Source organism: Salvelinus namaycush, chromosome 28, assembly GCF_016432855.1.
Source record: "Salvelinus namaycush isolate Seneca chromosome 28, SaNama_1.0, whole genome shotgun sequence".
Lineage (NCBI taxonomy): Eukaryota > Metazoa > Chordata > Actinopteri > Salmoniformes > Salmonidae > Salvelinus > Salvelinus namaycush.
In genome coordinates, this window is record NC_052334.1 from 3,352,267 (window position 1) to 3,496,445 (window position 144,179).

The following is a 144,179-nucleotide window of genomic DNA, read 5'->3' on the forward strand; positions in this document are numbered from 1 at the left end:
GTCAGGGTGCTGGAGGAGTGGAGAGTGGAGAGGAGGACATGCTGAGAGTTAGTTAGGGAGCTCTGAATGGAGAGGAGAGGAGTGGAGAGGAGGACATGCTGGGAGTTAGTTATGGAGCTCTGAAAGGAGAGGAGAGGAGTGGAGAGGAGGACCTCCTGAGAGTTAGTTAGGGATCTCTGAATGGAGAGGAGAGGAGTGGAGAGGAGTGGAGAGGAGGACATGCTGAGAGTTAGTTATGGAGCTCTGAAAGGAGAGGAGTGGAGAGGAGGACCTCCTGAGAGTTAGTTAGGGATCTCTGAATGGAGAGGAGAGGAGTGGAGAGGAGTGGAGAGGAGGACATGCTGAGAGTTAGTTAGGGAGCTCTGAATGGAGAGGAGAAGAGTGGAGAGGAGTGGAGAGGAGGACATGCTGAGAGTTAGTTAGGGAGCTCTGAATGGAGAGGAGAGGAGTGGAGAGGAGGACATGCTGGGAGTTAGTTACGGAGCTCTGAAAGGAGAGGAGTGGAGTGGAGAGGAGGACATGCTGAGAGTTAGTTAGGGAGCTCTGAATGGAGAGGAGAGAAGTGGAGAGGAGGACTTGCTGAGAGTTAGTTAGGGAGCTCTGAATGGAGAGGAGAGAAGTGGAGAGGAGGACATGCTGGGAGTTAGTTAGGGAGCTCTGAATGGAGAGGAGAGAAGTGGAGAGGAGGACATGCTGAGAGTTAGTTAGGGAGCTCTGAATGGAGAGGAGAGAAGTGGAGAGGAGGACATGCTGAGAGTTAGTTAGGGAGCTCTGAATGGAGAGGAGAGAAGTGGAGAGGAGGACATGCTGAGAGTTAGTTAGGGAGCTCTGAATGGAGAGGAGAGAAGTGGAGAGGAGGACATGCTGAGAGTTAGTTAGGGAGCTCTGAATGGAGAGGAGAGAAGTGGAGAGGAGGACATGCTGGGAGTTAGTTAGGGAGCTCTGAATGGAGAGGAGAGAAGTGGAGAGGAGGACATGCTGGGAGTTAGTTATGGAGCTCTGAAAGGAGAGGAGAGGAGTGGAGAGGAGGACATGCTGAGAGTTAGTTATGGAGCTCTGAATGGAGAGGAGAAGAGTGGAGAGGAGTGGAGAGAAGGACCTCCTGAGAGTTAGTTAGGGAGCTCTGAATGGAGAGGAGAGTAGTGGAGAGGAGGACATGCTGGGAGTTAGTTAGGGAGCTCTGAATGGAGAGGAGAAGAGTGGAGAGGAGTGGAGAGGAGGACATGCTGAGAGTTAGTTAGGGAGGTCTGAATGGAGAGGAGAGGAGTGGAGAGGAGGACATGCTGAGAGTTAGTTAGGGAGCTCTGAACGGAGAGGAGTGGAGAGGAGTAGAGAGGAGTGGAGAGGAGGACATGCTGGGAGTTAGTTAGGGAGCTCTGAATGGAGAGGGGAAGAGTGGAGAGGAGGACTTGCTGAGAGTTAGTTAGGGAGCTCTGAATGGAGGACATGCTGGGAGTTAGTTAGGGAGCTCTGAATGGAGAGGATAGGAGTGGAGAGGAGGACATGCTGAGAGTTAGTTAGGGAGCTCTGAATGGAGAGGAGAGGAGTGGAGAGGAGGACATGCTGGGAGTTAGTTAGGGAGCTCTGAATGGAGAGGAGAGGAGTGGAGAGGAGGACATGCTGAGAGTTAGTTAGGGAGCTCTGAATGGAGAGGAGAGGAGTGGAGAGGAGGACATGCTGGGAGTTAGTTAAGAAGCATTGAATGGAGTGGAGAGTAGTGGAGAGGAGTGGAGAGGAGTGGAGAGGAGGACATGCTGAGAGTTAGTTAGGGAGCTCTGAATGGAGAGGAGAGGAGTGGAGAGGAGGACATGCTGAGAGTTAGTTAGGGAGCTCTGAATGGAGAGGAGAGGAGTGGAGAGGAGTGGAGAGGAGGACATGCTGGGAGTTAGTTAGGGAGCTCTGAATGGAGAGGAGAGGAGTGGAGAGGAGGACATGCTGGGAGTTAGTTAGGGAGCTCTGAATGGAGAGGAGAGGAGTGGAGAGGAGGACATGCTGGGAGTTAGTTAAGAAGCATTGAATGGAGTGGAGAGTAGTGGAGAGGAGTGGAGAGGAGTGGAGAGGAGGACATCTTGGGAGTTAGTTAAGAAGTTAAGAAGCATTGAATGGAGAGGGGGACATCTTGGGAGTTAGTTAAGAAGCTTTGAATGGAGAGGGGGACATCTTGGGAGTTAGTTAAGAAGCATTGAATGGAGAGGGGGACATCCTGGGAGTTAGTTAAGAAGCATTGAATTTAGTGGAGGAGGACATCCTGGCAGTTAGTTAAGAAGCATTGAATTTAGTGGAGGAGGACATCCTGGCAGTTAGTTAAGAAGCATTGAATTTAGTGGAGGAGGACATCCTGGCAGTTAGTTAAGAAGCATTGAATTTAGTGGAGGAGGACATCCTGGCAGTTAGTTAAGAAGCATTGAGTTTAGTGGAGGAGGAGGACATCCTGGGAGTTAGTTAAGAAGCATTGAATTTAGTGGAGGAGGACATCCTGGGAGTTAGTTAAGAAGCATTGAATTTAATGGAGGAGGAGGACATCCTGGGAGTTAGTTAAGAAGCATTGAATTTAGTGGAGGAGGAGGACATCCTGGGGAAGTGTTCTGATGACAGGCACAGCTACACAGACAAGAGTATTGAGCAACACATTACTTATTACCACATTCCCTCATGAATAGTTATTCAAACGGAAACACACGCCATAATCTACAGATGGCACCACACTCCGTAATTAAAAGGGCAACACACTCCGTAATTTATGTTGCCTGCAGTTATGGCAAATGTCCCAATTTGCCTTGGAGGTTACATTGAGTCGTACAATTAAACTCCACAAAATGAATGAGTGTGGAATTATCTGGATTACCCTAATCAGTGGCGACCCGTCAGTTTGTTTTGCATGTTATTTTTGCATTAATACGTGTCACATATCAGTTTGCAAACAATGTAAAAAACATTTTTTTAAATAAAGCTGTATACAAACATGGTCTCTTTTTTGCTTTCTTGAGTAAAGCAGCTCCAAAATGCAGGTGTTTCAGCCCAGCTCAGTGCTTTCTGTGGTGGTGGGGCAGCCAGTGGAAAATACGGAGCGTAGGGGTTGGTAATGTTCTCTAGTTGCGCTGTGATTGGCTCAGTGTTCTTTCACTCATGGAGACAGTCACTGCCAAATCTAAGGGTAGAGCTCGACAATTGAAGCCCCTTGGGTGCTGCCATAGAGTTACATTAGAAGTGCCCATCCAAGAAGGCTCAAGGTCATTGGCCACAGATAAAATTACATCAAATCAGGTTACAGTAGCTTTGATTGGACTGCTGTCAACATACACTACAGTTCAAAAGTTTGGGGTCCCTTAGAAATGTCCTTGTTTTTGAAAGAAAAGCAACTGTTTTGTCCATTAACATAACATCAAATTGATCAGAAATACAGTGTAGACATTGTTAATGTTGTAAATGACTATTGTAGCTGGAAACGGCAGATTTTTTTATGGAATATCTACATAGGCGTACAGAGGCCCATTCTCAGCAACCATCACTTCTGTGTTCCAATGGCACATTGTGTTAGCTAATCCAAGTTTATCATTTTAAAAGGCTAATTTATCATTAGAAAAACATTTTGCAATTATGTTAGTACAGCTGAAAACTGTTGCGGTGATTAAAGAATCAATAAAACTGTCCTTCTTTAGACTTGTTGAGTATCTGGAGCATCAGCATTTGTGGGTTCGATTACAGGCTCAAAATGGCCAGAAACAAAGCACTTTCTTCTGAAACTCGTCAGTCTATTCTTGTTCTGAGATATGAAGGCTATTCCATGCGAGAAATTGAATAGAAACTGAAGATCTGGTACAACGCTGTGGACTACTCCCTTCACAGAACAAACTTTTGAACGGTAGTGTACATGTCAACATCATACTTTCAAAATCATACCTAGCAAGCTATTGGCAAATCCTTTTCAATCCATGTCATACGAAAATAAATTATGGAGAGAAATTATAGATAAAACGTATCAATCCTCATTGGCCATTGGACATAAACATTACACAACAAGTTGGAAATCGCAAATTCAACAATCAGTGATTTGGATGGAATCAGTGGCTAACTGCAAGCATTGCAAAGCAATAACTAGCCTGCTATTCAATGGAGTGGATGTGTGGTCCAGGTCTGGGTTTAAGGGTCTCTTTTCCAAGCTTAAAAGGATAAACATTCAACATTGGCCATGCTGTCAATCCAGCATAACTTCTCTTCAAAACAAATGGAAACTCAGAACTGGGAAATCTCAGACAGTGAGTTCAAGACAACTGGGAACTACAAAAATAACGAGCTCTGACTGGGAAAACAAGTTTTGAACGGTCATCCAACTCAGAATTCCAAGTCGGGAACTCTGGCATCTTTCTAGAGCTCCGACCTGAAGATTACTGAAGTCATCATGAGTCAACTCTGTTTTTTTCCGAGTTCCCAGTTGTCTTGAAAACACCATATAGTCAGAGAATGCCAGACTTTATGACAAAGTTTGATGACAAAATTTGCCCACGAAGGACCGCCGCGCCACTTTCCTGTTCAAGTGAGCACAGAACAAGAAGGTGAATCCAAAAATGTCTTGTATGCTGCTGCATAAATGATGTAATATGCCAGGGAGATATGTATACTGTAGCTAAGAAAGTAATACTAAGTGTATGTTGTGTAGTAAGCTGTTAGTAGCCCATGTGCCTCACCCTAATAATTGTGTTCCTTTTTCCATTCATAATTTAGCCTACGGTTCTGACTTGGTGCAGCCTATAGCCTGTTTTAGAGAAATGTCATCATTGAATATTGTAAGCGCTTTCATTGTCTGCTTATATACCCCAATATTTATCCTACGGTTTTGACTTGGTTTACAGGGAGAACACAACACTTCAAAAGTGCTGAACAAATAGTTATATTGACTACGTCCATCCTAGCTCGCTCATTAATGTCTTAATCGAAAATACGGATTGCCTCTTATCCGCTTGTCGTCCCCTTATGCCATAGTTTGTACATCTCAACTGTCAGTAGAAACCACATTTATAAGCAAGTCGGCCATATCATCTATGTTTTTTTAAAAGGCAGTAAATGAGGCTGAATGAACTGTTACGCTGCCAGACAAGGCTCCTCTGAAAGCCAGGTGTAACAGTGGTAAGGTGTTGGAACTGCTGTTTGGCTGTTTTGTTGTTCAGTTGTGTAGTGGCTTTGCTGGCATGCATCACTCTTTTTTTTGGGGGGGGGGGGGGGGGGGGGGGGTTGCCCCGCCAAGATTTACTTGCTAAAATCGCCACTGACCCTAATGACTAGATAATTTGTATGGTAATGAATAGTCTAACAAATGCATGAATGAATGGATTTTAGAGAATAGGTTACACTCTTAGAAAAAAAGGTTCTGGATATAACCAAAGGGTTATATTGCTTGCTTCATATATGGCAGCCCAAAGGTTCTATATAGAACCTTTTTGTCAGGTTCTTTGATCAGAACCCGAGGGGTTCGTATTCACTGAACCAAAATTGGTTCCATATAGAACCCTTGGGTTCGATTATAGAGTTCTATGTTGAACCAATTTTTGTTCTATATAGAACCTTTAGGGCTGCCATATATGAAGCAAGCTGTAACGGTTGCTCTCCTCCTCTTCGTCTGAAGAGGAGGAGTAGGGATCGGACCAAAACGCAGCGTTGTATGAAGACATAATGAATTTATTAAACAAGACGAACACTGACACGAAATACACTTGAATAACTACAAAACAACAAAACAACGTAGACCGACCTGAACATAAGAACTTAACATAAACACGAAGAACGAACAAACAGGTACAGACTAACGAAACAGTCCCGTGTGGTGCGACATACACAGACATAGAAACAATCACCCACAAACAAACAGTGAGAACAGCCTACCTTAATATGGTTCTCAATCAGAGGAAACGTCAAACACCTGCCTCTAATTGAGAACCATATCAGGCAACACATTTAACCCAACATAGAAACACATAACATAGAATGCCCACCCCAACTCACGCCCTGACCAACTAAACACATACAAAAACAAGGAAAACAGGTCAGGAACGTGACACAAGCATTTAACCCTTTTTGGTTGTAGCCAGAACCTTTTTTTCTAAGAGTGTATCAGGAACTTATTAGAGGTATATCAATGGAAATATTTGGAAGTCAATAAATAGTGTGTCATCTATAATGACTTAGGTCTAGTGTTCTATGCCACTACCTTTGTGATGCTACCTGTACACGGATTATTATTTATTTTTAGGAATTTGATTTTAACCTCTTATCATGGAACCCAATGGTCCTTCAGATGAGAACATACAGTTGAAGTCGGAAGATTACATACACCTTAGCCAAATACATTTAAACTCAGTTTTTCACAATTCTTGACATTTAATCCTAGTAAAAATTCCCTGTTTTAGGTCAGTTAGGATCACCACTTTATTTTAAGAGTGTGAAATGTCAGAATAATAGTTGAGAGAAGGATTTATTTCAGCTTTTATTTCTTTCATCACATTCCCAGTGGGTCAGAAGTTTACATACACTCAATTAGTATTTGGTAGCATTGCCTTTCAATTGTTTAACTTGGGTCAAACGTTTCAGGTAGACTTCCACAAGCTTCCCACAATAAGTTGGGTGAATTTTGGCCCATTCCTCCTAACAGAGCTGGTGTAAATGAGTCAGGTTTGTAGGTCTTCTTGCTCGCACACGCTTTTTCAGTTCTGCCCAGAAATTTTCTATAGGGTTGAGGTCAGGGCTTTGTGATGGCCACTCCAATATGTTGACTTTGTTGTCCTTAAGCCATTTTGCCACAACTTTGGAAGTATGCTTGGGGTCATTGTCCATCTGGAAGACCCATTTGTGACCAAGCTTTAACTTCCTGACTGCTGTCTTGAGGTGTTGCTTCAATAAATCTACATAATTTCCCCTCCTGATGATGCCATCCATTTTGTGAAGTGCACCAGTCCCTCCTGCAGCAAAGCTCCCCCACAACATGATGCTGCCAAACCCTGTGCTTCACGGTTTGGATGGTGTTCTTCGGCTTGCAAGCGTCCCCCTTTTTCCTCCAAACATAACAATGGTCATTATGGCCAAACAGTTAAAAAAATAAAATAATCAGACCAGAGGACATTTCTCCAAAAAGTATGATCTTTGTCCTCATGTGCAGTTGCAAACCGTAGTCTGGCTTTTTTATGGCGGTTTTGGAGCAGTGGCTTCTTCCTTGCTGAGCGGCCTGTCAGGTTATGTCGATATAGGATTAGTTTTACTGTGGATATATAGACTTTTGTACCTGTTTCCTCCAGCATCTTCACAAGGTCCTTTGTTTTTGTTCTGGGATTGATTTGCACTTTTCACACCAAAGTACGTACATCTCTAGGAGACAGAACGTGTCTCCTTCCTGAGCGGTATGATGGCTGCGTGGTCCCATGGTGTTTATCCTCTCTAGGGTATGCGGGACGCTACCGTCCCACCTGGCCAACATCCAGTGAAATTGCAGAGCGCCAAATTCAAAAACAGAAATACTCAATAAAAATCAGGGTTTGGGAACCTTTTAGAGTTTTCTATCCAAATCTACCAATTATATGCATAACCTAGTTTCTGGGCCTGAGTAACAGGCAGTTTACTTTGGGCACACTTTTAATCCGGATGTCAAAATACTGCCCCCTACCCCAGAGAGGTTAAACTTGCGTACTATTGTAGTACAGATGAATGTGGTACCTTCAGGCGTTTGGAAATTGCTCCCAAGGATGAACCAGACTTGTGGAGGTCTACAATTTTTTTCTGAGGTCTTGGCTGATTTCTTTTGATTTTCCTATGATGTCAAGCAAAGAGGCACTGAGTTTGAAGGTAGACCTTGAAATACATCCACAGGTACACCTCCAATTGACTCAAATGATGTCAGCCTATCAGAAGCTTCTAAAGCCATGACATAATTTTCAGGATTTTTCCAAGCTGTTTAAAGGCACAGTCAACTTAGTGTATGTAAACTTCTAACCCACTGGAATTGTTATATAGTGAATTATAAGTGAAATAATCTGTCTGTAAACAATTGTTGGAAAAATTACTTGTGTCATGCACAAAGTAGATGTCCTAACCGACTTGCCAAAACTATATATTGTTAACAAGAAATTTGTGGAGTGGTTGAAAAACAAGTTTTAATGACTCCAACCTAAGTGTATGTAAACTTCCGACTTCAACTGTATATTCTGTGCAGAAAGTAGGATTGCAACTGGAAAGTAAGTGTATGTAATCAACTTCCCAGTCTCTTTTCCACAGAGACTTTTTCAAAGACATCCCTAGCTAAACACACCTAACTCCTCAGTTATTTTTCAAGAACACTCATCCGTTTGTCCAAGAGCAGATACTGTATACCGGTGCTGCGGTCAGATAAGTGACAGTAAATATAGACGATGTTCTCATTCGGGAGTTGAATTAGCCCAACATGTTCCCAGGCACTGATCTAATGTCAATGTAGAATTTCCGCTGACCTCAATTTGGGGAGTTTACGCTGGTCCTAGATCTGTGCAAAATATGCGTATGTGCTGGATATGTAGCCTAGGGAGGGGTCGGGCAACGCACTAAAGGAGGGAGGGAAGAAGGAGAGAGAAGGGGAACTTGGTCAGGGGGAGCATAGTCATTCCAATTCTGCTGCGCTTGAAACTCCAGCTTCCTTCTTTGCTTCGCAATAACTAACTTACTAAAAGCTTAAACTTTTTCTCGGAAACTGTAGCTTATTTGAACGTCGGGAAAAACAACAGCAGGCTCACAGATCCGCCTCGGAGTGTCTTGGCACATTTACAAGAATTATAAAGTGAATAGCAGCTGCTTTTGGACATCATTGAAAGCAATATAAGTGCTATCAATCAGAGGACTATAGTATCAATGTTGAAGTGAAGACGGGTTGGAGATACTGTCTCACATCCCGCTGTAGCCTAACTATGGGTCGATAGTATGGACTTACCCGACTCTGGAGAGGGACAGTGCATCACGGCTGATCGGAATTTACTTCTCCGCTATTCGTGTGGAATAAAAGTTCATTAACAAACGGGAGGATTATTTAAGAGTTTCACTTAAAAGTTAGGTTTTGTTGTTTCGTGTGGAGGGATGGCGGGACCAGTTATGTTTATTTTCCTGTGGGTATTGACATGGTTCGGGGAAGTTCGGGGTGCTTCGTACCCACAGCGGTATAATCTCTACTCCGGACAGACCCAGGCGCTGCCACAGAACGGCGTCCGGGCGGCAAGCAGACACAGGTAATACACACACAAAGACACACAGACACAAACAAACACACAACGCACTGACCTCACTCACTCTGATGTCAAACGGTATACCAAACATCTGGGAGAAGCTGATGCTGATGCATTGACTATGTCAAAGCTGATTACTCAGCGAAGGATGCCAACTTGGTGAAAGGAGCAGGCTAAACATGTGTGTCTCATTTGGAGTGCAGGTGTAACACGATAAAGGAAATCAGTGTTAAATAAACAATAGTTTGTGTTTAAATGACCCAGACCCGTTATTCTCTAAGAAACTGGGCTATTATATGTTATACTACTAAGGCGCTCCTTTCTTTTCTCTCCCATGTTGTCTAAAATATAAACATCAAAGAGAGTTCGCTGGAATAGTCTCTGTCTCTCTCTGTCTCTCTCTGTGTCTCTCTCTCTCTCTCTCTCTCTCTCTCTCTCTCTCTCTCTCTCTCTCTCTCTCTCTCTCTCTCTCTCTTTCAATTCAATTCAAGGGGCTTTATTGTCATGGGAAACATGTTTACATTGCCAAAGCAAGTGAAATTGATAATAAACAAAAGTGAAAGAAACAATGAAAAAATAACAGTGAACATTACACTCACAAAAGTTCCAAAAGAATAAAGACATTTCAAATGTCATATTATGTCTATATACACAGTTGTAATGATGTGCAAATAGTTAAAGTACAAAAGGGAAATTAAATAAATGTAAAAATAGGTTATATTTACAATGGTGTTTGTTCTTCACTGGTTGCCCTTTTCTTGTGGCAACAGGTCACACATCTTGCTGCTGTGATGGCACATTGTGGTATTTCACCCAATATATATATATATATATATATATATAGGAGTTTATCAAATTTTGATTTGTTTTCGAATTCTTTGTGGGTCTGTGGAATCTGAGGGAAATATGTGTCTCTAATATGGTCATACATTTGGCAGGAGGTTAGGACGTACAGCTCTGTTTCCACAAAATTTTGTGGGCATTGTGCACATTGCCTGTCTTCTCTTGAGAGCCAGATCTGACTACGGCATCCTTTCTCAATAGCAAGGCTTTGCCCACTGAGTCTGTACATAGTCAAAGTTTCCTTAATGTTGTGTCAATCTCAGCTTGGCAAATGTGTTGTTACCTACCCTTACCACCAGGGGGTGGCCTGTCAGGTAGTCCAGGATCCAGTTGCAGAGGGAGGTGTTTAGTCCCAGGGTCCTTAGCTTAGTGATGATCTTTGAGGGCACTATGCTGTTGAACGCTGAGCTGTAGTCAATGAACAGCATTCTCACATAGGTGTTCCTCTTGTCCAGGTGGGAAAGGGCAGTGTGGAGCGCAGAAGATATTGTGTCGTCCGTGGATCTATTGGGGCTTGTAGTGGGTCCAGTGTTTCTGATGGTGTTGACGTGAGCCATGACCAGCCTTTCAAAGCACGTCATGACTACAGACGTGTGTGCTACGGGTCAGTAGTCTTTTAGGCAGCTTACCTTGGTGTTCTTGGGTACAGGGACTATAGTGGTCTGCTTTAAAGTTGTTGGTATTACAGACTCGGTCAGGGACAGGTTGAAAATGTCAGTGAAGACACTTACCAGTTGGTCAGCGCATGCTCGGAGCACACGTCCTGGTAATCCATCTGGCCCGCGGCCTTTTGAATGTTGACCTGCTTAAAGTTCTTACTCACATCGGCTACGGAGAGCGTGCATGCTTCAGTGTTTGCCTCAAAGTGCGCATAGAAGTTAATTAGCTCGTCTGGTAGGCTCGTGTCACTGGGAAGCTCGCGGCTGTGCTTCCCTTTGTAGTCCGTAATAGTTTGCAAGCCCTGCCACATCCGACGAGCGTCGGAGCCAGTGTTGTAGGATTCAATCGTAGTCCTGCATTGACACTTTGCCTGTTTAATGGTTCGTCGGAGGGCATTGCGGGATTTCTTATAAGCGTCAGAGTTGGAGTCCTGCTCCTTGAAAGCAGCAGCTCTGCCCTTTTGCTCAGTGAGGATGTTGTCTGTAATCCATGGCTTCTGGTTGGGGTGTGTACGTACGGTCACTGTGGGGACGATGTCATCGATGCACTTACTGATGAAGCCAGTGACTGATTTGGTGTACTCCTCAATGCCATTGGAAGAACCCTGGAACACAATCCAGTCTGTGCAAAACAGTCCTGTAGTTTAGCATCTGCGTCATCTGACCACATCCGTATTGAGCGAGTCACTGGTACTTCCTGCTTTAGTTTTTGCTTGTAAGCAGGAATCGGGAGGATAGAATTATGGTCAGATTTGCCAAGTGGAGGGCGAGGGATAGCTTTGTATATATCTCTCTGTGTGGAGTAAAGGTGGTCTAGAGTTTTTTTCCCTCTGGATGGACATGTAACCTGCTCGTAGAAATGAGGTAAAACGGATTAAAGTCCCCGGCCAATAGGAGCGCCGCCCCTGGATGAGCATTTTCTTGTTTTCTAAAGGCCTTATACAGCTGGTTGAAGGCTATTCTTACTGAGTCTGTACATACTCAAAACTTTCCTAAAGTTTGGGTCAGTCACAATGGTCAGGTATTCTAGCATTCTAGTTTGCACAGTTTTTTTGTATTTTTTCCCCCAATGTGTCTAGTAATCATGATTTATCTCAATCTTTTCATTCAAGACTCAATCATGGACACTATTACTTACAGTTGTGGTTGCTTTGCGTGATGTGTTGTTGTCTCGACCTTCTTGCCCTTTGTGCTGTTGTCTGTTCCCAATAATGTTTGTACCATGTTGTGTTGCTACCATGCTGTGTTGTCGTGTGTTGCTGCCTTGCTATGTTGTTGTCGTAGGTCTCTCTTCATGTAGTGGTGTGTTGTCTCTCTTGTCGTGATGTGTGTTTTGTCCTATATTTACATCTTTTTTTTTCTATTTACATTTTTTTAAATAAATAGCTTGCTTAGGGGACTCTTCTCCAGGTTAATCTCTCTGTAGGTGATGGCTTTGTTATGGAAGGTCTGTCTGTCTGTCTGTCTGTCTGTCTGTCTGTCTGTCTGTCTGTCTGTCTGTCTGTCTGTCTGTCTGTCTGTCTGTCTGTCTGTCTGTCTGTCTGTCTGTCTGTCTGTCTGTCTGTGTAGCTGAGGGTGAGACTAAATGTAACACAGATGAGCAGTCCTTCCCTCATCCAAATGTTCCATGAAAACAGCGTCTCCCCTCCCACTCACTGAGGGTGCTTACAGGAGCTCTAGGGAGGAATCATAGTGTCTAGTAACATCAGTGAATCACACGTGCACACACTCACGCACACACTCACGCACACAAAGACACGCTCACCCACTCACACACACACACACACACACACACACACACACACACACACACACACACACACACACACACACACACACACACACACACACACACACACACACACACACACACACACACACACACACACACACACACATCCTCTCTTTCGCTGTCCCTCAATGTCCCCACTCCCTCTCCCTTTCTCTCTCCATCCCTTTCTCTCTCCCTCTCCATCCCTTTCAATTCAATGCAAGGGCTTTATTGGCATGGGAACCACATGGGGTCTCGCACGCACGCACGCGCACACACACACATCCACGCACACACGCACGCACGCACACACACCACACACCAACCCACTGATATGTCTAGGTTATTGCCAGTTTAGTGTTGGGTGTGGTGAAGCGTAAGGAAGAGTTCCTCCCAGCCATGATGTACTGTAGGAGTTCCCCGTCATCAGTAGGGGTTCCCCCGTCATCAGTAGGGGTTACCCGTCATCAGTAGGGGTTCCCCCGTCATCGTCATCAGTAGGGGTACCCCCGTCATCAGTAGTGGTTCCCCCGTCATCAGTAGGAGTTCCCCCGTCATCAGTAGGAGTTCCCCCGTCATCAGTAGGAGTTCCCCCGTCATCAGTAGGAGTTCCCCCGTCATCAGTAGTGGTTCCCCCGTCATCAGTAGGAGTTCCCCCGTCATCAGTAGGAGTTCCCCCGTCATCAGTAGGGGTTCCCCGTCATCAGTAGGGGTTCCCCCGTCATCAGTAGGAGTTCCCCCGTCATCAGTAGGGGTTCCCCGTCATCAGTAGGGGTTCCCCGGTCATCAGTAGGGGTTCCCCGGTCATCAGTAGGGGTTCCCCGTCATCAGTAGGGGTTCCCCGTAATCAGTAGGGGTTCCCCCGTCATCAGTAGGAGTTGACATATGTTATAACAAAGAGTTCAAACCGGCTAGAAAGGCCTGGTTCCCAGACTCAGTGTTTCTCAACTCCAGTCCTTGAGTACACAGCACACTATGAGCCCCGGACAAAGCACAACTGATTCAACATATCAATTAATCATCAAGTCCTCAATGACTTGAATCAGTTTTTTTTTGTCCGGATCTACAACAAAAAAATGTGTACTGTTGGCGTACTGGAGGACTGAAGCTGGGGAAACACTGCCCTATCACTACAATAACACACAAGCCCATACTAAATGTGTATTAACTATATGCTACATAGCTCACTTTGATTTGCTTGGGAATTGACTGTAGGGTCGTTCCACCGAGTCGGTGCGTCTTGACAAGTGTAACTCACCTTAACATTCGGTCATAAAGATGTTCAACATTTTACCATCTCATCTCAAAAATATTTTACCATCTCAAGAGGTTAAAGAAAAACCTATTACGTGCCAAATAAAGTAACAGAGTTGACCGTAACAGGGTTGACGATTTAAATCAGCCATAAATTCCCTTGTGAAAGGAGGAATGGAGGCTTGGTATTCAACACCATAGTCCCCCTCCAAGCTCATCACCTACCTAGGGACCCTGGGACTGAATCTTTCACTCTGCAACTGGATCCTGGACGTCCTGACGGATCGGCCTAAGGTGGTGAGGGTAGGCAACAACACCTACTCCACACTGACCCTCAACATAGGGGCCCCTCCTGCGCTCCCTGTTAACCCACGATGCGCATGGCCGTGCACAACTCCAACACCATCATCGACGGTGGACTTAGCAGTGTGGTGCCAGGACAACAACCTCTCCTTCAACGTCACTAAGACCAAGGAGCTGATCGTGGACTATAGGAGAAAGAGGGGAGAGCACGCCCCCATCCACATCAACAGGGCTGTTGTGGAGTGGGTCGAGAGCTTCAAGCTCCTTGGCATCCACATCACTAAGGACTTAACATGGTCCACACACTATACACCAGCACAGTCATGAAGAGGGCACGGCAGTGCCTCTTCCCCCCTCAGGAGGCTGAAAATAATTAGCATAAATCCTCAGATCCTCATAAAGTTCTATAGCTGCACCATCGAGAGCATCTTGACTGGCTGCATCACCGCTTGGTATGGGAATTGCACCGCCCTTGAATGCAAAGTGATATAAAGGGTGATGCGGACAGCCCAGTACATCACTGGGACCGAGCTCCTTGCCATTCAGGATCTCTATATCAGGCGGTGTCAGGGAACAGCCTGGAAAAATGTCAAAGACTCCAGCCACGCAAGCCATAGACTGTTCACTCGGCTACCGTCCGGCAAAAGGTACCGGAGCATTGGCTCTCGGATCAACAGGCACCGAGACACTTCTACCCCTGAGCCAGACTTCTATATAGTCAATTAAAACCTCTTAAGGATCGGCGCTTTAAATTTTTTTTGCCTAAAATGACATACCCAAATATAACTGCCTGTAGCTCAGGCCCTGAATCCTGTATTTTATTGATACCATTTGAAAGGAAACACTTTGAAGTTTGTGGAAATGTGAAAGGAATGTAGGAGAATATAACACATTAGATCTGGTAAAAGATAATACAAAGAAAAAAACAACAGTTTTTTGTAATTTTTTTGTACCATCATCTTTGAAATACAAGAGAAAGGTCATAATGTATTATTCGAGCCCATGTGCAGTTTATATTTCGGCCACTAGATGGCAGAAGTGTTTGTGCAAAGTTTTAGACTGATCCAATGAACCATTGCATTTCTGTTCAAAATGTTGTATCAAGACTGCCCAAATGTGCCTAATTTCTTTATAACTTTGCACTCTCTTCAAACAATAGCATGGCATTCTTTCACTGTAATAGCTACTGTAAATTGGACAGTGCAGTTAGATTAACAAGAATTTAAGCTTTCTGCCAATATCAGATATGTCTATGTCCTGGGAAATGTTGTTGTTACATACAACCTCATGCTAATCTCATTAGCCTACGTTAGCTCAACCGTCCCGCAGGGGACCCACCAAGCACCAACTATCTGCACTGACCCTACGCACACTCACTAGACTTTATATACACACCATATACACACTCACTAGACTTTATATACACACCATATACACACTCACTAGACTTTATATACACACCATATATACACACTCACTAGACTTTATATACACACACCATATACACACTCACTAGACTTTATATACACACACCATATACACACTCACTAGACTTTATATACACACACCATATACACACTCACTAGACTTTATATACACACACCATATACACAGTCACTAGACTTTATGCACACACCAGATACACACTCACTAGACTTTATATACACACCATATACACACTCACTAGACTTTATATACACACACACCATATACACACTCACTAGACTTTATATACACACCATATACACACTCACTAGACTTTATATACACACCATATATACACACTCACTAGACTTTATATACACACACCATATACACACTCACTAGACTTTATATACACATACCATATACACACTCTCTAGACTTTATATACACACAATATACACACTCACTAGACTTTATATACACACCATATACACACTCACTAGACTTTATATACACACACCATATACACACTCACTAGACTTTATATACACACACCATATACACACTCACTAGACTTTATATACACACACCATATACACACTCACTAGACTTTATATACACACACCATATACACAGTCACTAGACTTTATGCACACACCAGATACACACTCACTAGACTTTATATACACACCATATACACACTCACTAGACTTTATATACACACACCATATACACACTCACTAGACTTTATATACACACCATATACACACTCACTAGACTTTATATACACACCATATACACACTCACTAGACTTTATATACACACACCATATACACACTCACTAGACTTTATATACACACCATATACACACTCACTAGACTTTATATACACACCATATACACACTCACTAGACTTTATATACACACACCATATACACACTCTCTAGACTTTATATACACACACCATATACACACTCACTAGACTTTATATACACACCATATACACACTCACTAGACTTTATATACACACCATATACACACTCACTAGACTTTATATACACACCATATACACACTCACTAGACTTTATATACACACCATATACACACTCACTAGACTTTATATACACACCATATACACACTCACTAGACTTTATATACACACACCATATACACACTCTCTAGACTTTAAATACACACCATATACACACTCACTAGACTTTATATACACACCATATATACACACTCACTAGACTTTATATACACACCATATACACACTCACTAGACTTTATATACACACCATATATACACACTCACTAGACTTTATATACACACCATATATACACACTCACTAGACTTTATATACACACCATATATACACACTCACTAGACTTTAAATACACACCAGATACACACTCACTAGACTTTATATACACACCAGATACACACTCACTAGACTTTATATACACACCATATACACACTCACTAGACTTTATATACACACCATATATACACACTCACTAGACTTTATATACACACACCATATACACACTCACTAGACTTTATATACACACACCATATACACACTCACTAGACTTTATATACACACCATATACACACTCACTAGACTTTATATACACACCATATACACACTCACTAGACTTTATATACACACCATATACACACTCACTAGACTTTATATACACACCATATACACACTCACTAGACTTTATATACACACACCATATACACACTCTCTAGACTTTAAATACACACCATATACACACTCACTAGACTTTATATACACACCATATATACACACTCACTAGACTTTATATACACACCATATACACACTCACTAGACTTTATATACACACCATATATACACACTCACTAGACTTTATATACACACCATATATACACACTCACTAGACTTTATATACACACCATATATACACACTCACTAGACTTTAAATACACACCATATACACACTCACTAGACTTTATATACACACCAGATACACACTCACTAGACTTTATATACACACCATATACACACTCACTAGACTTTATATACACACACCATATACACACTCACTAGACTTTATATACACACCATATACACACTCACTAGACTTTATATACACACCATATACACACTCACTAGACTTTATATACACACCATATACACACTCACTAGACTTTATATACACACCATATACACACTCACTAGACTTTATATACACACCATATACACACTCACTAGACTTTATATACACACCATATACATTTACATTTACATTTAAGTCATTTAGCAGACGCTCTTATCCAGAGCGACTTACAAATTGGTGCATTCACCTTATGATATCCAGTGGAACAGCCACTTTACAATAGTGCATCTAAATCTTTTAAGGGGGGGGGGGGGGGGGGGGGGGTTAGAAGGATTACTTTATCCTATCCTAGGTATTCCTTAAAGAGGTGGGGTTTCAGGTGTCTCCGGAAGGTGGTGATTGACTCCGCTGTCCTGGCGTCGTGAGGGAGTTTGTTCCACCATTGGGGTGCCAGAGCAGCGAACAGTTTTGACTGGGCTGAGCGGGAACTGTACTTCCTCAGAGGTAGGGAGGCGAGCAGGCCAGAGGTGGATGAACGCAGTGCCCTTGTTTGGGTGTAGGGCCTGATCAGAGCCTGAAGGTACGGAGGTGCCGTTCCCCTCACAGCTCCGTAGGCAAGCACCATGGTCTTGTAGCGGATGCGAGCTTCAACTGGAAGCCAGTGGAGAGAGCGGAGGAGCGGGGTGACGTGAGAGAACTTGGGAAGGTTGAACACCAGACGGGCTGCGGCGTTCTGGATGAGTTGTAGGGGTTTAATGGCACAGGCAGGGAGCCCAGCCAACAGCGAGTTGCAGTAATCCAGACGGGAGATGACAAGTGCCTGGATTAGGACCTGCGCCGCTTCCTGTGTGAGGCAGGGTCGTACTCTGCGGATGTTGTAGAGCATGAACCTACAGGAACGGGCCACCACCTTGATGTTAGTTGAGAACGACAGGGTGTTGTCCAGGATCACGCCAAGGTTCTTAGCGCTCTGGGAGGAGGACACAATGGAGTTGTCAACCGTGATGGCGAGATCATGGAACGGGCAGTCCTTCCCCGGGAGGAAGAGCAGCTCCGTCTTGCCGAGGTTCAGCTTGAGGTGGTGATCCGTCATCCACACTGATATGTCTGCCAGACATGCAGAGATGCGATTCGCCACCTGGTTATCAGAAGGGGGAAAGGAGAAGATTAATTGTGTGTCGTCTGCATAGCAATGATAGGAGAGACCATGTGAGGTTATGACAGAGCCAAGTGACTTGGTGTATAGCGAGAATAGGAGAGGGCCTAGAACAGAGCCCTGGGGGACACCAGTGGTGAGAGCACGTGGTGAGGAGACAGATTCTCGCCACGCCACCTGGTAGGAGCGACCTGTCAGGTAGGACGCAATCCAAGCGTGGGCCGCGCCGGAGATGCCCAACTCGGAGAGGGTGGAGAGGAGGATCTGATGGTTCACAGTATCAAAGGCAGCCGATAGGTCTAGAAGGATGAGAGCAGAGGAGAGAGAGTTAGCTTTAGCAGTGTGGAGCGCCTCCGTGACACAGAGAAGAGCAGTCTCAGTTGAATGACTAGTCTTGAAACCTGACTGATTTGGATCAAGAAGGTCATTCTGAGAGAGATAGCAGGAGAGCTGGCCAAGGACGGCACGTTCAAGAGTTTTGGAGAGAAAAGAAAGAAGGGATACTGGTCTGTAGTTGTTGACATCGGAGGGATCGAGTGTAGGTTTTTTCAGAAGGGGTGCAACTCTCGCTCTCTTGAAGACGGAAGGGACGTAGCCAGCGGTCAAGGATGAGTTGATGAGCGAGGTGAGGTAAGGGAGAAGGTCTCCGGAAATGGTCTGGAGAAGAGAGGAGGGGATAGGGTCAAGCGGGCAGGTTGTTGGGCGGCCGGCCGTCACAAGACGCGAGATTTCATCTGGGGAGAGAGGGGAGAAAGAGGTCAAAGCACAGGGTAGGGCAGTGTGAGCAGAACCAGCGGTGTCGTTTGACTTAGCAAACGAGGATCGGATGTCGTCAACCTTCTTTTCAAAATGGTTGACGAAGTCATCCGCAGAGAGGGAGGAGGGGGGGGGGAGGGGGAGGAGGATTCAGGAGGGAGGAGAAGGTGGCAAAGAGCTTCCTAGGGTTAGAGGCAGATGCTTGGAATTTAGAGTGGTAGAAAGTGGCTTTAGCAGCAGAGACAGAAGAGGAAAATGTAGAGAGGAGGGAGTGAAAGGATGCCAGGTCCGCAGGGAGGCGAGTTCTCCTCCATTTCCGCTCGGCTGCCCGGAGCCCTGTTCTGTGAGCTCGCAATGAGTCGTCGAGCCACGGAGCAGGAGGGGAGGACCGAGCCGGCCTGGAGGATAGGGGACATAGAGAGTCAAAGGATGCAGAAAGGGAGGAGAGGAGGGTTGAGGAGGCAGAATCAGGAGATAGGTTGGAGAAGGTTTGAGCAGAGGGAAGAGATGATAGGATGGAAGAGGAGAGAGTAGCGGGGGAGAGAGAGCGAAGGTTTGGACGGCGCGATACCATCCGAGTAGGGGCAGAGTGGGAAGTGTTGGATGAGAGCGAGAGGGAAAAGGATACAAGGTAGTGGTCGGAGACTTGGAGGGGAGTTGCAATGAGATTAGTGGAAGAACAGCATCTAGTAAAGATGAGGTCAAGCGTATTGCCTGCCTTGTGAGTAGGGGGGGAAGGTGAGAGGGTGAGGTCAAAAGAGGAGAGGAGTGGAAAGAGGGAGGCAGAGAGGAATGAGTCAAAGGTAGACGTGGGGAGGTTAAAGTCACCCAGAACTGTGAGAGGTGAGCCATCCTCAGGGAAGGAACTTATCAAGGCGTCAAGCTCATTGATGAACTCTCCAAGGGAACCTGGAGGGTGATAAATGATAAGGATGTTAAGCTTGAAAGGGCTGGTAACTGTGACAGCATGGAATTCAAAGGAGGCGATAGACAGATGGGTCAGGGGAGAAAGAGAGAATGTCCACTTGGGAGAGATGAGGATCCCAGTGCCACCACCCCGCTGACCAGAAGCTCTCGGGGTGTGCGAGAACACGTGGGCAGACGAGGAGAGAGCAGTAGGAGTAGCAGTGTTATCTGTGGTAATCCATGTTTCCGTCAGTGCCAAGAAGTCGAGGGACTGGAGGGAAGCATAGGCTGAGATGAACTCTGCCTTGTTGGCCGCAGATCGGCAGTTCCAGAGGCTGCCGGAGACCTGGAACTCCACGTGGGTCGTGCGTGCTGGGACCACCAGGTTAGGGTGGCAGCGGCCACGCGGTGTGAAGCGTTTGTATGGTCTATGCAGAGAGGAGAGAACAGGGATAGACAGACACATAGTTGACAGGCTACAGAAGAGGCTACGCTAATGCAAAGGAGATTGGAATGACAAGTGGACTACACGTCTCGAATGTTCAGAAAGTTAAGCTTACGTAGCAAAAATCTTATTGACTAAAATGATTAAAATGATGCAGTACTGCTGGCTGACTGGTGAAGTAGGCTAGCTAGCAGTGGCTGCGTTGTTGACTTTGTTTGAAAGTGTTGCTGGCTAGGTAGCCTCGATAACTGGCTAGGTAACCTCGATAACTGGCTAGATAATTACTCTAAACTACACAATTATCTTAGATACAAGGACAGCAAAGACAACTATGTAGCTAGCTAACACTACACTAATCAAATCGTTCCGTTGTACTGTTTCGGTAGAAGTTGGCTAGCTGGCTAGCTAGCAGTGTTGACAACGTTAGGACGGCGAAAATAGCTGGCTAGCTGACTTTGAAAGTGGAGCTGGCTAGGTAACCTCGATAACTGGCTAGATAATTACTCTAAACTACACAATTATCTTAGATACAAAGACAGCAAAGACAACTATGTAGCTAGCTAACACTACACTAATCAAATCGTTCCGTTGTACTGTTTCGGTAGAAGTTGGCTAGCTGGCTAGCTAGCAGTGTTGACAACGTTAGGACGGCGAAAATAGCTGGCTAGCTGACTTTGTTTGAAAGTGGAGCTGGCTAGGTAACCTCGATAACTGGCTAGATAATTACTCTAAACTACACAATTATCTTAGATACAAAGACAGCAAAGACAACTATGTAGCTAGCTAACACTACACTAATCAAATCGTTCCGTTGTAATGATTCGGTAGAAGTTGGCTAGCTGGCTAGCTAGCAGTGTTGACAACGTTAGAAGATTCGATAATTCGATAATAATCTAAACTACACAATTATCTTTGATACAAAGACGGCTATGTAGCTAGCTAAGAAAAAAGTGCTAAGATCAAACAAATCAAACCGTTGTACTGTAATGAAATGAAATTAAATGTAATACTACCTGTGGAGCAAAGCGAAATGCGACTACTCGCTCCAACCCGGAAGTTCCCCACATATACACACTCACTAGACTTTATATACACACACCATATACACACTCACTAGACTTTATATACACACCATATACACACTCACTAGACTTTATATACACACCATATACACACTCACTAGACTTTATATACACACCATATACACACTCACTAGACTTTATATACACACCATATACACACTCACTAGACTTTATATACACACACCATATACACACTCACTAGACTTTATATACACACACCATATACACACTCACTAGACTTTATATACACACCATATACACACTCACTAGACTTTATATACACACCATATACACACTCACTAGACTTTATATACACACCATATACACACTCACTAGACTTTATATACACACCATATACACACTCACTAGACTTTATATACACACCATATACACACTCACTAGACTTTATATACACACCATATATACACACTCACTAGACTTTATATACACACCAGATACACACTCACTAGACTTTATATACACACCAGATACACACTCACTAGACTTTATATACACACCATATACACACTCACTAGACTTTATATACACACCATATACACACTCACTAGACTTTATATACACACCATATACACACTCACTAGACTTTATATACACACACCATATACACACTCACTCATAGACACTACACTGTCACTCCCACACAAATCCCTCACACATTCAAACACTAAATACGCACACACACACACACACACACACACACACACACACACACACACACACACACACACACACACACACACACACACACACACACACACACACACACACACACACACACACACATAACACACATTCCTAAATACCGACACAGCACAAACAAACATAGAAACACACACACTTTTACACTCATCATTTGCTGCTGCTACTCTGTTCTTTATTTTACTCTTATTATTATCTATCCTGATGCCTAGTCACTTTACCCTGCCTTCATGTACATATCTACCTCAAATACCTTATTATTATCTATCCTGATGCCTAGTCACTTTACCCTGCCTTCATGTACATATCTACCTCAAATACCTTATTATTATCTATCCTGATGTCTAGTCACTTTACCCTGCCTTCATGTACATATCTACCTCAAATACCTTATTATTATCTATCCTGATGTCTAGTTACTTTACCCTGCCTTCATGTACGTATCTACCTCAAATACCTTATTATTATCTATCCTGATGCCTAGTCACTTTACCCTGCCTTCATGTACATATCTACCTCAAATACCTTATTATTATCTATCCTGATGCCTAGTCACTTTACCCTGCCTTCATGTACATATCTACCTCAAATACCTTATTATTATCTATCCTGATGTCTAGTCACTTTACCCTGCCTTCATGTACATATCTACCTCAAATACCTTATTATTATCTATCCTGATGTCTAGTCACTTTACCCTGCCTTCATGTACATATCTATCTCAAATACTTTATTATCTATCCTGATGCCTAGTCACTTTACCCTGCCTTCATGTACATATCTACCTCAAATACCGTATTATTATCTATCCTGATGCCTAGTCACTTTACCCTGCCTTCATGTACATATCTACCTCAAATACCGTATTATTATCTATCCTGATGTCTAGTCACTTTACCCTGCCTTCATGTACATATCTACCTCAAATACCTTATTATTATCTATCCTGATGCCCTAGTCCTGCCTTCATGTACATATCTACCTCAAATACCTTATTATTATCTATCCTGATGTCTAGTCACTTTACCCTGCCTTCATGTATATATCTCCCTCAAATACCTTATTATTATCTATCCCGATGTCTAGTCACTTTACCCTGCCTTCATGTACATATCTACCTCAAATACTTTATTATTATCTATCCTGATGCCTAGTCACTTTACCCTGCCTTCATGTACATATCTACCTCAAATACTTTATTATTATCTATCCTGATGCCCTAGTCACTTTACCCTGCCTTCATGTACATATCTACCTCAAGTACATTGCATCTCTGCAAATTGATCTGGTACTGGTACCCCCTGTACATAGCTCCACATTGATCTGGTACTGGTACTCCCTGTATATAGCTCCACATTGATCTGGTACTGGTACTCCCTGTACATAGCTCCACATTGATCTGGTACTGGTACTCCCTGTATATAGCTCCACATTGATCTGGTACTCCCTTGTACATAGCTCCACATTGATCTGGTACTGGTACTTCCTGTATTTTGCTCCACATTGATCTGGTACTGGTACTTCCTGTATTTAGCTCCACATTGATCTGGTACTGGTACTTCCTGTATTTAGCTCCACATTGATCTGGTACTGGTACTTTCTGTGTATTCAGTAGCTCCATCCTTGTGTATTTTATTTTATTCCTCTTGTGTTAGTTACATTTACATTTTTTTTATTATCATTTTCTTTTTTTTACTATGCATCATTGGGAGAGGTTCATGAGCAAATGTTTCACTGTAAAGTCTACACCAGTTGTATTTGGCGCATGTGCTCAATACAATTTGATTGGATTTGTGTGCAAGGGTGTATTAAATGCAAGCTTCACGCCAAAAAAGTTTTGCTAAATCATTTCTATCCTTTCTATGTTAACAGGGTCGACCCGTTCAGTTTTCCACCACTAAATGGCCAAAAAGAGTCAAAAGCAGCTCACCTGCTTTTACGCTGTGATTTAACTATTAGATGTTCAATGTTTCTTTAGGAAAATACATTTAAAACGAGAGTTCAGTTCACGTAACAGGTTTGACCTTAGAATGAGCGACAGCCATAAATGAATAACATTAAATGTGAGCCATTATCCATATAAAAAATTTGATTGACTGAATTCTCCATGTGGTCTATATTGAAAGGGCACTTCATTTAATATAGGTGCACAATTTCTATTTAAAATATCAAAGGGACACAAAAGGCACTCGGTACTCTTACTGTTGAAGAGCCTGCGTTATGTGTTCATGCAGCAACTCATCCTTCATCAGCTATACATCAAATTCTATTAGTCACATACAGTTGAAGTCGGAAGTTTACATACACCTTAGCCAAATACATTTAAACTCAGTTTTTCACAATTCCTAGTATTTAATCCTAGTAAAAAATCCCTTAGGTCAGTTAGGATCACCACTTAATTTTAAGAATGTAAAATGTCAGAATAATAGTAGAGATAATGATTTATTTCAGCTTTTATTTCTTTCATCACATTCCCAGTGGGTCAGAAGTTTACATACACTCAATTAGTATTTGTTAGCATTGCCTTTAAATTGTTTAACTTGGGTCAAACGCTTCAGGAAGCCTTCAACAAGCTTCCCACAATAAGTTTGGTGAATTTTGGCCCGTTCCTCCTGACAGAGCTGGTGTAACTGAGTCAGGTTTGTAGGCCTCCTTGCTCGCACACGCTTTTTCAGTTCTGCTCACAAATTTTCTATAGGAGTAGTGACCGGGTGGCCGCTTTTACAATAATATAAAATTAATAATAAGAATAATAGCCATTTAGCAGATGCTTTCATCCAAAGCGACTTACTGTCATGCGTGCATATACATTTTACGTAAGGGTTTTCCCAATAATCAAGCCAAAAACCCTGGCGTTGCAAGCACAATTAGCTACCACAGATGATGGGGGAACCCCTACAGACGATGGGGGAACTCCTACAGACGATGGAGGAACTCCTACAGACGATGGAGGAACTCCTACAGACGATGGGGGAACCCCTACAGTACGTCATGGCTGGGAGGAACCCCTACTGACGATGGAGGAACTCCTACAGACGATGGAGGAACTCCTAAAGATGATGGAGGAACCCTTACAGACTATGGAGGAACCCTTACAGACGATGGAGGAACCCCTACAGACGATGGAGGAACCCCTACAGACGATGGAGGAACTCCTACAGACGATGGATGAACTCCTACAGTCAATGGAGTCTATTGACTTTTTAAGGGGATTTTTTTATCCCGCTGTGCTACATGTTGTTTTTCTGTCTTCTGAGTGATTGATTACTCGATGGGGTTTGACACGTGATGCATGCATCAAATATGTATTTTAAAGGAAAGACAGAAACCATAATCACATTTATCAAAGAATGCAGCACTCACATGGAACGGGGATTTTTATACTCAGGACGTCTGAAAGAGAACTCTTCTCAATGCCCTCTGCTCAACTCTCATGCTCTGCTCTGCCAAAAATATTTTAGCTATCAAAACAGCTTTCTTCTCAACTGTGTGCATTCACCTTTTGATAATGATGAAGTTAAAGTCTTGTAACTTTCACAGAGGGTATTATTTTCTGTCCACTTTACAAACTGTAAATTAACACTTAACATTCCCCAAGAACTGAAGTGTTTTTCCAAAAATATCAATCATTGTACTAAGATTACTTACTTTGAAGAAATAACAAAATAATTGATTGACAATGCTGTGAACTGGGACTAGATATGAACAACACCAGTCCAGATCCTACCCTGCTGCTGACAGGGTTCTAAATGTTACTAATGATCACGCACAGTGAGCCAAGAGCATGGTTACTAATGGTCAGACACAGTGTGCTGAGGGCATGGTTACTAATGGTCAGACACAGTGAGCCGAGAGCATGCCTGGTCCAGAGCTTTATACGGGGTTGCCAGTGGTGGTGGGATACAGGTCAGAGGTCAAGAGACAAGGGTCTAAACACAGGTGTCCTGTAAAATGATGACCTCCACTTGGACCCAGTACTTGGAGGACAGGATCAGCTAACCCTCCCCTAATACTAACCTTAACCACTAGTGGGAGAAAGACTAACCTTAACCACTAGGGCTAGAAAGACTAACCTTAACCACTAGGACTAGAAAGACTAACCTTAACCACTAGTGGGAGAAAGACTAACCTTAACCACTAGTGGGAGAAAGACTAACCTTAACCACTAGTGGGAAAAAGACTAACCTTAACCACTAGTGGGAGAAAGACTAACCTTAACCACTAGTGGGAGAAAGACTAACCTTAACCACTAGTGGGAGAAAGACTAACCTTAACCACTAGTGGGAGAAAGACTAACCTTAACCACTAGTGGGAGAAAGACTAACCTTAACCACTAGTGGGAGAAAGACTAACCTTAACCACTAGTGGGAGAAAGACTAACCTGACTATAGAAGGTCCTGACTAGGTTCATTTGGTTTGGAGCAGGGGTGCCGACCGCCGTGAAGGTTGTAGTGTCTGCTGGTTTTCATCTTTTATTTCTAATCTGAAACTGATTAGCAAATACCTGGACAACGTGTTGAGTCTCAAATAGATCAATAACATTCTCTGGAGAAAGGGTTACCAAACAGGACTGTGACTCATGAGGGCTGGAGTTGGTCACCCCTGATTTACCAACATAATGCCAACCGTATTGAGACCTGGCAAAATAAATGGGTGTGAAAAGACAAGACGTCATCAATAACAACAATTTAGACAGTTATTGGACTTATTTGATCTTAGGCCAAGATACACTAGACATAACAATGTCTTTGTTTGGGTTGTGTGTTCTTACAGGAGTTGGCAACAGGTTTATCTCACCCCTGGCCGCTGTCTAATGTCAGATGGCGTCACACCTACGCCACACTCATCCTTCAATCGATCTGTTTTGTCGGACGTCGAATTCATATTAACATTTCATTAATATTCCGGAGCTTCCACCGTTCAAAAATGAAAACATAGTTCTGTACTTTTGATATCACTGCGCTGTCGCATGACTCTGCTTGAAAAAGGCAGATTAAAACTAGCTAAATTGTTACAAACATTGTGACAGGGATTTAATTGTTTGCAATTGTGAGAAAATACAAACAAAGTGGTGGCTTTCTCTGCTAAAATGATGTGCAAGGGTGTCGGTTGCCACTGCCAGCTTACTGTTGTAGCTATCTTACTGACATAGCTAGCTCTACCTTTACTAATCAGTCCGTAGATTAGCATGTTTTTCCGCGATCGCTAACCTTACTTTGTATCGTTGGGTCAGCTGATCAGTCAGCTGACTTGGGAGGCTACTGTAATGACTCTGGCAGAACAGCTGCTTCATTAAAACTCATAATAATGTAAGCAACAACTACAGTAGCTTGCTAGCTAGCTTTTGTGTTGGAAACATTCAACATTGTGTGTGCAGCACAAAGTAGGTGGCTGGTTGGTTAGCAGCATCATTTCAGTGACTAACTCAGAAGCAAGCTAATGTTGGCTGTTTTTATGCTAGCATTCGTGTCTATTGTCAAACTTCAGAAATACCGCTCATTGAAGCACACACTCCTTAGCTAAATGTGAATTGGTGCTACTAAGACTTCTCAAACCAAAACACATCTACATTATTTACAGATGTATTCTTTTAACGTTGATTAATTCAGCCTGTTTTGAGAATGAAATGGGGTTCATTAAGCGACGGCACCTAGCTAAAATTTTCAAACGTTAGAGAGCACAATGTAGCCAAATTACTTTCAAGCTATCCCATTAATCTTTTGTGAGCTATGAGACAGGTCATTGCAGGCGGAATCGACACGCTGTCTGACATAAGACAATGACCCCCAGCTAGACTCACAACATCAAAGCTGCTTCGCTAACACCTTTCAACACTGGCACTGATAAATGGTTCAATACGTCAGAGTGTCTCTCAGGCTTTTCATGCCCCTTCTGTCTCGGGTTCTCCGAGTTCTCTTCGGAATGTTTTGCTCTTTGTCATGGAAGAGGCCTGTGTAATTCTGGTCAGGCTCATTCCAGATGATGTGGTTGGTGGACAGCTCAGTGTGTGTGTGTTTGTGTGTGTATTCCCCTCAGTAGACCACAGACTAAGCCATTACCTCTCTCTCGTAGTGCATGCTGGGAGTTTGAGTGTTTGGTGTAGAGGGCTCTGTCCTAACTTATTTTCTTGATTCTGTTCTTGGTCTTTTCTTTCAATTTTATTTTCTATGGTGGAGGGTCAATGCACTATTTGTTTTAGCGGTATCCACAGGTTTTTTCAAAGCTAGGGTGGAGGAGGACAGAGTTAGTTTCCTGGGGTTTGGAAGGTGTGGTGTGTGCTATGGCTTCTCAGCCTAGCGCCGAGGAGATGCTGTTGATACGACATGGATTCAGGTGTGTTCCTGAGAATGGAGTTAAAGTGGAGGAGGTTCTGCTTGCAGTCGGTGAACAGGTAGGAGCTGAATTTATACATTCTACTTCTAGAATTAACAAAGCTATGGTTGTGTTCATGAAAAGAGCAAATATGGTTGGCAGGCTAATTGCTAGTGAAATATTTGTAAGGGGTGTGTTGGTGCCAATTTCACCTCTCTCTACCCCTTCGACCAGGGTGGTAGTCGCAAATTTGACTCTGTTTATTACGGATGATCAAATCAGGAAAGAGCTGAGTCGTTTTGGTAAGTTTGCTAGTGGTTTCCGTGTACTGTCAGCAGGTTTTCAGGCAGATGCCTTTAAGCACGTTGTTTCGTTCTGGAGGCAAGTGTTTGTTTCTGAATAACAATGAGCAACAGCTAAATGTGCATTTTAAAGTGAGGCATGGGGAGGGGCTCTGCGCAGGGTTTGCCAGCACAGATAGTCTACGGTGTTTTGAGTGTGGGGATTTGGGGCATAAGAGTTTTGCATGCCCACAAAGGCCATAGACAAGGTGAGGGCACAAGCGCCAGTGGGGGAAATCGAGGTCAACGTGCATGGGGCAATGAGATGCAGAGGCTGGGCCTAGTCATGCCAGGGATGGTGGTGTAGATGAGGCTGGGCCTAGTCAGGCTAGAGATGGTGGGGTAGCTGAGGCTGGGTCTAGTCATGCTATGGATGGTGGTGTAGCTGAGGCTGGGTCTAGTCGTGTTATGGATGGTGCTGTAGCTGAGGCTGGGTCTAGTCATGTTATGGATGGTGCTGTAGCTGAGGCTGGGTCTAGTCATGCTATGGATGGTGGTGTAGCTGAGGCTGGGTCTAGTCGTGCTATGGATGGTGGTGTAGATGAGGCTGGGTCTAGTCGTGTTATGGATGGTGCTGTAGCTGAGGCTGGGTCTAGTCATGCTATGGATGGTGGTGTAGATGAGGCTGGGTCTAGTCATGTTATGGATGGTGCTGTAGCTGAGGCTTGGCCTAGTCAGGTTACGCTAGTGGAGGAGGAGAGTATAGTGGGGAAGTGTAAGAGACTGGGGGGGAGGAGGAGGAGGGTGTCAAGCAGAAAAGGAGAAAGGGGGAGAAGAAAGGAGGTGGGAGGGGAGAGGCTGGTGTGGTCATAGGCACCATGGAACCTTTGCCTGGTGCTGGGGGGGAGGAACTGACCGGAGAGGAAGGACGGGTGGTCATGATGGGAGATGGAGATGGGGAGGAAAGTGAGTCTGAGGAAGAGGATGATGAGGTTGCAATGGGTCCGGAGCTGACAGCCAGTCAAGCAGAGGGGTCAAAGTACACGTTGAGGGAACTGACAAGGTTCCTGAATGAGACCAAGGGGAAAAAAGTTCATCTTGAGGCCTTTTTTCTGATCTGAGAAAGTTTGTAAGACCAGTACAACATGCTATGAAAAATGAGGGACATGGTGTCCTCTCACCCAGGAAATGGTTTAGTTTGAGGAAGTGGGTCACAACAGTGCGTAAGGGTCTACCTTCAGACACTGTTTAGATCACAGGTGTCAAACTCATTCCACGGGGGGCCGAGTGTCTGCGGGTTTTCGCTCCTCCCTTGTACTTGATTGATGAATTAACATCACAAATTAGTTAGGAACTCCCCACACCTGGTTGTCTAGGGCTTTATTGAAAGGAAAAACCCAAAACCTGCAGACACTAGGCCCTCCGTGGAATGAGTTTGACACCCCTGGTTTAGATGAATTGTTTTTTTCTGGCACTGGGGCTTTTTGAGCTTTGCTATTGGTCTCTTTCTTTGCTGGCCTTTCTCCCACTTCTTATGGAGACTCTTAGGGTAGGCTCGCTCAATATAAATGGCGCCAGAGATGCGGGAAAGAGGAGTGTGTTGGGTGAATATGTAAAAAAAGAAGTACAGGTGTTGTTTTTGCAGGAGACACATAGTGATGTGGTGAATTAAGTCGATTGGGGGCTCTGGTGGAAAGTGGCAAGTGTGTTGAGCCATTGGACAAATTTTAGTGCAAGGGTGGTTGTCCTTTTTGTACTGGGTCTGTCTGTAAAAATTTGCTCCTCAAAGGAGGTATTTAGGGGTAGGCTGCTTGTTGTAAAAGCAGAAATGGACAACATGGGTGTTGTCTTTATAAATGTGTATGCGCCTAACACAGTGGGGGGTACTATTTGGTGTCTTAGACAGGAACTCTCACAGGTAGCGCCTGAGGAGACGCTGGTGGTCGGAATGGACATTCCTCTGTTTTCCCATGAACTGTCAGAGGCTGTAACCCAGATGTCCCACGGTCATGCAATTTTTTTAAATTCTGGGGAATAATTGGACTGGACTTCTTTTGCGTGTTGCGTGAATGCGTTGGGGTAGGAGAGTTGCCAATGAGCTGCCGTCGGGAGGCTCTGACTCTCCTGCCCAAAAAAGGGAACTTTTGTGAACTTCTTCTTAATAGGGAGCGCCATTTCCACTTTGGGAATAAATAGTGCCCAAATTAAACCGCCTCGTACTCTGTTCTAGATCATATGATATGCATATTATTATTACTATTGGATAGAAAACACTCTGACGTTTCTAAAACTGTTTGAATTATATCTGTGAGTAAAACAGAACTCATTTGGCAGGCACAGTTCCAAACAGGGAGTGAAAATTCTGAAATGGGTCTCTGGGACAGGCCTCGCCTATTCAATTGCCTTGTATTTATGGATATGTATGCACTTCATAAGCCTTCCACTAGATGTCAACAGGCAGTAAAATGTTGAATGAGGTGTCTAGCCTGATGTGGGACCGAATGAGAGCTTTTGGAGTGACAGGTCAGCCATATTGGCAGTATTTTGCTGCGCACCTGGGAGCACCATATCATTTTCTGCAATGCGTTAGGTAGACACGAAGAAATGCTCCGCCTGGGACGTTATTGGATACATATGAGAAAAACATCATAAAGATGGATTCTCAACTGAGTTTGACCAGTTTATTCGACTTTTATTATGACTTTTGGAATTTTTCGTTCCATGCGCCAAACGTTCATGGACACGTGAGCACCACTATGCTAGCCAAAGTTGCTAATTCGACAGAAGAAATGGACATTCTAAAACAAAACAACGATTTATTGTGGAACTAGGACTCCTGGCACTGCATTCTGATGAAAGTTCATCAAAGGTAAGAGAATATTTATGATGTTATTTCGTATTTTTGTTGAATATGTGGACTCCAACATGGCGGAGAATGGCTGAGCGCTGTCTCAGATTATTGTATGCTGTGCTTTTTACTAAAGTAATTTTTTTAAATCTAACACAGCGGTTGCATTAAGAACCAGTGTATCTTTAATTATATGTCCAACATGTATTTTTCAGCAAAGTTTATGATGAGTTTTTCCTGTTAGATTACGTGACTCTCCAAAATTTCTCCGGACATTTTGGTGCTATTTGTGACGATGGCTGCGTTGTAAAACCCAGATTTGTAGCTATAAATATGCACATTTTCGAACAAAACATAAATGTATTGTATAACATGATGTCATAAGACTGTCATCTGATGAAGTTGTTCAAAGGTTAGTAATTCATTTTATCTCTATTTGTGGGTTTTGTGAAAGCTATCTTTACGGTGAAAAAATGGCGTTGTGTTTTGGGCTATTGTGGTGAGCTAACATAAATATATGTTGTGTGTTCGATGTAAAACACTTAAAAAATCGGAAATATTGGCTGGATTCACAAGATGTTTATCTTTCATTTGCTGTACAACATGTATTTTTCATAAATGTTTTATGATGAGTATGAGTATGATGAGTATGATGAGTATGATATGTATTTCACGTTGCTCTCTGTAATTATTCTGGCTGTTTTGGTGCCATTTGTGACTATGGCTGCAATGTAAAACTACGATTTATACCTATAAATATGCACATTTTCGAACAAAACATAAATGTATTGGATAACATGATGTCATAAGACTGTCATCTGATGAAGTTGTTCAAAGGTTGGTGATTAATTTTATCTTTATTTGTGGGTTTTGTGAAAGCTATCTTTGCGGTGAAAAAATGGCGTTGTGTGTTTGGCTATTGTGGTGAGCTAACATAAATATATGTTGTGTTTTCGCTGTAAAACATTTTAAAAATCGGACATGTTGGCTGGATTCACAAGATGTTTATCTTTCATTTGCTGTATTGGACTGGTGATTTCATGAAATTATATTATATGATATCCCCTGTGGCGCTAGGCTAGGCTATGCTAGTCAGCGTTTCTGATGAGGAGGAGAGGGTGAGGGTGATTAAGTAGAGGTTAAGAACTGGAGGCCTGTGGCATTGCTCTGTGCGGACTACAAGATATTTGCCAAGGTCCTCTCTAACAGACTGAAGTCCCATCTGGACTCGATACTACATAATGACCAAACATATTGTGTTCCGGGATGTTCAATCACGGACATCTTGTTATTAATCAGGGACATGTTGGACTTGTCGAGAGGTTCTAATGTGAACTTTGGACTGGTCTCTTTAGATCAAGACAAGGCTTTTGATAGAGTGGACCATGAGTATCTGTTTAATGTGATGTTTGGGAAGAGTTTTTTGACCTGTGTGAAGCTGTTGTATGCTGGGGCGTCATGTATGGTCAAGGTGGAAGGGGGGCTCAGTAGGCCAGTCTGGGTGAGACGGGGAATTAGACAAGGATGCCCTCTATCGGAGCAGTTACATACACTAGCCATTGAGCCTTTTTTGGGCCTGCTACGCAAGAGACTGCAGGGAGTGTGCTGGACAGGCATGGGTGTGGTGACAGGCATAGCAGTGTCAGCATATGCAGAATACATTTCTGTGATGGGCAGGATATGCAGGCACTAGAGACCAGTCTGAAGGTGTACGAGGGAGCTTCGTCAGCTAAGGTAAACTGGGGCAAGAGTAAAGCTCTGTTATATGGGGCATCGGGGGATAGTGCCCCTCCTCTGCTTCCAGGGGGTTTTCAGTGGGGTTGTGAAGTGCTAAAAATGTTGGGGGTGTACCTGGGCTTGGAAAGGTGGGTCAGGAAGAACTGGGAGGGGCTGTCACAGGCAGTGGTGTCAAGACTGGCCAGGTGGAGGTGGCTCCTGTCCCAAGTGTCATATAGAGGGAGGGTGCTGATAATCAACAACCTGGTGTCATCTTCTCTGTGGCATAAACTGACTGTCCTCAACCCCCCCCCCCCCGCGCCGGTCTGCTCGCAGATCTGCACTGCAAGCTGGTGGACTTTTTCTGTTCGGGCCATCACTGGCTGAGGGCGGCAGTGTTGTACATGACCGTCCACAAAGGAGGACAGGGCCTGGTGGAACTGGAGAGCAGGGTGGATGCTTTCAGACTTAAGGCGGCACAGAGACTGCTGTACCATACTGATGTTGGCTGGAGGGAACAAGAATGCGCACTAGGAGAGCTGGCGGATTAGAGTTGGACCGGCAGCTGTTCCTCATGAGGCTGGAGAGGTTGAGTACAGCAGGTCTCTCTGATTTTTACTCTGCGGTGCTGAGGGCTTGGCAGCTGCTAAGGCCCACACGAGAAGGGGGTGTGGAGCCTGCGCTGTGGGTGTGGGAGGAGCCTATCTTCCACAACCCAGCCATCCCTTTGAGATCGGTTCAGTCGGCCACCCTGCAGAGGCGACTGATGGCAGCGGGCTTACTAAGGCTGGGTGACCTGCGACTGCTGGTGGAGGAGGGGTGGAAAACCCCGGAAGTCCTGGCACAACAAACAGGAATAACGTCTCTTAGGCTGCTGTAGAAAATTCCTAGAGGAGGTCGAGGAGGCACTGTCTCAGCCGGTAAGGAGGGTGCTTGAGTGGCCAAAGGGGGAGGGGCCACCAATGTTACCGCCACTGCAGGTGATTGCAGAGACTGGGGACTGGCAAGGGGGTCTGGAGGACCAGGACAAGCCCCCAGCACCAAAGAGGTCAGGGGATCTCCAGTGGAGGGTTCTACATGGAGCCCTGGCCACTAACAGCTGGTTGGCACGGGCTGAACCGGGAGTCTGGCAGGGGTGTCCTTTCTGTGTTATGAGAGAAACTGTGATTCTGTGTGTGCCAGGTTAATGCCATTAATGTCTCTGTTGGAATGTGTGCGAGAGGTTGGGTGTGGTTTTTACTGTTGGGATGTTTGTAATGTGGTACAGGTATTCAAATAAGGAAAAGGCCAAATGTGTTTTGTTGAATTTTATGTTTGCTCAGGCAAAGTTGGCTATTTGGATAACAAGGAGGAACAGGGTCAAAGATGGGGGGATAACAGACCCTTTACTATTGTTTAATGGGATGGTCTCTGCGCGCCTTAGGGTCGAATTTGAGTTCTATAGAATGATAAGTGTGGAGATGTTTCAGGAGATCTGGTGTGTTGGGGGGCTGTCTGTATAGTTGGGGAAGATGTTTCAGGAGATCTGGTGTGTTGGGGGGGGGGCTGTCTGTATAGCTGGGGAAGATGTTTCAGGAGATCTGGTGTGTTGGGGGGGGGGGGGGGGGCTGTCTGTATAGCTGGGGAAGATGTTTCAGGAGATCTGGTGTGTTGGGGGGGCTGTCTGTATAGCTGGGGAAGATGTTTCAGGAGATCTGGTGTGTTGGGGGGGCTGTCTGTATAGCTGGGGAAGATGTTTCAGGAGATCTGGTGTGTTGGGGGGGCTGTCTGTATAGCTGGGGAAGATGTTTCAGGAGATCTGGTGTGTTGGGGGGGCTGTCTGTATAGCTGGGGAAGATGTTTCAGGAGATCTGGTGTGTTGGGGGGGCTGTCTGTATAGCTGGGGAAGATGTTTCAGGAGATCTGGTGTGTTGGGGGGGCTGCCTGTATAGCTGGGGAAGATGTTTCAGGAGATATGGTGTGTTGGGGGGGCTGTCTGAATAGCTGGGGTAGATGTTTTGGGTATATGGTTGTTGAAGTGGTGAGTTTGTTTTGGTTATTGTGATATGTGGTGTTTTGTATCGTGTGGCAGAGGGAAAGGTGAATATAAGGTGAATAAGTGAAAGGTGACTTTCACTTACTTTTAGTGCATATAAGAAGTTATTCTTAGTTAAGTATCCATATTGATAGCATTGTTTTCATGACTGTCATCCTTCTCTCTCTCTCTCTCTCTCTCCCCCTATCACCTCACTCTCTAAGTTGTTTCCTCAGAGAGGAATTATTACACACGCAAGGCACCAATGATGTATATAAAACATGCTGCTACCTCTCATCTCACATAGTGATAAGGCAGCAGGACAACGACTTCACATTCCTCTGTGGAGAACAGGCTTGGGTGGACCACCCAGGGAACTCTGACACATGCTTCGCATGGGCTATTTAGGCAGTTATCGCCACAGTATTGGGACATTTATTGAGAAACATCTACCAAAATCGCTCTCTCAAATTTACTCTCTTCAAGTATCTCTCTCAATCTCTCTGTCTTTAATATAATCTCCCTCTCTCTCGAATGTGGCAGTTATCTTGGTGCCATGCTGAAGACTTGGCTGCTACTCTAAAGTGGTTCCAGCTGTAGTGATAGTTAGTGGTTCCAGCAGTAGTGATAGTTAGTGGTTCCAGCTGTAGTGATAGTTAGTGGTTCCAGCAGTAGTGATAGTTAGTGGTTCCAGTTGTAGTGTTAGTTAGTGGTTCCAGTTGTAGTGATAGTTAGTGGTTCCAGCAGTAGTGATAGTTAGTGGTTGCAGCAGTAGTTATAGTTAGTGGTTCCAGCAGTAGTGAGAGTTAGTGGTTCCAGCAGTAGTGTTAGTTAGTGGTTCCAGCAGTAGTGTTAGTTAGTGGTTGCAGCAGTAGTGATAGTTAGTGGTTCCAGCAGTAGTGATAGTTAGTGGTTCCAGCAGTAGTGATAGTTAGTGGTTCCAGTTGTAGTGATAGTTAGTGGTTCCAGCAGTAGTGATAGTTAGTGGTTCCAGCAGTAGTGATAGTTAGTGGTTGCAGCAGTAGTTATAGTTAGTGGTTCCAGCAGTAGTGAGAGTTAGTGGTTCCAGCAGTAGTGATAGTAGTGGTTCCAGTTGTAGTGTTAGTTAGTGGTTCCAGCGGTAGTGATAGTTAGTGGTTCCAGTTGTAGTGATAGTTAGTGGTTCCAGCAGTAGTGATAGTTAATGGTTCCAGTTGTAGTGATAGTTAGTGGTTCCAGTTGTAGTGATAGTTAGTGGTTCCAGTTGTAGTGTTAGTTAGTGGTTCCAGCTGTAATGTTAGTTAGTGGTTCCAGCTGTAGTGATAGTTAGTGGTTCCAGTTGTAATGTTAGTTAGTGGTTCCAGCTGTAATGTTAGTTAGTGGTTCCAGCTGTAACGGCAGCCTTCCCTCTCCTTACTAGAAGAGGGGGTGTAACAGGGATCAGACCAACACGCAGCGTAGCCAGTGCTCAACATGTTTAATCTAACGAATAAACAGTGAACACTTACAAATACAAAATAACAAAATGTGGCAAACCGATACAGCCCTATCTGGTGCAGAGAAAACACAGAGACAGGAAACAACCACCCACAAAATCCCAACACAAAACAAGCCTCCTATATATGATTCCCAATCAGAGACAACACAAAATATCTGCCTCTGATTGAGAACCATATTAGGCCAAACATAGAAACAGACAAACTAGACACACAACATAGAATGCCCACCCAGCTCACGTCCTAACCAACACTAAAACAAGCACAACACACAAGAACTATGGTCAGAACGTGACACCAGCAGTAGTGATAGTTAGTGGTTCCAGCAGTAGTGATAGTTAGTGGTTCCAGCTGTAGTGATAGTTAGTGGTTCCAGTTGTAGTGTTAGTTAGTGGTTCCAGTTGTAGTGTTAGTTAGTGGTTCCAGTTGTAGTGATAGTTAGTGGTTCCAGCAGTAGTGATAGTTAGTGGTTCCAGCTGTAGTGATAGTTAGTGGTTCCAGCAGTAGTAATAGGTAGTGGTTCCAGTTGTAGTGTTAGTTAGTGGTTCCAGTTGTAGTGTTAGTTAGTGGTTCCAGTTGTAGTGATAGTTAGTGGTTCCAGCAGTAGTGATAGTTAGTGGTTCCAGCAGTAGTGATAGTTAGTGGTTTCAGTTGTAGTGTTAGTTAGTGGTTCCAGCAGTAGTGATAGTTAGTGGTTCCAGTTGTAGTGATAGTTAGTGGTTCCAGCAGTAGTGATAGTTAGTGGTTCCAGCTGTAGTGATAGTTAGTGGTTCCAGTTGTAGTGTTAGTTAGTGGTTCCAGTTGTAGTGTTAGTTAGTGGTTCCAGTTGTAGTTGTAGTTAGTGGTTCCAGTTGTAGTGATAGTTAGTGGTTCCAGCAGTAGTGATAGTTAGTGGTTCCAGTTGTAGTGTTAGTTAGTGGTTCCAGCAGTAGTGATAGTTAGTGGTTCCAGCAGTAGTGATAGTTAGTGGTTGTAGTGTTAGTTAGTGGTTCCAGTTGTAGTGTTAGTTAGTGGTTCCAGTTGTAGTGATAGTTAGTGGTTCCAGTTGTAGTGTTAGTTAGTGGTTCCAGCAGTAGTGATAGTTAGTGGTTCCAGCTGTAGTGATAGTTAGTGGTTCCAGTAGTAGTGATAGTTAGTGGTTCCAGCAGTAGTGATAGTTAGTGGTTCCAGCTGTATTGATAGTTAGTGGTTCCAGCAGTAGTGATAGTTAGTGGTTCCAGCAGTAGTGATAGTTAGTGGTTCCAGCTGTAGTGATAGTTAGTGGTTCCAGCAGTAGTGATAGTTAGTGGTTCCAGCATAGCCGCGGGAAGTAGTGTGATAAGATGAAGAATCTGTATCCTTCCAAGAAAAATAAAAACATTCTGTTGCATTATTGATAGAAATTTGGGTAGGACAGAAAGAAAAACATGTTCCAATATTTATATTTGGGCCCCATTCTGCATGGAGAGCTTTCTGCTCTGTTTTATAAGCATTGTGCTCATGATATGCTCTTACAGTGCCTTGCAAAAGTATTCACTCCCCTTGGCGTTTTTCCTATTTTGTTGCATTACAACCTGTAATTGAAATGGATTTTTGGATTTCATGTAATGGACATACACAAAATAGTCCAAATTGGTGAAGTGAAATGAAAAAAATTACTTTTTTCAAAAAAAGAAAAAGTGATGCATGCGTATGTATTCACCCCCTTTGCTACGAAGACCCTAAATAAGATCTGGTGCAACCAATTACCTTCAGAAGTCACATCATTAATTAACCTATTTAATCCCATCGGTCACAATAGTGACCGTAAAAAACGTTTTCAGTTATAAGGCTCTAAAAATGTTACTGAATGATCTATCAATGTATTTCCAGCAAATATTGAAATAATAAAGGGTCTCAATGAAAGATGTGCAGTGTCACATGTTTAGTGTGAATTGTCACATGACCAGAGCTGTTTACTTCCTGGTTGCACCATGAGAAGAGGATGACTGCATCAAAGCTCCCAAACAAAAGGTTAGTAAAGTATGTTAACATAAAGTTAGGACAACATTTTTTGGTACACATCATCTTTAAGGTGTCTAGTATTGATACATTCATTTGCAATTACTCAACTTTGTTCAGTGTGGTCATAGAATGTGTAAACATGTTGACGGCAACAATAGTGACCGGCGGGATAACACAGTGCGTCTAGGTATACACATAGTTATACACATAGTTCTTGTTCTACCTAACGTTCTACTCTGTTCTTTCTTTTAGTTTCACTTTGAGTCAAGTTCTGGATATGTTGGATCTAGGTGACTGCCCAGACAAGGCATGCAACATTGCAGTTATCCCTCAAAATGAGAAAGATGCTGTCCTGAGTGATTGTGATAGCGATGGGTCAGATATGGACTATGGACAGGCCATTTGCCAGTCAGGCTGTTGAATGCATATCCTGAACATATGCAAACAGATCATGACAGGAACAACGTTATCAGAGATGATGACCTACCCCTCACCCCCCCCCCCCCCCATCCACAACCTCCCCCACCCCCCTCCATTGTTGATAATGAAGAGCCAAGGGCCTCTACCCGCCAGAGGGTCCAGTCAGAAGAGCCAAGGGCCTCTACAAGCCATAGTGGTCAAAAATAAAGATTGAGTGTTCAAACGATCGAAGAGGCCTGCCACTGATGTGATTCCAAAACACATAGTATACAGCCCAAATATGCACAAGTTTGGCACGAAACCACTGAGCCACGGAAGGAGATCTTTACTGGCTGCTACTGTTGAAGATCAGGCAAGATATGACAAAGCTTCTCACTGGCCAATCAACACGATGTACCGGTTCCAGAGAAGTCGTCATTGTGACAAACGCACTACCTATGCATGTGAGAAATGCAAAGCGCCACTGCACATTGAGTGCTTCAAGAGATACCATGGACAGTAGAAAAGGAGATAAGATCGAATGAAAAAGGGCTGAAAAAGACAATAAAAGACAAAATAGAAAAGTCGATAAAGGGTGAGGAGAAGCAATACAACGGACTCTAGGAAGAAAAGAAAAGTCGACGAAAAAGACAATCAAAATGACTGAAATGTTTTTGGAAAAGGTCAATTGATTCAAGACATACTGTATGACAGTAGGACTGACTGATCACAGTTCAAAATAGTGATGCACAAACTAATTTTGCACTTGGTTCTGAAGCCTACCTCTATGATATACTGTATATATATAAGCACTCATTGTGCAGTGGTGCTTTTTAAATATATATATATATATATATAAAATTGTATTTTGTTCAGTGTAGGCCTCTACTTGAATGCGTATTCTACAGGCTACCTCTATCCTAAATGTTACCTTTATGTTCAGTGGGAATGAATCACACGACTGCTATACAGTTGTTAGTGAATGTTGCACTAAAATGTCACAATGACAATGTTACAATAAATATTGCACTAAAGTACAAGTTCAAATGTTACAATAAAGTTACAATATTAGTGTTTCAATACATGTTGCACTAAAGTAACAATGTTGAAATACATTGATGGTTGTTTTTTTGTCTTTGCTCTCAGTATTCATATCGTGTTGTATAAGGGTTTTTGATGTGTAAAATAGTCACACTAGAACGTGACGGGGCATTCTAGAGGCAAGGCTGGGGACTGCTAGTGACAGAGTTTTAAATGTGTTAATAACTGGGTTGGGATTTATAAGAACTTTGATAACTGCATAGGAGAAATATGTTAATTTAGTATACGTAACATTATCCCACCGGTCACAATTGTGACCGACCATAAAACACACTTTTTCACCTACTTTTCCATTAAAATTTCAAAAAAGAATGATTGATTACTTCAAAGGGTTACTAATGACACTTGATTTGGATATTTTCATGTCTGGGAAAAATTCGGGATTAAATGGGTTAAATAAAGTCCACCTGTGTGCAATCTAAGAGTCAAATAATCTGTCACATTTTATCAGTATATATACACCTGTTCTGAAAGGCCCCAGGGTTTGCAACACCACTAAGCAAGGGGCACCACCAAGCAAGCGGCATCATGAAGACCAAGGAGCTCTCCAAATAGGTCAGGGACAAAGTTGTGGAGAAATACAGATCAGGGTTGGGTTGTAAAAAAATATCCAAAACTTTGAACATCCCACGGAGCACCATTAAATCCATTATTAAAACACGAAAAGAAAGTGGCACCACAACAAACCTGCCAAGAGAGGGCCGCCCACCAAAACTCACAGACCAGGCAAGGAGGGCATTAATCACAGAGGCAACAAAGAGACCAAAGATAACCCTGAAGGAGCTGCAAAGCTCTACAGCGGAGATTGGAGTATCTGTTCATAGGACCACTTTAAGCCGTACACTCCACAGAGCCGAGAACACCATCCCCACAGTGAAGCATGGTGGTGGCAGCATCATGCTGTGGGCATGTTTTTCATCGGCAGGGACTGGGAAACTGGTCAGAATTGAAGGAATGATGGATGGCGCTAAATACAGGGAAATTCTTGAGGGAAACCTGTTTCAGTCTTCCAGAGATTTGGGACAGAGGTTCACCTTCCAGCAGTACAATGACCCTAAGCATTCTGCTAAAGCAACACTCGAATGGTTTAAGGGGAAACATTTTAAATGTCTTGGAATGGCCTAGTCAAAGCCCAGACCTCAATTCAATTGAGAATCTGTGGTATGACTTAAAGATTGCTGTACACCAGCAGGAACCCATCCAACTTGAAGAAGTTGGAGCAGTTTTGCCTTGAAGAATGGGCAAAAATCCCAGTGGCTAGATGTGCCAAGCTTATAGATACATACCCCAAGAGGCTTGCAGCTATATTTGCTGCAAAAGGTGGCTCTACAAAGTATTGACTTTGCTTATGAAAAGGGGAGACATAAATTATACAATATGACGTCCATCTAACCTGGAGAATGAAATGATTGTCCAAAGACAAAGTTTCAAGTGGCACTGGTTGGTTGCGGCTGTCAGTTTGCCTTTCACAAATTTCAAAAAACAATCACGAGAAAAACGTAGGCCTACAGTTTGGAAAGCAAATGCCTACTGCTGAGAAGAGAAGACTAATCTGTCTGTAGAAGCTAAAAAACTTTTCCTCCACCACTTTTGAGCGATTCTGAGCGAACAAGCACTGTTTTTCAAAGTAGCTTATTTTGAAATATTGTCACGAGTGCATCGGGACATTACCGCTGAGTAGCCTATTCTTCATCTTCATCATTGGCTGAGTCTGTGTCACAAGAAAGTTTATTTTGACGCCTACTGTAGCCTAAATTTATATTTGGTTCTTTCTATAATCTAGAGTACCAGTGAGGATTTCCTACACTGAACAATTTATTACAGCTGTTGATAAATCATTGATAATAATCTGCCATTTTTTTCATGTCATTACATTAATACATAAGGGGGATCAGAGCCTTTGGAAAGTATTCTGACCCCTTCACTTTTTCTACATTTTGTTACGTTACAACTTTATTCTGAAATGGATTAAATTAAACATTTTCCTCATCAATCTACACACGATATCCCATAATCACAAAGCGAAAACAGTTTATATTTTATTTTTGCAAAATAAAAAATATATGATGATATACAATAATAATAATGATAGTCAATAATAACAATGATAAAACAAATTATAAATATGAAGATTTTTTCTTAATCCAAAATTGCATCCTACCTGAATAGTGAGTTGCATAGTAGCCTGCATTTGGCCATTTTGTGTGGTAGAAAAACTAATATTCTGCTAATGTCTTCTATCATGTAAATGCGGTACAGTTACATGAAATGCATTTAAAAAAAAAACTTTTCTTCCCATTCCCTGCTAGAAAATGTTTCCCATCTGTGGAAATCCTAAAAAACGTGTCTGCTCAACTGTATGCCACTATGCATTATACTGTAGATGCAATGCTTTATTAGAAAGCTATACATACACACGTGTGAGCACGCGCACACTAACCTCCCAGTGCATTTGAGATGTTGCAGAAGTTTGGCCTCATCAGCCACCGGCGACTTTCCTGTTTATAGATTAACAAGCTTTCCGTTTGCAGTTAGACTCACTCCAGTACATTCCGTACCATATCCTGACCCAGTATTTCCTGACCCAGTATGCCCTGACCTAGTATGCCCAGACCCAGTATATCCTGACCCAGTATGTCCTGACCTAGTATGTCCTAACCCAGTATGTCCTGATATAGTATGACCCAGTATGTCCTGACCCAGTATGTCCTGACCCAGTATTTCCTGACCCAGTATGCCCTGACCTAGTTTGACACAGTATGTCCTGACCAAGTATGTCCTGATCTAGTATGACCCAGTATTTCCTGACCCAGTATGCCCTGACCCAGTATGCCCTGACCCAGTATGCCCTGACCCAGTATGCCCTGACCTAGTATGCCCTGACCCAGTATTTCCTGACCCAGTATGCCCTGACCCAGTATGCCCTGACCCAGTATGCCCTGACCTAGTATGCCCTGACCTAGTATTTCCTGACCTAGTATGTCCTGACCTAGTATGTCCTGACCTAGTATGACCTGACCCCGTATGCCCTGACCTAGTATGTCCTGACTCAGTTTTTCCTGACCTAGTATGGGAAGCCCTGGTTTGGGGTCTAGAGTTTGGGGTTGGTTGTGACCAGAGAACTGAGGATTTGTGTCCCTGGCACGAGTTAGATACATCTGTCCTGTTTCTCCTCAAATCTCTCTATTCCTCCCCTTCTCCCCCTCCCTCTCTCTTCCCCCCTCTCCCCCTCTCTCTTCCCCCCCCCTCCTCTCTCTTCCTCCCCCTTTCCCCTCCCCTCTTCTTAGTGTAGTGTTTGTCCTCAGCCGATCTCTTCTCCTAGCTGACGGAGGTCCTGTTTAGAGAAGAAACAGATGCCACAGAAGGAGAATGTGACAGGCCCTCTCCCTTCCCCCTTCTCTCCCTTATCTCTCACTCTCTCTCTCCCCCCTTCTCTCCTGCTATCTTTCACTCTCTCTCTGCAATATTTCGCTCTGTCTCTCTCATCAGTCTGTCTGTTTTTCCTCCTTCTTACCCTCTCTCACTTGGAGATGTTCCCCATGGATCTGCTGTTGTGGAACTCTTTCCCATGCATCTGTCCCTCCCTCCCTCCCTCCCTCCCTCCCTCCCTCCCTCCCTCCCTCCCTCCCTCCCTCCCTCCCTCCCTCCCTCCCTCCCTCCCTCCCTCCCTCCCTCCCTCCCTCCCTCCCTCCCTCTCTGTTCTCTCTATTTCTCTCTCTTTCTCTCTCTCCTTTCTCTCTATCCTATCTCTCTCTCCTATCTCTCTCTATATCTCTGTTTCTCTCTCCCTCTTTCTTTCTCCCTCTTTCTTTCTTTCTCTCTCCCTCTCCCTCTCTCTCTCTTTCTCTCTCTCTTTCTCTCTCATTTATCTCTCTCTAATTTATCTCTCTCCCTCTCTGTCTCTCTCTCTCTCTCTCCTCTCTCTGGCATGCATTTGGGGATAGCTGATAAGAGAACAACAACAGTCTTATCTACAGATCAGCATGTGAAATCAAATTGGATGAACACGTCCCAACGTATCCCAATAGTGTTGTACTGATAAGAGCGTGGGGTCCTGTGCTCAGCTGGTAATGATGTTTGTCCGTGCCGGGACGGTTCAGAGCCCTCTGTGTGTATTGGCCAGAGCTTACTTGTGCCAAATTCTGAAACTGGAAGTCTGTCCCCTTTTTTGCCTGTTTATTTATTTTGCACATTTGGTATTTATTTGTTTTCCAGATAGCCCTTGTCTGAAATGGATAAAGCCACATGGTTAAACTGTTCATTGTTTTGCAGCACTTTTAGCACTGATTAAGAAAGGACTGTCTTTTCACTGCTGACAGTACAAGTATATTATTGTCCTCCATTCTCTCTCCATTTACATTCCTTTAATAAATAGACTGAATCCACATCAGCATTGTAGTGTTGGAAGGTGTCCCAGATGTGTTGTGTGGCTGTGGATGGTGCAGAGAGAATTACAGAGCAACCAGGCAGTAAAGTTGCTCTGGCCTGGGGCTGCTTCTCTTTATTAGCCTACACTACCTCCCAGTACGTAACGTAGGCTAGCAGATGACTGCCTGGAGAACAGACTTTCCACCCCTGTCTGTCTGCCTGCCTGTCTATTTCTGTCTGTCTTTCTATCTGTCTGCCTGCCTGCCTGTCTCTTTCTGTCTGTCTGCCTGCCTGCCTGTCTCTTTCTGTCTGCCTGCCTGTCTCTTTCTTTCTGTCTGTCAGTCTTTGTCTGCCTGCCTGTCTCTTTCTGTCTGCCTGCCTGTCTCTTTCTGTCTGCCTGCCTGTCTCTTTCTGTCTGTCTGTCTGTCTGTCAGTCTGTCTGCCTGCCTGTCTGTCTCTTTCTGTCTGTCTGTCAGTCTTTCTGTCTGCCTGTCTCTTTCTGTCTGTCTGCCTGCCTGTCTCTTTCTGTCTGCCTGCCTGCCTGCCTGTCTCTTTCTGTCTCTGTCAGTCTTTCTGTCTGCCTGTCTGCCTGTCTCTTTCTGTCTGTCTGCCTGCCTGTCTCTTTCTGTCTGCCTGCCTGCCTGTCTCTTTCTGTCTGCCTGCCTGCCTGCCTGTCTCTTTCTGTCTGTCTGTCAGTCTTTCTGTCTGCCTGCCTGTTTCACTGTCTGTCTGTCTGTTGGTCTCTCTTTTCTCTTTCACTCTGTCTTATAATACACAGAACTTTCATGTCAAGAATACCCTACCCAATCACATGCAGAGCTTTCATGTCAAGAATACCCTACCCAATCACATGCAGAGCTTTCCCAATCACATGCAGAGCATAATGTCAAGAATACCCTACCCAATCACATGCAGAGCTTCCATATGAATCATGTGATGGTGACAATGGAGGACTGGTGTAAAGAGGACTTTTGTTCCTTGAGTTAGGATTCTGCTCACAGTGACATAAAACATTACACATGGATTTCACCAAACTATTTAAGGCTTAGATTCTCCACCACATGCACTAAACATATTGCCCTTGTTGAGACACTGCCAGAGACTTAGATATATGTATTCAGTCTGCTTCCTTACAAGTAGTGCACTATAGTAGGGTGTCATGTGAGATGGGCCCCTAGGTCTTCCTCCAGGGTGGATGACTCAGGATTACCAGGACAAATTGGAAGATAACCTGGCTGGCTAACTGCTGTGTAATCAGGGAGGAGTTAATGGCACATTACGGTTATTCCGTGGTGTGTGTATGTGTGTGTCTGGTAATGGCACACTATGGTTAGTCTGTGGTATACTGATTTCCCTTCCCTTCCTGACTTAATTGTACCCTTCTCCTCTAAGCACCGCTCCGATACAGAGGGAACTTAGAACACGCCTGCTGTAAAGGGTGCGTGTGCATCTGTGTTGCAGACAAGTTGGCCAGACATTTAACCACTTGAACTGGAAGTACAATTACCTGTGAAAGACGACCTCCCTATTCCATGACCTCCCTATTCCATGACCTCCCTATTCCATGACCTCCCTATTCCATGACCTCCCTATTCCATGATCTCCCTATTCCATGACCTCCCTATTCCATGACCTCCCTATTCCATGACCTCCCTATTCCATGACCTCCCTATTCCATGATCTCCCTATTCCATGACCTCCCTATTCCATGACCTCCCTATTCCATGACCTCCCTAGTCCATAACTATGTCTATAACAGAAAGATGACCTCCCTAGTCCATAACTATGTCTATAACAGCTGGTTATTTTACAACAGCATACTGTATTGTGACGAGGCTGCACATTGTACTACCTTTTACTTGAGGTGCGGTCGTACAATTACATCAAATCAAATTGTATTGGTCACATACACATGGTTAGCAGATGTAAATGTGAATGTAGCAAAATGCTTGTGCTTCTAGTTCCAACTATGCAGTAATACCTAACAAGTAATCTAACAATTCCACAACAACTACCTAATACACACACATCTAAGTAAAGGGATGGAATATGTACATATAAATATATGGATCGGCCATGAGCGACCGGCATAGACAAGATGTAATATATGGTTTAAAATACAGTATATACATCTGGGATGAGTAGTGCAAGATATGTATACATCATTATTAAAGTGGCATTAGTAAAGTGACTAGTGATCTATTTGTTAGTGGCCAATGATTTCAATTCTGTGTGGCAGCAGCCTCTCTGTGTTAGTGATGGCTGTTTAACAATCTGATGGCCTTGAGATAGAAGCTATTTTTTTAGTCTCTCGGTTCCAGGTTTGATGCACCTGTACTGACCTCGCCTTCTGGATGGTAGCGGGGTGAACAGGCAGTGCCTCGGGTGGTTGTTGTCTTTAATCTTTTTGCCTTCCTGTGACATCGGGTGCTGTACGTGTCCTGAAGGGAAGGTAGTTTGACACCGGTGATGCGTTTACCGTACCACCCTCTGGAGAGCCCTGTGGTTGTGGGCGGGTCAATTGCCGTAGCAGGCAGTGATACAGCCCGACAGGATGCTCTCAATTGTGCATCTGTAGAAGTTTCTGAGGGTTTAACCTTCCATCTTCTCCACTGCTGTTCCATTGATGTGGATAGGGGGGTGCTACCTCTGCTGTTTCCTGAAGTCCACGATCGTCTCCTTTGTTTTGTTGCCGTTGAGTGAGAGGTTGTTTTCCTGGCACCACACTCCAAGTGCCCTCACCTCCTCCCTGTAGTCTGTCTCATCGTTGTTGGTGATCAAGCCTACTACTGTTGTGTCGTCTGCAAACTTGATGATCGAGTTGGAGGCGTGCATGGCCACGCAGTCATGGGTGAACAGGGATTACAGGAGGGGGCTGAGCACGCACCCTTGTGGAGCCCCAGTGTTGAGGATCATCGAAGTGGAGATGTTGCTTCCTACCTTAACCGCCTGTGGCCGGCCCGTCAGGAAGTCCAGGACCCAATCGCAAAGGGCAGGGTTGAGACCCAGGGCCTCAAGCCTAATGATGAGCTTGGAAGGTACTATGGTGTTGGATGCTGAGCTGTAGTCAATGACCAGCATTCTTACATAGGTATTCCTCTTGTCCAGATGGGATAGGGCAGTGTGATGGCGATTGCACCGTTTGTGGACGTATTGGGGTGGTATGCAAATTGCAGTGGGTCTAGGTAAGGTGGAGGTGATATGGTCCTTGACTAGTCTCTGAAAGCACTTCATGATGACAGAAGTGAGGCCTATTGGGCGACAGTCACTCAGTTCAGTTACTTTTGCCTTCTGCGGTACAGAAACAATGGTGGCCATCTTGAAGCATGTGGGGACAGCAGACTGGGATAGGGAGAGATTGAATATGTCCGTAAACACACAAGCCAGCTGGTCTGCGCATGCTAGGGAAGCCTTGCGAGGGTTAACACGTTTAAATGTCATACTCACGTCGGCCACGAGATTGGGAGGGAGCAGTCCTTGGTAGTAGGCCGCATCGGTGGCACTGTATTATCCTCAAAGCGGGCAAAGAAGGTGTTTAGTTTGTCTGGAAGCAAGACGTCAGTTTCAGTGACGTGGCTGGTTTTCTTTTTGTAGTCCGTGATTGCCTGTAGACCCTGCCACATACGTCTCGTGTCTGAGCCATTGAATTGCGACTCAACTTTGTCCCTGTACCGGCATTTCGCTTGTTTGATTGCCTTGCGGAGGAAATATCTACACTGTTTGTATTTGTCCAAATTCTCAATCATCTTTCCGTGTTTAAATGTGGTGGTTCGCGCTTTCAGTTTTGCGTGAATGCTGCTTTCTATCCACCGTTTCTGGTTAGGGTAAGTTTTAATAGTCACTGTTGGTACAACATCTCCTGTAGACTTCCTTATAAACTCACTAACTGAATCAGCGTATAAACCTATATTATTCTCTGAGGCTACCCGGAACATGTCATCAATCATAATGGATTACAATGCCACAAAAGGAGGGGTGGACAATTTAGACAAGCTGGTGACTGGCTACAGCTGCAAAAGAAGAACCCTGCGCTGGTCACTTGTGATGTTGAAGAATATCTTGGACATCTTGGCATACAACGCTTATGTCATCTGGATGGCGTTGAACCCAGATTGGAACAGAGCGAAGCTCCAGAGGAGACGTCTCTTTCTCGAGGAGCTGGGCAAGGCATTGGTAAGACCTCAAATCCAGAGGAGGCAACATACTTCAAGGACCCCAGCTTCTGCAGCCATGGTGAGGAGGATTCAGGAGGAGGATGCTCGTTCCCCATCCGCCCGACCCACAGAACCAACAACTCAAATACCAGAAGTAAGTGTGAGTGATGTTGTGTGTGTGTGTCTGACTCTCCTACCTTGGCCTGCTGTAACTATCTATGTGAGTGAGTGAGATGTTAGTAATATTCCTGAACTAAGTGTTTTCATCATTCTAGATCACAGCCGGTAGCAACAAGATGAAGCGCTGTGATGTGTGTGGACCCAAGAAGGACAGGAAGACACAGAATACATACATCAAGTGCAAGAAATACATGTTCAACATTAACACACAGTAAAACTCTGTCCCTCATGTGGTGTGTGGACTAATAGACTTAATAGACTTAATTTGTGTTCAATGGGGCTCATTTATCATTTCCATAAAATACTGTATGTATTAAATAAAATACTGTAAAATCTGTCCTTCCAAATTGTTCAAAGCAATAAACATCAATAGTGATGATAAACCTTTTTTTCATTCATATTTGTTCAAGATAAACATGATTTATTCCACCCATTGCATTGTATTCCATTTTTGTTTACAAAAATCACATTTTATCCCCAAAAATGAATAGAGCTTTAATTGATACATGTGATCTAGCAGAGGTAAATGGCAAATATTGACCATGTATACTGTCTATATTAACCATGTATACTGTCTATATTAACCATGTATACTGTCTATATTAACCATGTATACTGTCTATATTAACCATGCTGTCTATATTAACCATGTATACTGTCTATACTAACCATGTATACTGTCTATACTAACCATGTATACTGTCTATACTAACCATGTATACTGTCTATACTAACCATGTATACTGTCTATATTAACCATGTATACTGTCTATATTAACCATGTATACTGTCTATACTAACCATGTATACTGTCTATATTAACCATGTATACTGTCTATACTAACCATGTATACTGTCTATATTAACCATGTATACTGTCTATACTAACCATGTATACTGTCTATATTAACCATGTATACTGTCTATATTAACCATGTATACTGTCTATATTAACCATGCATGCTGTCTATATTAACCATGTATACTGTCTATACTAACCATGTATACTGTCTATATTAACCATGTATACTGTCTATACTAACCATGTATACTGTCTATATTAACCATGTATACTGTCTATACTAACCATGTATACTGTCTATATTAACCATGCATGCTGTCTATATTAACCATGTATACTGTCTATACTAACCATGTATACTGTCTATATTAACCATGCATGCTGTCTATATTGCTTGTAATTGATATAAGCCAACATCTAAGCATTAAGTATTATGTTTGTTTTTTACCTAAATTGTTGTGGCTGTATCGTTTTCAAAACCCAATAATGTTGTGGGTCCATCAGACACGCAAACATTGAGTGAACAACAAAAACATGAACACCACACAAGGGTTAAGAAAGTGGGAGGATGAATGGTCAGACCGTGTGTGTGTGGCTGGTTAACCACATGAAAGACCGCAGGCTAACCACATGAAAACCCCCAGACCAATTAAAGGCCTTGTTAAGGCATTCCTCCTTATGAGAGATCCTATAGAAGGAGAGTTGTTCTCATGAAACTTTATTACTTCAGGGGAATCTGACAAATGAATGGCTTCTGTTGTTCTCGGCCTCCCTGTGACTGTGTGGGAGTGTCAAGAGTGTGAATTTACAAAGAGAATGACGGAAAAGAAGTGAGAGGGAAGGACTCACATCATTGACCAACTCTAAATCAGTTTCTTTTAACAGATGATCAGAGAGTTTTACATGTGATGTATAGGTTCAAGGCAATAGTGGCGAGAGGGAGGAGAAACGGTGTGTAGGCGTGTGTGTGGGATTCTTTCTCGCTGGCGGAGAGAGAGAGAGATGCACATTTTGTAAAAAAGTAAAACACAAGGATAATTGCTGCTACAAAAGCATTTGTAAACACACTTTAGAATTTTTTAGGATAATAAATGCATTGGCAAAAGCTATTGGCAAAAGCTATGGAAATGTATTTGAGACCTTGGATCAACATTTCTCAGTATTCCAAGTATATTCCCGTGTTTGTCAATATGATCCCATTTCCTGTAGGGGTTTCCCAAATATTTTGGCAACATGTATTTTTTAAATTGTTTATTTAACCTTTATTTATACAGGTTTTTCTCATTGAGATAAAAATCTATTTTTCAAGAGAGACCTGGTCCAATAGCAGCATGTGGAACAAAGTTTCAGACAAAAGAACATACACTAACACAACATTAAACAAAACTATAGACACACGTACAGTACAACAATTACATCTAATATATAGTTTGGGGGGGGGTTAATATGGAACACAGTGTAGTTCTCTGTATTCTAGTTCTAGAAGCTATGGTTGCACCATCTAGGCCAAAGCAGCTGCTCTGTTATTCAAAACTGCCTGAGATCTTAAGATGTCACAACTTTCTGTACCAAACAATGCATTCTGGTATTGTTCATTGTTATGTAATAGATGTTGGATCAGTTTTGGCTGAAATCCTAATCTTCTCCAGTATAGGCTGGTTCCCTGCAGCCATTTGACCGGTGAGTTGGTACAGTACACGCTGTTGGCGTTCCTCTGTGTGTAAAGAACAGGACCGTAGAACAGATTAGTTTCCTGGTGAAATTTGGGACTTGTGGCCTTTATTTTTTATTCATTTAACCTTTATTTAACTAGGTAAGTCAGTTAAGAACAAATTCATATTTACAATGACGGCCTACCAAAAGGCAAAAGGCCTCCTGAGGGGATTAAAAATAAAAAAATCTATACATTTAGATGGATGCACACATGCAAAAGCTGTCCAGCAACGACAAGAACACTGGTCTCGGCAAGAAGACTGGTCTCTGCAAGAAGACTGGTCTCGACAAGAAGACTGGTCTCGACAAGAACACTGGTCTCGGCAAGAAGACTGGTCTCGGCAAGAAGACTGGTCTCGGCAAGAAGACTGGTCTCGGCAAGAAGATTGGTCTCGGCAAGAAGACTGGTCTCGCCAAAAAGACTGGTCTCGGCAAGAACACTGGTCTCGGCAAGAACACTGGTCTCGGCAAGAAGACTGGTCTCGGCAAAAAGACTGGTCTCGGCAAAAAGACTGGTCTCGGCAAGAAGACTGGTCTCGGCAAGAAGACTGGTCTCGGCAAGAACACTGGTCTCGGCAAGAAGACTGGTCTCGGCAAAAAGACTGGTCTTGGCAAGAAGACTGGTCTCGGCAAGAAGACTGGTCTCGGCAAGAAGACTGGTCTCGGCAAGAACACTGGTCTTGGCAAGAACACTGGTCTCGGCAAGAAGACTGGTCTCGGCAAAAAGACTGGTCTCGGCAAAAAGACTGGTCTCGGCAAGAAGACTGGTCTCGACAAGAAGACTGGTCTCGGCAAGAAGACTGGTCTCGCCAAAAAGACTGGTCTCGGCAAGAACACTGGTCTCGGCAAGAAGACTGGTCTCGGCAAAAAGACTGGTCTCGGCAAAAAGACTGGTCTAGGCAAAAAGACTGGTCTCGGCAAAAAGACTGGTCTCGGCAAGAAGACTGGTCTCGACAAGAAGACTGGTCTCGGCAAGAAGACTGGTCTCGACAAGAAGACTGGTCTCGGCAGGAAGACTGGTCTCGACAAGAAGACTGGTCTCGGCAAGAAGACTGGTCTCGAAAAGAAGACTGGTCTCGGGACTAGTTTAACAGCCGGGATCGTACTTCGTAACTCTCTTGCGTTGTGTGTTTTTAAAGAAAGGACTATCCAGCCAGTGAACCCAGTTGATTGTTGTTTATTCTGACGATAGACACAAGGAAGCACATTAGATGTGCAGGACGACAGTTTGTTGATGGCTGTAGATTCCTGATTTGTCTGTTAGCATGGAAACAACTGTGAATTAGCAGAGGGAGCTAATGTCATCATTACAAATAGAGTATGCTAGCTAACTCACTCTTACAGCGAGAACATACAAAAGCACATCCCAGAATGCCCCCCCCCCCAATATCTAACAGGCAACATACAGTGTATATATACATCAGGACATGTACTTAGTGAACTCGTACACATTGTAAATGTGAAAAAAATAATACAGTATTTCAAAACCTGACCTACCGCTTGCATGTCAATATCTTATTGACATCTGACTTAAACCAACCAATTAGAATACATAATCATCAAATTCACATTTCTGCAGTGTCTAGTGGAAACATAACCAATCCTGTTACACACACACATACATCACAAGCATGTAGAAAGATGCAAAAATTGACACAAACGCACACACACACTCAACCCCCCCCCCCCCCCCCCCCCCCACACCACCACACACACATGCACATGTAACACAGTCTCCATATTGTTGAGCGTTGTCTGTCTGATAGCTTGCGTGTGAGGAGCAGACAGAGGAAGCTGTTTTCACTGAGAGCCCATTAGAGAGGACGGCCTGCAGGCAGCATGCAGCAAGTTTAAGATGGCGAGACTATGACTAGATGGAGAGATGAGATCAGATAACAGGGACTTTGTCCAGTTCATTACATTAGGATGGTGAATGTACTGTAGATGAGCTATAGCCATCATATGATGCTGTGGGGAACATGTTTTAGCTACATTAGTAAATTAGCGTTGGGGCCATGTTGACATGCTGTGTGTGTGATGACAGCTTTATTGCAGGGTTTTGATTAGGTGATCCCCCTGTAGAGTTATAAACTTGAAGGAACGCACGCACGCGCACACACACACACACACACACACACACACACACACACACACTGGGAACGTCCATAAACCTAGCCATTGAGTATCACTATGCCTGAACCACAGCAGATAGGTCAGAGCCACACAGATTAGTGGAATTACAGTTAAATCAAGACATCATATATCGTTGCCTGCAGTTTTGTCTGAAGTTTACTGGATGAGTTGGAGCTGGGTCACGTTGGTCCGCTCTCATTCAATAAACTATTATTTTCTATTCTATTCAGTTCTATTCCATTCAGTTCTATTCTATTGTATTCTATTCAGTAATATTCTATTCAGTTATTTTATATTCTATTCAGTAATATTCTATTCAGTTATATTCTATTCTATTCAGTTCTATTCTATTCAGTTATATTCTATTCAATTCAGTTCTATTCTATTCAGTTATATTCTATTCAATTCAGTAATATTCTATTCAGTTATATTCTATTCTATTCAGTTATATTCTATTCAGTTATATTCTATTCAGTTATATTATATTCTATTCAGTAATATTCTATTCAGTTCTATTCTATTCTATTCAGTTCTATTCTATTCAGTTATATTCTATTCAATTCCATTCTATTTAGTTCTATTCTATTCCGTTCTATTCTATTCCGTTCTATTCTATTCAGTTATATTGTATTTTATTATGTTATATTCTATTCTATTAAATTCTATTCGGTTCTATTCAGTTCTATTCTATTCAGTTCTATTCTATTCTATTCAGGTCTATTCTATTCAGTTATATTCTTTTCAGTTATAGTCTATTCAGTTATAGTCTATTCAGGTATATTCTATTCAGTTCTATTCAGCTCTATTCTATTCCGTTCTATTCTATTCTATTCAGTTCTATTCTATTTAGTTCTATTTTATTCAGTTATATTCTATTCTATTCAGTTCTATTCTATTCTATTCCGTTCTATTCAATTCAGTCCTATTCAGTTCTATTCTATTCTATTCAGTTCTATTCCATTATATTCAGTTATATTCTATTGTATTCTATTCAGTTCTATTATATTCTATTCTATTCGGTTCTATTCTATTGTTTTATATTCAGTTCTATTCAGTTCTATTCTATTCTATTCAGTTCTATTCTATTGTGTTATATTCAGTTATATTCAGTTCTTCTCTATTCTATTCAGTTCTATTATATTCAGTTATATTCAGGTATTTTCTATTCTATTCAGTTCTATAATATTCAGTTCTATTCAGTTCTGTTCTATTCATTTAATTTCTGTTGTATTTGGTTCCTTTTCATAAGTCCATATAGCTGATATATTATGTACTGGGTGAACCATATTGGCATGAGATTTGTGGGATGTGCATACAGCACTGCTCCAGCCTTTCCAATCTGATCCTCTCTCCTCTATCCTCTCCTCTTCCTGAGGGCTAAGGGTCTCTCCAGAGCAGAGTTAGGCTGGGGAGGATGGGACAGATGTTTGGGAAGGAGAAGGCACGAACAGGAAGGATAGAACCCGGTGGCCAGGAAGTGGATGGTGTCAGTGGTCACGGAGAAACAAAAAACAAACACAGCAAATCTGGTTGTTATTTGACATCCCTGGTGTTTGCTGCACTGCGAAGCTCATTGTTTGAATGACGGTATGTAATGTACTATAGGATCCCGGTGTGGTTAATGGGGGATATTTCCAGTGTTTTCCATGTCTAGCTATAGGATCCCAGTGTGTTTAATGAGGGGTAATTGGGAGGTAATTGGTGGCCAGGGAGGTGCAGGCCGGGGCTGTATTGCCAGATGGATTATGGAAAATGATGAGTGTTCAGTGTTGTCAATGTCTGGGGGGACAGAAGGAAGACTGTGCCTCCATATCAGCTGCTTCTCATCACTGCATTGCAACAGGGTGACTGGCAGGAGAGGGGAGAATGACCAGACTGTGTTTGAAACAGGGTGACTGGCAGGAGAGGGGAGAATGACCAGACTGTGTTTGAAACAGGGTGACTGGCAGGAGAGGGGAGAATGACCTGACTGTGTTTGAAACAGGGTGACTGGCAGGAGAGGGGAGAATGACCCGACTGTGTTTGCAACAGGGTGACTGGCAGGAGAGGGGAGAATGACCAGACTGTGTTTGAAACAGGGTGACTGGCAGGAGAAGGGAGAATGACCTGACTGTGTTTGAAACAGGGTGACTGGCAGGAGAAGGGAGAATGACCAGACTGTGTTTGCAACAGGGTGACTGGCAGGAGAGGGGAGAATGACCAGACTGTGTTTGAAACAGAGTGACTGGCAGGAGAGGGGAGAATAACCTGACTGTGTTTGAAACAGGGTGACTGGCAGGAGAGGGGAGAATGACCAGACTGTGTTTGCAACAGGGTGACTGGCAGGAGAGGGGAGAATGACCAGACTGTGTTTGAAACAGGGTGACTGGCAGGAGAGGGGAGAATGACCTGACTGTGTTTGAAACAGGGTGACTGGCAGGAGAGGGGAGAATGACCAGACTGTGTTTGCAACAGGGTGACTGGCAGGAGAGGGGAGAATGACCAGACTGTGTTTGAAACAGGGTGACTGGCAGGAGAGGGGAGAATGACCTGACTGTGTTTGAAACAGGGTGACTGGCAGGAGAGGGGAGAATGACCAGACTGTGTTTGAAACAGGGTGACTGGCAGGAGAGGGGAGAATGACCAGACTGTGTTTGAAACAGGGTGACTGGCAGGAGAAGGGAGAATGACCTGACTGTGTTTGAAACAGGGTGACTGGCAGGAGAAGGGAGAATGACCTGGCTGTGTTTGAAACAGGGTGACTGGCAGGAGAAGGGAGAATGACCTGACTGTGTTTGAAACAGGGGGGGGGGGGGGGGGGGGGGGGGTGCGTGCGTGCGGATTGATGGACAATGGCATGACTGTGTCGTGTGAGGGTGGGTAGCTGTGTGGGTGTATAGCGATGTGGGAGGGCTAATGTCTGCGGTGTGCACAGTACTATTCCACGCATTCATTCATTTTCTGCATTGCTATGCTGCAGGTGCTGATTGCATTTCACAGGCAGCCGCCATAATTGATCTTGTACGTACCACCAGCTAACTTTTAATGCTTCTGTTATTCTGGGTTTATTTTGGAATCTGTAAGTAGCTTGCCCTCTCCCTACTCTCACTCCCCCCTCTCTCTCTCCCCTCTCTCTCTCTTCCCCCCTCCCTCCCTCCCTCCCTACCTTGCTCCTCTCTCACCCCCCACCTCTCTCTCCCCGCCCCCTCCCTCTATCCCCCTCCCTCTCTCTCACTCTCTCTCTCTCTTTCCTCCACTCTCTTTCTCTCTCTCTCCCCCCTCTCTCCCCCCTCTCTTGCTCTCCCTCTCTCCCCTCCCTCTCTCCCCACTCTCTCTCTCTCCCCTCCCCTTGACTCTCTCTCTCCCCCCCTCTATCTCTCTCTCTGTACTCTCTCTCCTCTTCCCTCACTCTCTCCCCCCTCCATCTCTCTCTCTCTCGCTCTCTCTCCCAACCTCTATCTCTTTCTCCCCCTCCCTCATTCTCCCTCCCCTCTCTCTCTCTCAATTCAATTCAAGTCAAGGGGCTTTATTGTCATGGGAAACATATGTTAACGTTGCCAAAGCAGGTGAAATAGATAATAAACAAAAGTTGAAATAAACAATAAAAATATACAGTAAACATTACACTCACAGAAGATCCAAAATAATAATGACATTTCAAATGTCATTTTGTACAGTTGAAGTCAGAAGTTTACATAAACTTAGGTTGGAATCATTTCAACCACTCCACAAATTTCAACAGTTTTGGCATGTCGGTTAGGACATCTACTTTGTGCATGACACAAGTAATTTTCCAACAATTGTTTACAGACAGATTATTTTGCTTATAATCCACTGTATCACAATTCCAGTGGGTCAGAAGTTTATATACACTAAGTTGACTGTGCCTTTAAACAGCTTGGAAAATTTGAGAAAACTATGTCATGGCTTTAGAAACTTCTGATAGGCTAATTGGCATAATTTGAGTAAATTGGAGGTGTACCTGTGGATGTATTTCAAGGCCTACCTTCAAACTCAGTGCCTCTTTGCTTGACATCATGGGAAAATCAAAATAAATCAGCCAAGACATCAGAAAATTAATTGTACACCTCCACAAGTCTGGTTCATCATACCGCTCAGGAAGGAGATGCGTTCTGTCTCCTAGAGGTGAACGTACTTTGGTGCGAAAAGTGCAAATCAATCACAGATCAACAGCAAAGGACCTTGTGAAGATGCTGGAGGAAACAGGTACAAAAGTATCTATATCCACAGTAAAACAAGTCCTATAACGACATAACCTGAAAGGCCACTCAGCAAGGAAGAAGCCACTGCTCCAAAACCGCCATAAAAAGGCCAGAGTACGGTTTGCAACTGCACATGGGGACAACGATTGTACTTTTTGGAGAAATGTCCTCTGGTCTGATGAAACAAAAATAGAACTGTTTGGCCATAATGACCATCGTTATGTTTAGAGGAAAAAGGGGGAGGCTTGCAAACTTTGCTTTTGTTTTGTTTTGTTTGTTTGTCAATTAGGGTATGCACGGTGAATATGTGGTCTGTCGTATGATAATTTGGTAAAAAGCCAATTTGACATTTGCTCAGTACATTGTTTTCACTGAGGAAATGTATGAGTCTACTGTTAATGATAATGCAGAGGATTTTCCCCAGGTTGCTGTTGACACATATCCCACGGTAGTTTTTGGGGTCAAATATGTCTCCACTTTTGTGGATTGGGGTCCTTGGTTCCAAATATTGGGGAAGATGCCAGTGCTGAGGATGATGTAAAATAATTTAAGTATAGCCAATTGGAATTTGTTGTCTGTATATTTTACAATTTCATTGAAGATACCATCAACACCACAGGCCTTTTTGGGTTGGAGGGTTTTTATTTTGTCCTGTAGTTCATTCAATGTAATTGGAGAATAGTCTTTTATAGTTGATTCTAAGATTTGTATTTGATCATGTATATGTTTTTGTTTTTTGTTCTTTGTTATAGAGCCAAAAACATTGGAGAAGAGGTTTACCAAATATCTCCATTTTGGATAGATAATTATTTGTGTTGTTGTTTGTTTCATGTTTTCCAATTTCCCCAGAAGTGGTTAGAGTCTATGGATTCTTCAATTACATTGAGCTGATTTGTGACGTGCTGTTCCTTCTTTTTCCATAGGGGATTTCTGTATTGTTTTAGTGATTCACCATAGTGAAGGCGTAGACTCAGATTTTCTGGGTCTCTATGTTTTTGGTTGGACAAGTTTCTCAATTTATTTCTTAGGTTTTTGCATTCTTCATCAAACCATTTGTCATTGTTGTTCATTTTCTTCAGTTTTCTGGTAGATTTTTTTTGATTTGATAGGGAAGCTGAGAGGTCAAATATATTGTTTAGATTTTCTACTGCCAAGTTTAAACCTTTACTATTGCAGTGGAACGTTTTGTCCAGGAAGTTGTCTAAAAGGAATTTAATTTGTTGTTGCCTAATAGTTTTTTGGTAGGTGTCCACACTACTTTCCTTCCATCTATAGCATTTGTTAATATTACTCAGTTCCTTTGGCTTTGATGCCTCATGATTGAGTATTGCTCTGTTCAAGTAGACTGTGATTTTCCTGTGATCTGATAGTGGTGTCAGTGGGCTTATTGTGAACGCTCTGAGTGACTTTGGGTAGAGGTCAGTGATAAAGTAGTCTACAGTACTACTGCCAAGAGATGAGCTATAGGACTCCACTCGAAGCCTACCGTTGACTATGTACATACCCAGCATGCAACAGAGCTGCAGAAGTCGTGACTCGTTTATGTTGGTTATGTTGTCATAGTTGTGCCTAGGGGGTCATATGGGGGAGGGAATGCTGTCACCTCCAGGCAGACGTTTGTCCTCCTGTGTTCTGAGGGTGTCAGGTTCTTGTCCGGTTCTGGCATTTAGGTTGCCACAGACTAGTACATGTCCCTGGGCCTGGAAATGATTGATTTCCCCCTCCAGGATGGATAAGCTGTATTCATTAAAGCACACAGGAGGATATTCTTCTCTGTTAAGATCATTTCCTTTTGAATTTCTAGCCAATGTAAAATGTTCCTGTTTTGATGAATTTAATAGAGTGAGTTAGGTCTGCTCTATACCAAATTAGCATACCCCCTGAGTCCGTCCCCTGTTTCACACCTGGTAGTTTGGTCAATGGGACTACCAGCTCTCTGTAACCTAGAGGGAAACCAGTGGGTCCGTCACCACTATACCATGTTTCTTGTAGGATGACAATGTCTGTATTTCTGATTTCTTTGATGAAGTCCAGGTTCCTGCTCTTTAGGCCAAAGGCAGATGACCTCAGGCCTAGGATTTTCCAGGATGAGGGAAGGGTTTGTGTTCCTTAAAGTGTCCAGTTGTTGGTTGTGTGGTTTGGCCTCTGGCCAGAAAGTGTGAGCAGAGCATCTGGTACATGCCATTGACTTGGGCTTGTGTAAGAGTGGGGGTTGGGCCTTTTTGCCTGGTTCCGGGCGAAGGTGGGCACTGCTGCCTTGTATAGGTGGACCTGGTCATAAACGTGGGCACTGCTGCCTTGTATAGGTGGACCTGGTCATAAAGGCTGTTCAAGTCCAGGGTGGAGTGGTGGGCCAGGTAAACATTTGGATTTGAGGCACAGTCACAGGAAACTTGCGTTTACCCGCTGTATGGTAGCTGGGTGGAAATATTTTCGTGATAGCAGGGTGGATATAACCACTTGTGCGTTGGGGAAAGTAGAAGAAGCTTTTTCAATCACTCCCTTCAGTGCTGTGGCCACCCTTTCCTACTGTGCTCTCAGGTTGTTTGTGCCTGTGTGTATTATTATGTGGCTGGGTGAACCTATTTGGTCCTCAGACAGAAGGTCTAGGGATCGCAGGGTTTTTGGACACCAGAGTTTAGACACAGTGTGTTTGGGAAAAAGCTATTTTTCTTGTATATATTTCCCATTTGAGTCCATAAGGAGTACAATCTGTGTCTTGTGTATGTTCTCAGTGGGGGGGGGGTTGTCAGGAGGGCTATCAGGTTGGCTGACAGGGGGGGGGGGGGGGTGCTTAGAGGGGGTGAGATCCCCTGCGCTTGGGGTTCTTCATGGTTCTGTCTGTGATGTGTCTGTGATGTCGAGGCTATGGTCAGGGTCTGGGGTGGACTGTTCTGCTGTGGTGTCGATACATTTGTCAGGAGCTGAGGTGGGCTGTTCTGCTGGCTTCTCTGCGGGGGTGGCTAGTGGGTTGTTCTCTGTTCCACGCCATCCCCTTCACTCTCTCCTCCAGCAGTCTGATCCTCTCCTCTAGTGCTCTGTTCTTCTTCTCCTGCTGCTGTGTCTCTCTCCACCGCCAGCTCTCTGGGTCTGGTTAAGGGGGTGTTGTTGTGCTGGACTGTTGTCTTATCTTTCTCAAGGCAGAGCTTCTCCTGCTGAGCTAATTCTCTGATTCTGTGAAAATCCAGCTGAAACCTGTTTTTGTGTGTGTGTTTTTTCACCTTTATTTAACCAGGTAAGCAAGTTGAGAACAAGTTCTCATTTAAAACTGTGACCTGGCCAAGATAAAGCAAAGTAGTGCGACACAAGCAACAACACAGAGTTACACACGGAATAAACAAGCGTACAGTCAGTAACACAATAGAAAAAAAGAAAGTCTATATACAGTGTGTGCAAATGGCGTGAGGAGGTAAGGCAATAAATAGGTCATAGTAGCAAAGTAATTACAATTTAGCAGATTAACACTGGAGTGATAAATGAGCAGATGATGTTGAGCAGATGATGGTGTGTAAGTAGTGATACTGGTGTGAAAAAGAGCAGCAAAGTAAATATTAACGATATGGGGACGAGGTAGGTAGGTTGGGAGGGCTATTTACAGATGGACTATGTACAGCTGCAGCGATCGGTTAGCTGCTCAGATAGCTGATGTTTAAAGTTAGTGAGGGAAATGTAAGTCTCCAGCTTCAGCGATTTTTGCAATTCGTTCCAGTCACTGGCAGCAGAGAACTGGAAGGAAAGGTGACCAAAGGAGGTGCTGGCTTTGGGGATGACCAGTGAGATATACCTGCTGGAGCGCATACTACGGGTGGGTGTTGTTATCGTGAGCAGTCAGCTGAGGTAAGGCGAAGCCTACCTAGCATAGACTTATAGATGTCCTGGAGCCAGTGGGTCTGGCGACGAATATGTAGCAAGGGCCAGCCGACTACAGCATACAGGTCGCAGTGGTGGGTGGTATAAGGGACTTTGGTAACAAAACGGATGGCACTGTGATAGACTGCATCAAGTTTGCTGAGTAGAGTATTGGAATCTATTTTGTAGATGACATCGCCGAAGTCGAGGATCGGTAGGATAGTCAGTTTTACTAGGGTAAGATTGGCAGCGTGAGTGAAGGAGGCTTTGTTGCGAAATAGAAAGCCGATTCTAGATTTGATTTTCGATTGGAGATGTTTGATATGAGTCTGGAAGGAGAGTTTACAGTCTAGCCAGACACCTAGGTATTTGTGGTTGTCCACATATTCTAGGTCAGAACCGTCCAGAGTAGTGATGCTAGTCGGGCAGGAGGGTGTGGGCAGCAAACAGAAAGAAGGGCCAGATGTATACAGAATGGTGTCGTCTGCGTAGAGGTGGATCAGGGAATCACCCACAGCAAGAGCGACATCGTTGATATATACAGAGAAAAGAGTCGGCCCGAGAATTGAACCCTGTGGTACCCCCATAGAGACTGCCAGAGGTCCAGGTAACAGGCCCTCCGATTTGACACACTGAACTCTGTCTGCGAAGTAGTTGGTGAACCAGGCGAGGCAGTCATTTGAGAAACCAAGGCTATTGAGTCTGCCGATAAGAATACGGTGATTGACAGAGTCGAAAGCCTTGGCCAGGTCGATGAAGACTTCTGCAAAGCACTGTCTTTTATCGATGGCAGTTATGATGTCGTTTAGTACCTTGAGCGTGGCTGAGGTGCACCCATGACCAGCTCCGAAACCGGATTGCACAGCGGAGAAGGTACGGTGGGATTCGAAATGGTCAGTGATCTGTTTATTAACTTGGCTTTCGAAGACTTTAGACGGGCAGGGCAGGATGGATATAGGTCTATAAAAGTTTGGGTCTAGAGTGTCTCCCCCTTTGAAGAGGGGGATGACCGGGCAGCTTTCCAATCTTTAGGGATCTTGGATGATACGAGAGGTTGAACAGACTGGTAATAGGTGTTGCAACATTGGCGGCGGATAGTTTTAGAAAGAGAGGGTCCATATTGTCTAGCCCAGCTGATTTGTACGGTTCCGGGTTTTGCAGCTCTTTCAGAGCATCTGCTATCTGGATTTGGGTGAAGGAGAAGCTGGGGAGGCTCGGGAAAGTAGCTGCTGGGGGTGCGGAGCTGTTGGCCGGGGTTGGGGTAGCCAGGAGGAAAGCATGGCCAGCCGTAGAGAAATGCTTATTGAAATTTTCGATTATCATGGATTTATCGGTGGTGACCGTGTTACCTAGCCTCAGTGCAGTTGGCAGCTGGGAGGAGGTGCTCTTGTTCTCCATGGACCTTACAGTGTCCCAAAAGTTTTTGGAGTTAGAGCTACAGGATGCACATTTCTGTTTGAAAAAGCTAGCCTTTGCTTGACTTCCCTGAACAGTTGCATATCACGGGGACTATTCGATGCTATTGCAGTCCGCCACAGGATGTTTTTGTGCTGGTCAAGGACAGTCAGGTCTGGAGTGAACCAAGGGCTATATCTGTTCTTAGTTCTACATTTTTTGAAAGGGGCATGCTTATTTAAGATGGTGAGGAAATTACTTTTAAAGAACGACCAGGCATCCTCGACTGACTGGATGAGTTCAATATCCTTCCAGGATACCCGTGCCAGGTCGATTAGAAAGGCCTGCTCGCAGAAGTGTTTTAGGGAGCGTTTGACAGTGATGTTTGACCGCGGACCCATAGCGGATGTATGCAATGAGGCAGGGATCGCTGAGATCCTGATTGAAAACAGCAGAGGTGTATTTGGAGGGCAAGTTGGTCAGGATAATATCTATGAGAGTGCCCATGTTTACGGATTTAGGGTTGGTTGTACCTGGTGGTGTCCTTGATAATTTGTGTGGGATTGAGGGCATCTAGCTTAGATTGTAGGACTGCTGGGGTGTTAAGCATATCCCAGTTTAGGTCACCTAACAGAACGAACTCTGAAGATAGATGGGGGGCAATCAATTTACATATGGTGTCCAGGGCACAGCTGGGAGCTGAGGGGGGTCTATAACAGGCGGAAACAGTGAGAGACTTTTTTTTGAAGAGATTCATTATTAAAATTAGAAGCTCGAACTGTTTGGGCTATCTCTGGAGTAGATTGCAACTCCTCCCCCTTTGGCAGTTCTATCTTGACGGAAAATGTTGTAGTTTGGTATGGAAATCTCAGAATTTTTGGTGGCCTTCTTAAGCCAGGATTCAGACACGGCAAGGACATGAGGGATGCTGGAGTGTGCTAAAGCAGTGAGTAAAACAAATGTGTTGCCCTGTATCAATACTGTTGCAGACTTACAGAGATTTATATTAGCTGACTCAGAGTCCTTGTTGTCTAGTATCCTGAGTTTCCACCCCAAGGTAACACCCCAAGATAACACTCTTAACAGAGGGGTAGTGTACTAATATAGCACCGTGCCATGCCAGGGGATGGTCTGGTTAATATTGCACTGTGCCATGCCAGGAGATGGTCTGGTTAATATTGCACTGTGCCATGCCAGGGGAGGGTCTGGTTAACTTCTTCTGGCTGCAAGCCCGAGGTCGGTACACTTATGACAACAGCCAGCTCAAGTACAGGGCGCGAAATTCAAAATATATTTTTTAGAAATATTTAACTTTCACACATTAACAAGTCCAATACAGCATTTGAAAGATAAACATCTTTTGAATCCAGCCAACATGTCCGATTTTTAAAATGTTTTACAGCGAAAACACCACGTATATTTATGTTAGCTCACCACCAAATACAAAAAAGGACAGACATTTTTCACAGCACAGGTAGCATGCACAAAACCAACCTAACTAACCAAGAACCAACCAAACTAACCAAGAAACAACTTCATCAGATGACAGTCTTATAACATGTTATTCAATAAATCTATATTTTGTTCGAAAAATGTGCATATTTGAGCTATAAATCAGTTTTACATTGCAGCTACCATCACAGCTACCGTCAGAAATAGCACCGAAGCAGCCAGAGTAATTACAGACACCAACGTCAAATACCTAAATACTCATCATAAAACATTTCTGAAAATACATGGTGTACAGCAAATGAAAGACAGGCATCTTGTGATTCCAGCCAATATTTCCGATTTCTTAAGTGTTTTACAGCGAAAACACAATATAGCATTATATTAGCTTACCACAATAGCCAGAAACACAAGCCATTCCCCAGCAGCAAAAGTTAGCGATCGTAACAAACCAGCAAAAGATATATAATTTTTGACTAACCTTGATAAGCTTCATCAGATGACAGTCCTATAACATCAGGTTATACATACACTTATGTTTTGTTCGGAAATGTGCATATTTAGAGCTGGAATCAGTGGTTATACATTGTGCTAACGTAGCCACTTTTTCCCACAACGTCCGGATATTTTTCTGACACTCACATATTCTGACCAAATAACTATTCATAAACATAACTAAAAAATACATGTTGTATAGGAAATGATAGATACACTAGTTCTTAATGCAATCGCCGTGTTAGAATTCTAAAAATAACTTCATTACGATATGCAGTTTACGTTATGGCGAGAGCGTGCCCAAAACCTGGCCGCAAACTACTAGTACACATGTACGACAGATATATGAAATAACATCATAAAATGGGTCCTACTTTTGATGATCTTCCATCAGAATGTTGTACAAGGGGTCCTTTGTCCAGAACAATCGTTGTTTGGATTTAGAATGTCCTCTTCTCCAGTCAATTAGCACGGAAAGCTAGCAAAGTGGCGCGAAGCTCTCCTTCCTGAACATACGCAGACAAAGCAACACGCCTAACGTCCCGAAAAAATTTCAATAATCTAATAAAACTATATTGAAAAAACATACTTTACGATGATATTGTCACATTTATCAAATAAAATCAAAGCCGGAGATATTAGTCGTCTATAACGACAGCTTTACAAAAGGCAATACCAGGTCCCTTCTCGCGCGCTCCAGAAAACAGGAAACTGGTGACACGTCATACAAAGAGCTTTTATTCGACCCCAGATCAAGTTATACACTCCATTTCTTCTCTCACTGCCTGTCGACATCTAGTGGAAGACGTATGAAGTGCATGTATACTGATATATATCAAGGACATTTATAGGCACGCCCTAGAACAGAGCATCGATTTCAGATTTTCCACTTCCTGTCAGGAAGTTTGCTGCAAAATGAGTTCTGTTTTACTCACAGATATAATTCAAACGGTTTTAGAAACTAGAGAGTGTTTTCTATCCAATAGTAATAATAAAATGCATATTGTACGAGCAAGAATTGAGTACGAGGCCGTTTGAAATGGGCACCTTTTATCCAGGCTACTCAATACTGCCCCTGCAGCCCAAACAGGTTAATATAGCACTGTGCCATGCCAGAGGATGGTCTGGTTAATATTGCACTGTGCCATGCCAGGGGAGGGTCTGGTTAATATTGCACTGTGCCATGCCAGGGGATGGTCTGGTTAATATAGCACTGTGCCATGCCAGGGGATGGTCTGGTTAATATAGCACTGTGTCATGCCAGGAGATGGTCTGTGTGGAAGATGAGGATGCTGATGTTCCCATTTTTATAATAGTCAACAAAAAGTGTCTCTTTATTTTCCATAAGGAGCTTCATTTTGTACTTTTTTCATGCCTTATCATTCTTTACATCAACAGGGTACTGTATTTTAATTACCTCTGAACAGCGGGAGGCAGCTTCTAGGGCCTCTCCATTTGGTTGGAGTAGACTGTGTGACTCTGCTGCCGTTGTTGGGCTCAAGGGCTTTGACACCTCTCACTTGACACCTCAGTGCTAATTGAAGTTGCATCAAGCTTGGTAGCCTTAATTTAACATTCAGTCCTTATAAAGTACAATATATTATTGTAGTGTATTTTTCTTCTTGGCTTTTGGAAATAAAATATAGCTTCAGACTGAACATTATTCACTCAGTTCCAGGTTGGATGGTGTTTTCAGGTTTCTGTTGTTTTCCAGAGCGTTTGATGTATAGCTTTGGAATAATAATCTTTGTCAGTTGTAAGCCTTCCATGTGATTCCGTAATTCCTTCCAAAATCAGGTGGTAGGTTTTGAGTTTTTATTTGGAGTGAAGGTTATGTTGTAGAGGGCAGTATCCTGTATATGTCCTTGTTTTTCTAAATCTATCTTTTTTTTAAAGAAGATGCTGAAAAATACAGGAGCTCATCTGCTCATGACCTCGACTCTCTCTCTTGACTCTCTCCCCTCCCCCTCTGTCACTCTCTCCCCCCTTCTCTCTCTTTCTCCCATCCCTCATTCTCTCTTCCGCGCTCCCCCCTCTCTCTCCCATCCCTCTCGCTCCCCTCCCCCCTCTCTCCCCCTCCTCTCTCTCTCCCCTTCTTCCCCTCCCTCGCTCCCCTCCCCCCTCTCTCCCCCTCCTCTCTCTCTCCCCTTCCCCTCCCTCGCTCCCCTCCCCCCTCTCTCCCCCTCCTCTCTCTCTCCCCTTCCCCTCCCTCGCTCCCCCCCTCTCCCCCTCCTCTCTCTCTCCCCTTCTTCCGCTCCCCTCCCCCCTCTCTCCCCCACCTATCGTGTCAGATTTTGAAAATATGCTTTACAGCAAAAGCAATCCAAGCGTTTGTGAGTTTATCGATCACTAGACAAAACATTACGAACAGCTAGCAGCAATGTAGATTGGTCACGAAAGCCAGAAAAGCAATCAAATGAATCGCTTACCTTTGATGATCTTCAGATGTTTGCACTCACGAGACTCCCAGTTACACAATAAATCTTCCTTTTGTTCGATAAATATTATTTTTATATCCAAAAACCTTCATTTGGTTGGTGCGTTATGTTCAGAAATCAACAGGCTCGTGCAGTCATGAACGACAGACGAAAATTCCAAATAGTATCCGTACAGTTCGTAGAAACATGTCAAACGTTTTTAATAATGAATCCTCAGGTTGTTTTTAACATAAATAATTGATAATATTTCAACCGGACTGTAAACTATTCAATACAGGAGAGAAGGAAATGTTGAGCGACCAGTGTCGCGCGCATGAACTAATGGAAGGACATCCGTCTATCCACTGACGCGATTTGATAAATCTCGCTCATTTTTCAGAATAGAAGCTTGAAACTATGTCTAAAGACTGTTCACACCCTGAGGGAATCTGGTTGATATCCCTTTAAATGGACGAAAGGCAGGCAATGGAACAGTGATTGTTCAAAATAAGAGTCACTTCCGGGTTGGATTTCCTCAGGTTTTTGCCTGCAAAATCAGTTCTGTTATACTCACAGACACTATTTTGACAGTTTTGGAAACTTTAGAGTGTTTTCTATCCTACTCTGTCAATTATATGCATATTCTAGCATCTGGACCTGAGAAATAGGCAGCTTACATTGGGAACGTTATTTTTCCAAACATAGAAATTCTGCCCCCTAGCTTCAAGAAGTTAAAGAAAAAGGTAGGGGCGTGGATCAGAAAACCAGTCAGTATCTGGTGTGACCACCATTTGCCTCATGAAGCGCGACACATCTCCTTCGCATAGAGTTGATCAGGATGTTGAATGTTTCCTGTGGAATATTGTCCCACTCCTCTTCAAAAGATGTGCGAAGTTGCTGGATATTGGCGGGAACTAGAACATGCTGTCGTACACGTCGATCCAGAGTTTCCCAAACATGTGAAGCCGGATGTGATGGTCCTGGGCTGGCGTGATTACACGTGGTCTGCGTTTGTGAGGCCGGTTGGACGTGCTGCCAAATTCTCAAAAAAACATTGGAGGCAGCTTACAGTATGGTAGAGCAATTAACATTCAATTCTCTGGCAACAGCTCTGGTGGACATTCCTGCAGTCAGCATGCCAACTGTACTCTCCCTCAAAACGTTGTGTTCTGTGGCATTGTGTTGTGTGACAAAACTACACTTTTAAGAGTGCCCTTTTATTTTCCCCAGCACAAGGTGCACCTGTGTAATGGTCATTCTGTTTAATCAGCTTCTTGATATGCCACACCTGTCCGGTGGATGGATTATCTTGTCAAAGGAGAAATGCTCACTAACAGGAACGTAAACAAATGTGTGCACAACATTTGAGAGAAATAATCTTTTTTGTGCGTATGGAAAATGTTTGGGATCTTTTATTTCAGCTCATTAAACATGGAACCAACACTTTATATGTTGTGTTTTATATTTTTGTTCAGTGTATTAAGCTTTTTGTTCTTCTTTTTGTCCTTCATCCACTTTCATGGGATTTCCTCAGCATTCTCAAGGTCCCATTGTGACATCCTCCCTCACAACATTCTATTCTATTCACTCTAAACAATGCACCTTTTGACAAAAATCAGCTACTTTGAACGCTTTCCCAACAACTTACACAGAAAGGTACAGCATATTCAATCTCCCTCTGTTGTTGAAATAAAGAAATCAGACCATCATTATCTGGTACCGATCAAACGTTACAGCTGTTTAAGTAACCGCATCGATAACATTTTCTCTAACTTTTTATAAACAACTTTCCTAACTTTGTTAGACAAAAAGTTAAGGTATGACAACTTTGTCTACTTTTCTGTTAATCAAATCGGAAATCGGAAACAAAAATATCTCATACTGATCAAACGTTAAATCTGTTTTAGTAACGGCGTTAACAAAAATAATTACACTTTTTACAAACAACTGAAAAGTGTAGTAGTCCTAGTGTAGTTATTGGTGTTTAAATATGTGATCTAACTTCCTCACAGTCCAAAGTAATAAGGTGTATATAGTCTATCAAAGTAATCAGATCAGATATTAAAATATATTTACTGTTGACTATATTTCACCACTTAAGTAAAACGTTTTAAACTTCTTCCACTACCTCAAAAATACTTTCAAAGAGCTGTCGCAAGTCACACATGTTTTAATCATGGAAAATGTACATGTAGTTACAGTTGAAATTGGCATGCAAGCTAGCAAGCTAGCTACTGGTAGCGTGTCCCACTAGCAAGGATCTTACACAGGGGAAGTAAAAACTGTGTTGCGAATTTGGCACGGCCACAGAGCCTTGATTGTTTGTCCTACCAGATCCAGGAGAAGGTTATAGATGGTGTATCCCTCAGTCCTTCAAATGTTGATGGTTGTAGATGTCCAGTTCAGGTCACAGGCTTCCATTGACTGTCATAATTATTTATTTACAAGTTCATTGCAATTTGCTATTGCTCTTGCGTCATCGGTTCAGTACCTGATAGAGCAGTCCCAGAAGACCCGGGCGTTCATTTTATTGCCCAGGAAGGTCCAAAATCATCTGATGAAATCCTAATGCCTTAATGGATAAGCCGCCACTGTACCTGAGAGTGTGTTTGTGTGTGTGTGTGTGTGTGTGTGTGTGTGTTTTGTGTGTGTGTGTGTGTGTGCGCGTGTGTGTGTGTGCGTATGTGTGTGTCTGCATCTGCCACACTGATCTTCAACACTGGAGCCCCTCAGGTGTGTGTGCTTAGTCCCCTCCTGAACTCCTTGTTCATCTATGACTGCGTGGCCAAGCACGACTCCAACACCATCATTATGTTTGCTGACGACACAACAGTGGTAGGCATGATCACCGAAAACAGACAGCCTATAGGGAGGAGGTCAGAGACCTGGCAGTGTGTTGCCAGGACAAAAACCTCTCCCTCAATTTGAGCAAGACAAAGGAGCTGATCGTGGACTATAGGAAAAGGAGGGCCGAACAGGCCCCCATTAACATCGACGGGGCTTAAGTGGAGCGGATCGAGAGTTTCAAGTTCCTTGGTGTGTACATCACCAACGAACTATCATGGACCAAACACACCAAGACAGTTGTGAAGAGGGCACGACAACACCTTTTCCCCCTCATGAGACTGAAAAGATTAGACATGGGTCCCCAGATCCTCAAAAAGTTCTACAGCTGCACCATCGAGAGTATCCTGACCTGTTGCATCACCACCTGGTATGGCAACTGCTCGGCATCTGACCTTAAGGCGCTACAGAGGGTAGTGCGTACGGCCCAGTACATCACTGGGGCCAAGCTTCCTGCCATCCAGGACCTACAGTTGAAGTCGGAAGTTTACATACACTTAGGTTGGAGTCATTAAAACTCGTTTTTCAACCACTCCACAAATGTCCACAAACGCCGGGATGGAACGCCGGGATGGAACACCGGGACGGAACACCGGGACGGAACCGTGGGACAGAACACTGGAACGGAACGCCAGGTTGGAACCAATATAACACTGAGATACAGTTGCAGCCAGGCAGTAAAAAGTTGATTGTTGTGATCTGTTGTGCAACATAGCTCCCCATCATCTCCCAGTGATAGGTTGTGGTGCATCTTTACCGCTGTACGTTTTAGTTCACGCAACTGACTGGGACAGAACACTGAACCAGAACACTGACAGAGAACACAACACCAGGAACACAGTAGGAACTGTTCTGAACCAAACAAAAATGCTCAGATATTCAATGGTGAGACTGGGCCCATTGAAACCACCCCGTTCCATAACTTTATGCAAACAACGGGACACTAAAACACACTGGGACACTAGAAACACACTGGGACACTAGAAGACACTGGGACACTAGAAGACACTGGGACACTAGAAGACACTGGGACACTAAAACACACTGGGACACTAGAAACACACTGGGACACTAGAAGACACTGGGACACTAGATGATACTGGGACACTAGAAGACACTGGGACACTAGAAGACACTGGGACACTAGACGATACTGGGATACTAGACGATACTGGGACACTAGAAGACAATGGGACACTAGAAGACACTGGGACACTAGAGGACACTGGGACACTAGAAGACACTGGGATACTAGACGATACTGGGACAATAGAAGACACTGGGACACTAGAAGACAATGGGACACTAGAAGACACTGGGACACTAGAGGACAATGGGACACTAGAAGACACTGGGATACTAGACGATACTGGGACACTAGAAGACACTGGGACACTAGAAGACACTGGGACACTAGAAGACACTGGGACACTAGACGATACTGGGATACTAGACGATACTGGGACACTAGAAGACAATGGGACACTAGAAGACACTGGGACACTAGAGGACACTGGGACACTAGACGATACTGGGACACTAGAAGACACTGGGACACTAGACCACACTGGGACACTAGAAACACACTGGGACACTAGAAGACACTGGGACACTAGACGACACTGGGACACTAGACCACACTGGGACACTAGAAGACACTGGGACACTAGACGATACTGGGACACTAGACCACACTGGGACACTAGACGACACTGGGACACTAGACGACACTGGGACACTAGACGAAACTGGGACACTAGAAGACACTGGGACACTAGAAACACACTGGGACACTAGACAATACTGGGATACTAGAAGACACTGGGACACTAGACGATACTGGGATACTAGAAGACACTGGGACACTAGACGATACTGGGACACTAGACGATACTGGGACACTAGACGACACTGGGACACTAGACGACACTGGGACACTAGAAGACACTGGGACACTAGACGATACTGGAACACTAGACAACACTGGGACACTAGACGACACTGGGACACTAGACGATATTGGGACACTAGATGATACTGGGACACTAGACGACACTGGGACACTAGACGACACTGGGACACTAGACGACACTGGGACACTAGACGACACTGGGACACTAGACGACACTGAGACACTAGACGATACTGAGACACTAGAAGACACTGGGACACTAGAAACACACTGGGACACTAGAAGACACTGGGACACTAGACGACAATGGGACACTAGACGACACTGGGACACTAGAAGACACTGGGACACTAGACGACACTGGGACACTAGACGACACTGGGACACTAGACGACACTGGGACACTAGAAGACACTGGGACACTAGACGACACTGGGACACTAGAAGACACTGGGACACTAGAAGACACTGGGACACTAGAAGACACTGGGACACTAGAAGACACTGGGACACTAGAAGACACTGGGACACTAGACGACACTGAGACACTAGACGATACTGAGACATTAGAAGACACTGGGACACTAGAAGACACTGGGACACTAGATGATACTGGGACACTAGACGACACTGGGACACTAGACGACACTGGGACACTAGACGACACTGGGACACTAGACGACACTGGGACACTAGAAGACACTGGGACACTAGAAGACACTGGGACACTAGATGATACTGGGACACTAGACGACACTGGGACACTAGACGACACTGGGACACTAGACGACACTGGGACACTAGACGACACTGGGACACTAGACGACACTGGGACACTAGACGACACTGGGACACTAGACGACACTGGGACACTAGACGACACTGGGACACTAGAAGACACTGGGACACTAGAAGATACTGGGACACTAGATGACACTGGGACACTAGACGACACTGAGACACTAGACGATACTGAGACACTAGAAGACACTGGGACACTAGAAACACACTGGGACACTAGACAATACTGGGATACTAGAAGACACTGGGACACTAGAAGACACTGGGACACTAGACGACACTGGGACACTAGACGACACTGGGACACTAGACGACACTGGGACACTAGACGACACTGGGACACTAGACGACACTGGGACACTAGAAGACACTGGGACACTAGAAGACACTGGGACACTAGAAGATACTGGGACACTAGACGACACTGGGACACTAGAAGATACTGGGACACTAGACGATACTGGGACAATAGAAGACACTGGGACACTAGACGACACTGGGACACTAGACGACACTGGGACACTAGAAGACACTGGGACACTAGACGATACTGGGACAATAGAAGACACTGGGACACTAGACGACACTGGGACACTAGAAGACACTGGGACACTAGAAGACACTGGGACACTAGAAGACACTGGGACACTAGAAGACACTGGGACAGTGGAGTGTAACAAGCCTCATTTTAAAATTATAAACATTTGGCAATGATGTAATATCCTCCCAAAACCATCCCTCTATCTCTATCTTTCTCTTTTTTTCCCGCTTGTCTTTCTCTGCACCACAGCATGCTCTCACTCAGACCACTAAATGCGTACTGTGTGGCAGAGTGACTCAGTGTCACAACAATCAGTGTTAATCATCTTGTGAAACTCATCTTGTGAAACTGCCCCAGTGGAGGCAGCCATCTTGGCTCTAACAACGACAACCCTTTCTAATGTCAAAACAATAGCGTGATAAACTGTGTCTTACTTTACTGACCGACTTTGGCATCGTGCAGATTCATTAACAGATTCCCAAACACATTCCCAGATTGTGCTTTGTGTCTTTGTGTGAGCAACGACGGGCCATGTCTATTGCTCAGTCCAAAACAACCCCATGTCTATTGCTCAGTCCAAAACAACCCCATGTCTATTGCTCAGTCCAAAACAACCCCATGTCTATTGCTCAGTCCAAAACAACCCCATGTCTGTTGCTCAGTCCTAAACAACCCCATGTCTATTGCTCAGTCCTAAACAACCCCATGTCTGTTGCTCAGTCCTAAACAACCCCGTGTCTCTACTCCTCCTGTGTCTGTAGATCTGATAGAATGGGAAAGATGTAAGCAACATGATGTAGGTTCCACATGGTTTTTCGAAGGACTTAGTCAAGCTTCCACCATATTTCTTACAACTATGACCTTTGTTCAGTTATACTAAGTACTAATCTACTCATCTAAAAAGCATAGGGATTGGTTTTCAGACTGGGGTTAGACCTGTGTGTGGTCTGCTCCGTGTGGTCTGCTCCGTGTGGTCTGCAGTGGCCAGCTATTGTATATCGTCAAGCTCTGATTTCAAACGCCCCTCATTTCCTATCTGTATGACCCAGAACCGCAGAGGCACTATGATCGCTTTGACCCCACCTCGCTTGCAGCCTCAAGGCCAGGGCTGCAGCCTTACATCAGCAATGACCTTTGACCTATTTCCCAGAATTGTGGACTCAAGTCACATGACTTGGACCCCAATCTGATTCCAGTCACACATTTTATGGCTTGAGACTCAACTTGATAGAAAATAGATAACTTGAGACGTGACTTGAACTTGGAGCCTCAAGTCTCGGGACTCGACTTTGACTTGAGACTGATGACTTGAAATTATTTGGACAGGTTTTGTAATGTTTCGTCACTCATTTTGTGTCACAGAGTCCACGCGGATTTCTCTACAGGAAGCCAGAGACTGTAGCCGCAGCATCGCCCTTGTAAAAAAAAAAAATACATAAGATTGTCTAGTGAAACACACACTCGGCACTCTGATTGGACAAGCAAACTGTCAATCAACACAGGTCGGGTGAGCTAGAGAGCAGATTGCTGATTTGCTGTACAGCTATAGGATCGGGTACAACACATATGTCAAATTGTAGGAAGAGAGGATTGCCATAATAAATAAATGTTTGGTAATCAAGAATATTAATTGTTTACTTTGCAAGCTCACCAGAAATGTGGCAAGAATTACTATCATAGCCTACTGGTATTTAACAATTGGAGTGTTTGTTTCTCTTGTTCAAACGTTTGCTGTTGGTTTCACACGTTTAAATGCATGCGGCCCCATGCTGTAAATCTACCTTCTATCTAATACGACAATGATTGACAGCGATTTTCCTCATTCCATCTCCCGTACCGTTTACTGCAACACCTAGACACTTCTGTTTCATGTTTGATAGGCCTACAATACATTTTCATTTAGCCAACTATTTATTACCTCTGAGTGAGCACACTGTTTATAGAACATTCAGTAGACTCATGAGGTAGAAGTTGTGTTTTTTTTTTCATTGAATGTTTTTTTTTTCCCTCCGGGTTATGGTCGGAGTTCCATGTGTCTGTGTCCTATGTCTCGCTCATTTTATGTTGTGCATAATAGGAGCAGTGCAAAGCCTCAGTGGATCATTGAAATAGGCCATGTGGCCTGCGCGCGTCACGCTTTGGAGTCAGAACATTGAATAAGAGAAAATGATTGCATGCTGTTGAAATAGTCTGATTAAGACAAATGTATCAATGTAACAATGGATTTAGAACCAATTTATTGGTTGTAATTGCCAATTGGGTAACTGTATGGTCCCGAGGGCCTACCAGTACGTAGGCCTACCAGTTTGAGCTCCTGTTAGACAGATTCCATTTGGTTTCTCTACGTTTGTCCATTCAGATAGGACCGGTTGAGCCTGATACACAGGCAATTTCTATTGGGCTATTGCCTGTGTATAGTTGGTCAATCTACATGTAGAGATTTTTACTTCACTTGAGAGTCGGCTTGACATGCTCTTAGAATGCACGACTTGGACTCGAGTCTTGGACCCGTTCTACGTGAGACTCAGACCTTGTGACTTGAATAATAGTGACTTGGTCCCACCTCTGCTATTTCCCCACAGCTGCAGACCATACATCTGGCACAGACCGTGGAGTACTGTGCCAGAGCTATGTCACGTTCCTATGACACACACACACACGTGCACACATATGCCTTTTGAGCAAGAATGGAAGCACACATGCAACTAAATAAAAAAATATATCAAAATGTATTTGTCAAGTGCGCCGAATACAACAGGTGTAGACCTTACCGTGAAATGCTTACTTACCCAAGCCCTTAACCCAACAACGCAGTTCAAGAAAGAGTGTTAAGAAAATATTTACTAAATAAACTAGTGACAAATAAAGAAAAACATATCTAAAAGTAACACAAGAAAATGACATAACAATAACGAGGTTATACCGAGTCAATGTGCGGGGGTACAGGTTAGTAGAGGTCATTTGTAAAGTGACTATGCATAGATAATCAAATGTAAATAGTCTGGGTGGCCATTTGATTAATTGTTCAGCAGTCTTATGGCTTGGGGGTAGAAGCTGTTCAGGGGATTTTTGGTCCTAGACTTGGTGGTCCCGTACCGCTTGCCGTGTGGTAGCAGAGAGAACAGTCTATGACTTGGGTGACTGGAATCGTTGACTATTTTTTGGGCCTTCATCTGACACCGGCTAACATATACAGTCGAAGTCAGAAGTTTACATACGCCTTAGCCAAATACATTTAAACTCAGTTTTTCACAATTCCTGACATTTAATCCTAGTAAAAATTCCCTATTTTAGGTCAGTTAGGATCACCACTTTATTTTAAGAATGTGAAATGTCAGAATAATAGTAGAGAGAATGATTTATTTCAGCTTTTATTTCTTTCATCACATTCCCAGTGGGTCAGAAGTTTACATACACTCAATTAGTATTTGGTAGCATTGCCTTTAAGTTTGTTTAACTTGGGTCAAACGTTTCGGGTAGCCTTCCACAAGCTGCCAACAATCATTCGGGTGAATTTTGGCCCATTCCTCCTGACAGAGCTGGTGTAACTGAATCACACACTTTTTCAGTTCTGCCCACACATTTTCTATGGGATTGAGGTCAGGGCTTTGTAATGGCCACTCCAATACCTTGACTTTGTTTTCCTTAAGCCATTTTGCCACAACTTTGGAAGTATGCTTGGGGTCATTGTCCATTTGGAAGACCCATTTGCGACCAAGCTTTAACTTCTTGACTGATGTCTTGAGATGTTGCTTCAATATATCCACATAATATTCCTTCCTCATGATGCAATCTATTTTTTGAAGTGCACCAGTCCCTCCTGCAGCAAAGCACCCCCACAACATGATGCTGCCACCCCCGTGCTTCACGGTTGGGATGGTGTTCTTCGGTTTGCAAGCCTCCCCCTTTTCCCTCCAAACATAATGATGGTCATTATGGCCAAACAGTTTTATTTTTGTTTCATCAGACCAGAGGACATTTCTCCAAAAAGTACGATCTTTGTCCCCATGTGCAGTTGCAAACCGTAGTCTGGCTTTTTTTATGGAGGTTTTGGAGCAGTGGCTTATTCTTGCTGAGCAGTCTTTCAGGTTATGTCGATATAGGACTCGTTTTACTGTGGATATAGATACTTTTGTACCTGTTTCCTCCAGAATCTTCACAAGGTCCTTTGCTGTTGTTCTGGGATTGATTTTCACTTTTCGCACCAAAGTACGTTCATCTCTAGGAGACAGAACGCGTCTCCTTCCTGAGCAGTATGACGGCTGCGTGGTCCCATGGTGTTTATACTTGCGTACTATTGTTTGTACAGATGAACGTGGTACCTTCAGGCGTTTGGAAATTGCTCCCAAGGATGAATCAGACTTGTGGAGGGCTACAATTTTTTTTCTGAGGTCTTGGCTGATTTCTTTTGATTTTCCCATGATGTCAAGCAAAGATGCACTGAGTTTGTAGGTAGGCCTTGAAATACATCCACAGGTACACCTCTAATTGACTCAAATTATGTCAATTAGCCTATCAGAAGCTTCTAAAGCCATGACATTTTCTGGATTTTCCAAGCTGTTTAAAGGCACAGTCAACTTAGTGTATGTAAACTTCTGATCCACTGGAATTGCGATACAGTGAATTATAAGTGAAATAATCTGTCTGTAAACAATTGTTGGAAAAATGACTTGTGTCATGCACAAAGTAGATGTCCTAACCGACTTGCCAAAACTATAGTTTGTTAACAAGACATTTGTGGAGTGGTTGAAAAACGAGTTTTAATGACTCCAACCTAAGTGTATGTTAACTTCCGACTTCAACTGTATATGACTGACCCTCAAACCTCCCTCTCCCTCTCCCTCCCTGTGGAAACTGGTGTGTGTCACGCCCTGACCTTAGAGAGCCTTTTTATGTCTCTATTTGGTTTGGTCAGAGTGTGATTTGGGGTGGGCATTCTATGTTCTTTATTTCTATGATTTGTGATTCTACGTTTTGGCCGGGTATGGTTCTCAATCAGGGACAGCTGTCTATCGTTGTCTCTGATTGGGAATCATACTTAGGCAGCCTATTTTGCCACTTTAGGTTGTGGGATGTTGTTTTTTCTGGTGAGCCTTCAAGACGTTACGTTCGTTGTTCTTTTGTTGTTTTGTTTGGTGTTTGGTTTTAATAAAGAAGCTTGAACACGTACCACGCTGCACCTTGGTCTAATTCCACCTACGACGATCGTTACAGTGTGCGTATGTACAGTATGAATGTATATGACTGACTCTCTCTCTCCCTCGCTGTAGAAACTGGTGTGCGTATGTAGTGAAGAAGACAGTGAGCTGTGTGGTGGAGGATGGAGTGGAGACCTACGTCAAGCCTGACTACCACCCCTGCTCCTGGGGCACGCAGTGTTCCCGAATGGTGACGTGAGTATGCTTCCATCATACACACACACACACACACACACACACACACACACACACACACACACACACACACACACACACACACATATACTCGCACACACACATTTTCACACACACAAACACACATTCATATACCCACGCAAACATCACATACACACGCACACACACATACACATGCACACACACACACATACACACACGCATACACACACACATATACACGCACACACACACACACACACACACACACACACACACACACACACACACACACACACACACACACACACACACACACACACACACACACACACACACACACACACACACACACACACACACACACACACACACACGTATACTCACACACACACACACACACACTCATTTAACTCCAGCTGGTAAAGCTTAAGCCGACACCTTCAAACAACACACACACACACACACACACACACACACACACACACACACACACACACACACACAGAGGGCGCTCAATTCCAGTCATCACAACCAGAACAACACACTGCTGACATACCCCTCCTACTATTTTTCCATTCTCACTCCTCATTGGGAGAGAAAGTAACCTAGTTTGTCATGCTGCTTATGGAACGAACTGAACGGGGAGACAGACGTGTGAGAGAGCGAGACAGACAGAGGGAGAGAAATAGAAAGACAGACAGAGAGAGAGAGGGGGAGATATAGAGAGAGGACCTAGAATTTAGAACACTATCCAACCAAAAGCACAGAGACCCCAAAAATGGTGAATTATGCCTTCATTACTGTGTGACTTTAAAACTCAGAACCAAAAAAGCACAGTACAACAGCAAGCAGCTGACACTAATTGATGAGTCCATAAACACAAACAACTTCTGGCAAAATTGGACATAACTCTAAAAAATCGAAACAAGAGGAATTCGCGATATAAAATGGTGACATATGGACAACCCATTTTAAAACACTCTACAACCCCGTTCAAATTGACACAAATGCAGAGCAATGACAAATTCATGAGAAGTTGAATGGATTCGAAAAAGCTATAAAGGACAATCAAAATCCATTGGACTCCCCATTTACTGACCAGGAGCTCTATAAGAAACTTCAGGCCCTCAAATTTAAAAAGGCATGCGGACCTGATGGCATCCTAAATGAGATGCTGAAATTTACTAACTCCAAATTTAAATTGGCTATATGAACTGTTTAATTTGAACCTGAGTGTAGGTTATTTCCCTGACATCTGGAATCAAGGACTCCAATCTTTAAGAACGGAGACAAATTTGACCCTAACAATTACAGAGGCATTTGTGTGAACAGTAACCTGGGGAAGATTTTCTGTAGTATTATAAATGTAAGATTTCAAAACTTCCTTAATAAGCTCAATGTCTTGAGTAAAAGCCAAATTAGATTTATACCAAAACATCGCACAACTGATCATATTTACACCCTGCAGACCCTGATAGATAAACATGTCCACCAAAATAACACCAAAATATACGCTTGCTTTATCGACTTCCAAAAAGCATTTGATTCTATTTGGCATACAAGACTGTTCTACAAAGTTATTGAAAGTGGTGTAGGGGGTAAAACATATGACATAATTAAATGAATGTTCAGTTGAAGTCGGAAGTTTACATACACTTAGGTTGGAGTTGTTAAAACTCGTTTTTCAACCACTCCACAAATGTCTTGTTTACAAACTGTAGTTTTGGCAAGTCGGTTAGGGCATCTACTTTGTGGATGACACAAGTCATTTTTCCAACAATTGTCTACAGACAGATTATTTCATTTATAATTCACTGTATCACAATTCCAGTGGGTCAGAAGTTTACATACACTAAGTTGACTGTGCCTTTAAACAGCTGGGAAAAATCCAGAAAATTATGTCATGGCTTTAGAAGCTTCTGTCTCTCTCTCTGTCGCTCTCTGTCTCTTGCTCATCTCTCTCCCGCACTTTCTCTCTCTCTCTCTCTCTCTCTCTCTCTCTCTCTCTCTCTCTCTCTCTCTCTCTCTCTCTCTCTGTCTCTCTCTCTCTGTCTCTCTCTCTTTCTTTCTCTCTCTTTCTCTCTCTCTCTCCCTCTATCTCTCTCCCTCTAACTCCCGCTCTCTCTCTCCCTCTCTTTCTCTCTCTCTCTCTCTCTCTCTCTCTCTCTCTCTCTCTCTCTCTCTCTCTCTCTCTCTCTCTCTCTCTCTCTCTCTCTTTCTATGTCTCTCTCTCTCTCTGTGTCTCTCTCTCTCTCTCTCTTTCTCTCTCTCTCTGTGTATCTCTCTCTGTGCATCTCTCTCTCTCTCTGTCTCTCTCTCTATCTTTCTCTCTTCGTGTCTCTCTCTCTCTCTCTCTCTCTTTCTTTCTGTCTTTCTGCCTCTCTCTCTCTTGCGCTGTCTCTCTCTCTGTCTGAGTGTGTGTGGAGCGTGTGTTTGTTTGTCTGTTCTAATTGTTTGACAATCAGGATCTCATTTTGAGGTTTGGCTTCCACGCTCCATTGCAGCACACAGTACATGTGCTACAGCCTGAGGACTTCAGGCTGTAGAGAGAGAGACAGACGTGACAAATATTCCTGTGAAATCAGGACCTTTCTGACTAATCTGAAACCCATACTCTCTCTCTCTCTCTCTCTCTCTCTCTCTCTCTCTCTCTCTCTCTCTCTCTCTCTCTCTCTCTCTCTCTCTCTCTCTCTCTCTCTCTCTCTCTCTCTCTCTCTCTCTCTCTCTCTCTCTCTCTACTTCAAGCTGGGACGCAGATGGCTGTGTATGAGCCTGAAGAATACAGTACATACACAGGAAATAAAACAATACATGCCTGTTCATGTGCAGGGGGATTCATTGTGAAACATTTCTTCTAATTTAAAAGGGTTTCTTCTGAATGCAGTCCAAGCTAAGTTTGGCGTCTGTCTGTTTGTTTGTTTGTCTGTTCTAATTGTTTGACAATCCGGATCTCATTTTGAGGTTTGGCTTCCACACTCCATTGCAGCACACAGTACATTTGCTACAGCCTGAGGTCGATGAGGTTAATGTAAATACTGGGCAACTTGACTTGTGTATTGCCTATGTTGGAACAGTAATTCAATATGTTTAGACAGTTATCACAGATTTGCGCAATGAAGTGCAGTGCTCCTTTAGATGACATGATTGGGTAAAAGGAGATTGCGATGCATGCCTACCATGCCTAAGTCTTTCACAGTAGAAAGGGACAGTAAGGACACAAGGCGAGACCCAGATGCAGACATGGGAGGCAGATGGTTTGAGTCTTGGTATTTATTAAACAATCCCAAAAGGGGTAGGCAAGAGAATGTTCATGGACAGGCAAAAGGTCAAAACCAGTTCAGAGTCCAGGAGGTACAGAGTGGCAGACAGACTCGTGGTCAAAGCAGGCAGAATGGTCAGGCAGGCGGGTACGGAGTCCAGAAAACAGGCAAGGGTCAAAACCGGGAGGACTAGAAAAAGAGAAAAGAAGCAGGAGAACGGGAAAAACGCTGGCTGACATGAAAAACATGCAAGACGAACTGGCACAGAGAGACAGGAAACACAGGGATAAATACACTGGGGAAAATAAGCGACACCTGGAGGGGGTGGAGACAATCACAAGGACAGGTGAAACAGATCAGGGTGTGACAGTGACAGATGTTTCTGATACTCTGTTATACACTAGAGCGGAGAAGGAGCTGGTGGATTAATTGCAAACATGTTGAGGTCTGAATATTTTCCCCAGTAAATGATTTAAATAACGTTGGTATTCAGTGAGGATTAGAGTTACATCAAACTGCCCGTCAGGGCAGAAACCAGCCTCCGATGTTCACGCTTTGTGTTCATGCCTCCGAGCCTGGGAACGATGTGAAAATCTCAAAGGAAATGCAAATGTAATTAGGGAGAAAATGCTTGTTTTCTTGGCTTTGTGGCCTGTAGTGCGTTTTGGATTGAGACACATAAACATTCTCCATAAAGGTCTTTGGCTGAGAGTGCCGTTTCAAGAGTTCAGGCCAACAGAATAGCCAACAGGCCCGTTGAAACTCAGTGGTAGGAACTGAGAGTGCAGTTTCAAGAGTTCAGGCCAACAGAATAGCCAACAGGCCCGTTGAAACTCAGTGGTAGGAACTCCAGTTCAACTTGGAAATATCAGATTTTAAATAAACAAAATGTGTGAAGTGGTATAAAAAAAAGCATGTTAAAATTAGGATGAAGGTTGAATTCTGCCAACGGCTAGTGGTGTTATAGATTACATTTACGTAATTTAGCAGACACTCTTATCCAGAGCTACTTACCGTAGTGAGTATATACATTTTGGTACTGGTCCCTCGTGGGAGTCAAACCCACATCCCTGGCGTTGCTCTATCGACTGAGCCACACGGGACTATTACAAACATTTTTACAAAAATGTGGTCAACGTGTCAGGGGCCAAAGGCAGACGTACAATAAGTTGACAATTACCACCCGTGACCAATTATAATTGCGTCGTGTCAATAACATTTACATTTAGTTAACGCTCTTAATCCACTGCGACCAACAATAAGTGTCTTCAACTAAGATAGGTGAGACAACCTCATTGTAAATCACTTCACCATTGTTGTCGTTGTCTCTGACTCTCAACAGGTATCGAACGTATATGAAGCCGCGGTACAAGGTGGCCTACAAGATGGTGACGGACATGGAGTGGAAGTGTTGCCATGGTTACACCGGAGATGACTGTAGCGAAGGGCCGAGCGGAAGGTCGGGGACCCAGATCGCTACAGCCAGACCCAAACCGTCCCGACCGGGACAGACCGGAACCGACACAGGTCACAGAGGACAGAGTGGAGGAGACGGTGGGTGGATGTTTATGCTCCTGCTCTCCCTCTTCCTCTTCCTCCTCTTCAGTCCTTGTCTTCTCCATGTTTCATGGGAGCTATCATCCTCTTATAATATAAGTATAATAATATTCTGTTTGTGTTCCAGGGCGAGGCGACAGCGACAAGACGCGGCAGCTGGAGGACAAGATCCAGAGCCTAACCAAGGACCTCCAGGACCTGCAGTCCACCCTGAGGGGCATGAACGAACGCTTCCAGGAGGAGATGCGCAAACCGGGCTTCAGTGGGGGTGGCACCAAGGCCCCAGCGGATGCGGCCCAGCCGGAGATTAAGGACACCATCCACAGCATCCAGACCAAACTAGACCAGCTGGACAACCGGACACAGGCTCACGACAAGACCTTGGTCAGCATCAACAACCACCTGGTCAACGGGAATGGCGGCGGTGGGAATGATCTTGGCGGTGGCACTGGCGACTCCTCTGGAGGCACCGGTGGGATTAGCGGCGGGAAGCTCAACACGCTGAAAGAGGAGATCCTGAGGGAGCTGGAGAGAAGGGTGTCTCTGTCCTGCTCCTCCTGCCAGTCGGGGGTGGAGGACCTGCGGAGACAGCAGCAGGAGGACAGGGAGCGGATCCGTGCGCTGGAGAAGCAGCTGAATGCCGTGGATGGACGATATCGCCAGAGCTTGGACGGCCTGCGCCGTGAGGTGACACGCTCCCAGGGCTGCTGCGACTCTGTCACCGACCTCAAGTACAGGGTCACAGATGCTGAAAGAAAGATAAGCTCCATATCAGAAAACTACGATGTCATCCAGAACCGCCTGGATAAGGAGCTGGGCAGTGGCGGTGGTAGTAATGGAGGTGGAGGTTTCCCAGAAGGTGGAGGTGGCTTTGGCCCTGGAGGTGGTGGCTTTGGCCCTGGAGGTGGCGGCGGGTTACCCAGGGTGATAGAGGACAGGCTGGACGGTCGTCTAAGGGACATTGAGAGGTGGGTGAACAGCACAATGCAGCACACAGAGGAGACAGAGAAAGACCTGAAGGACTACTTCAACCGTGAGCTGGGCGACCTCCGGACCGTGTTCCTGGACCGTTTCGACGACCAGGGATACCGCATCGGCGACATAGAGCTAGACGTGGGCATTGTAAAGGACCTCGTGTCGGACCACGACAAGAAGCTGATCCGCCTGGAGAACTCCACGGCGCTACTAGACAAGAGTCTGACTGACTGTGGCTGTGGAGGAACAGGAGGAGGAGCTGGAGGAGGAGGAGTTGGAGGAGGTGGAAGAGAAGATGGAGGAGGAAGTAGAGGAACCGGAGGAACAGGGGGAATGGGAGGGAGAGGAGCTGAAGGTGGAGCAGGGGAAGGAGGAAGGGGAGATACAGGAGGAACAGGAACTGAAGGAAGGAGAGATGGAGGAACAGGGGGAACCGGAGAAGGATGGGGAGGAGCTGGAGGGGACGGAGGAAACGATTATGATGGAGACTCTGTGAAGTCTATCACCTGGAGGGTGGTGGCCAATGAGGACGAGATCCGACGCTTTGACACGCGGATCAAGGACCTGTCCGTCTCGGGCGACTCCCTCATGGACAAGGTGCTGGACCTCAGCCACGACATCCGCAAGATCAAAGCCTTGACCGGAGACAACGGCGAGCACTTCAACCGCATCGTCACAGAAGTTGAGACGCTTGGGCGCGGCATGGATGACTGCGACGTCTGTGGAAGAGTGGAAGACGAGTTCAAAAAGCTGAAGAACCACACCCTGAACCGCTGGGAGAAGGACATCAACGCCATCCGGAACCGGGTAGATTCAGACCAAAGCTTTTGCTCCCAGGTGTGCTCCACCCTACAGGAAGAGGTGGGGAAACTCCGGGAGGAGGTGGGGAAGTGTAGCGACCAGTGTAAGATCCACATGGAGACCCCAACAACAGGAGGTGGCACTGGAGGACGAGGCCTGGATGAACCTGAGAAGCCCCTGGACGGCCACAGTGTGATCGGAGGCACGTCCAACAACGGCCACCTCAAGTCCCTGCAGGGCGAGCTGTCCGAGGTCATCCTGACCTTTAGCTCCATCAACGACACGCTGAGGGGCCTAGAGCACACAGTGCAGAAACACGGCAGTGTCATCACGGATCTGGGCAACACCAAGGACAAGATCATCTCTGAGCTGGACAAGATACAGCAGGAGGTGACTGAGCACATCGAGCAGAGCCGCGACCGCCTTGACGGGGTGGATCGCGACGTGCGACGCTTCGAGAGCACCCTAGTGGTGGAGGTGGGCGACTGCAAGCGATCTGGCGACGGCCTGGAGAAGAGGCTGTCCAAGATGGAGGGCGTGTGCGGACGGCTGGACGGCGTCTCCGACTCGCTCCAGAGGATCAAGGAGGGGCTGAACAAGCACATGTCGGGCCTGTGGAACTGTGTGAACGGTCTGAACGCCACGGTCATCTCCCATGGAGGGATCATTGAGAGCATCCAGACCACTCAGCTGGACGGGATCCACGGGAAGATCAAGAACCTCAACTCGTCCGTCAGTCACATCCTCACGGAGTTCGAGAATCTTTCGGAACAGGACCTGACCGGTGAGTGTGTTGACTTGACACTGTATTCTTTCAGAGAGATTATGGTCTAGACCGGGGCTCTCCAACCCTGTTCCTGGAGAGATACCCTCCTGTAGGTTTAAACCAGGGCTCTCCAACCCTGTTCCTGGAGAGATACCCTCCTGTAGGTTTAAACCAGGGCTCTCCAACCCTGTTCCTGGAGAGATACCCTCCTGTAGGTTTAAACCAGGGCTCTCCAACCCTGTTCCTGGAGAGATACCCTCCTCTAGGTTTAAACCAGGGCTCTCCAACCCTGTTCCTGGAGAGCTACCCTCCTGTAGGTTTAAAACAGGGCTCTCCAACCCTGTTCTTGGAGAGCTACCCTCCTGTAGGTTTACACTCCAACCCCAGGTGGAACTAACCTGGTTCAGCTTATCAACCAGCTAGTTATTAGAATCAACCCAGTGGGCACAGACGTCAGTTCAACATCTGGTTTTGATTTACATTTGGTTGAGTTGTCATTTAACAGGAATTCAGTGTTAAATCAAATAAAACAATTCACGATGTCATTGGATTTAGATAAAAATGTTGGTGAAAAACATTAAATGCCCTTGGGTTGATAACTTTTTTTATCCAATCAGTTTTCCACATTGATTTTCTTGTTTGAAATTACATGACAACAACATTGATTCAACCAGTTGATTCAACCAGGGCACTTGATTAGGGTTGGAGTGAAAACCTAGCTCTCCAGGAACAGGGTTGGAGAGCCCTGATCTAGATCAGTAACTACAGAAATTAACTAATGCACAGTTTGAAAATATAGAGCATGTTCATTTAGAGAGGATTTACATTGACACAGAGTATTTTCTGAGTTCATGTTGACAATTATATATTTGTATTTTTGATTAAACTTATCCTCTCTCTCTCTCACATGTTCTGCTTTGTAGGTGTGCAGTTGGTTAGAGGTTTGAATGGTACAAAACTTTTGGTAAAACTGAACTAAAACCATAATGTGTCTTAAACGCTAGACTAACCTTGTCCTGACTATACTTGACCAGTCTACGAGACAGCACATCCAGTGGGTATAAGGACACAATGAACACTGGTTTAAAGTCTCAAGTAACACATGTGCACCCAAGTGTCAACATACAGAACGGTGTTAGCTACAATAAACACAAAGGCCCATCGAACAACACCTAGAAACAGACTGATGATTACTAAAACATTCATAATCCACTAATTAAAACTAACAGTGTGTCTATTTGTGTAATATGTGAGTCTCACGTTAAATGGTGGCCTGCTATTAGTGTGTCTGTCTGTCATGCAGTCTTTCATAACACTCCTCGAGGCTTCTCGGGTTACACACGTCTCAGTGTTCAAATAATCTGATGCTTCTGTGTCTGGAGGGAACAATGTATTATAATTTCGTAATACCTCATTCAGTGACATATCTGAATGAGAACTCCTCCACTGTATCGTTACAGTGGTTTTGTCTGGAATGGTTTCTATGTTCCTTAACAGGCCGTCTTTGGGTCAACTTTGATTATTTCAGTTAAATATAATATCAATTATTAAAGTTACTTCAATTATTAAATGCCTTAAATAACTTAAATAAATACGTAATATTTAAATTGTAACGTGTATTGATTATTCAACTATTGAAATGTTAATTTAAAAAAAAGGAATATGATGTTATTAAAATTGTTGTCATTGCCTCCCACCACCCTAGGCCTGCCAGGTCCTCCAGGTCCCTCTGGGGAGAGAGGGTTCCAAGGGCTGCCTGGCGCTGAGGGGCCCCAAGGCAGGGACGGACCCCCGGGCAGGCAGGGAGAGAATGGGCCCAGAGGATCACCAGGTTAACAGGAACCATACAAGCCCTTTATAAATCAGTCTTTATGCCTCAGGATGTGTTTTTTATATGTTGATGTTTGACTGAATGGTTTGAGTCAGTCTAACTCGTCTCGTCCTCTCTTTTTTTTCACTGCAGGCCTCAAAGGTGAACAAGGTATGTTCATGTTTCATTATTTGCATTTGAGTCCGACATGTTAGCAATATGCTAATGCACTCAACAGTGCTGTGTGCCACATGTCATTACATAACATGAGTATTGCTGAGGGTCATTAAAAGTCAGGGTGAATGGAGTTCTGTGTGAGTGTGTATGGAGATCACTGTATAGGTAAGAGGTAAGCATTGGGCCAATGAGAACATTAATCCTCAGAGGCAGCCAGGAAATGTGCACATAGTGCTTCCTGGGTCAGCTTGAGGGTTACATATGGGGATTGTGAGATACATAGTGTGACTATAAGTGTGTGTGTGCATGTGTCTGTGTGTCTATCTGTGTGTGGTGTGCATGGATGTGTGTGTCCCTTTTTGTGTCTGTGTGTGTGTTTTCATGTGAAGCTAGAGTTGATCCCTTTTTGTTTTACATAACTGCTCTGTAACATTCCCATCATGAAGGCAACTGCATCTGAAATATACTCAACAACAATGCTGTATAAACACAACATGTGAAGTGTTGGTCCCATGTTTCATGAGATGAAATAAAAGATCCCCGACATTTTCCATACGCACAAAACGTATTTCTCTCAAATTTTGTCAACAAATTTGATTACATCCATGTTAGTGAGCATTTCTCCTGTGCCAAGATAATCCAACCACCTGACATATGTGGCATATCAAGAAGCTGATTAAACAGCATGATCATTACACAGGTGCACCTTGTGCTGGGGATAACGATGGCCACTGGCATTCACAGATGAATCCCGGTTTCAACTGTACCGGGCAGATGGCAGACAGCGTGTATGGAGTTGTGTAGGCGAGAGGCTTGCTAATGTCAACTTTGTGAGCAGAGTGGCGGTGGGGTTATGGTATGGGCAGGCATAAGCTACAGATAACGAACACTACTGCATTTTATTGATGGCAATTTGAATGCACAGAGATACCGTGACGATATCCTGATGCCCATTGTCATGTCATTCATCTGCCGCCATCACCTCATGTTTCAGCTTAGTATATGTCCGCATGTCGCAAGGATCTGTACACAATTCCTGGAAGCAGAATATGTCCCAGTTCTTCCATGACCTGCATACTCACCAGACATGTCACCCATTGAGCATGTTTGGGATGCTCTGGATCGATGTGTACGACATCGTGTTCCAGTTCTCTCAAATATCCAGCATCTTCGCAAAGCTATTAAAGAGGAGTTTGAAAACATTCCACGGGCCACAATCAACAGCTTGATCAACTCGATGCGAAAGAGATGTGTCACGCTGCATGAGGCAAATGGTGGTCACACCAGATACTGACTAGTTTTCTGATCCACTGCTTTTTAAGGTATCTTGTCACCAACAGATGCATATCTGTATTCCCAGTCATGTGAAATCCATAGATTAGGGCCTAATGAATTTATATTAATTGACTGATTTCCTTAGAGGAACTGTAACTCCATGAAATCTTCGAAATTGTTGCATATTACGTTCATATTTTTATTCGGTGTAGATTAGAGGGCTGTAACCGTCTTGAACAAAAGACTCTCTCTTGCTATGTTCCTTACACGTTGTTTACTTTGCCATGTTGTCTGTATTGAACCAGGAAAATGGATCTCCTCATGTCAGAACAATGAAATATCATATATAGTTGATAATAACCATGCTCTCTCTGAGATGTTGTTGTAATTTTGCCCTCAGGTATGCCAGGTGCCGATGCCAACGTGCCCAAGCTGTCCTTTTCTGCCGCTCTCACCTACCCCATGCTTAGTGCTGGCACCATCGTCTTCGATAAGATCTTTGTCAATGAGGGAGAGTTCTATGACCCGCGGACTGGTACTGAATAGATAGGACTTGTTTTGTTTTCGGGTTGAATAAGTATGCACGAACATGATCAGTGCATACTACTGATACCAACGTGTACTGGGAAGAGACACACACACAGGCACAGACACACGCATACACACACACACATGATAACATATGCACTATCCACACACATACACATGGATTTTGTGTTGTAGATATGTGGTAGTAGAGTAGTGGCCTGAGGGCACACACTTAATGTGTTGTGAAATCTGTTGTGTAATGTAATGTTTTTAGTTGTACATAACTGCCTTAATTTTGCTGGACCCCAGGAAGAGTAGCTGCTGCCTTGGCAGGAACTAATGGGAATGCATAATAAACCCCAGGAAGAGTAGCTGCTGCCTTGGCAGGAACTAATAGGAATGCATAATAAACACCAGGAAGAGTAGCTGCTGCCTTGGCAGGAACTAATGGGAATGCATAATAAACCCCAGGAAGAGTAGCTGCTGCCTTGGCAGGAACTAATGGGAATGCATAATAAACCCCAGGAAGAGTAGCTGCTGCCTTGGCAGGAACTAATAGGAATGCATAATAAACCCCAGGAAGAGTAGCTGCTGCCTTGGCAGGAACTAATAGGAATGCATAATAAACCCCAGGAAGAGTAGCTGCTGCCTTGGCAGGAACTAATGGGAATGCATAATAAACCCCAGGAAGAGTAGCTGCTGCCTTGGCAGGAACTAATAGGAATGCATAATAAACCCCAGGAAGAGTAGCTGCTGCCTTGGCAGGAACTAATAGGAATGCATAATAAACCCCAGGAAGAGTAGTTGCTGCCTTGGCAGGAACTAATAGGAATGCATAATAAACCCCAGGAAGAGTAGCTGCTGCCTTGGCAGGAACTAATGGGGATCCATAATAAACCCCAGGAAGAGTAGCTGCTGCCTTGGCAGGAACTAATGGGAATGCATAATAAACCCCAGGAAGAGTAGCTGCTGCCTTGGCAGGAACTAATAGGAATGCATAATAAACCCCAGGAAGAGTAGCTGCTGCCTTGGCAGGAACTAATAGGAATGCATAATAAACCCCAGGAAGAGTAGTTGCTGCCTTGGCAGGAACTAATAGGAATGCATAATAAACCCCAGGAAGAGTAGCTGCTGCCTTGGCAGGAACTAATGGGAATGCATAATAAACACCAGGAAGAGTAGCTGCTGTCTTGGCAGGAACTAATAGGAATGCATTATAAACCCCAGGAAGAGTAGCTGCTGCCTTGGCAGGAACTAATAGGAATGCATAATAAACACAAGGAAGAGTAGCTGCTGCCTTGGCAGGAACTAATGGGACTGCATAATAAACCCCAGGAAGAGTAGCTGCTGCCTTGGCAGGAACTAATAGGAATGCATAATAAACACCAGGAAGAGTAGCTGCTGCCTTGGCAGGAACTAATGGGAATGCATAATAAACACCAGGAAGAGTAGCTGCTGCCTTGGCAGGAACTAATAGGAATGCATAATAAACCCCAGGAAGAGTAGCTGCTGCCTTGGCAGGAACTAATGGGAATGCATAATAAACACCAGGAAGAGTAGCTGCTGCCTTGGCAGGAACTAATAGGAATGCATTATAAACCCCAGGAAGAGTAGCTGCTGCCTTGGCAGGAACTAATAGGAATGCATAATAAACCCCAGGAAGAGTAGCTGCTGCCTTGGCAGGAACTAATAGGAATGCATAATAAACACCAGGAAGAGTAGCTGCTGCTTTGGCAAGAACTAATGGCGATCCATAATAAACCCCAGGAAAAGTAGCTGCTGCCTTGGCAGGAACTAATAGGAATGCATAATAAACCCCAGGAAGAGTAGCTGTTGCCTTGGCAGGAACTAATAGGAATGCATTATAAACCCGAAGATGAGTAGCTGCTGCTTTGGCAGGAACTAATAGGAATGCGTTATAAACCCCAGGAAAAGTAGCTGCTGCATTGGCAGGAACTAATGGCGATCCATAATAAACCCCAGGAAAAGTAGCTGCTGCATTGGCAGGAACTAATGGGGAGCCATAATAAACCCCAGGAAAAGTAGCTGCTGCATTGGCAGGAACTAATGGGGAGCCATAATAAATACAAATACAAATACTGTGAGTTCAATCTACATGTGAAGGGTATTTATACTCACAGAGTACATCAGTTAGTTACATCATTGTTTTAGTTCATGTACAGTGAGCCAACTGTCAAACCAAGCCATAAACCTAAACAGACAACTGTTTGCTATATTGCTGTGTACAACATCAGTGAGTATGCTAAGCTAATGCTAACCTCACTATCTGTGTCTCTGTGTTGCCCAGGCATCTTCACGGCGCCCGTTGATGGCCGCTACTTCTTCAGCGCAATCCTGACTGGCCACAAGAACGAGAAGATTGAGGCGGTGCTGTCCAAGTCCAACTACGGCATGGCCCGTGTGGACTCCGGGGGATACCAGCCAGAGGGACTGGAGAACAAGCCGGTAGCCGAGGCCAAGGTCACCCCCGGCTCCCTGGCTGTGTTCAACATCATCTTGCCCCTCCAGGCAGGAGACACAGTCTGCATTGACCTGGTCATGGGCAAGCTGGCCCACTCTGTAGAACCTCTCACCATCTTCAGTGGAATGCTGCTGTATGAACAGATGTAAGCCAAAACCCCCCTAGGTTGTCCATCTGGAACATAAGAGAGGGAGAGGAAGGAAGAAACGGAAGAAGGACGAGGAAAGAAGAAAGTTAGAGAAGAGAGGGGTTGGGGTTGGTCCCCATTCTGGACGGTTTAGACTCACAGTTTGAATTGACCACCGCTTTTCAAAGCAAAACGACAGGGTCCAGAGATGGAATTACTTTGTATCAACTCGGGAAACACGGGAACGAACGACAACTAGGAGACGACTACAACGACAGAAAAGTGTTGTGTTTCTCCCTCTGTGTGTCATTCCTGGCCCTCTGATGTTGTGAGACCTGATGAACTGCTTGAACAAACACAGGATGTACTATAAACTAAGTAGCAGACTGAGAGACTTCACCCTTCATTTTTTTTTTACCTAGCTCGTCCAGTATTTGGAGAAGTGTTTTTCACACCAAATTTGTTGCTACTACTGCAGGATGATTTTTCTATGGTTATTCTTATTACTATGTCCCTGTTTCTATATTACTCACTCCAGGCATGGGGCTCAGCGTACTGTAGTCCTCACTGCGCCACTGCCGACCATAATGACATCCCACCTTTGCTGCAAAGTGTTTCCCTGCCAAAGAACCAGACCCACTGTCAAGGTTTGAGGTTAAGCGGAAGTTGGGAATAGGGGAGAGAACCAGAAATGAGAAATTCCTTGCTTGATTTTCTATAGCTGATTTCTATGGTGATGAATTCATGTTTTGTGATTTTAATGTTATCGTGCACCTTTTTGCCTCCTTGTCTCTCTCTTCTGTAATGCCTTTGGCCTGGTGATCCAAAGCTTGGCCTTGTTGACGATATTGCTACAGCTTAAGTCTGTTATACTGGTGGTTCCCAAAGCCTTTTATGTGCCGTCTGTGACCTAGCTAAATGTGTTGTCCGTGACCTAGCTAAATGTGCCGTCTGTGTCCTAGCTAAATGTGCCGTCCGTGACCTAGCTAAATGTGCCGTCCATGACCTAAAGCCTTCAGATATGTCTTGCCATGCTCCAGATGAATGAAAACATTTTTGTACCCCAGACCCAGCCTTAACCACAACCAAGTAGGAATTTGCCTCAACCAAACAGAAGGAAAATATGCCTTATACCCCAGTACAGAAGGAAACTCTGGCCTATACCCCAGTACAGAAGGAAGCCCTGCCTTATACCCCAGTACAGAAGGAAGCCTTGCCATATACCCCAGTACAGAAGGAAACCCTGCCTTATACCCCAGTACAGAAAGAAACTCTGCCCTATACCCCAGTACAGAAGGAAACTCTGGCCTATACCCCAGTACAGAAGGAAGCCCTGCCTTATACCCCAGTACAGAAGGAAGCCCTGCCTTATACCCCAGTACAGAAGGAAGCCCTGCCTTATACCCCAGTACAGAAGGAAACTCTGCCTTATACCCCAGTACAGAAGGAAATCCTGCCTTATACCCCAGTACAGAAGGAAACTCTGCCCTATACCCCAGTACAGAAGGAAGCCCTGCCTTATACCCCAGTACAGAAGGAAGCCCTGCCTTATACCCCAGTACAGAAGGAAGCCCTGCCTTATACCCCAGTACAGAAGGAAGCCCTGCCTTATACCCCAGTACAGAAGGAAGCCCTGCCTTATACCCCAGTACAGAAGGAAGCCCTGCCTTATACCCCAGTACAGAAGGAAACTCTGCCTTATACCCCAGTACAGAAGGAAACTCTGCCTTATACCCCAGTACAGAAGGAAATCCTGCCTTATACCCCAGTACAGAAGGAAACTCTGCCCTATACCCCAGTACAGAAGGAAGCCCTGCCTTATACCCCAGTTCAGAAGGAAGCCCTGCCTTATACCCCAGTACAGAAGGAAGCCCTACCTTATACCCCAGTACAGAAGGAAGCCCTGCCTTATACCCCAGTACAGAAGGAAACTCTGCCTTATACCCCAGTACAGAAGGAAATCCTGCCTTATACCCCAGTACAGAAGGAAACTCTGCCCTATACCCCAGTACAGAAGGAAGCCCTGCCTTATACCCCAGTACAGAAGGAAGCCCTGCCTTATACCCCAGTACAGAAGGAAGCCCTGCCTTATACCCCAGTACAGAAGGAAGCCCTGCCTTATACCCCAGTACAGAAGGAAGCCCTGCCTTATACCCCAGTACAGAAGGAAACTCTGCCTTATACCCCAGTACAGAAGGAAACTCTGCCTTATACCCCAGTACAGAAGGAAATCCTGCCTTATACCCCAGTACAGAAGGAAACTCTGCCCTATACCCCAGTACAGAAGGAAGCCCTGCCTTATACCCCAGTACAGAAGGAAGCCCTGCCTTATACCCCAGTACAGAAGGAAGCCCTGCCTTATACCCCAGTACAGAAGGAAGCCCTGCCTTATACCCCAGTACAGAAGGAAACTCTGCCTTATACCCCAGTACAGAAGGAAACTCTGCCTTATACCCCAGTACAGAAGGAAATCCTGCCTTATACCCCAGTACAGAAGGAAACTCTGCCCTATACCCCAGTACAGAAGGAAGCCCTGCCTTATACCCCAGTACAGAAGGAAGCCCTGCCTTATACCCCAGTACAGAAGGAAGCCCTGCCTTATACCCCAGTACAGAAGGAAGCCCTGCCTTATACCCCAGTACAGAAGGAAACTCTGCCTTATACCCCAGTACAGAAGGAAATCCTGCCTTATACCCCAGTACAGAAGGAAACTCTGCCCTATACCCCAGTACAGAAGGAAACTCTGCCCTATACCCCAGTACAGAAGGAAATCCTGCCTTATACCCCAGTACAGAAGGAAGCCCTGCCTTATACCCCAGTACAGAAGGAAACTCTGCCTTATACCCCAGTACAGAAGGAAACTCTGCCTTATACCCCAGTACAGAAGGAAGCCCTGCCTTATACCCCAGTACAGAAGGAAACTCTGCCTTATACCCCAGTACAGAAGGAAGCCCTGCCTTATACCCCAGTACAGAAGGAAGCCCTGCCTTATACCCCAGTACAGAAGGACCACATGGCCTATAGATCCTTTATTACATCATTAGAGGGAATCAGATGATGTGACTCAACAATCTTCAACCTAACACAGAGTCACACCCCAAAGTGTGAGAAAGTCAGTCTGAAAGCCTCGGTGACCAGTCAGGAGGGAGTATCACCCCCCGTTTCCCCCTTAGGCACACGATGTGTTGAACGGCTGCCAAGGGCCACACGGAGTGAGCGGATCATAAACAGAGCGATGTGCTCTCTCTCTGAGGCCCCGATGGACGTCGTTAATCGAGGCACAGTGAAGTGTTTACACAGGATGATAAATAAGGAGCTCTCTCTGACAGCAGGGGATGATTACTTGGTCATGTCGGTCGGCTCCCCAATGGCCCAGTGATACAGAGGACTAGGTTCTCTAATGGCCCAGTGATACAGAGGACTAGGTCCTCTAATGGCCCAGTGATACAGACCGGGGCAGATGCAAGAATGAGGATTTTTCAGACCAGGGCGGATGCAACAATGAGGCACTTTCAGAGCGGGGCAGATGCAGCAATGAGGATCTTTCAGAGCGGGGCAGATGCAACAATGAGGCACTTTCAGAGCGGGGCAGATGCAGCAATGAGGATCTTTCAGAGCAGGGCAGATGCAGCAATGAGGATCTTTCAGAGCAGGGCAGATGCAGCAATGAGGATCTTTCAGAGCAGGGCAGATGCAGCAATGAGAATCTTTCAGAGCGGGGCAGATGCAGCAATGAGAATCTTTCCGAGCGGGGCAGATGCAGCAATGAGAATCTTTCCGAGCGGGGCAGATGCAACAATGAGGATCTTTCAGAACAGGGCAGAGAAAATAAAAATAAGAAAAGCAGGTTTAATTGTAACAGAAACATGATGTCAGTCAACCAATTTCTTTAGTAAAAAGACAGGTGCTGCTGCTAACGCTGCCATCGTCATCAAGGATGTTGGAATTATTTTGGGATGAACGTGCAAAAGTAACCTACTTTTTAAAGTGATTTGTTTGACAATCAGATGAAAACATCATGACTGGTTGTGGTCATGGTACATTAAAAGAAAATTGTTACAGTTAAATGACATGTCTTTACTATAAAACCCATAGGAGGGGGGATGGTGGGGAAGCTCAGACTGACCTCTGCCTGGGTCCTCCAAATCACTAAGTCCGCCCCTGTACAGAGGAATAGTTACAGGCCCTCTAATGGCCTATGTGATACTCCGCACCTAGTGTTTTCCCAACACAGTCCTAGGTTCCCCCTTAAACACTTCACATATTTGATCTATTCCAGCACTAGCGCACCAGAACAGGATCAGGATGGTATTATCCAGTGCTGCATTAGACTATGTGTTATTTACTAGGAAATTGATTCAGCTTACAGATCAGCAAATGGATACCAACATATTTGGCAGAGAGGTACACCATTGCAATCAAATACATGGAGTTATATTCAAATTATATCACTATTTGAAGACGCTGCATTTAGTTGAGAAGCTGCTATCTTGCTACTCTGTGCCTTTGAGTATTTCTCCACTTGGTCCTATCTCTGTGTTTGTTATTCCAAAGGTTTACTCAATCTATGAAGTCACCAACAACGGGTCATTCCACATGCCAACCAAAGCAATGCTATGTACTAAAGGTCCAGTTCCTCTTTGTTTTTGCAGCTCCTCCTCCCTACAGTCTAACCTTTTCCCTTGAATGTGTGATTTGGCGACACGTGTAGCTCAATTAAAGTTATTTAATTTTACAGCCATGTTCTCTAAGTAGGAGTTTGTTTTGGATTAATTCTCTGCTCGGAGGGTTAGGACTCTAATCTAGCTGTTCAGAGGGTTAGGACTCTAATCCATCTGCTCAGAGGGTTAGGACTCTAATCCAGCTGTTCAGAGGGTTAGGACTCTAATCCAGCTGTTCAGAGGGTTAGGACTCTAATCCAGCTGCTCAGAGGGTTAGGACTCTAATCCAGCTGCTCAGAGGGTTAGGACTCTAATCTACCTGCTCAGAGGGTTTGGACTCTAATCTAGCTGCTCAGAGGGTTAGGACTCTAATCTACCTGCTCAGAGGGTTAGGACTCTAATCTACCTGCTCAGAGGGTTAGGACTCTAATCTACCTGCTCAGAGGGTTAGGACTCTAATCCAGCTGCTCAGAGGGTTAGGACTCTAATCTAGCTGCTCAGAGGGTTTGGACTCGAATCTACCTGCTCAGAGGGTTAGGACTCTAATCCAGCTGCTCAGAGGGTTAGGACTCTAATCTAGCTGCTCAGAGGGTTAGGACTCTAATCTAGCTGCTCAGAGGGTTAGGACTCTAATCTACCTGCTCAGAGGGTTTGGACTCTAATCCAGCTGCTCAGATGGTTTGGACTCTAATCTAGCTGCTCAGAGGGTTAGGACTCTAATCTACCTGCTCAGAGGGTTAGGACTCTAATCTAGCTGCTCAGAGGGTTTGGACTCGAATCTACCTGCTCAGAGGGTTAGGACTCTAATCCAGCTGCTCAGAGGGTTAGGACTCTAATCTAGCTGCTCAGAGGGTTAGGACTCTAATCTAGCTGCTCAGAGGGTTAGGACTCTAATCTAGCTGCTCAGAGGGTTAGGACTCTAATCTACCTGCTCAGAGGGTTAGGACTCTAATCTATCTGCTCAGAGGGTTAGGACTCTAATCCAGCTGCTCAGAGGGTTAGGACTCTAATCTACCTGCTCAGAGGGTTTGGACTCTAATCCAGCTGCTCAGAGGGTTAGGACTCTAATCTAGCGGGAAAGGAGATTGTGATGATGTCATGTTTTGAGATATCATCTGTCAGAGCAGTATGTAGTTTGAGCAGACTTCCCGGGTTCAGTGCTCTTGTGTGATTGCTTAAATGTATATAGGCAGTGATCCAAATGCTGTGATTTATTAATAAATACAGTATATTGTATGGAATCAAGTATTTCCATAAGTGGACCACTATTCCTGTTGATTTACTGAAAACATTTGGAACTTTAGTCAAAGAATATATAAATGGTTTGATTCATTTTTTATTCCTGCACATTAATAAACATGACATTTTGCTTCCCCCCTCGACCCGTGCTGTAAAGGCTGGGAAAGCGTTGAGCCACGTCATTTTGTTTTCCAGTCTGCAAGCCAAAAAGAGAAAGTCATGCTGGGAGATCTGCCTGTGAGTTCATGGAAAGAATAACATGTCACATCTGTCCATCAACGGAGACGTAGAGATCTCATTTTTTGAGATCTCATTTTTTCTCCCATTTTCCCATTTAGTTACTCCTGAACTGAGCTGGGATGGGACTTTAACAGCCCTGGTCGTCTAAACCAGGCTTTCCCAACACTCTCCTCACCCCCCTGGTCATCTAAACCAGGCTTTCCCAACACTCTCCTCGCCCCCCCCCCCCCCCCCCCCCCCACCCCCCACAGTCAAATAATCATCAAGCCTTTGACTAATCAAATCAGGTGTTCCAGTAAAAAAAAAAAAACTTCTGAGGGGGCTGGAGGAGAGGGTTATGGGTAGGGTAACCCTGGTCTAGACGTCCAGGGGGGCTGGAGGAGAGGGTTGTGGGTAGGGTAACCCTGGTCTAGACGTCCAGGGGGGCTGGAGGAGAGGGTTATGGGTAGGGTCTAGAGAGATCTCCACAAAACACACTCATTCCCCCTATAAGTTTTTTCCACTGATTTCCACTGTCCTTCGTCTGTGGAATGAACCCAGATCCTGCCCTCTGAAGCCTGGTGCTCAGATGCCGGATTATCTCCTCTGGTTGGAATGGGAGAACCTGAAAGGGCCTTAGAGTGGACACTATGTTATGATGTACATGAAGTGTGACTGTGTTCTGCCCTGGGTGTGGGAGTGGGGAGGGGAGTTTGGGGCTGGAATCTGTACACACCAGCTGTGTGTGGCCGGGACAGGGTGGGATACTGACATATTTCCTGTTTATGTTTCATTTTTACACACACACCCACAAACACACAGTTTTGTATTGCTGTACTTGTGGGGACAAAATAATTGATTCCCATCCAAAATCCTATTTTCCCCTAAATCTAACCTTAACCTAACCATTACCCTAACCCTAACCTTAACCCCTAACCCTAAATCTAAAACTATACCTAACCCTAAACTTAAACCCTAACCCTTCATTTAAACCCTAAACTTAAACCTTAACCCTAATTGTAGCCTTAACCCTAAACCTAACCCTTAAAACAGCATTTTTCCTCGTGAGGACAGGCAAAATGTCCCCACTTGTCCAAATGTTCCAAACATTGTGACTTTGAATTCTGTAGTGAGTGAAATAATTGTTGTTGTCTATCAACAATGGCAAGCCTCCTGGATCTGACAGCTTGGATGGAAAATTACTGAGGATGATAGAGGACAATATTGCCACTCCTATTTGCTATCTCATCAATCTAAGCCCACAGGAAAGCGTGTGCCCTCAGGCCTGGAGGGAATCAAAGTCATTCCGCTACCCAAGGATAGCAAATCACCCTTTACTGGCACAAATACCTGACCAATCAGCCTGTTACCAATCCTTAGTAAACTTTTGGATAAAATGGTGTTTGACCAGATACAATGCTATTTCACAGTACACAAATTAACAACAGGTTTTCAGCACGCCTATAGGGAAGGGCATTGGACATGTATGACACAATCAAAAGACTAATGATTGGCTGAGAGAAATTGATGATAAATGATTGTGGGACCTTTTTTTGTTTGACTTCAGTGCAGCTTTTGACATTTATCGATTATAACCTGCTGCTGGAAAAACGTATGTGTTATGGCTTTGCACCCTCTGCTTTATTGTGGATTGAGAGTTTCCTGTCTAACAGAACACAGAGGGTGTTCTTTATTAGGAGCCTCTTCAACATAATCCAAGTAGAGTCAGACATTTCCCCAGGGCAGCTGTCTAACTTTACTAATGGCCTTCCACTGGCACGGAGTAAAGTCTGTGTGTCTATGGACGCTGATGACTCAACACTATACACATTAGCTACCACAGCAAGTGAAATCACTGCAACACTTAACAAAGAGCTGCAGTCAGTTTCAGAATGGGTGGTAAGAAATAAGTTAGTCCTGAATATTTCAAAAACTAAAAGCATAGTATTTGGGAAACATCATTCACTAAACCCTGAACCTCAACTAAATCTTGTAATGAATAATGTGGAAATTGAGCAAGTTGAGGAGACTAAACTACTTTGTGTAACCCTGGATTGTAAACTGTCATGGTCAAAACATATTGATGCAACAGTAGCTAAAATGGGGGAGAGGTCTGTCTGTAATAAAGCGCTGCTCTGCCTTCTTAACATCAACAAGGCAGGTCTTAGATTTGTTGCACATGGACTACTGTCCAGTTATGTGGTCAGATGCCACAAAGAGGGACTTGGGAAAATTACAACTGGCCCAGAACAGGGCAGCATGGCTGGCCCTTAAATGTACATGAAGAGATAACATGAGTAATATCCATGTCAACACTATATGTGGTCCCGTGTGGCTCAGTTGGTAGAGCATGGCGCTTGCAACGCCAGGGTTGTGGGTTCATTCCCCACGGGGGGACCAGGATGAATATGTATGAACTTTCCAATTTGTAAGTCGCTCTGGATAAGAGCGTCTGCTAAATGACTTAAATGTAAATGTATATGCACTTCCTCACTACTTGTATTTATGAGAGGTATTAACATGTTGAATGCACTGAGCTGTCTGTTTAAACTACTGGCACACAGCTTGGACACCCATACATACATACCCCACAAGACATGCCACGAGATCTCTTCACAGTCCCCAAGTCCAGAACAGACTATGGGAGGTGCACAGGACTACATAGAGCCATGACTACATGGAACTATCATCCACGTTAAGTAACAGATGCAAGCAGGAAAATCAGATTTAAAAACAGATACAAATACACCTTATGGAACAGCGGGGACTCTGAAGAGACACAGGCACACCCACATGATAAAATCTGCACCATACACACACGTACACATGGATTTTGTGCTGTATATATGTGGTTGTAGAGTAGCGACCTGAAAACACACATTTAATGTGTTGTGAAATGTTATGTTTTTAGTTGTATTTAACTGCCTTAATTTTCCTGGACCCCAGGAGGAGTAGCTGCTGCCTTGGCAGGAACTAATCAGGATCCATAATAAACACCAGGAAGAGTAGCTGCTGCCTTGGCAGGAACTAATCAGGATCCATAATAAACCCCAGGAAGAGTAGCTGCTGCCTTGGCAGGAACTAACGGGGATTATAATAAACCCCAGGAAGAGTAGCTGCTGCCTTGGCAGGAACTAATGGGTATCCTTAATAAACCCCAGGAAGAGTAGCTGCTGCCTTGGCGGGAACTAATGAGGATCCATAATAAACCTCAGGAAGAGTAGCTGCTGCCTTGGCAGGAACTAATGGGGATTATAATAAACCCCAGGAAGAGTAGATGCTGCCTTGGCAGGAACTAATGGGTATCCTTAATAAACCCCAGGAAGAGTAGCTGCTGCCTTGGCAGGAACTAATGGGGATCCATAATAAACCCCAGGAAGAGTACCTGCTGCCTTGGCAGGAACTAATGGGGATCCATAACAAACCCCAGGAAGAGTAGCTGCTGCCTTGGCAGGAACTAATGGGGACCCATAATAAACCCCAGGAAGAGTAGCTGCTGCCTTGGCAGGAACTAATGGGGATCCATAATAAACCCCAGGAAGAGTAGCTGCTGCCTTGGCAGGAACTAATGGGGATCCATAATAAACCCCAGGAAGAGTAGCTGCTGCCTTGGCAGGAACTAATGGGGATCCATAACAAACCCCAGGAAGAGTAGCTGCTGCCTTGGCAGGAACTAATGGGGATCCATAATAAACCCCAGGAAGAGTAGCTGCTGCCTTGGCAGGAACTAATGGGGATCCATAACAAACCCCAGGAAGAGTAGCTGCTGCCTTGGCTGGAACTAATGAGGGATCCATGATAAATACAATTGAATACAGTTGAAATTGTATATGACGCACATCATTGTCCATTTTTGTCACCCTGAGAGGAGAGGTTGCTTCAGGAGAGGTACAGGAGGTAGCAGTGTTTTATAACATTATCAGGTTTGGTAAATCCCTCTCCAATGCCAGCAATGACAGAAGTAGGATTAAAAATGATTCATGTTTAATCTATACATGTTATACAAATCATAGAATGCATAGTTGGTTATTGCTTATACTCTGAACGCTCCACCCCTAACTGCAAACTATGAATCTTGAACACGTTGTCGTATGAAAGCCCATGTGGGCGAGGCATTCTGAAGATGTTCGACACTTATAATAACAAGAATCAAAATCCATCTCCAATCCTGTATAGAATGCTGAACAACATGTTTTGGGAATTAAATGACGTCATAGAACATTCCTACAGAACGTTGTCTGTCTAGATGTTGTTTGGGAACATTATCCACGGGTGTTATGGGGTAATATTCATGTTATAATTGAGGGTGTGGTACCACAAGAGCTGGTACAGAGGCTCCCTGGTCTTTTCCGTCTCCACGGATACGGTGACCCTGTGTTGCTGTGGCAACATGCTGTTAGACAGCTCCACCTGTTGGATCATCTTCACCTTCTCAGCATTACGACACGTTTTTTTTATTTTTTATTTAACAAGATGAGTCAGTTAAGAACAAATTCTTATTTACAATGACGGCCTACCAAAATGTAAAAAGGCCTCCTGTGAAGACAGGGGCTGGGATTAAAAATAAATGACAAAACACACATCACGACAAGAGAGACCCCACAACACTACATAAAGAGAGACCTAAGACGACAGCATAGCATTGTAGCACCACATGACAACAACATTGAGAGCAACATGGCAGCAGCACAACATGGTAGCAGCACAACATGGTAGCAACACAACATGGTAGCAGCACAAAACATGGTACAAATATTATTGGGCACAGACAACAGCACAAAGGGCAAGAAGTTAGAGACAACAATACATCACTTGAAGCAGCCACAACTGTCAGTAAGAGTGTCCATGATTGAGTCTTTGAATTAAGAGATAAAACTGTCCAGATTTAGTGGGTTTTGCAGCTCTTTCCAGTTGCTAGCTGCAGCGAACTGAAAAGAGGAGGGACCTAGAGATGTGTGTGCTTTGTGGACCTTTAACAGAATGTAACTGGCAGAACAGGTGTTGTATGTGGAGGATGAGGGCTGCAGTAGGTATCTCAGATAAGGGGGAGTGAGGCCTAAGAGAGTTTTATAAATAAGCATCAACCAGTGGGTCTTGCGACGGGTATACAGACATGACCAGTTTACATAGGAGTATAGAGTGCAGTGATGTGTCCTATAAGGAGCATTGGTGGAAAATCTGATGGCCCAATGGTAAAGAACATCTAGCCGCTCGAGAGTACCCTTATCTGCCGATCTATAAATTACGTCTCTGTAATCTAGCATGGGTAGGATGGTCATCTGAATCAGGGTTAGTTTGGCAGCTGGGGTGAAAGAGGAGCGATTACGATAGAGGAAACCAAGTCTAGATGTTACTTTAGCCTGCAGCTTTGATATGTGCTGAGAGAAGGAGAGTGTACTGTCTAGCCATACTCCCAAGTACTTGTATGAGGTGACTACCTCAAGTTCTAAACCTTCAGAGGTAGTAATCACACCTGTGGGGAGAGGGGCATTCTTCATACCAAACCACATGACTTTTGTTTTGGAGGTGTTCAGAACAAGATTTACAAGGTTAACAAACGTGTTATAAACATGACCAGAAATCTATTTGTTTAAGTGTTATAAACTGTACATGATACAAAATGGTTGATCATGATTAAATCTAGAGGAGTGTTCTATAATGTGAATGTTAATCTCTGCGTGAGCTCATTTCTCAGTGATCCATTTGTAAAGACTGAGAACTACCTGGGAGTAGTCTGCTTCTGACACCTCGGGCAGGTTTCTGAGAGAGAGAGAGGGAGAGGGAGGAGAGGGAGGAGAGGAGGGAGAGGGAGGAGAGGAGGGAGAGGGAGGAGAGAGAGAGAGAGGGAGAGGGAGGAGAGGACAGAAAGAGGGGGAGAGGAGGGAGAGGGAGGAGAGGAGGGAGAGGGAGGAGAGGAGGGAGAGAGAGGGAGAGGGAGGAGAGGAGGAAGGGAGGAGGGAGAGGGAGGAGAGGAGGGAGAGAGGGAGGAGAGGAGGGAGAGAGGAGGAGGGTGAGACTTAGTTCCTTTTTTAAACTGCAGTGGAGCAGCCACCCCTTATTTGACCCAAACACAGCGACATCACAGGATCCGGCGCCAGATCCTCCGTCACGTGTGTCTTACGTGTCAGAGAGAAGGACCTTGAGGGACACACCACCCTCCCTCTGCCAGACAACGGCCAAAATGTCCATCCCGCAGCGTGAGAAGCTGACCGAGCAGGGGGACAGACAGACAGACACAGCCCTCAATGAACACAATGATAATGATAATACATGCATATTAATATCATAAATAATGAAAATAATAACAATGATACACAGTGTGGGTACATTTGTTGCAGTCTGAGAGGGATGGGTTTCCACCTAGTGGTAGAGACGAGGATAGCAGCACTAAAGAGCCCAAGTGGAGAAGCGAGTGAGTGAGTGAGTGAGTGAGTGAGTGAGTGAGTGAGTGAGTGAGTGAGTGAGTGAGTGAGTGAGTGAGTGAGTGAGTGAGCGAGCGAGCGAGCGAGTGAGTGAGTGAGTGAGTGAGGATTTCAGGAGAGGAACTGAATTAAACTCAAAGAGCAAACACCTAGACACAGACACACACCTACACACACACACACACACACACACACACACACACACATCTAGACACAGACACACACCTACACACACACACTTAGACACACACGCACACACACACACATCTAGACACAGACACACACCTACACACACACACACACACACACACACACACATCTAGACACAGACACACACACTTAGACACAGACACACACCTAGAAACAAACACACAGACACACATCTAGACAGACACACATCTAGACAGACACACATCTAGACAGACACACATCTAGACAGACACACACACACACACACCTAGACACACACACACACACCTAGACACACACACACAGCTAGACACACAAACACACACACACCTAGACACATACACCTAGACACACACCTAAACACAGACACACACCTAGACACAGACACACACCTAGACACACACACACACACCTAGACACACACACACACACACCTAGACACACACACACACACACCTAGACACACACACACACACCTAGACACACACACACAGCTAGACACACACAGACACACCTAGACACAAAAACACACACACACACACACACATACACCTAGACACACACCTAGACACACACACACAGCTAGACACACACACACACACCTAGACACACACCTAAACACAGACACACACCTAGACACAGACACACGGCTAGACACACACACATACACACACCTAGACACACACCTAAACACAGACACACACCTAGACACACACACACCTAGACACAGACACACACACAAACTGCTGGTGCGGGTGCCCATGGTCGCATTGGTTATACTCATAGAGGTAGGGAAGGAACATTGGTTATACTCATAGAGGCAGGGAAGGAACATTGGTTATACTCATAGAGGTAGGGAAGGAACATTGGTTATACTCATAGAGGTAGGGAAGGAACATTGGTTATACTCATAGAGGCAGGGAAGGAACATTGGTTATACTCATAGAGGCAGGGAAGGAACATTGGTTATACTCATAGAGGTAGGGAAGGAACATTGGTTATACTCATAGAGGCAGGGAAGGAACATTGGTTATACTCATAGAGGCAGGGAAGGAACATTGGTTCTACTCATAGAAGCAGGGAAGGAACATTGGTTATACTCATAGAGGTAGGGAAGGAACATTGGTTATACTCATAGAGGTATGGAAGGAACATTGGTTATACTCATAGAGGTAGGGAAGGAACATTGGTTATACTCATAGAGGTAGGGAAGGAACATTGGTTCTACTCATAGAAGCAGGGAAGGAACATTGGTTATACTCATAGAGGTAGGGAAGGAACATTGGTTCTACTCATAGAAGCAGGGAAGGAACATTGGTTATACTCATAGAGGCAGGGAAGGAACATTGGTTATACTCATAGAGGCAGGGAAGGAACGTTGGTTATACTCATAGAGGCAGGGAAGGAACATTGGTTATACTCATAGAGGCAGGGAAGGAACATTGGTTATACTCATAGAGGTAGGGAAGGAACGTTGGTTATACTCATAGAGGTAGGGAAGGAACATTGGTTATACTCATAGAGGTAGGGAAGGAACATTCCAGTGACTCACTCCTGCAGGTTCATGCTCTACAACATCCATAGAGAACGACTCTACCTCACACAGGAAGAGGTTCAGGTCCTTATCCAGGCACGAATCATCTCCTGTCTAGACTACTGCAACTCGCTGTTGGCTGAGCTCCCACTTTGTACCATCAAAACCCCTGAAACCTATCCAGAATGCTGCAGTCCGCCTGGTGTTCAACCTTCCCAAGTTCTCCCATGTCACCCCGCTCCTCCACACACTCCACTGGCTTCCAGTCGAAGCTTACATCAGCTACAAAGACCATGGTACTTGCTTAAGGAGCAGCAAGAGGAACTTCCCCCTCCCTGCCTTTAAGCTATGCTCAAACAATACACCCCAACCCGAGAACTCCGTTATGCCTCCTCTGGTCTCTTGGCCCTCTCTCAGCCCAGTCTAAGCTCTTCTCTGTCGTGGTGCCCCAATGGTGGATCCAGCTTCCACCTAAAGCTAGGAGAGCAGAATCCCTGTCCCATCTTCCGAAAAACATCTGAAACCCTAAAACGTAAATACACATTTTTTAGTTGATTCAAATAATTGTTATTAAGTAAACTGGCTTCATAGCCTTTTTAAGTTTACTAAACTTTTCAATCAAAGTGTTACCTTAACTTGAACATTTTAGTTTAAAATGATATGTTTGTCTCAACTTGTCTCATATGTTCATTCAACTAGAAATTATTATTTCTTCAATAAAAAAAGTATTTAGAACTAGTTAAAAACACACTGTGCTTTTGACATACAACATGTATTATTCATTCTGGTCATCATCAGGGATTTGAACTCAATCTCTTGGCTCACGGCATCGCAATCTTCAAGATACACCACCATGTACGTGTCAATGACTGATTTCACCTGTATTGCTACTCTTTTCACTTCAAAGTAAATCTCAGTTCTGTTAAAAGTAAATTCAAGAAAAACTATTTTATTTATCATAGTAATAAAAGAGTAACATTAAAAAATAGTAATATGCCCGACCAACATTAGAAAACAATACAGAAAACCCCTCAAATTGATTAAATAAGTACATTAAAACCATGATAACAGAATAAGCAGATTAAATCAAATCAAATCAAATTTATTTATAAAGCCCTTCTTACATCAGCTGATATCTCAAAGTGCTGTACAGAAACCCAGCCTAAAACCGCAAACAGCAAGCAGTGCAGGTGTAGAAGCAGGGTGGCTAGGAAAAACTCCTTAGAAAGGCCAAAACCTAGGAAGAAACCTAGAGAGGAACCAGGCTACGAGGGGTGGCCAGTCCTCTTCTGGCTGTGCCGGGTGGAGATTATAACAGAACATGGCCAAGATGTTCAAATGTTCATAAATTACCAGCATGGTCAAATAATAATAATCACAGTAGTTGTCGAGGGTGCAACAAGTCAGCACCTCAGGAGTAAATGTCAGTTGGCTTTCCATAGCTGATCATTAAGAGTATCTCTACCGCTCCTGCTGTCTCTAGAGAGTTGAAAACAGCAGGTCTGGGACAGGTAGCACGTCCGGTGAACAGGTCAGGGTTCCATAGCCGCAGGCAGAACAGTTGAAACTGGAGCAGCAGCACGGCCAGGTGGACAGGGGACAGGAAGGAGTCATCATGCCAGGTAGTCCTGAGGCATGGTCCTAGGGCTTAGGTCCTCCGAGAGAGAGAAGGAAAAAAAGAGAGAATTAGAGAGAGCATACTTAAATTCACACAGGACACCGGATAAGACAGGAGAAATACTCCAGATATAACAGACTGACCCTAGCCCCCCGACACATAAACTACTGCAGCATAAATACTGGAGGCTGAGACAGGAGGGGTCAGGAGACACTGTGGCGCCCATCTGATGATACCCCCGGACAGGGCCAAACAGGCAGGATATAACCCCACCCACTTTACCAAGCACAGCCCCCACACCACTAGAGGGATATCTTCAACCACCAACTTACCATCCTGAGACAAGTCCGATTATAACCCACAAAGATCTCCGCCAAGGCACAACCCAAGGGGGGCGCCAACCCAGACAGGAAGACCACGTCAGCGACTCAACCCACTCAAGTGACGCCCCCCTCTTAGGGACGGCATGGAAGAGCACCAGTAAGCCAGTGACTCAGCCCCTGTAATAGGGTTAGAGGCAGAGAATCCCAGTGGAGAGAGGGGAACCGGCCAGGCAGAGGCAGCAAGGGCGGTTCGTTGCTCCAGAGCCTTTCCGTTCACCTTCACACTCCTGGGCCAGACTACACTCAATCATAGGACCTACTGAAGAGGTGAGTCTTCAATAAAGACTTAAAGGTTGAGACCGAGTCTGCTTCTCTCATTTACTACACATGGTGGTGTAGCAGGAACATCAGAATGCTGTGAACCAAAAGGTTGTGAGTTCAAATCCCAGGTGAGGAGGATATGTTGAATAATAATTAATGCACAATACGTTGATAACTGAAGCACCGTGTGTAACTAGTTCCGAAATCATTTTTTAAAAACACAAATCATTTCTAGTTGAATGAACATACAAATTGAGCAAGCACATCATTTAAATTGACAGATTTGTTTGAGTAAAGTTTGAATAAACTAAAAACGGCTGGGGAACCAGTTAATTAATACCTGGTTCGTGGTGTGATGGAAAATATTATTGTGTGAAGAGACAGCCTTGAAAATGTTCATCTTGTCTTTCGTGTCATAAATTATCCTTGGTTTCTGCATTTGCTTGGTAAAGACATGAGGGTGGGTGACATGACCCCCTCCTTAGGACCATCTGGCAGAACGCCCAGAATATGTTCTATAAATTAAGATAGGAGCCTATTTAACCTAGGACCCATGCCTATTTAACTTGTCTATGTAAGCAGTAAATACAGTGCATTCGGAAAGTATTCAGACCCTTTGACTTTTTCCACATTTTGTTACGTTACAGCCTTATTCTAAAATGGATTACATAGTTTTTTCCCCTCATCAATCTACACACAATACCCCATAATGACATCACAATACCCCATAATGACATCACAATACCCCATAATCACATCACAATACCCCATACTGACAAAGTAAAAACAAGTTTTTAGAATTTCTTGCAAACTTATTAAAGAAAAGCAAGTCCTGTGTTGTCTTGGCTGTGTGCTTAGGGTCGTTGTTCTGTTGGAAGGTGAACCTTCGCCCCAGTCTGAGGTCCTGAGCGTTCTAGAGCAGGTTTTCTTCAGGGATCTCTCTGTACTTTGCTCCGTTAATCTTTCCCTCGATCCTGACTAGTCTCCCAGTCCCTGCCGCTGAAAAACATCCCCACAGCATGATCCTGCACCACCATGCTTCACCGTAGGGACGGTGCCAGGTTTCCTCCAGACGTGACACTTGGCATTCAGGCCAAAGAGTTCAATATTGGTGTCATCAGACTAGATAATCTTGTTTCTCATGGTCTGAGTCTTTAGGTGCCTTTTGGCAAACTCCAAGGGGGCTGTCATGTGCCTGTTACTGAGGAGTGGCTTCTGTCTGGCCACTCTACCATAAATGCCTGATTGGTGGAGTGTTGCAGAGATGGTTGTCCTTCTGGAAGGTTCTCCCATCTCCACATAGGAACTCTGGAGCTCTGTTAGAGTGACCATCGGGTTCTTGGTCACCTCCCTGACCAAGGCCCTTCTTCCCCGATTACTCAGTTTGGCCGGGCGGCTAGCTCTAGGAAGAGTCTTGGTGGTTCCAAACGTCTTCCATTTAAGAATGATGATGGCCACTGTGTTCTTGAGGACCTTCAATGCTGCTGACATGTTTTGGTACCCTTCCCCAGATCTGTGCCTCGACACAATCCTGTCTCAGAGCTCTACGGGCAACTCCTTCGACCTCATGGCTTGGTTTTTACTCTGACATGCACTTTCAACTCAAGTCTGTGATCTTATTTAGACAGGTGTATGCCTTTCCAAATCATGTCAAATCAATATAATCTTAGGGATCCCTTACAAAAAAAATATACAAAATAAAATAGTAAATAACACAAGAGGAATCACATAAAATACACAAGAATGGAGCTATACAGTGCCTTGCAAAAGTATTCATCTCACTTGACGTTTTTCCTATTTTGTTGCATTACAACCTGTATTTTAAATTGAGTTTTATTTGGATTTAATTTAATGGACATACACAAATAGTCCAAATTGGTGAAGTGAAATGAAAAAATTAAAAGTGGTGCGTGCATGTGTATTAACCGCCTTTGCTATGAAGCCCCTAAATAAAATCTGGTGCAACCAATTAGCTTCAGAAGTCACATAATTAGTTAAACAAAGTCCACCTGTGTGCAATCTAAGTGTCACATGATCTGTCACATGATCTCAGTATATATACACCTGTTCTGAAAGGCCCCTGAGTCTGCAACACCACTAACCAAGGGGCACCACCAAGCAAGCGGCACCATGAAGACCAAGGAGCACTCCAAACAGGTCAGGGACGAAGTTGTGGAGAAGTTCAGATCAGGGTTGGGTTATAAAAAAATATCAGAAACTTTGAACATCCCACAGAGCACCATTAAATCGTTTTTTAAATTTTATAAAAAATATGGCACCACAACAATCCTGCCAAGAGAGGGCCGCCCACCAAAACTCATGGACCAGACAAGGAGGGAATTAATCATAGAGGCTACAGAGACCAAAGATAACCCTGAAGGAGCTGTAAAGCTCCACAGAGGAGATAGGAGTATCTGTCCATAGGACCACTTTAAGCCGTACACTCCACAGAGCTGGGCTTTATGGAAGTGTCCTGAAAAAAAGCCATTGCTTAAAGAAAAAAATAAGCAAACACATTTGGTGTTCGCCAAAAGGCATGTGGGAGACTCCCCAAACATATGGAATTAGGTTCTCTGGTCAGATGAGACTAACATTTATATTTTGGCCATCAAGGAAAAAGCTATGTCTGGCGCAAACCCAACACCTCTCATCACCCTGAGAACACCATCCCCACAGTGAAGCATGGTGGTGGCAGCATCATGCTGTGAGGATGTTTTTCATCGGCAGGGATTGGGAAACTGGTCAGAATTGAAGGAATGATGAATGGCGCTAAATACAGGGAAATTCTTGAAACCTGTTTCAGTCTTCCAGTGATTTGAGACTGGGATGAAGGTTCACCTTCCAGCAGGACAATGGCCATAAGCATACTGCTAAAGCAACACTCGAGTGGTTTAAGGGGAAACGTTTAAAAGTCTTGGAATGGCCTAGTCAAAGCACAAACCTCAATCCAATTGAGAATCTGTGGTATGACTTAAAATTGCTGTACATCAGCGGAAGCCATCCAACTTGAAGCAGCAGGAGCAGTTTTGCCTTGAAGAACGGGCAAAAATCCCAGTGGCTAGATGTGCCAAGCTTATAGAGACACCCCAAGAGACTTGCAGCTGTAATTGCTGCAAAAGGTGTCTCTACAAAGTATTGACTTGGGGGGGGTGAAAAGTTACGCACGTTAAAGTTTTCAGTTTTTTTGTCTTATTTGTTGTTTGTTTCATAATAAAAAATGTTCTGCATCTTAAAAGTTGTAGGCATGTTGTGTAAATCAAATGATACAATCCCCCCCAAAAATATATTTTAATTCCAGGTTGTAAGGCAACAAAATAGGAAAAATGCAAAGGGGGGTGAATACTTTCGCAATCCACGGTATACAGGGAGTACCAATACCAGATAAATGTGCAGAGGTATGACATACTTGAGGTAGATATTTACATGAAGGCAAGGTAAAGTGATTATGCATCCAGATAGATTATAATCAGAGTAAAAACATTTATGATGTGTGTAAAAGTGTGTGTGTGTGTATGTATGTGTTATTTGTGTGTGCATGTGTAGTGCTTGAATGTGTGAGGGATTTGTGTGGGATTGACAGTGTAGTGTGTGTGTGAGTGAGTGTGTATAGTGGTGTGCATATAAAGTCTAGTGAGTGTGAGTAGGGTCAGTGCAGATAGTTTGTGTACCATTAATTGACTATTTAGCAGTCTGGCTATTTAGCCGTCTTATGGCTTGGGGGTAGAAACTGTCTCGGAGCCTGTTGGTCCGAGATGCTCCGGTACCGTTTACCAGACTGTAGTAGAGGGAACAGTCTATGGCTTGGGTGGCTGGAGTCTTTGGCAATTTTTTGGGCCTTCCTCTGACACCGCCTGGTATAGGTCTTGGAGGGCAGGGAGCTTGGCCCCTATAATGTACTGGGCTGTCTGCACCACCCTTTGTAGTGCTTTTCTGTCAAGAGCGGTACAATTGCCATACCAAGCGGTGATGCAGCATATCAAGATGCTCTCGATGGTGCAGCTGTAGAACTTTTTGAGGATCTGAGGGCCAATGCCCAATTCTTTCAGCCTCCTGAGGGGGAAGAGGCGCTGCCGTGCCCTCTTTACGACCGTGCGGGTGTGTGTGGACCATGTTAAGTCCTTAGTGATGTGGACACCAAGAAACTTAAAGCTCTCGACCCACTCCACTACAGCCTTGCCGATGCTCTCCCCTCTAGTCCATGATCAGCTCCTTGGTCTTACTGACGTTGAGGGAGAGGTTGTTGTCCTGGCACCATACCGCTAAGTCTTTGACCTCCTACCTGTAGGCTGACTCATCACCGTTGGTGATCAGGCCTATCACCGTGCTTCTACACCTGCATTACTAGCTGTTTGGGGTTTTAGGCTGGGTTTCTGTACAGCACTTCGAGATATTAGCTGATGTACGAAGGGCTATATAAAATAAACTTGATTGATTGATTGATTGATATCACCATCGTGTCATCAGAAAACTTGATGATGGTGTTGGAGTCGTGCACGACCATGCAGTCCTGGGTGAACAAGAAGTACAGGACGGGACTAAGCACACACCCCTGAGGGGCCCCGTGTTGAGGGTCAGTGTGGCAGAGTTGTTGTTGCCTACCCTGATCACCTGGAGCCAACCCATCAGGAAGTCCAGGATCCAGTTGCAGAGGGAGGGGTTCAGTCCCAGGGTCCCTAACTTGGTGATGAGCTTTGAGGGGACTATGGTGTTGAATGCTGAGCTGTAGTCAATGAACAGCATTCTCAATACTGTAGTTCATTTCCTTGTCCAGGTGGGAGAAGGCAGTGTGAAGTACATTTGAGATTGCGTCATCTGTGGATCTGTTGAGGCGGTATGCGAATTGGAGTGGGTCTAGGGTTTCTGCGATAGGGTGTCAGGGATGATGGTGTTAATGTGTGTCATTACAAGCCTTTCAAAGCACTTAATACTTACAGATGTAAGTGCTACAGTGCAAAAGTAATTTACTTCACTTATTTCATTGCTTTTCTCTGTTACTTATTTGATATGTGACTTGTGTAGCCATTACACTGTGTGATAAGCCTGCAAGTACATGACAATAACATTTACAATACTTTTCAACAAATCTTTTTTAAATGGAAATTGCATGCAATGTACCTTAATAAAAATGGCCAAAAATATGAAATGCTGTTGTCGTGGAAATTCTGCACATGGGACACTCAAAGTCAATCTTAAATTAATCATTGTTTATTAACAGCAAGCTGGAGAGGTCACAGTCAAACATAGATGAATCATTGTTCATTAACAGCAAGCTGGAGAGGTCACAGTCAAACGTAGATGCATAAAGAACCTGTCTGAAGTGAGCTCCGCCAGGGCAGTCTTATAGTGCATTCAGAAAGTATTCAGACCCCATGACTTTTTCCACATTTTGTTAACTTTATAGCCTTATTCTTTCTTTTTTTGAAGTGTTTATCCTCTCATCAATCTACATGGTCAAGCAAGTTAATGTTTCTGACATGTTCATACTACTAAACAAATATTGATTTAGAACCATAGGGAGTTACAGCAAGTCACAAAGAAAACAGGAGCTGCCTCCACTATTCCAGCACCATTTCAACATCATCAAATCACATATGCTTAGTCTAATACAGTGACAACTGAAAGATACCAAAAAACGATTTAGTCCCTAAGCTAAATATGATGTGGCTATCTATGGTACTGATTTCTGTGTGTATGTGTACACGCTTTTAGTTTTTGTTGTCCTAGACTACCTTGCTCGCTAGCCTAACTTCCTTTCCTGCTAGTTAACTTTAGCCTACTATAGCTGGATACATATTGAACTTCCATCCTCTCAGGCCAGGGGAACAATGTATGAATTTATGGTTGGTTGGATCAGAATTGCTGTTATATAGTTATTGGCCAGTACAGATAATTAAGTAAAACCACAAGTCCAAATCCCTATCTCCATTCATGTCTAAATTAGGAAAGAGACCATTTTAGCTAGCTAGCCACCGGAGGACAACGACACAACGAGATGCAACAATTCTATTTTTTTCTGTCAATTACATTTTGCTTTTGATGTCATGTGATTGGTGTGAAGCCAAATCCAAACTAGCTTCCCTTGACACTTTTATTTGGTGCGCCAGGACCATTGACAGTTGAGCTTGCTCGGATTAGATTAACGCTGATTGGCTATTATTTTATACTTTTTTATCAAGGGAGGCCAAATGCTCGCTGGCTTCCCTTGCATTCAATGCTATGAGCGGCAACAATGTCATACTCTTTTTGAAAAGACAGCAACAGATAGATGGGCTACACATACAAAGGGGCACTGTTTCACTCGCTCAGATGATTTTTCCAGTGAGATCCACTAAATAAACATCTAGGAGCAACAACAGCTCAATCGCGAAGTGGTAGGCCACACAAACTCACAGAACTGGACCGCCGAGTGCTGAAGCACGTAGTGCGTAAAAGTCATCTGTCCTCGGGTTGCAACACTCACTACCGAGTTCCAAACTGCCTCTGGAAGCAACGTCAGCACAATAACTGTTTGTCCGGAGCTTCATGAAATGGGTTTCCATGGCAGAGCAGCGCACACAAGCCTATGATCACCATGCGCAATGCCAAGTGTCGGCTGGAGCGGTGTAAAGCTCTCAACCATTGGACTCTGGAGCAGTGGAAACGCATTCTCTGGAGTGATGAATCACACTTCACCATCTGGCAGTCCGACGGACTAATCTGGGTTTGGCGGATGCCAGGAGAACGCTATCTACCCGAATGCATAGTGCCAACTGTAAAGTTTGGTGGAAGAGGAATAATGCAATAATGGTCTGGGGCTGTTTTTCATGGTTTGTGTCAGGCCCCTTAGGTCCAATGAAGGGAAATCTTAATGCTACAGCATGCAGTATATTTCGAATGTACTGTTTAGTAAAAACGAATGCAGTTAGCAACACATATCAGCATATTAGGCTCATCCTACTGAGAATGCACACAACACCCGCTGTAGCCTACACGTAGCCTACATAGGCTACTTGGACTGGCGCCCAGTGTACCTGCAGTCTAAGTACAATGTAGGTACACTACTATTGTGTCGGCCTGTACAAACACAGCTTCCACCTGCCCCCTGGCGGCCATTCTAAATATTTCTTTAGACAGTCAAATTCTCCTGTTGCAGAATTATTCTGCGATGAAAGGGGTTGAATTAAGATCCGACATCTGTTGCCGTAAGTATTTTATGAAACCAGCATGCCATAATATTGTTACCGACATATGGTACACATATGGGGCTGCAGGTAGCCTAGTGGTTAGAGCGTTGGACTTGTAACCGAAAAGTTGCAAGATTGAATCCCCGAGCTGACAAGGTAAAAATCTGTCGTTCTGTCCCTTGAACAAGGCAGTTAACCCCACTGTTCCTAGGCCGTCATTGTAAATAAGAATTTGTTCTTAACTGACTTGCGCTGTTAAATAAATATAAAATATGCCATATTGTATTTGCAGTTCAATCAGTCAGAAATACATTCATACTGGCTGTATTTCTGCCCGCTTGAATGGAAATAGCTCAGATACACATGAAAACATGAAATGACCCAGTGAATCGATAGAGCATCACTCAGTGATGCACAAAAAATCAATAAAAAACAAAACAAATTGGTCCATCTTTCCTTTAATGATAGAAGCCACAGTCCTCAGATGCTGATACTGTACACTACCACATAGTTCCTTTAATGATAGAAGCCACAGTCCTCAGATGCTGATACTGTACACTACCACATAGTTCCTTTAATGATAGAAGCCACAGTCCTCAGATGCTGATACTGTACACTACCACATAGTTCCTTTAATGCTTGTTTTATTCTGTAGATGAAAACATGATGATTAGGATTTGAATCTTTCATGCTGTTTACAATTCCTGTTTTATTGCATTCAGTCATACATTCAGTCATACATTCAGTCATACATTCAGTCATACATTCAGTCATACATTCAGAGTATAACTGACACTGTACCTGTCCGTTGTTTCAGTAAACAGAAAGACTAACAAGCTAAACAAGCACATCTCCAGGCTCGGGGTTCATTGGCAATATGTTTACCTCCTCACCCCCCCCCCCCCCCCCCCCACTCTCATGTCCTTACACAACCTGTCCTCTCCCTCTCGCTGTGAGCACCACCTGTCTCTCTCACACACACACACACACACACACACACACACACACACACACACACACACACACACACACACACACACACACACACACACACACACACATGCTCTTCAGTTCTCTTTTAGTCTGCTGCTGTGCCCACTGATTGACTAAAATGAGTTGAGTTGAAAAAGCAGGTACCAGGTTTCGTTGTCACCCATCCTGTGTTTTCTGGTCAGTGTTATTTGAAGGAGTGTTTCAGAGTAATAGCGTTATCCATGTAATCATAAACACTTTGATCTGAAATATTAAACATTTCCCAGATCAGCATTGCTTGTTGTCCGTGTAATCGTATTACACTTTGATCTAAAAAGTAAAACAGATCCCAGATCAGCTCTCCCTGTTGTCCGTGTAATCGTATTACACTTTGATCTAAAAAGTAAAACAGATCCCAGATCAGCATTCCTACTTTGGGATGCTTGATACATGGTTCAGATGTTTCCTCACGCTGAAAGTAGTCTATGGACCAAAATAAACTGTCTATACTTCAAATACTCTACAAACGTCAGCTCACCTTGGCCACCACAAACTAACAATCAATGGAAGTGATGGGGTCATGTGGGGCCACCCATACATAAAATGTACACACGCATGACTGTAATTCTCTTTAGGTAAAAGTGTCTGCTAAATGGCATATATTATACTGAATCAGTCACAGTATTATTTTCCAGTCAGACCAGGAGGGGGCAGAATGTGGTTGCCAGGACAGATCACCTCTCCTGCCAGGAGAGGAAGCCTTCGTCCCAAATGGCTCCTTATTCCCTTCGAAGGACCCATAGGGCTATGGTCAAAAGTAGTGCACTTATATCTGGAAAAGTGTACCATTTGGGGCATTGGATGCAGCCGAAATGTCAGTACCACCGAGAGGGCAGTGAAAACAATGGGAGTCTGCTTGGCAAGCCAACTCATCTCAGTGTGTGAAAGGGCACTGTTTGAAGGTAGACTGTTTGAATAGGACACATTCTCCTCATATGCCCTTCTAATCAGAGTGTTATGTTGTGCTGGTTTGTGTCTTTGTTCTTGGCCACTTGGCCGCTTATATGACGTTCGAGTCATCATGATTCTTTACCTCTCAGAACACTTCACTGGTTCAAAAACTAGTGAGAGAGAGAGAGAGAGAGAGAGAGAGAGAGAGAGAGAGAGAGAGAGAGAGAGAGAGAGAGAGAGAGAGAGAGAGAGAGAGAGAGAGAGAGAGAGAGAGAGAGAGAGAGATGGAGGAAAAGAGAGAGGAGGAGAGTTAGTCAGGGATAATGGCGGTGGCGATAGAGGAGAGGAACGGACCCAGGTGGCTCCATTGCTTGAATTCATTTACACTTACATTTACATTTAAGTCATTTAGCAGACGCTCTTATCCAGAGCGACTTACAAATTCATAGCATGTAGCAGGGACGGACTGGGACCAGAAATTGGCCCTAACATTTCTAGCACGCCGGCCCATTTTTTTTAATTGAAGCCCCCATTTTTAGCCAAGTAAATGATCATTTTGCACTAAGCTCACAATTTAGACAGGCACAATTGGCTTAAAATGAGCCCATCTGGTATTTGCACGAATTGCCCTTTATTTAGCCAGTCCATTTCTGACTATGAGCACTGAACACATCCCCTCTGCACCTGTTAGGAGATGATGCTCTCTGTTTCTCTACCCTGAGGGACTATCAGCTCTCTGCTGACTGGACAGAGACAGGAAGAGAGGACACTCACAATAGGTCTATTACACATACCCTGAATAACATGACGATCTTACCAACATTCTTATCTTGTATTAAGACAATGGTGTTAAATATACGTTCAGTTTTAGAGTTGATTTCCTGTAACAGTTTCCTCTCACCATCAACTTCTGATAATGCCCTACTTATAGTTCTGATTATTATTTAAGCAATAAGGCCAGAAGAGGTGTGGTATATGGCCATTATACCACGGCTAAGAGCTGTTCTTAGGGACGACGCAACGCGGAGTGCCAGGACATAGCCCTTAGCCGTGGTATATTGGCCAAATATCACAAACCCTTGAGGAGCCTTATTGCTATTATAAACTGGTTAGCAACGTAATTAGAGCAATAAAAATAAATGTTTTGTCATACTCATGATATATACGGTCTGATATACCACGTCTGTCAGCCAATCAACATTCAGGGCTCGAACCATCCAGTTTATAATCTGTATTATAGAATAGAGCTAAATCTCCTGGTCACCACCCTGTCTATTCTAATCACAGGAACCCATCTTCGGTTTGATGTGATCACACACCACAGCCAATGCACCTGCTCACCTCGCTCGGGTGACAGGATAAGTCATTTCCTGTGATATGAATCATGGGGAGAGGTAGAGGTGAGGGGGATTCTAATTAAAAAGAGACTCAATAAAATATCTAATCTCTCGCTCTCTCTCTCTCTCTCTCTCTCTCTCTCTCTCTCTCTCTCTCTCTCTCTCTCTCTCTCTCTCTCTCTCTCACTTTCTTTCTTCCCCCTCTCTCTCTAGGCCATCACTCTCTATACTCCCCCCTCTCTCTAGGCCATTACTCTCTATACTCCCCCCTCTCTCTCTAGGCCATCACTCTCTATACTCCCCCCTCTCTCTAGGCAATCACTCTCTGTACTCCCCCCTCTCTCTCTAGGCCATTACTCTCTATACTCCCCCCTCTCTCTCTAGGCCATTACTCTCTATACTCCCCCCCTCTCTCTAGGCCATTACTCTCTATACTCCCCCCTCTCTCTCTAGGCCATCACTCTCTATACTCCCCTCTCTCTCTAGGCCATTACTCTCTATACTCCCCCCTCTCTCTAGGCCATCACTCTCTATACTCCCCCCTCTCTCTCTAGGCCATTACTCTCTATACTCCCCCCTCTCTCTAGGCCATTACTCTCTATACTCCCCCCTCTCTCTCTAGGCCATTACTCTCTATACTCCCCCCTCTCTCTCTAGGCCATTACTCTCTATACTCCCCCCTCTCTCTAGGCCATCACTCTCTATACTCCCCCCTCTCTCTCTAGGCCATTACTCTCTATACTCCCCTACTCTCTCTAGGCCATTACTCTCTATACTCCCCCCTCTCTCTAGGCAATCACTCTCTATACTCCCCCCTCTCTCTCTAGGCAATCACTCTCTATACTCCCCCCCTCTCTCTAGGCCATTACTCTCTATACTCCCCCCCCTCTCTCTAGGCAATCACTCTCTATACTCCCCCCTCTCTCTCTAGGCAATCACTCTCTATACTCCCCCCTCTCTCTCTAGGCCATCACTCTCTATACTCCCCCCTCTCTCTCTAGGCCATCACTCTCTATACACCCCCCCTCTCTCTCTAGACCATCACTCTCTGTTCTCCCCCCTCTCTCTCTAGGCCATCACTCTCTCCACCTCCTCTCTTCACATTGAAAATTGATGTGATTTATATATTTCTGTGTCCTTGCTCATGATGCCAATGTGTTGGTGTGTTTAATGTTTGTGTATGTACAGTTGAAGTTGGAAGTTTACATACACCTTAGCCAAATACATTTCAACTCAGTTTTTCACTATTCCTGACATTTAATCCTCGTAAAAATGTCCTGTCTTAGGTCAGTTAGGATCACCACTTCATTTTAAGAATGTGAAATGTCAGATTAATAGCAGAGAGAATTATTTATTTCAGCTTTTATTTCTTTCATCACATTCCCAGTGGGTCAGAAGTTAGTATTTGGTAGCATAGCCTTTAAATTGTTTAACTTAGGTCAAACATTTCAGGTAGCCTTCCACAAGCTTCCCACAATAAGTTGGGTGAATTTTGGCCCATTCCTCCTGACAGAGCTGGTGTAACTGAGTCAGGTTTGTAGGCCTCCTTGCTCGCACACGCTTTTTCAGTTCTGCACACAAATTTTCTATGGGATTGAGGTCAGGGCTTTGTGATGGCCTCTCCAATACCTTGACTTTGTTGACCTTTGTTGCCATTTTTCCACAACTTTGGAAGTATTCTTGGAGTCATTGTCCATTTGGAAGACCCATTTGTGACCAAGCTTTAACTTCCTGATTGATGTCTTCAGATGTTGCTTCAATATATCCACATAATTTTCCTGCCTCATGATGCCATCTATTTTGTGAAGTGCACCAGTCCTTCCTGCAGCAAAGCACCCGCACAACATGATGCTGCCACCCCCGTGCTTCATGGATAGGATTGTGTTCTTCGGCTTGCAAGCATCCCCCTTTTTCCTCCAAACATAACGATGGCCATTATGGCCAAACAGTTCTATTTTTGTTTCATCAGACCAGAGGACATTTCTCCAAAAAGTATGATCTTTGTCCCCGTAGTCTGGCTTTTTTATGGCGGTTTTGGAGCAGTGGCTTCTTCCTTGCTGAGCGGCCTTTCAGGTTATGTCAACATAGGACTCGTTTTACTGTGGATATAGATACTTTTGTACCTGTTTCCTCCAGCATCTTCACAAGGTCCTTTGCTGTTGTTCTGGGATGGATTTGCACTTTTCGCACCAAAGTACGTTCATCTCTAGGAGACAGAACGCATCTCCTTCCTGAGCGGTATGATGGCTGTGTGGTGAAAAACAAATTTTAATGACTCCAACCTAACTGATACTCCTTCTGTCTCCAGGGTGCATGTGTGTGTGTGTGTTCATGTGTGTGTGTGTGTTCATGTGTGTGTGTGTGTGTGTGTGTGTGTGTTCATGTGCATGTGTGTGTGTGTGCGTGTGCGTGTGTGTGTGTGTGTGTGTGTGTGTGTGTGTGTGTGTGTGTGTGTGTGTGTGTGTGTGTGTGTGTGTGTGTGTGTGTGTGTTTGCATCTGTGTGTACGCTCTCCAAGTGTCACTGTGGGCATTCCTACTGGGATTGGATGCCCGTCTCCTGGAGGCTATAACACTATAACGCTATAACACTATAACGCTATAACGCTATAACGCTATTACGCTATTACGCTATAACGCTATAATGCTATAACGCTATAACAGTATTACGCTATAGTGTTATAACGCTATAACGCTATTACGCTATAATGCTATAACGCTATAACACTATTACGCTATAATGCTATAACGCTATAACACTATTACGCTATAACGCTATTACGCTATAATGCTATAACGCTATAACGCTATAACACTATTACGCTATAACACTATTACGCTATAACGCTATAACACTATAACGCTATAACACGATTACGCTATAATGCTATAACGCTATTACGCTATAACGCTATAACGCTATAACACTATAACGCTATAATGCTATAATGCTATAACGCTATAACACTATAACGCTATAATGCTATAACACTATAACGCTATAACACTATTACGCTATAATGCTATAACGCTATAACACTATTACGCTATAACACTATTACGCTATAACACTATTACGCTATAACGCTATAACGCTATTACGATATAATGCTATAACGCTATAACAGTATTACGCTATAACGCTATAACGCTATAACACTATTACGCTATAATGCTATAACGCTATAACACTATTACGCTATAATGCTATAACGCTATAACACTATTACACTATAATGCTATAACACTATAACGCTATAACACTATAACACTATAACGCTATAACACTATAACGCTATAACACTATTACGCTATAATGCTATAACGCTATAACACTATAACACTATTACGCTATAACGCTATAACACTATTACGCTATAACGCTATAACACTATAACGCTATAACACTATAACGCTATAACACTATAACGCTATAACACTATTACGCTATAACACTATAACACTATAACACTATAACACTATAACGCTATAACACTATAACGCTATAACACTATTACGCTATAACGCTATAACACTATTACGCTATAACACTATAACGCTATAACACTATTACGCTATAACGCTATAACACTATTACGCTATAACACTATAACGCTATAACACTATTACGCTATAACGCTATAACACTATAACGCTATAACGCTATTACGCTATAACACTATAACGCTATAACACTATTACGCTATAGTCTTATAACGCTATTACGCTATAATGCTATAATGCTATAATGCTATAATGCTATAACACTATAATGCTATAATGTTATAACGCTTGTTACGGATACAGGTATCCTGTGTGTGTATCCTGTGTGTATTTCTTTGCTCTCCTTCTCCCCTCACAGGTGGCAATCATCATTCCCCAATCAGTCATCAATCAGAAGACACACCTCCTCCTGTTTCCATTACCCAATCACATTCCATTTCCCTTGGTTTAAAAACCCAGTCTCAATCTGTCATGCAATCTCTCTGTAGATCTCTTGTTTTTGCTGGGTGGGGGATTGGTTCACCAGCCATATGACTCTTCAGTTTAACTGGTTGGAGGGTTGGTTCACCAGCCATATGACTCTTCAGTTTAACTGGGTGGAGGGTTGGTTCACCAGCCATATGACTCTTCAGTTTAACTGGTTGGAGGGTTGGTTCACCAGCCATATGACTCTTCAGTTTAACTAGTTGGAGGGTTGGTTCACCAGCCATATGACTCTTCAGTTTAACTGGGTGGAGGGTTGGTTCACTAGCCATATGACTCTTCAGTTTAACTGGGTGGAGGGTTGGTTCACCAGCCATATGACTCTTCAGTCTAACTGGGTGGAGGGTTGGTTCACCAGCCATATGACTCTTCAGTTTAACTGGTTGGAGGGTTGGTTCACCAGCCATATGACTCTTCAGTCTAACTGGGTGGAGGGTTGGTTCACCAGCCATATGACTCTTCAGTCTAACTGGGTGGAGGGTTGGTTCACCAGCCATATGACTCTTCAGTCTAACTGGTTGGAGGGTTGGTTCACCAGCCATATGACTCTTCAGTCTAACTGGTTGGAGGGTTGGTTCACCAGCCATATGACTCTTCAGTCTAACTGGGTGGAGGGTTGGTTCACCAGCCATATGACTCTTCAGTCTAACTGGTTGGAGGGTTGGTTCACCAGCCATATGACTCTTTATACACAGTGGCAGCAGAAGACTGAGATCCTCTGTCTGTAAACGGTGGGCCTCTGCTTTCTCCGATACCCTCCTATTGAATCAGGTACTGCATGTACTGGGGTCATGTGCTGTTTAGTGTTTAACTTAGAATGGCTCTATGGAGGATGTTAGGTAACTCTCAGATAGACTACAACCAGATCAGCACCTCAGCCAAGGATCAAAGAAGTCATTCTAATTCACACATTACATGCTCCCTCCTGGTCAGGTCGTTATTGTAAAAGAGAAATGTGTTTGAAATGACTTAGCTGGTTAAACAAGGTCAAACACAACATGCTAATGAGCCACAGCTGACAGATATTATTAAGTAGGTTTTATATTGGCTCATATTCATCAGGCGTGTCACATGTCTAATAAACACAACATCAATATGAGATAAAAGCTTAACATTTACATTACATTCACTGCTTGATTAAAACCCTCAGAATGACCGGTGTTTGTAGTGCACTACGTAGGGAATAGAATGGTATGTGTGATACAGCCCTGGACTGTGTTAGTGATCGATGTTTCAGTATGTTATTCAACAAAACCCTGTGAAATCACCATGGAGAAACGCCTTGCCTCCCCGTACCTAATGTTACTTGTAAATCATGACAATACACCATGGATTTTTTTTTTTTTTAAGTGTCTGTGATCAATAAATACATGTTTTATTGGAACATCCTAGTCATCAATGGAACATATACAACAATGAATGGAATATGCGTTACACCCGATCATCAGGACGCAGTAACGAAAACCAGGCTTGAAAAGATATCAGACGTTTAGCTTTGGGTCAGGTATTCAGTTCAGGTGAAATGGCAAGGCATTCTAAATATGTATCTATAAGTCTTTCATTCAACTCCATTACATGGATGGATTAGTCTACTCTAATACCTGTATGTCTGGCTCAACCAGAGTAAACAATACGCTGATGAAATATGACTGAGACCATGACTGAGTCCATCAGGATATATGAGTTGCATTTAGATCAGATGGATAAGCTGTGTGTACCTCTGAGTCAAGGTCATTTAGATCAGATGGATAACCTGTGTGTACCTCTGAGTGAAGGTCAATCAGATCAGATGGATAACCTGTGTGTACCTCTGAGTGAAGGTCAATCAGATCAGATGGATAACCTGTGTGTACCTCTGAGTGAAGGTCAATCAGATCAGATGGCTACCCAGGATCGCCGGCAAACAAGCAGATGTGTTTGTTTATGTACGTAGATAGGAAACCCGCAAACACTGAAACACAGACTATTTCTCACTGCCATGTGTCTGTGAAACACAGACTATTTCTCACTGCCATGGGTCTGTGAAACACAGACTATTTCTCACTGCCATGGGTCTGTGAAACACAGACTATTTCTCACTGCCATGTGTCTGTGAAACACAGACTATTTCTCACTGCCATGTGTCTGTGAAACACAGACTATTTCTCACTGCCATGTGTCTGTGAAACACAGACTATTTCTCACTGCCATGGGTCTGTGAAACACAGACTATTTCTCACTGCCATGTGTCTGTGAAACACAGACTATTCCTCACTGCCATGTGTCTGTGAAACACAGACTATTTCTCACTGCCATGTGTCTGTGAAACACAGACTATTTTTCACTGCCATGTGTCTGTGAAACACAGACTATTTCTCACTGCCATGGGTCTGTGAAACACAGACTATTTCTCACAGCCATGTGTCTGTGAAACACAGACTATTCCTCACTGCCATGTGTCTGTGAAACACAGACTATTCCTCACTGCCATGTGTCTGTGAAACACAGACTATTTCTCACTGCCATGTGTCTGTGAAACACAGACTATTTCTCACTGCCATGTGTCTGTGAAACACAGACTATTTCTCACTGCCATGTGTCTGTGAAACACAGACTATTTCTCACTGCCATGTGTCTGTGAAACACAGACTATTTCTCACTGCCATGGGTCTGTGAAACACAGACTATTTCTCACTGCCATGTGTCTGTGAAACACATACTATTTCTCACTGCCATGGGTCTGTGAAACACAGACTATTTCTCACTGCCATGTGTCTGTGAAACACAGACTATTCCTCACTGCCATGTGTCTGTGAAACACAGACTATTTCTCACTGCCATGTGTCTGTGAAACACAGACTATTTCTCACTGCCATGTGTCTGTGAAACACAGACTATTTCTCACTGCCATGTGTCTGTGAAACACAGACTATTTCTCACTGCCATGTGTCTGTGAAACACAGACTATTTCTCACTGCCATGTGTCTGTGAAACACAGACTATTCCTCACTGCCATGTGTCTGTGAAACACAGACTATTTCTCACTGCCATGTGTCTGTGAAACACAGACTATTTCTCACTGCCATGTGTCTGTGAAACACAGACTGTATCTCACTGCAATGAATCTGCTCAGCCATGTCACATCGTTTCCCTCTCTAGTAGAAATACCCTGACACACTCTACGACTCTCACTCGGATAAAAACACAATTAATCACACACACTCACACACACTGTCCTCCTCTCCTGTCCTCCTCTCCTGTCCCCGTGTCCTCCTCTCCTGTCCTCCTCTCCTGTCCCCGTGTCCTCCTCTCCTGTCCTCCTCTCCTGTCCCCGTGTCCTCCTCTTCTGTCCTCCTCTTCTGTCCTCCTCTCCTGTCCTCCTCTCCTGTCCCCGTGTCCTCCTCTCCTGTCCTCCTCTCCTGTCCCCGTGTCCTCCTCTTCTGTCCTCCTCTCCTGTCCTACTCCTCTGTCAGATCTCCTAAATTAACCCGGGCCGTCTCTATCCAGTGGCGACTGACTCACACCCCAGATCTCCTAGATAAACCTGGGCTGTCTCTATCCAGTGTCGAATGACTCACATCCCAGATCTCCTAGATAAACCTGGGCCATCTCTATCCAGTGATGAATGACTCACATCCCAGATCTCCTAGATAGACCTGGGCTGTCTCTATCCAGTGTCGAGTGACTCACATCCCAGATCTCCTAGATAAACCTGGGCCATCTCTATCCAGTGATGAATGACTCACATCCCAGATCTCTTAGATAGACCTGGGCTGTCTCTATCCAGTGTCGAATGACTCACATCCCAGATCTCCTAGATAAACCTGGGCCGTCTCTATCCAGTGGCGACTGACTCACATCCCAGATCTCCTAGATAAACCTGGGCCGTCTCTATTCAGTGGCGACTGACTCACATTGCAGGTAAGGGAACCTAAATCAATACAGAGAAAACCCATCTGACAAGACAACAAACCCAAACTACCAGCCCCATATCAATACACTGTGAACCACACACTATAAATGCCTCAAAGACTGGGGCATAGGAAGAAGGAGATGAACAGATAGATAAAGTGAGTTCATATAAGATTGAGAGAAAAAGAGCGAGATGAACAGATAGAGTGAGAAAAGAGACAGAGAGGGAAAGAGAGAGGGAGAGAAGAGAGTATGAGGGAGAGAAGAGGGAGAGAAGAGAGAAAGAGGGAGAGGGGGGAGAGAGGGAGAGGAGAGAGAGGAAGAGAGAGAGAGGGAGAGAAGAGAAGAGAAGAGAGAGAGAGGGAGGGAGGGAGAGAGAAGAGAGAGCGAGGGAGAGAAGAGAGAGAGAGGGAGAGAAGAGAAGAGAAAGAGAGAGAGAGGGAGAGAAGAGAGAGAGAGAGGGAGAGAGAGGAAGAGAAGAGAGAGAGAGAAAGAGGAAGAGAGAGACGGAGAGAAGAGAGAGGGGGAGAAGAGAGAGAGAGGGAGAGGGAGAGAAGAGATAGAGGGAGAGAAGAGAGAGAGAGAGAGGGAGGGAGGGAGAGAAGAGAGAGCTGGAGTGAGAGAAAGAGAAAAGAGAGAGAGAGAAAGACTGCTGGGTTCAGGGTACATCTATGCCTCCTGCTGTGAGTGACTCAGTGAGCCTCTCTGAAATGGATGAGTAGGTTCATCAGACAGACACAGAAGTTCACCATTCCAGGGCACAGTAGAACAGGTGGTAAACAACTATTAAGAGACTGATTTCATACACTGAGACACTGAATTATTTTGGGTTTAGGCTGTTTATTCAAGAACTGGTTATTTCCACGGATGCTACATATTGGGCTTTCTCAACCTAGCTAGATATAGGGCTGTCTCAACCTAGCTAGATATAGGGCTGTCTCAATATTATTTGTAGTGTCCTTTCCTCGTCTCCTCTTAGTGTCCTCCTCTTAGAGTTTCCTCTTAGCTCTTAGTGTCTCCCATGCTCCATCCTTAAACTAGAATATCAGCTGTCTACGATTAGCCTGATTGATCCCATCGAAACACAACACACATTAACAAGTCAACAAGTCCATCACACACACACACACGTATACTAATGTACAATATAACTGTCCTGCTAATTGGCAGTGATGGAAAACTGAACATCATCAATCAACTGTTGAGAGAGAGAGAGAGAGAGAGAGAGAGAGAGAGAGAGAGAGAGAGAGAGAGAGAGAGAGAGAGAGAGAGAGAGAGACCTATATGGATCTCTCCATCGCTTTACTCTCTAACTAACTCTACAGAGAGAGAGAGAGAGAGAGACAGACCTATATCCATCTCTCCATCGCTTTACTCTCTAACTAACTCTACAGCACTGGGCTACAGAGACCTGCTTCTCTTCAAGGAGACCAATAACACCTGTCTAGAGGATGACCGAATCACAGAGCCAATCTCCAGCCTGTGGTTAACATGATGGGTCACAGGTACTCAAAAAAGGAAGTAGCTTCTTTTGGACATGCCTTGAATCGTGAGCTGTCTGTATTATTTAGTATTTATTGCAAGTTCTCAACATCCCTACTAGTCGGACTAGCTCCTCCACAAACAGCAGGGCAGTGTATATCAGTCACCTACCATTTAACTTTTTACCAGGTTATACTTTATTATCAGTAACCACTAATGCCTAAACATCTAGCTGTGAGCCTCATCTTCATTATGGGCTTATGACGTCAGAGAGCGCAACCATCTTTGTTGATGGTGGAGGCTGTCGCTTGCAGGCGGGGCGGAGTTTCCTCCGAGGGCAATCCTTTTGAAGCGAGGCAGCAGTAGGAACTAGAAGGTGGGGGTAGCACCAAGGAGACATTTTCCAGTCCTGAACTGACGACGGTCCACTGAAAACAACTTCAGGTAGGTTGCTGAACGATTCAGTTCAGTTGAGATTTAAAAAATAATAGGTTATTTAATTAAAGAAAATAAGAGTTTATTTCTAATGGCTGAGCCAAGTTTCAAAACAAACAGTGTGGTGTCGCCGATTATTTTGTAAATTAGGGTTTGTAAAGTCTATCTCAACCACTTTCAATGTAGTATTCTTTAGTTTCGTCAAAATAAATTACTTTTACATCGGTATCAAATCAGATGATGTTGTTGTTAAAACAGAGTAAGGATTTAGCTTCGAGAAACGTCCCATTTTAGTTCCCCGTGATAAAGCTGCTTATCAACGGTGTTGCATGTTGCAATGAGCGCGCGGTACGAGTGTGGTCAATTTCAGAACCACGGACAGCGCTTGAGCGCTCATTCTAGAACCAGCCCGGTAAACCACAGGCTACGCGACAGAAACGTTGAGAGCATTAATAATAAAGGTTTGTTTCTAGAAAAGCTGCACGAGATACCAATCGTGTGATTTGTTTGGGAGAAAAAACATTTGCAAGCTAGACCTGTTTTTTTTCGTTTATCTCAGAGAAATTGGTCATTCAGCCTTTACCTCCTTTGGGTTGTTCTCTGAAAACAAATGTCAAGATGCTGTTTAAACATAATTGGTAAGATGGTGCGATATTGCTATTGAGATTTCTTTGTAATAATTTAGGTTCAAATGTTAGGTCATATGGAGATCAATAATCAGTCTGTTTTGTTTTGTGCAATGTGTATTGTCAAGCAGTTCTCAAGCCAAAGTGAATGTGACAATATAATATATAACATGTGCAATGTGTAATGTCAAGCAGTTCTCAAGCCAAAGTGAATGTGACAATAGAACATGAGTTATATGACATTTGCACCTAGTCCACCCACACCTGCTGCCAGAAGATCACTCAGGTCACTGGACGAGAACATGTGTATCTTTAGAAGGTTCAAAGAGGTGTCGCCATCCAAAACCACATATTAAAGTAGTGAAAGTTTGGTCCGCCAACACAGGGACAGGAAGTGATGATGATATAGTTTGGTCCGCCAACACAGGGACAGGAAGTGATGATGATATAGTTTGGTCCACCAACACAGGGGACAGGAAGTGATGATGATATAGTTGGGTCCACCAACACAGGGACAGGAAGTGATGATGATATAGTTTGGTCCGCCAACACAGGGACAGGAAGTGATGATGATATAGTTTGGTCCACCAACACAGGGACAGGAAGTGATGATGATATAGTTTGGTCCACCAACACAGGGACAGGAAGTGATGATGATATAGTTTGGTCCACCAACACAGGGACAGGAAGTGATGATGATATAGTTGGGTCCACCAACACAGGGACAGGAAGTGATGATGATATAGTTGGGTCCGCCAACATAGGGACAGGAAGTGATGATGAAAATGTTGGGTCCGCCAACACAGGGACAGGAAGTGATGATGATATAGTTTGGTCCACCAACACAGGGACAGGAAGTGATGATGATATAGTTTGGTCCACCAACACAGGGACAGGAAGTGATGATATAGTTGGGTCCACCAACACAGGGACAGGAAGTGATGATGATATAGTTGGTTCCGCCGAAACAGGGACAGGAAGTGATGATGATATAGTTTGGTCCACCAACACAGGGACAGGAAGTGATGATGATATAGTTTGGTCCACCAACACAGGGACAGGAAGTGATGATGATATAGTTTGGTCCACCAACACAGGGACAGGAAGTGATGATGATATAGCCTATCTTATACAGAATGTGTAATCGGAAACCCCGGTGGAAGAGGAGCTGGAAGGTTGCCAGATTCCCTGTGCCGTCTCCCTCTGCCAAGGGGATATCCTTCACACGTCTTAATAGTTTACATTGAGCCAAAAGGCCCAGAGCATTAACCCTGGGAGTCCTGTGTATTTCTGTATATGTGTGTCAGAGGAGACAACCTGCTCAGTCTGAGCTATCCACATCGAGGTAGAATACAATACAACATTTGCTTTATTAGTCCAGTTACACAGATATTCTTTATTTATTGTTGTCATAGTACCCAACCTGACACGCAACACACACATCACAGGCTGAGATCAGCTGCTGCCGAGCAGCGCCCCTGGATCAAAGTGTCTTGCTCAAGGGCACAGCGGCGGTAGGTAGTGTACGGGATATGTAGGTAGGGAGATCAAAATGTGTTTGTTTCTGTATCAGTGACTGTGTGGCCTACGATAGGCCTGTATAGTGCTGTTGCTTGAATACGCAGGATTCTATGTTATTATCCAGGGTTTTGTCCTATGAAGAGGAAGCCTACACTCTTCAACTCAGTCACACAAACAATGGGGAAGGAAAGCTGCTCGTAGAAAGCCTCAGACTCACCCGGATCACATCCATTCATTGGGATGATGATACTGAGGCACTTGATTATCTTTGCTTTGCACTATAGGCCTAGTTTTAATGGAAGCCGGGTCTAGCAGGGACTGGCAGACTGACTGACGTTTCAGCATGACCCCGGACCTCTTCCTGAGATACAGTGTGTAGGTAGAACTCCAGCAGCTTGACATCCAAACTGATTTCACAGTTGATTCACTTCGTATTCAGTCTGGTTTAACCACACTGATCTCTCCCATTCATTGTTCTAACTCAGGATAATGAGACAGGAGCACTAGATTATCTCTGCTCCAGTTTTAATGGGAAGCAGGGAAGGTCTGCCACACGGACATCTTTTCTGAGATGGTGTGTAGGTTAAATGACAGTACGTTGAAGTTGTTCACGAGTGTGCATTTACAGGTGGAGAGTTGGCACATTCCTTGTTGTCCATGGCCTTAATGCGGCTTATGGAGCCTGGGTTTGGTCAAGCAGGGTGAGAACAGAACATACCAGCAGGTGGTGACCTAGTGGCTGAGTTAGGCTGTGAGGATCACTCATTAACACACAGAATGGGGGGGGGGGGGGGGGGTCCAAAGTGGTAACCTATAGGCTAGCTCAGTGTAAAAGACGCCCTTGTACTGATGGATCAGCTTTACAGTCCCTAAATCCCAAACCCCCCTAACCATTTGGGTGAGAAACATTCTTCATTGTAAGATTGTTAGTGTGAGTGTGTGTATCTAATTCTAAGTGTGGGGGTGTTAGTGTGAGTATGTGTGTGGGGGTGTTAGTGTGAGTATGTGTGTGGGGGTGTTAGTGTGAGTATGTGTGTGTGTGTGTCTGTACAAGAGTGTCAGTGTAGACGTGATAAGTGGATATACAGAATAGGAATATATAAATACTGGTGGTAATATACTAGTGGTAATATATACATGTAAACAGCAGTAATAGTGACCAGTAGCAGGATAAATAGATACTAATGGTAATAGAAATCAATAATCAATGAACAACAGCATAGTGGTAGTAATACATCTAGTCAATAACCATTTTAGCAGCAGGGTACGTGTGAGGGTGTGTGTGCGGGTGTCTGTGAGTGTGTGGCGTCACTAATGAGTGTGTGAGTGAGGGTGTGTGTGAGTGTGTGGCGTCAGTAATGAGTGTGTGAGTGAGGGTATGTGTGAGGGTGTGTGTGAGTGTGTATACGTGTGTGTTTGGTGTGAGTAAGGGTGACCGTGAGGGTGTGTGTGAGTGTGTATACGTGTGTGTTTGGTGTGAGTAAGGGTGACCGTGAGGGTGTGTGTGAGTGTGTATACGTGTGTGTTTGGTGTGAGTAAGGGTGACCGTGAGGGTGTGTGTGAGTGTGTATACGTGTGTGTTTGGTGTGAGTAAGGGTGACCGTGAGGGTGTGTGTGTCTGAGTGGGTAGACCTGTGGATTTACAAAGAGTCAGTGTGGCTAGTCTGTGGGAGAGGGAGAGCAGTGGTCTTAGCCATTTAACAGTCGTATGGCCAGGAGATAGAAGCTGTTTAGGTCTCTGTTGGTCTGTGCGTTGATGCACCGGTACCTCCTGCCTAACGGGAGCATGGAGAACAATCCATGTTTTGGGTGGCTGGAGCCTTTGGTAATTTTTAGACCTTTCTCAAACATTGCTTGGCATATATGTCCTGGATGGATGGGAGCTCACCCCCAGTGAAGCGCTGGGCCGTCCACACCACCCTCTGTAGGGCCTTCCGGTCAAGGGTGGTGCAGTTTCCATACCAGACAACCAGTCAGGAGGCTCTCGATGGTGCTCTCGATGGTGCTCTCGATGGTGAGGCTCTCTATTCCTTAGGATCTGAGGGGCCATGCCAAATCGTTTCAGCCTCCTAAGGGAGAAGAGGCACTGCCGTGCCTTCTTTATGACCGTGTTGGTGTGAGAGGACCATGGTAAGTCCTCAGTCATGTGGACACAGAGGAACTAGAAGCTCTTGACCCGCTCCACTGCGGCCCCGTCGATGTGGATATGCACCGCTCCCCTACTTCCTGTAGTTCACCATCAGCTCCTTGGTCTTGCTGATGTTGAGGTAGAGGTTGTTGTCTTGGCAACCCACTGCCAGGTATCTGACCTCCTCCCTGTAGGGCTGTCTCATCACTGTTGGTGATCAGGCCTACCACCGTTGTGTTGTCAGCAAACTTGATGATAGAGTAGGAGTGGCCCACAGTCGTACGGGAGGGTGCTGAGCACCCTGTTGAGAGTCAGCATGGTGGAGTTGTTGTTGCCCGACCTCTCCACCTGGGGTAGTAAGAAAAGACCAACCTGAATGTAAGTGCAAGAAAAATTATGTGATATCTTGATCATGTCTGTGGGAGTGTAGTTCAGGGGGAAGAGTCATTCATGATTTATTGTATTTAAAAATATATATATTTAACCTTTACTTAACTAGGCAAGTCAGTTAAGAACAAATTCTTATTTTACAATGACGGCCTACCCCAGGCAGACCCTCCCCTAACACGGACGACGCTCGACCAATTGTGCGTCACCCTATGGGACTCTCGATCACGTCCGGTTGTGATACAACCCGGGATCGAACCAGGGTTTGTAGTGATGCCTCTAGCACTGAGATGCAGTGCCTCAGACCACTGCTCCGCTCGGGAGCGCTTGTATAGTAGAAGAGAGAAGAGAGAGATGTTGTTGACTTCCTGCATGACGACTGACAGTATACCAGAGTCAGCAGAATTATATCTATCTGTAGTACTGCACTGATCATGTCTCTATAGCCTCTTACGTTCAGCTGTCACCATAGGAGAACCCTTTGAATAATCCTTTTTGGTTCCAGGTAGAACCTTTTTGGTTCCAGGTAGACATTCTACATTGAACCCAAAATAGTTCTACTTGGAACCAAAAAGGGTTTTACCTGGTACCAAAGTGGGCTCTCCTATGTGGACAGCAGAATAACTATTTTGGAAAAAAATGTCTAAGAGTCTAAGAAAGGAGTATTTCCGATCTTACCCCTGGAGGTCCAGAGTACCGCTGGTTTTCTGTTCTCCCTGATAATTAATTGCAACCACCTGGTGTCCTAGGTCTAAATCAGTCCTTGATTAGAGGGGAACAATTTTAAAAAGCAGTGGAACTGGCTTTGAGGTCCAGATTTGAATTTGAATGCTCTGTAGGCTGTTTTAATCAGTAAGAAATAGGTAAGATTATATACACATCCACAAAGCTTTGTGCACACCTATATGAAAGTATGCTCTGTAGGATTATTATTTTGTAAATCGCAATATATATATTTTTGCTGATGATTATTCATTTAGAAAATATATGGGCAGGTTAAACTTCCAGCAGTTTCATCTTCGAGGTAGGTCTCGCCAGTCATCCTATTAAGACTTTATCATTCCCCATACTGGTCCATCACTAACATTGAGTGGCTGCTGCCAACATACTGACTCATCTCTCACCACTATCCACTTTAAACTAGCCACTTTAATAATAAATGTATCACTAGCCACTTTAAACAATGCCACTTTATATAATGTTTACATACCCTACATTACTCATCTCATATGTATATACTGTACTCTATATCATCTACTGCATCTTGCCTATGCCGTTCGGCCATCACTCATTCATATATTTTTATGTACATATTCTTATTCATTCCTTACACTTGTGTGTATAAGGTAGTTGTTGTGAAATTGTTGGATTACTTGTTAGATATTACTGCATGGTCGGAACTAGAAGCACAAGCATTTCGCTACACTCGCATTAACATCTGCTAACCATGTGTATGTGACAAATAAAATTTGATTTGATTTTGATTTCTATTAATCATTGTCTATTGATTATGATGGATGCAAGTGTCCTGAAGCAGACGCCAAGCAGTGATGCCACTTCCACAACACTGGATATCGAGTGTTCCGTTTCCGCTGGCTTCTGTTCCCCCGTGACAGATCGTTTCTGAAACCTTTTAGAATCTGAGACTGTGACTGCCTCATTGCTTTGAATGAGATTGTGACTGCCTCATTGATTTGAATGAGATTGTGACTGCCTCATTGATTTGAATGAGACTGTGACTGCCTCATTGATTTGAATGAGATTGTGACTGCCTCATTGATTTGAATGAGACTGTGACTGCCTCATTGATTTGAATGAGATTGTGACTGCCTCATTGATTTGAATGAGACTGTGACTGCCTCATTGATTTGAATGAGATTGTGACTGCCTCATTGATTTGAATGAGACTGCAGATCCGCAGAAACACGTAATGCACACACACACACACACACACACTCAGAAGAATCCCCAAAGCAAGGACATGCTGGGATATACAGTCATCCACCAGAGCTATGGAGCCTGTCAGACTATTTAACTGACAGAGAGGCACAACTGGCCCAGACCAGAGAGACAGTGTTCCTCATGAATCCTACATCTGTGTGAGTGGGAATTGGAAGTGAAGAGGAGTGGAAGAGTAGAGTAGAGTAGAGTAGAGTAGAGTAGAGTAGAGTAGAGTAGAGTAGAGGAGAGGAGAGGAGAGGAGAGGAGAGGAGAGGAGAGGAGAGGAGAGGAGAGGAGAGGAGAGGAGAGGAGAGGAGAGGAGAGGAGAGGAGAGGAGAGGAGAGGAGAGGAGAGGAGAGGAGAGGAGAGGAGAGGAGCGTGTCACATCTGGCTACAGGAGTGCAGCCCTGGCACTTTGAAGTCACCACAGAGCAAGGCATTTTTACAGCTCTGTGGAGGATGGGTATTAACATACAGCTCTGTGGAGAACGGGTATAAACATACAGCGCTGTGGAGAATGGCTATTAACATACAGCTCTGTGGAGGATGGGTATTAACATACAGCTCTGTGGAGGATGGGTATTAACATACATATAGTAGCATACTGGCTAATGTCTTGGCATGTGTCAGGTTGTATGTATACATGTGTGAGGGAGGGAGATAAAGGTGTGAGCATGTATGTCTGTGTGTGCGTGCGTGAGGGTGTATGTTTGTGTTTGTGTATACATGTACGTCCATCGTTAAGGAAAGAAACATCGAGTGAGGGGGTCAGGGGTTAAGAGAGAGATCAAACGTGGAAGATAAAGGGAGAGAGAGAAAGTGAAAGAGGTACTGTGTGTTATGCAAGTGTATGTGATTGGTGCTCTGCCTGGGGGGAGAGGGGGGGTGAGGGGGATGAGGGGTGAGAGGGAGAGGGAGATGAGGGGAGAGGGTGGGAGAGGGGGAAGAAGGTGGAGAGGGGGTGGGGGGGGGTGAAGGGAGAAAGACAACCTATAACTAAATTTAAAAAAAATATTTTGCTCCAGATATATAGCAAAGGGCACATATGAGGTGGGTGGGAGAGGGGGGATGAGGGGGGAGAGGGAATGAGGGGGGATGAGGGAGGAGGGGGGTGGGGTTAGAGGAGAGGGGTTGGTGGTGGAGGGGCTGTGAACAGGCCTACTCCACTAGATTAATACTGTGGGCTTTATCCTCTCTGAATGGGACACTGGCTTTAGTCCCGTAATCCCCTCTGGGAAAGATGATTGCTTTGAATATCCTGAATACTGCATTGACATCACAGGCCTTACCACTACACACACAGACACACACACACACACACACACACAGACACACACACACACAGGCCACGCTCTTTGAAAGTTATATAATGAGGAAATGAGATCTGTCCATTTTGACATCGTATTTTAATGACTGTATTTAGTTGGTGCACAAGACAGTAGCGTCTCGTGTCAATGTGGTTAATTGATTCTTTGTGAAGCACATGCTTGAAGGCAAATTATATTTTACGCACTAATGCACCAAGGGGTGTGGTATATGGCCAATATACCACGGCGAGGGGATGTTCTTAAGCACGACGCAACGTGGAATGCCTGGAGACAGCCCTTAGACGAGGTATATTGGCCATATACCACAAACCCTGAGGTGCCTTATTGCTATTATAAACTGGTTACCAACGTAATTAAAGCAGTAAAAATAAATGTTTTGTCATACCAGTGGTATACGGTCTGATATACCACGTCTGTCAGCCAATCAGCATTCAGGGCTCGAACCTTCCAGTTTATAATTATAATTCTTCCCAGCTCACCAGACTTTCTATTCGGTTTTTCTACAGTGTCTCAACAAGGATCCATAATATTCCATGACGCTATATTGTCAGTGTGTTAGCACTAGCAGTGTGTGTGTGTAGTGTTGCTTTGTGTTGTTTGTCGTGTCGTGTTGTGTTATGTGTCACTTGTGTAGAGATGCACTGTCAGGGTTACAGGTAAAATGGTGATGCACAAACAGACTGTGTGTACAAGCACATTCTCAACTGTGCATGGTAATGTACACTTGTAATGAGGCTAATAATGACAAACGTGCCTAAACACACACACACACACACACACACACACACACACACACACACACACACACACACACACACACACACACACACACACACACACACACACACACACACACACACACACACACACACACACACACACACACCATGTGTATTTTTTTATAAAGAGTGGAATAAATGAAAAAAACAACCTATAATTAATAAATGATACAAATATTTAGCTCCATATACATAGCAAAGGGCACGTATGTATATTGATCTTGTGTAGGAATGTCTCACATTTGAATCTTCTCTGTTTGCCGGACCGGGTTCAAACACATTCCGTTTTCCTGTATCTATTTATCTGTATTTTGACTGCTGCAGGGTTATTACTGCCGCTGTAGGGTTATTACCGCCACTCTAGGGTTATTACTGCCGCTCTAGGGTTATTACCGCTCTACTGCTATAACTTCTGCTCTAGGGTTATTACCGCTCCAGGGTTATTACTGCCGCTTTAGGGTTATTACCGCGATCTAGGGTTGTTACTGCACCTCTAGAGTTATTACTGCCGCTCTAGGGTTATTACTGCCGCTCTAGGGTTATTACCGCTCTACGGCTATTACTTCTGCTCAAGGGTTAATACCGCTCCAGGGTTATTACCACTCTATGGTTATTACTTCCGCTCCCGGGTTATTGCTGCTCTAGGGTTATTATTACTTCTCCGGCGCTATTACTTCTTCAGGGTTATTATTACTGCGCTAGGGTTATTATTACTGCGCTAGGGTTATTAGTACTGCTCCATGGCTATTATTACTGCTCCAGGGTTATCAGTACTGATCCAGGGTTATTATTACCGCTCTAGGGTTATTATTACTGCTCTGGGGTTATTATTTCCGCTCTAGGGTTATTATTAATGCTTAAGGGTTATTATTTCTGCTCTTGGGTTAGTATTATTGCTGCTCTGGGGTTACTATTACTGCTCTCGGGTTATTATTACCGCTCTAGGGTTATTATTACTGCTCTGGGGTTATTGTTACTGCTCTGGGGTTATTGTTACTGCTCTGAGGTTATTGTTACTGCTCTGAGGTTATTGTTACTGTTCTGGGGTTATTGTTACTGCTCTGAGGTTATTATTACTGCTCTGAGGTTATTGTTACTGCTCTGAGGTTATTGTTACTGCTCTGGGGTTATTGTTACTGCTCTGAGGTTATTATTACTGCTCTGAGGTTATTGTTACTGCTCTGGGGTTATTGTTACTGTTCTGAGGTTATTATTACTGCTCTGGGGTTATTGTTACTGCTCTGGGGTTATTGTTACTGCTCTGGGGTTATTGTTACTGCTCTGAGGTTATTGTTACTGCTCTGAGGTTATTGTTACTGCTCTGAGGTTATTGTTACTGCTCTGAGGTTATTGTTACTGCTCTGAGGTTATTGTTACTGCTCTGAGGTTATTGTTACTGCTCTGGGGTTATTGTTACTGCTCTGAGGTTATTGTTACTGCTCTGGGGTTATTGTTACTGCTCTGGGGTTATTGTTACTGCTCTGAGGTTATTGTTACTGCTCTGGGGTTATTGTTACTGCTCTGGGGTTATTGTTACTACTCTGGGGTTATTGTTACTGCTCTGGGTTTATTGTTACTGCTCTGAGGTTATTGTTACTGCTCTGGGGTTATTGTTACTGCTCTGGGGTTATTGTTACTGCTCTGGGGTTATTGTTACTGCTCTGAGGTTATTGTTACTGCTCTGAGGTTATTGTTACTGCTCTGGGGTTATTGTTACTGCTCTGGGGTTATTGTTACTACTCTGGGGTTATTGTTACTGCTCTGGGTTATTGTTATTGGGGTTACTTTGGTTACTGCTCTGAGGTTATTGTTACTGCTCTGGGGTTATTGTTACTGCTCTGAGGTTATTGTTAAAGCTGTTATAGGGTTATTATTACTGCTCTGGGGTTATTGTTACTGCTCTGGGGTTATTGTTACTACTCTGGGGTTATTGTTACTGCTCTGAGGTTATTGTTACTGCTCTGGGGTTATTGTTACTGCTCTGAGGTTATTGTTACTGCTCTGGGGTTATTATTACTGCTCTGGGGTTATTGTTACTGCTCTGGGGTTATTGTTACTGCTCTGAGGTTATTGTTACTGCTCTGGGGTTATTATTACTGCTCTGAGGTTATTGTTACTGCTCTGAGGTTATTGTTACTGCTCTGGGGTTATTGTTACTGTTCTGAGGTTATTGTTACTGCTCTGAGGTTATTATTACTGCTCTAGGGTTATTATTACTGCTCTGAGGTTATTGTTACTGCTCTGAGGTTATTGTTACTGCTCTGGGGTTATTATTACTGCTCTGAGGTTATTGTTACTGCTCTGAGGTTATTGTTACTGCTCTGGGGTTATTATTACTGCTCTGAGGTTATTGTTACAGCTCTGAGGTTATTGTTACTGCTCTGGGGTTATTGTTACTGCTCTGAGGTTATTGCTACTGCTCTGGGGTTATTGTTACTGCTCTGGGGTTGTTGTTACTGCTCTGGGGTTATTATTACTGCTCTGGGGTTATTGTTACTTCTCTGGGGTTATTATTACTGCTCTGGGGTTATTGTTACTGCTCTGGGGTTATTGTTACTGCTCTGGGGTTATTGTTACTGCTCTGAGGTTATTGTTACTGCTCTGGGGTTATTGTTACTGCTCTGAGGTTATTGTTACTGCTCTGGGGTTATTATTACTGCTCTGAGGTTATTGTTACTGCTCTGGGGTTATTGTTACTGCTCTGAGGTTATTGTTACTGCTCTGGGGTTATTATTACTGCTCTGGGGTTATTGTTACTGCTCTGGGGTTATTGTTACTGCTCTGAGGTTATTGTTACTGCTCTGGGGTTATTATTACTGCTCTGAGGTTATTGTTACTGCTCTGAGGTTATTGTTACTGCTCTGGGGTTATTGTTACTGTTCTGAGGTTATTGTTACTGCTCTGAGGTTATTATTACTGCTCTAGGGTTATTATTACTGCTCTGAGGTTATTGTTACTGCTCTGAGGTTATTGTTACTGCTCTGAGGTTATTGTTACTGCTCTGGGGTTATTGTTACTGCTCTGGGGTTATTATTACTGCTCTGAGGTTATTGTTACTGCTCTGAGGTTATTGTTACTGCTCTGGGGTTATTGTTACTGCTCTGAGGTTATTGTTACAGCTCTGAGGTTATTGTTACTACTCTGAGGTTATTATTACTGCTCTGGGGTTATTGTTACTGCTCTGAGGTTATTGTTACAGCTCTGGGGTTATTGTTACTGCTCTGAGGTTATTGTTACTGCTCTGGGGTTATTGTTACTGCTCTGAGGTTATTGTTACAGCTCTGAGGTTATTGTTACTACTCTGGGTTATTATTACTGCTCTGAGGTTATTGTTACAGCTCTGAGGTTATTGTTACTGCTCTGGGGTTATTGTTACTGCTCTGAGGTTATTGCTACTGCTCTGGGGTTATTGTTACTGCTCTGGGGTTGTTGTTACTGCTCTGGGGTTATTATTACTGCTCTGGGGTTATTGTTACTGCTCTGGGGTTATTGTTACTGCTCTGAGGTTATTGTTACTGCTCTGAGGTTATTGTTACTGCTCTGAGGTTATTGTTACTGTCACACCCTGGCCTCTGTTATATTGATTTTCTTTATTAGTTTAGTTAGGTCAGGGTGTGACATGGGGGATGTTTGTGTGTTTTGTCTAGTTTAGGGTGTGTGTATTGTTTAAGGGGTTTTTAGTATGTATGGGGTTGTGTTCAGTGTAGGTGTTTAGGAAAGTCTATGGTTGCCTGATTTGGTTCTCAATCAGAGACAGCTGTTTATTGTTGTCTCTGATTGGGAGCCATATTTAAGGCAGCCATAGGCTTTAGGTGTTTGTGGGTAATTGTCTATATTGAACGTTTTGTAGCTTGTGTATGCACTTACGTTTGTAGCTTCACGGTCGTTTGTTGTTTTGTTTTGTAAAAGTGTTCGTTTCGTGTTTTCGTCATCCATAATAAAAGAAGATGTCTTCATATCCCGCTGCGCCTTGGTCCGCTTATTATGACGATCGTGACAGAATTACCCACCAACAAAGGACCAAGCGGCGGAATAAAAAGCAACAGCAGCTATCGCAGGATTTCTGGACATGGGAGGAAATCCTAGACGGGAGAGGACCCTGGGCACAGCCAGGGGAATATCACCGCCCCAAGGCAGAGATGGAGGCAGCACGGCGACACGGTAGGAAGCCCGAGAGACAGCCCCAAAAAATTATTGGGGGGGGACTTGGAGCAGTCGGCGAAGTTGAGGGGTGAGTCTGAGATTGTCGAGGAGTTATTGGACAGATTGGAGGAGAGTGAACGAAGGGGAGATTATGAGACATTCGAGGAGTTGTTGACGAAATTGGAGGAGAGTGAAGAGAGAGAGCTGTTGATTTGGCAGAGTATGCATGGCATTTTCCCTGAGGAGCGTGTTAGCTGTCCGATGCCACCTGTGTCAGTTCCTCGTACTCAGCCTGAAACTTGTGTTAAAGTTCCGGAAGATTTGATGCCGGCTATACACACCAGGTCTCCAGTACACCTTCACAACCCGGTGTGTCCTGTTCCTGCTTCTTGCACTCATCCTGAGATGCGTGTCCCCAGCCCCGTACCACCAGTTCCGGCACCACGCACTAGGTCTAATGTGCGTCTCCAGAGCCCTGTACGCACTGTTCCTGCTCCCCGCACTAGCCTTGAGGTGCGTGTCTCCAGCCCATTACCACCAGTGCCTACACCATGCACCAAGCCTCCTGTGCGCCTCCAGAGTCCTGTGTGTCCTGTTGCTGCTCCCCGCACTAGCCCTGAGATGCGTGTCCCCAGCCCGGTACCACCAGTTCCGGCACCACGCACCAAGCCTCATGTGCGTCTCCAGAGCCCTGTACGCACTGATCCTTCTCCCCGCACTCGCCCTGAGGTGCGTGCCCTCAGCCCGGTACCACCAGTCCCGGTACCACGCACCAGTCCTATAGTGCGCCTCGAGAACTCAGTGTGCCCTGTTCCTGCTCCCCGCACTAGCCTTGAGGTGCGTGTCTCCAGTCCGGTACCACCAGTTCCGGCACCACGCACCAGGCCTACTGTGCGCCTCAGCAGGTCAGAGTCGGCCGTCTGCCCAACGCCGCCTGCACTGCTCGTCTGCCCAGCGCCGTCTGAGCTGCCTGCCTGCCCAACGCCATCTGAGCCATCCGTCTGCCCAGCGCCGTCTGAGCTGCCTGCCTGCCCAACGCCATCTGAGCCATCCGTCTGCCCAGCGCCATCTGAGCCATCCGTCTGCCCAGCGCCATCTGAGCCATCCATCTGCCCAGTGCCATCTGAGCCGTCCGTCTGCCCAACGCCGTCTGAACTGTCCGTCTGCCAAGCGCCGCATGAACTGCCCATCTGTACTGAGCCTTCAAAGCCGCCCGTCTGTACTGAGCCTGCAAAGCCGCCCGTCTGCCATGAGCCTTCAGAGCCGTCCGCCAGACAGCAGCAGCCAGAGCCTTCCGCCAGCCAGGATCCGCCAGAGCCGTCAGCCAGCCAGGATCCACCAGAGCCGTCAGCCAGCCAGGATCCGCCAGAGCCGTCAGCCAGCCAGGATCCGCCAGAGCCGTCAGCCAG

At 44.3% G+C, this 144,179-nt stretch overlaps 2 protein-coding genes across 2 annotated transcripts; both read left to right on the plus strand.

Moving 5' to 3' along the window:
* Nucleotides 1-8,619: 8,619 nt before the first annotated feature.
* Nucleotides 8,620-93,950, plus strand: LOC120022987 (EMILIN-1-like). Its single transcript, XM_038966938.1, has 9 exons — nucleotides 8,620-9,233; nucleotides 79,313-79,435; nucleotides 84,020-84,231; nucleotides 84,362-86,794; nucleotides 87,700-87,726; nucleotides 88,482-88,607; nucleotides 88,740-88,757; nucleotides 90,439-90,573; nucleotides 92,875-93,950. Exons 1-9 carry the CDS (start codon nucleotides 9,085-9,087, stop codon nucleotides 93,195-93,197), a joined length of 3,546 nt encoding a protein of 1,181 aa, XP_038822866.1. The 5' UTR covers nucleotides 8,620-9,084; the 3' UTR covers nucleotides 93,198-93,950.
* Nucleotides 93,951-94,062: 112 nt separating this feature from the next.
* Nucleotides 94,063-97,912, plus strand: LOC120023560 (uncharacterized abhydrolase domain-containing protein DDB_G0269086-like). Its single transcript, XM_038967591.1, has 2 exons — nucleotides 94,063-94,382; nucleotides 94,503-97,912. Exons 1-2 carry the CDS (start codon nucleotides 94,299-94,301, stop codon nucleotides 96,231-96,233), a joined length of 1,815 nt encoding a protein of 604 aa, XP_038823519.1. The 5' UTR covers nucleotides 94,063-94,298; the 3' UTR covers nucleotides 96,234-97,912.
* The last annotated feature ends 46,267 nt before the right edge of the window (nucleotides 97,913-144,179 follow it).

Bases quoted from the DNA above. Each gene is read 5' to 3' on its own strand.
- LOC120022987 (XM_038966938.1), top strand. From the start codon at position 9,085: ATGGCGGGACCAGTTATGTTTATTTTCCTGTGGGTATTGACATGGTTC. The intron at 79,436-84,019 runs GTGAGTATGCTT...GACTCTCAACAG, and splicing joins CAGTGTTCCCGAATGGTGAC to GTATCGAACGTATATGAAGC. The intron at 86,795-87,699 runs GTGAGTGTGTTG...TCTGCTTTGTAG, and splicing joins TTCGGAACAGGACCTGACCG to GTGTGCAGTTGGTTAGAGGT.
- LOC120023560 (XM_038967591.1), top strand. From the start codon at position 94,299: ATGCCTTATACCCCAGTACAGAAGGAAACTCTGGCCTATACCCCAGTA. The intron at 94,383-94,502 runs GAAGCCTTGCCA...CCAGTACAGAAG, and splicing joins CTTATACCCCAGTACAGAAG to GAAGCCCTGCCTTATACCCC.